This window comes from Pyrus communis, chromosome 13 (genome assembly GCF_041283825.1).
Source record: "Pyrus communis isolate YQ-2024b chromosome 13, ASM4128382v1, whole genome shotgun sequence".
Lineage (NCBI taxonomy): Eukaryota > Viridiplantae > Streptophyta > Magnoliopsida > Rosales > Rosaceae > Pyrus > Pyrus communis.
This window is the reverse complement of record NC_142577.1, coordinates 22455769-22588021: the sequence shown is the minus strand read 5'-3', so window position 1 is coordinate 22588021 and position 132253 is coordinate 22455769. Positions and strand designations below refer to the sequence as shown.

The following is a 132253-nucleotide window of genomic DNA, read 5'->3' as shown; positions in this document are numbered from 1 at the left end:
CACTTGCATTTCATTTTGAGGTTTTGGCATGGCATATTCTTGAGCATGATTGGTATATATATATATATACGTATATCTATTTTCTGGGAAGTATACAGGTTTTACGGCGAGGGGTTAGAACGTATTTATTAATGGTTTTCGAAAAGCTTTGTTTTTGCCCACTCACGCTTTTGTTTTGCGCCCCTCCAGGTTCTAGTTGATTAGCAGGTTTGGTGGTTTCCCAGAGGACTTTCCCGGCATTTCTGACAGACGATTATCAGCGTAGGGCCACCTTCGGGTGTACTGTTGTCACATCATTTTCTTTTGGACTACTTAGGCTTTATGCTCTGATCTAGGCGTCGCACTTACATTGCACGTGTTATTACTTTATGTAAAATCAGTTTTTATTTATTTGTATTACTATTTCCAGTATTATTTTATTAACTTCCGCACTGTGCACATGGCTACGTCACTTCCACGTGACGGCCAGCATGCCCTGATCTAGGTCGGGGTGTGTCAGACACAATGAAGCAATATATTATCAAAATTTGACTGTTGTGCTTCTCTTGTTATAACAGTAAAATCTACACCATGATCAGAATCCAATTCGTAAATGGTTAGAAAACGCAAAAACAAAATAAGAGGTGTTACTAAATAACAATGCAATCCTTTCGTGTTACGTTTGAAATTAAATTGAATAACTTGTTTCTTAATTGGATCATCCAACCACCACGTTAATATATTACTCGTAGAATAGTAAGAGGTTGGAAAAAAAAAAAAAAAAAAAAACCCAACAAAACCAACAAAACAAACAAAATATAAAGGGTAATTTCAGAGAGACTAAATGTGTAAACTAAATTTTGGTAACTAAACAACATGGAAGTTAATGATTGGGTTATTACTTATGTGTTGATTAATGTGTTTATTTCTTATTAGTGACTCATAGTTTACAAATTTAGTTTTCCTCGCATTACCCAAAATCGAAAAGAATATGTTGTAAATTCAATGTAGATCAAATAAAAATTATTCTTTAATTAATGATCATTTCCTATTAAACTTTGTGTTACTTGAAAAGCAAGTTTCTCTCTTCTCATGATTTACTATAAATAACGAGACATCCTACAATTTTCCAACGTCTTATTCTCTCCTATCTCTCCTGCCGCACCCTCGCATTAGGAAAAAAAGCTATATCAAATTGGGAATAAAAAAAATTGAACCGAATTCCGCTCCGATTTGGAAAACTCATGTCGACAAGCACTCCTTTCTTTTGGGCCGAGACAGCAATGACTAGTCGGCCTAGTTTTTGAACTATTTTATTTGGACACCTCTTCGTTATTTACAAACGTTTCTTCCCTCTGAAAAAGTAAAACGCTTGTGTTCCCCTTCTTCGCTCCGATCCACTGTCCAGACGGACCAGATCGATTCCTCAATGCGCCCCAAATTCAATGTCTGCCGCCTCCTCGCTGGAATCGAGAGCTGCCGGCGGCACCAAACCGGATATTGACGCCGCAAACGAAGCCTTGAACCCGATGGACGAGGACCTTAAAGTCTCTAGAAGCGTTGGCGCGCTTAACGTCACTAGGCAGGTGCCATCTCGTCAAGCCATGGCGAAAATGCTGCAAGAGCGGTTGTTTTACATCCCGTCCTTCAAAATCTACGACGGCGCTGCGGAAACCGCTGGGCTTTTCGACTACGGGCCTCCCGGTGTCAAGCTGAAGAACAACGTTCTTGCATTTTGGCGTCAGGTGAAGTTTAAGGAAACTTGATATGAGTTCAATTTGTTGGGCTAATAGTAGAAAATTTATTAAAATAAGTCTAATTTTTTAAATTTAATTTTTTAATTATCAATAAGTTTTAATATAAAAATTAAATTTCTTTTTAATTATCTCTATGATTTTTTTATTTTATTTTTGTTCTTCCTCCGGCTTTAAACTGCATTTATAGATTTTATTTTTAATTTTTATACTCAACATATATCACATGTTAATTGTATTTACCTACCTATATGACATATTCTTTATTATAATCAACCTATCACAGATGAATATGTTTTGCTTGTAGTATATTATGTTTTTTTTTTCTACCTTTTTAGTTAGGTTTTATATATCGTTTATAGGTGTAAGGTATTTGTTACTTGAGTTAGGGTAGAATGTTTTGCAATAGATTTATGTTAGTATATTAGTTTTTTTGGTATAAGATATTAATTAGATTTTTAATGCTTGATTTTAATTGATTTTTAATATTTTTAGAAATAGAAATATATAATTAGATAACTGGACTCGCTTCTAAAAACAATATATGTTTTTGGATCGATTTCGTTTCTGATCAGGTTAACTTAAGACTTATTCTATTTCCTTTGCAGCATTTTGTTCTTGAGGAGAACATGCTAGAAGTCGAGTGCCCGTCTGTCACGCCCGAGATCGTTCTGAAAGCGTCGGGGCACGTCAACAGATTCACTGACCTTATGGTTAAGGACGAGAAGAACGGGAACTGCTACCAAAGCGAGCTGCGCTAGTAGCGCGCCTCCATTTTTCAGCTGGCGTCAAATCGAAGTCCACTTGCTGAAAGATTTCTGCACCGAGAAGCTTCAGAAGGATCTCAACATCGCAGAAGAGAAGGCGAAGGAACTCAAACATGTACTCGCTGTGTTAGATGACCTCTCAGCTGAAGAACTAGGTGCAAAGATCAAAGAGTATGGGATTACAGCCCCTGACACGAACAATCATCTGACTGATCCCTATCCATTTAACTTACTGTTCCAAACGTCAATTGGTCCGTCTGGCTCGAGCACTGCGTAAGCATTCAAACACATTGTCGAATATTTGTTTTTTGTGTATTTGGTTTCAAAGAATTTGAGAGTCCTGATTCTTCGTGTTTCGTTACTCAGGTGCATGCGACCGGAAACGGCACAAGGCATATTTGTGAACTTCAACTATTTGTACTACTACAATGGCAACAAGCTACCTTTTGCTGCAGCTCAAATCGGCCAAGCCTTTCGAAATGAGGTAATGTGTCTTTCTCTTTGAATGCTTTTGTTTTGTGGTTCTTGTGCAAGTAATTGATTTCGAACATGTTTATCTATGCGTGCAGATTGCTCCTCGCCAAGGGCTTTTAAGAGTCCGTGAGTTCACACTCGCAGAGATTGAACACTTTGTAGATCCCGAAGACAAAACTCACCCGAAGTTTAATGAGGTCGCGGAGTTGGAGTTCCAAATGTTTCCGAGGGAAGAACAGGTATCTGGCCAGTCTGCAAGGATAATCCGCTTGGGTGAAGCAGTTGCAAAGGTTGGTTTTTATCGATTTCTCTTCGGCCTTCCTTTTTGTCCTTTTTTTTTTCTCTTCTGTTTTTCTAACATTGCTGGCATGGTCGACAATCAAACTTTAGCCTATTTCATTGGCCGAGTCTACCTCTTCCTCACACGGTTGGGTATAGACGATGAGCGTCTAAGGTTCCGCCAGCACCTGCCAAATGAAATGGCGCACTATGCTGCTGACTGCTGGGATGCTGAGATCGAGACTTCATACGGGTGGATTGAGTGCGTTGGGATTGCAGATAGATCTGAATATGATCTTCAAGCTCATTCAGTAAAAAGTAATAAAGATCTTATGGCTCATGAAAAATTTTCAGAACCAAGAGAAGTGGAGGTATGCTTTGTTCCTAATCATTTAGAACCATCACTACTATTAGTAAACAACTAATTAATCATGACTTCCTCGCTTATCTAAACACGTTAACTCGTCATTAAAAACAATTGTTTTTTACTAACTTGTTTTGTGATTTCAGGAATTGGTTATATCTCCGGTGGTTAAAGAGACCGGCCTTGCTTTCAAGGCGAACGGAAGGAATGTAGTTGAAGCACTGAAGGTGAATACTCTTTCTAGTCCAGTCCATCGTTTTGCGATTAATACTGAACATAGTTTTGGTATTTAATTTCTGTAACCTTATGTGTTTCAGACCATGAATGAAAAAGAAGCTTTGGAGATGAAAGCGGATTTAGAGACGAACGGCGAGGTGAAGTTCAATGTCTGCACACTAGGGGAAAATGTATCAATAAAGCAGAATATGGTGATGATTTCATACAAGAAAAGGAAAGAACACCAGAGAAGATTCACACCCTCAGTGATCGAGCCTTCGTTTGGAATCGGGCGGATCATCTACTGCCTCTTCGAGCATTCATACTACACCAGACAAAGTCAAGCTGGAGAAGAACCGTCAAATAACTTGAACGTGCTCCGTTTCCCTCCTCTCGTGGCGCCCTTTAAGTGCACGGTTGTCCCGCTGGTTCAGAGCAAGGGGTATGAGGAGGTGGCTAAAGGCATTTCCAAGTCACTGACCGCAGCTGGCATATCACATAAAATCGACATTACAGGCACCTCAATCGGGAAAAAGTATGCGCGGACCGACAAGCTTGGTGCGCCCTTCGCGATCACGGTGGATTCTACTACGTCAGTGACGATTCGGGAGAGAGACAGCAAGGATCAGGTTCGTGTAAATATGAAAGAGTTAGTGGTTGTTGTTGTTGATTGTTGGCTCAAACCAAATGTAGTCTAAAACCAACAAATGATGTTGGCTACTTTTGTGGTCAAAATTGATGGTTGGCATGCTACATGTGGGAAATAAAATGGATGGTCTTATGCCTAATTTGTTGTCAAAGAATGGATGCATTTATGCCTAATTCTTTTGACTTGATGAGAGGCCTTTGGCCTATAAAAGGAGGTGTAGGCATAACTCAAATACAACATCAAGGAGAAAGGAAGAGAGAAAAATAGCAAGAAGCCATTTGGCATAGAGAAGAATTTTCTCAAATTGTCTTGCTTTGTATTTTTGGTTTTCTCTTCCTATTGTAAGTGTGAGAGTTTGGGATATTCGGGTCTTTGGGAAATTGAGTGATAAACACTATTGTATGTTCTCATTGATTATAGTGGAATACTCCGTCGTCTCCAAACTGGATGTAGGCATTGCCGAACCAGTATAAATCTTGGTGTTCTTGTTGGTATTGTTCCATTTATCTTTTGTCAGTTATTGTGGTTTATTTTTCACTCACACTTGGTTGACTCTTCCGCACAACAAGTGGTATCAGAGCCTAGTGTTTCGACTAGGCGTTCTCGTGGGAGTGAAAAATTTGTTGGCGCTACAGTCCCGTGAATAGTGCCGAGTAGATGGCTGGAGATAAAGATGAATCTGTGAAGGGGAAGGAGTCGACATCGTCTTCGTCGGCATCTACATCCAATAGACATCAAATTGCTACTACAAGGTTAGAGGTTGATAAATTCAATGGCTCTAATAATTTTGGTATGTGGCAATGTGAAGTTATGGATGTGTTGTATCAACAAGAGTTGGATATGGTTCTGGAAGATAAACCAGAAGATATTGATGACAAGCAGTGGACACGAATTAATCTTCATGCTTGTGCTGCTATTCGATCGTTCCTTGATAAGGAGTTGAAATACCCGTATATGAAGGAAACTTCTGCTAAGGAGTTATGGACAAAATTGGAGGAGAAGTATATGACCAAGAGCGCAGAAAATCGGCTCTTCTTGAAGAAGCGACTCTTCCGATTTCAGTATAGTCCAGGTATTTCTATGCATGAACACCTCAATGATTATAATAAAATACTTGCTGATTTAGCAAACCTTGATGTGAAAATTCCTGACGAGGATAAGGCACTATGTTTGTTAAATTCATTGCCTGATGATTATGATCATTTGACAACTACTCTGTTGTATGGAAAATCCGAGGTGAAACTTGATGAGGTGTCTGCGGCATTGGTGAATCATGAGTGTCGTAAGAAGGAATTGAAGACTCACAATTCACAAACCGAGGCACTTGTTGCAAGGGGTCGAACAGTGGAAAGAAAATATGTGAAGTGGGGAAAATCTCGTTCAAAGTCACGAGGGAAGTTTCCTGCTAAAGATGAATGTGCCTTTTGCCGCCAAAAGGGTCATTGGAAGAGAGACTGCCCCAAATTGAAGAACAAAGAGAAGGAGAAAGCGGGTTCTGAAGCAAATATTGCAAAATCTGGAGATGATGATTTCGAGTTTGCTTTGACTAGTTCATCTGCTGATGGTCACTCCAAGGAGTGGATTTTGGATTCAGGTTGCACCTATCATATGTGTCCCATTCGAGAATGGTTTTCTAGCTTCGAGGAGCTGGATGGTGGAGTTGTTTTGATGGGTAATGATAATGCCTGCAAAACACAAGGGATAGGCAAAATCTGTTTGAAGATGCATGATGGAACAGTCAGAGAATTAAGTGATGTTCGGTATGTACCGGATATGAAGAAAAATCTTATCTCACTGGGTGCATTGGAATCCAAGGGTCTCAAGATCACCATGAAGGGTGGAGTTCTTAAAGCTGTTTACGGGGCACTGGTGGTGATGAAAGGTACAAGACGAAATAACTTGTATTTCTTGAAGGGGAGTACAGTTATTGGTGAAGCAGCTGTCACCGAAGCTGCTGACGCAGATAGCACAGAGACCACGAGGTTATGGCATATGCGTCTTGGGCATGCTGGGGAAAAAGCGTTGCAAGGATTGGTGAAGCAAGGCTTATTGAAAGGTGCAAAGGCATGCAAATTGGAATTCTGTGAGCATTGTGTGTTGGGTAAGCAAACTAGAGTAAAATTTGGCACTGCTATTCACCACACTAAAACCATTCTTGATTATGTTCACACTGATGTTTGGGGACCTTCCAAGAATGCATCTTGGGGAGGTAGCCATTATTTTGTCTCCTTTGTTGATGACTTCTCTAGAAGAATATGGGTGTACACCATGAAGCGTAAAGATGAAGTCTTGAAGATATTCCTGAAGTGGAAAAAGATGATTGAAACGCAAAGCGGTCGAAAGATCAAGACTCTCAGATCAGACAATGAGGGTGAATATAAGTCTGATCCTTTCTTGAAAGTTTGTCAAGATGAGGGTATTGTGAGGCACTTCACGGTTAGGGAAACACCGCAACAGAATGGGGTGGCGGAGCGCATGAACCGTACTTTGCTTGAGAAAGTTCGGTGTATGTTGTCTAATGCTGGATTAGGCAAGGCGTTTTGGGCTGAGGCAATTACTTATGCAAGCCATCTCATTAATCGATTGCCAACTGTTGCGAATGAGGGCAAAACGCCCATGGAGGTATGGTCTGGTAAACCTTGTACTGATTACAAGTTCTTACACATATTTGGTTGTCCTGCTTACTATCATGTCAGAGAAAGCAAGTTGGATCCAAGAGCAAAGAAAGCTCTATTTATGGGCTTTAGCACTGGCGTGAAGGGATACCGACTCTGGTGTCCAGATGAGAAGAAATTTGTTGTAAGCAGAGATGTGACCTTTGATGAGGCTGCTATGGTTAATCAGAACAAGCATGAAGGTGAAACTGAAACGACCAAGACCATGAGTAGCTCAAAGCAGGTGGAGTTACTGAAGACTCCAGTTGTTCCAGTAAGGTCTGATAGTCCTACAGTTAATCATGATGATGAGGACGAGGATGATGAAGAGGAGGCACCTACCCAAGAGCCTCCACAGCAACAAGACTATATTGCAACCAGAAGATCGAGAAGGGAAATTCGAAAGCCTGCTCGATTTACTGATATTGTGGCATATGCACTTCCCGTTATTGAAGATGATATTCCATCCACCTACAAAGAAGCTGTCATGAGTTCAGAGTACGAGTTGTGGAAGAAATCTATGGATGAGGAGATGAAATCTCTTCATAAAAATAAGACTTGGAAGCTGGTTCAGTTACCAAAGGGGAAGAAAGAAATTGGTTGTAAATGGGTGTATGCCAAAAAGATGGAATCTTTGGGAAAAGACAATGTAAGATTCAAAGCCAGATTGATAGCTAAAGGCTATGCTCAGAAAGAAGGCATTGACTACAATGAGGTATTTTCTCCTGTAGTAAAACATTCTTCTATTCGTATTCTGTTGGCTTTGGTTGTGCAGTTTGATCTTGAGTTGGCCCAACTTGATGTCAAGACTGCGTTCTTACATGGTGATTTGGAGGAAGAGATTTATATGTCTCAGCCAGAAGGTTTTAAGGTTGCTGGAAAGGAAAATTGGGTTTGCAAATTGGAAAAATCATTGTATGGCTTGAAGCAGTCTCCAAGACAATGGTACAAGCGATTTGATCGATTTACGATCGGGCTTTCGTTGCTCAAGTTTAAGCACTGCTTAGACTTGATTGGCATTGGTAAAATTTGTTGATTGCCCCATGGGGGAATGGGAGACGACTATTGGGAGCTCTACTTAGAGGGTTTGCGCCAAGGTGGAGATTGTTGATTGTTGGCTCAAACCAAATGTAGTCTAAAACCAACAAATGATGTTGGCTACTTTTGTGGTCAAAATTGATGGTTGGCATGCTACATGTGGGAAATAAAATGGATGGTCTTATGCCTAATTTGTTGTCAAAGAATGGATGCATTTATGCCTAATTCTTTTGACTTGATGAGAGGCCTTTGGCCTATAAAAGGAGGTGTAGGCATAACTCAAATACAACATCAAGGAGAAAGGAAGAGAGAAAAATAGCAAGAAGCCATTTGGCATAGAGAAGAATTTTCTCAAATTGTCTTGCTTTGTATTTTTGGTTTTCTCTTCCTATTGTAAGTGTGAGAGTTTGGGATATTCGGGTCTTTGGGAAATTGAGTGATAAACACTATTGTATGTTCTCATTGATTATAGTGGAATACTCCGTCGTCTCCAAACTGGATGTAGGCATTGCCGAACCAGTATAAATCTTGGTGTTCTTGTTGGTATTGTTCCATTTATCTTTTGTCAGTTATTGTGGTTTATTTTTCACTCACACTTGGTTGACTCTTCCGCACAACAGTTGTGAAGGAGCTAACTGCGGGGGTTAAGACTCTGGCAGATGTGCGCCTTGCTCACAGAGTCAGAAGGCAATCTAGGCTTAGAAATTTACTTAACAGATTGTGTTTTCCCTGCTGAATTTACATAGAAATCTAATTTTGTTGTATTTTGGCTCTAGAGGAAAAAAAAAATGAAGTCGTTCGACTAATTTTCGTAGATGATGACGTTGTAATTATCTTCCGTTCGTTGTGAAAAGATGAGCGGAATGAGTTTGTTCTTTCATTGTGAATGCAAAATATGAATCCAATTATTTGCTGACAAAGTTAAAAAAACCAAATTTCTGGACTAGACAACAAAAATAAAACCCATAAAACTATAGATTTATTGGCGGAACGTAAAATCCAACGTACAAATCGAGTTCATTAGAAATAGCTCGAACAGTCGATGAACATATAATCTCTCTAATAAATTGGTGAGCACAATACAAAACACAGCAATTACTACGTCGTCGTTCTTCAAAATGTACCACATTAATTTAGAAAGTAGTAGCATGAAATTTGAAGTCATTACATTTACATCATAAGTTTTCATTAATCCTCATCAGAACTAGAATAAATATCATCACTTTCGTTAGATTCAGACTCTCATTCCTCTTCGTTTGTAGGCACATCAACATCGTCGGTCGCCTGCTCGGGTGCATTGTATCGCGGTAGAACCCCGAGGTCAATTATAAGGGAGTCGATCGGTATTTCGATTTCAGGACCTCTGGCTACCTGATATGGTTCTTGTACAATAGTCATATCTCCTAGTGTATTTGCACCATGTTTCATTGAAGTTTGAAGTTGTTGGTTAGCAACATCACCCTAATTGTCATCGGCAACAGGATCTCGGTCCGGAATATCATACATCCCTATGTGCTCAATCTTTTGAACTACTTTCCATCCCTTCCTGCCCTTAGGGTCATCTATATAGAAAATTTGTTTGGGCATCGTTGCCAAAATAGGGGTCATCGTTATACCAACATCTATTAGTGTTGATCGATAGCAAACCATCGTCTTGCTTCACACCTCCAACCTTACGTGGGTTTGTATCTAACCAGCGACACTTAAACATGATAACTTGACAACGGTTTTTGTAAAGCTATTGCACAACACTAGTCAGTTTTCTATAAAAATCAATGTCTGCAATGTTGCCCGCACCCGGGACATGCGCCCCACTATTTTGTGTACACAGATTGTCATTGCGATCCGCTGCCAAAAATTTGATACCATTTACATGACAACCGAATAACAATTCAGGGTTAAGGGGCCCAGTAGCCAAGTTGTACAATTTTTCAGTATAAGCAGGCAAATTCATGTCCTTCAATTTCTTCACCTAAATTAATGATAAAAAGTTGACATGTTAGTTTACCATTTAAAATTATGCAAATAACCCAAAACACGAACAACTTACATTTTCACGAAACCAACGAGGAAACAATTCACAGTGCTTCTTGGCATATAAATGTGCAGGATATTCCCGCTTCATCAACTCTTCATGCTCATCTAGGTAGGTAATTGTCTCGTCACAATTGTTACGTACAAACCAATGTGCTACCTCTATGTCCATTTTGTTAAACGACTCCCCTCTGATTGGGTCGCCAAATGGTCATGCAATTTTGTTAAACTTCTCACACCACCGTCATTATTGCATTGTTGTCGATTGAACGTAGTCTCAACGTCTTGCAGGTACATTGCACAAAATATTAGCGAATCAAATGCGAGCCATGCCTTCATGATTGATCCTTTGGGTTTTGCCCTATTCTGTACACTCTTTTTTAATTCACCCAGTAGTCTGCATGTACTAATGTAAATTAAAAAATGCATTTTTGAAAAAATAAATATTTAGTAAAATGGTGAACCAAAACCCAAAAAAAAAAAAACAACTTATTGGCATCGTTTATCCTACCACTACCAATCTAATCTTGCCGGTGAGAACTCCCTCTTCTCTTCCTCACCGTCAATCCAGCCCTCTTCCTCCCACTCTTTCTCTAAAATTGATTTGCCGTCCGTGGAATTGGAGCAGATTCCATGATGTGGGTTTGCAACTCAAGCGTAGCAACCTAAAAAATTCTAATCCTTAATTTAATCTTGTAATCTTATTATTTTCTGATTGTTAAATGTTAACGCGCAATGGAAATTTATATTGAAATTTACAATAGAGATTTGTAATCAAATTCATTTCCAATATGCGCTGTGTAGCTAACATTCAACAATTTATAGTGGAGATTTATGCGATGACGACTTTTGAATTTTAAGGGCAAATTGAGATTAAAATGAAGTTCTAGGAGTAAAAAAGTGGAATCAAAATTGACTTTCACATGATGTAGCTAAAAATAAGTCTATGATATTACATTTTTACTCATCCATTTCAGCAACTTTATCGGCTATTGAACATAAAAGCGGAAATATAATAAAGTAGAACGGATTTAATTTTAAAAGGTAAAGGTAATGTAATGATTTTTGAATTATATAAGGCAAAGTGAAATTAAAGGTGAATTTAGGAGATGCAGGTAAAAATAACCGTACTCTTAATCACAACCGTCTATTTCAAGGTTCACCACTGATTCTGGACTGGCGGTGCAGCTGATATTTACCCGCATAACCCTACATTGAAATTCCATGCCCCCTCCCCACACAACTCATATAATTAGTCCTCCGACCCACGGAGGGCGAGAAGCAAACAGCAAATATTTTCCCGGAAAATTTACCTCTTGTGTTTCTCGCGTCGCTCTCTGATTGTTTTTATGCCAAAGAAATAGAAGTTTTTCGTAGCCGCTGCTCAATATATTCGACGAGGTACGTGATTTTTTAGGGTTTTTCGAATTGGGAATTATATGCTTGATTTTACCTCGTTTTCTAATTTTGGGTATTTAATTTTTTCTAAGTTTGAATATGCTTGGTTGTTGAACGTTTCGGATGTATTTTGTTAATTCAAATTTTGATACGGGGTTTTAATTTTGTAAGAAATTTGGGTTCTGAGAAGTGAAAAACTGTTGGTAAAGTAAGAACAGAAATTGAATTTTTGGATTTTGGATTATTTTTTATTTTGTATAGATTCTGTGGCATTTAGACATTCACTAAATTAGGTTATCCTAACTTCAGAAGACTAAACAATTATTTTTTTGATTTGCTGTAGAGTGAACTGTGGGATGATCTGAGGTTGTTTTGCAACTCCATATGTGTGATTGATTGTATTAGTTTTTTTTTTTTTTTTGGTTATTATTTGGTGCAATTTTGCGAAACGAGTTTGCAAGTCGATGTTTTGATGGAATGGTTTGATACGTTGTAGATCAGTATTAGTCATGGCATCAGTGGAGCCAGCCGGTCCACGATATGCGCCCGATGATCCTACACTTCCAAATCCGTGGAAGGGTTTGATTGATGGTAGTACGGGTTTGTTATACTATTGGAATCCTGAAACTAACGTTACCCAGTATGAAAAACCGGCTTCTTTGCCCCCACCCTTGCCAGCAGGCCCGCCTCCTGCTACTACCACACCAAAGCTGGCTGCAATTCCTGTTGCTCATTCAATGCAACCGAACGGAGTGATGCCTCAGGATGGGCAGCAGATAACACAAGCTCCACAACAGCAGGGGTCGCAAATAAACCAGTATTCTCAACCGCATGGACAGATAATGGCACAACAGCTGAATCCAACATCATATGCTCAACAGCAGGGATCACAAATGGCTCAACCTGGACATCAACAGAGTTCACAAGTGGGACAGGCCATGCAACATCATGGGCATATGATGCAGCATCCGGGTCAGCAAATGCCTCAGCAACTGGGGCAGCACACACCACAGAGCCACGGGTCACAAATGCATCAGTTTGCACATCAGCAGATGCATTATATCCCTTATCAGCAAAGCATTCCTTCCCAAGGGCAGCAAAGTTCACAACAGCAATCTATGCATAGTGCACAAGGGCAACCACTGGCAAATCAACAAGAATATAAACCTGCATTCTCTCAGAGGGAGGAAGATGATTTTCAACAAAGAAATCAAATTGGTGTTTCTCCATCTCGATTTCAACCTGCGGGTGCCTCATCTGTGCAGAATCTTCCTACCGGGACCAATCCAGTACAAATGCCACAGAGGTCTGTTCATCAAGGGCCACCCCAACAATTTGGCGGCCCTATAGGAAACATGCAACACCCTTCCTCTTTTGGTCACTTGCAGCAACCTGGGGCTGATTTGCCTCACAATCAACATGGTTCTAGGTTCCAAAATCAAATGGACCCGGCAATGATACGTGGTCAGCAGTCAAATGTGCCTCCTGTAGGATTAAGAATGGGTCATGAAGATAATTTCCACGGTAGAGGTGGAAATGACTATTACTTCAATAGTAACAATGAAGGGCCACCAGGTCCTCAGCAACCCAAAATTGCATCTATTCCGATTGCAAGAAGTCAGCAGGTATCTCTTAATTAATATCACTGACACGTTCTGTTAGGTTTCCATGTAAGTTATTTACATTTAAATGCATTCTTCGAAAGTTAACTGATTTCTCATTATGTCATGCCATTTTTTATTTTCAGGAGATGAGTATGAGTGGTGGTCCTCCATTTCAAAATGCTACACCCGGTCGTGGCAATGCACTGAATACCATGCCAGGTCCCATGCATAACGTGTACAGTCATGCAACAGGTGGTCCACCTTTCCCAAATAACTCTTTGGTGAAGCCCCCTTATGCCGGACCTACAAGTGTTACTAGTCTTTCACCTGTTGAAGTTTATCGGCAACAACATGAAGTTACTGCATCGGTCTGTATTTCTGTTTGCTTGGGATGTATTTGTGGGAATGTGGGAATGCTTGTAAATTTATTTGAACAGCGCTGAAAATGGTTTTGAGGAGTGGATACAAAATGATGTTGGTTTTGATAAGAGATGGTGCTTTATTGTTTATAGTTGTTATGGACACAATAGCGTGTTAAACTAATATGTATTCTTTATGACCTCAATTTTTTGCATTTAATTGCATAGGGTGACAATGTTCCTGCACCGTTCATGACATTTGAAGACACTGGTTTTCCTCCAGAGATATTGAGAGAGGTAAGTTACGTTCCCCCCTGGATTTGTTCGTTCTCTGATATTTTATAAATATCCATTATGAGATCCATACCATTCCATTTTTGTGTTAGTATGTGTTTTCTACTTTTGACCTCATCAGTTCTCACTTGTCGCAGGTGCGATATCTGCTCCGGAGGAGGAGCATATGTCGTACGCTGCACTGCTATTGGCACACTTACACATGCAACAACTATTCTGATATTTAGCTGCAAAATGAACTGTTGGAGCCTATCTTGTAAAAGGGTGGTTAGCCCTTCATCCAAATCACACCTTATGTGACTGGGATTTCTTACTTAATGGCTCCACCTGTTATGTCTTTATGCTCTCTTTTGTTGCCTCAAGTTGCTTGTGTAAGCAACCATATACCCGTGGGCATTTTTGTCATCTTACTCTTCTATCAATACAATATTTGTCATCTATCTTTGCATGAGACATTCTTAAACTTTTTCCTGATCTCTTAGACCTATGTTATTGGTTCAGATTCATGCTGCTGGCTTCACATCTCCCACACCAATTCAGGCACAAACATGGCCAATTGCTCTTCAAAGTAGGGATATAGTTGCAATTGCGAAAACTGGTTCTGGAAAAACTTTGGGCTATTTGATGCCTGCATTCATTCTTCTTAGACAACGCCGTAATCATTCTCAGAATGGCCCAACAGTCTTGGTTTTGGCCCCAACACGGGAGCTTGCAACACAGATACAAGATGAGGTCTTGAAATTTGGGCGAGCTTCTAGGGTATCTTGCACGGTGGGTGCTCATTGCTTGACTTTATTGATATGATTGTTTCATTTTTTTCAGTTCATATATGTTTTATTCACTGTGATTGAACTTCATGATTCAGTGCTTGTATGGTGGAGCTCCAAAGGGCCTTCAGCTAAAAGAGTTAGATCGTGGAGCAGATATAGTTGTGGCAACTCCTGGTCGTCTTAATGACATACTGGAAATGAAGAAGATTGATTTTCGGCAAGTTTCTCTACTTGTACTTGATGAAGCAGATCGAATGCTTGACATGGGTTTTGAACCTCAAATCCGTAAAATTGTGGATCAAATACCCCCGCACAGACAAACCCTTATGTACACAGCAACATGGCCCAAAGAAGTAAGAAAAATAGCAAGTGACCTTCTCGTTAATCCTGTACAGGTGAATATTGGCAACGTTGATGAGCTTGCTGCAAACAAGTCTATCACACAGGTAATTTCTGAATGAGTACATTTTTTTTAGTGTTTTGACAAGTGCACATATTCTAGGATAATGTAACTAGTATATTAATGTGCTATGATCATAGAACTACAATTGTCATATCAGGTGCTTTATGTTTTCAGTTTTGATCAGTATCACTACTCACTACTCACATATAAGAAATCTTATGCAAAAAATTTCTATTAAACTTAAATCTAATTATAACACGAAACCATAAGCTTTGCCGTACACTTCACTTCTGGCTCGCATCAATAAGCCTCCACACGGAATAATTATATACAGCCGGTCTGTGTGATGGTCTATCTCCTTTTTTATGTGCATTTTATGCTGAGGGTTTTTCAAATGCACACGTAGGGTAGAATATATTTGTACTATTAACTTGTTTGTGAAATGGGAACCTTTTTATATGTTCAAAAAGAAGTAGGAACCTTTTTATTACTTCACCTCGCAAAATGATTTGTTAATGAATATGCAGTACGTTGAAGTTGTTCCACAAGTGGAGAAGCAAAGGCGCTTGGAGCAGATCCTAAGATCCCAAGAACGAGGTTCTAAGATCATTGTCTTTTGTTCCACCAAGAGGTTGTGCGATCAGATTGCACGTAGTATTGGACGCACTTTTGGGGCTGCTGCAATTCACGGGGACAAATCTCAAGGTGAGCGAGACTGGGTTTTAAATCAGTTCCGGAGTGGAAAATCCCCAGTATTAGTTGCCACTGACGTTGCTGCTCGTGGGCTTGACATCAAAGATATAAGGTTAACTCATTTCAACGCACTTCTTTATTTCCAATTTAACATGTTGAGTTTATTAATGAAAAAATATCGATGCATTAGGACAAAGATCATGATTGAGCTTAGAATTAGACCTCAACATTGTTTCAAAGACATTATACTTACAGAGTTTCTCATGTTACAGGGTGGTGGTAAACTATGATTTCCCTACTGGTGTTGAAGACTATGTTCACCGAATTGGAAGAACTGGGAGGGCTGGCGCAACTGGGATGTCCTACACCTTTTTCTCCGAGCAAGACTGGAAATATGCAGCTGATTTGATTAAAGTTCTGGAGGGAGCTAACCAGCAAGTGCCCCCAGAGGTGCGAGAGATTGCTCTACGTGGTGGGGCTGGTTTTGGCAAGGATAGGAATCCGATGAACCGTTTTGATTCTGGTGGGCCTGTTAATGGTGGTACTGGCCGCTGGGATTCCGGCGGCCGTGATGGAATGAGGGATGGGGGTTTTGGTGGTCGTGGCGGTACAAGGGATGGGGGTTTTGGAGGTCGTGGTGGCATGAGGGATGGTGGTTTTGGTGGTCGTGGCGGCATGCGAGATGGCTTTGGCGGTCGTGGTGGCCCTAGGGATGGTGCTGTTGGCGGCCGTGGTGGGAGAGGCGATTTCTTTTCTGGGCCTGGGAACAGGGGCCGAGGATTTGGTGGTCCTGGTGGTGGTAATGTTGGTTGGGGTAGAAATGGCAGTGGCCCGCAAGATCGGTACAACAGTATGGATGGGCGTGGGGGACGTGGACGGGGACGATTTGATAATAGAGTTGATTTTCCTGACAGGAGCAGAGGCAGAAGCTATAGCCGTAGCCCTGACAGAGTTCGAACATGGGATATCAACAGAAGCAGAAGCCGGAGTCGAAGCCGCAGCCGCAGCCGGAGTAGGAGGAGTCGGAGCTGGACCAGGAGTCGGAGTCGTAGCCGGAGCTGGTCCCGTGGCCGTAGTCGCAGCTACAGTCGTAGCCGAAGTCGTAGTCGTAACCATAGTCGGAGCCCCAGTTATGAAAGATATGAGAGGCCGCCACGCGTTTCGAAATTTGATGTGAAGGATCCTGTTCCTGAATCTGGGGCTCCACCTGTACCAGAGATGGTTCCTACGTCCCCAGACACCAAGCCCATGGGCGAACTGCCAGTGGTTGAGGAAACTGAGCCAGTGCATACACAGGGTGTTGGAGGAGACCCTTCTCATCATCCAGCGACTTAACCTGAAACCTGTCCTTGGGTGGAGGGGGAAACCCTTCTCACCATCCAGACACAGATTGCTTTTTCCAGTCCTTGTGTGGTGCATTTATGTCAGTTTTGGTTCGTTAAGTGTCTCGCTTATGCCGATCTGCGAAGCTTGCTTTTTGGTGTGAGAATACTTGTATGCGGTATGTTGGGGCTGGGCTTCCTGGAATGAATTGGATGATACATATACAGTGGGATGAAGACATGCTGACCTGCCCAACTGCTTCTGCCGGTGGTGGAAGGTCATTCCAGGTAATTGGAGGTAGTTCTGGACGATGGATGTGTTAGGGTAGAGCTCTAGAGCACTCTTTTCAAGCACTGTCTATTATTTTGATCATTCAACGGTTGAATTTGAGTATTGCAGAGGACATTAGCTCGTCGGAATATTGGTGTCTAGTGTGAGAAATTGGGAAAGACATGTATTACACCTTTCCCACACGGAGTTTAGGTGCTTATTTTTACTAGATATTGTCAAGAATTAACCTATTTTTTCAAGTAACTTTTCTATGTTTAACTTCGCTCTCTCATATACACACAAAAACACACAAAGCACTGTGTTCAGGAATGTGTGGGTAGATGTAATGTGATTTAGGTACTACTAACTATGAATGTGAAGCAGTTACGGTTTTTTTTTCGGGTTCAACGATTTGAAAATTGCACGTATCTGTGGTCAAGCCAGTCGTAGTTCATATCCTAATGCCGGTGAGCTTTCAGATTTTGGTTTGGTACTTGGGTGTCATTCTTTCCTCACCTTGTCCTCCATTTTTATGCTGGCAAAACACTTTAGCGATAGGTTGTCTAGTTCACCCCTCTATAGGTTCCGGCAAGGGCCGGTGGATCACCTTTGGGATCCAAGCCGGAGATCTCGGGGTAACTTTTTGAAGAGATTTTCTCATGCAACCAAGTTTTGGTGGCATCACCGTCTAATACGCTTACCATGTGTTGAAGAAGTGTACTGCCCGTTCAATAAGCAATTGTCACGTGGTGAATAGGTGACGAGAGAATGAAGCATTTCTCCTTTATAGATTTCTACCTAATTACAAAACTTGTCACCATGTTCAGCATATAAGTGGGAGACCCCAGGTGAATAAAGCCCCCTATATGCCCTAAAAAGGTTTGAGCAAAGAACATTTTGGCCTATCGCATACATAAGAATATTTTTATGTAAAAGACATCCATCCACATGCAAGTCAGCATATAGTTTTTGAGATTTCCAAATTCTAAATATAACCAAGAATATTAAGTCATAAAGCAAAAATAGTCTCACTTTATTTTGCTATCACCAGGTCTCCAAGTCTTAAATACTATGCCTAAGTATATAATATATTGCGTTTATCTTTTTGTCACACTAATTTATGAACGTCACGAGCTTATAATTGAGTAGAGCATCAAAGTGGTTATTGCTATTAAGTCTCAGTTAGGAGAAGAATTCCATGAAATAGATTTACCGTCACGCGGCATCTCAACCTAATAATATATTGCTATGCGCAAGTTTTCTTCCATATTCTTGTTAGATCGGGACACTACAAGAACGACGAACTCGTTCCATATAAGCTGCTATCATCGATTATAAATTTACAAGGGCACCCTAGGGCCTAGCTACTATGATTAAGGTGACAAGAAACATATATATCCTATATTTTTTATAGTCTATCTTTCTAAAATAACTTTCATAAATCAAACGTAAATTTTTTTTCCTTGTTTAATTCCTCATTCAATAATAGTTTGATTTAAATTTTATAAATACGTAAATTAAAATAGCACACTGAGATAAAGATATCTTATTAAATAAATATATAACACGTAAGTTACGTACTCATGCAGGAGGAACCAACACCCTCCACCTACCAAAGGAAGCCTTGTGCCAGTCTCGTATCCACGACTCTAGAACCATATGACCTACTAATCTACTGATATTCATTTTCATTTGTAAGCGTGGTAGAAGGTTTGAAGTTCAACTCAAATAGATTGTGAGTTTAATAAATAATTATTATGGTTGACTTATTATATAAGTAAACTAAAATTATGAAATTTCATGTATTGTTGTATAAAAACTAAAGTTTATGAAGCAATATTTTAAAGAGAAATATATTTTTTTTTACCAAGAAAAAAGAGAAATATATTCCATGCGAAAAAAGCACACCAAGAATAATGGGAGAAATCTTCCTTTCAATTCTCAACTAATAAAGGTAAGTTTTATACCCAACATATAAGTCAAGATAAGGTCAGCCCCAAAAAAAAATATTTTGGCAGGAATCGAATAATAAACTTGTTCTAGATAGTGTTTAACTGTAGTGACAAGAAACAATTAAAATCAATACCCTTCTCCTTAACTAACAATATGTTGTTCTCGTTAAATTTTGTGTTACATTGATATTTAATTTGATTTGATTTTAATCGTTAATTTGAGAATTAATCTACATATCCCAAATCCAGGTTGGACTAGAAAACTCTCATTTATTATAAAAAGAGCTTCATTCACCATATCATAAAGTCATCTACATTTAGCATTATGGTCCAGTGTAATTCATTTTTACTTATAAGTAAGAGGTTTTAAATTCGATTCTCGCCAAAGGCGAACTTGAACCATATTATCGCTAACATATTGTGAGGCGTAACCCATTCTTCCACCTTTTAGTGTAGATAATAACGTTTGTTCGAAAAAAATTTCAAACATTAGAGGGGTATTTTGCGGCACTACACTGGTATCACCACGGTAGCCTATCCTTCTTTCAAGAGATCAAATCTTCCACACCAAAAATAAGTGTGGTTTTTATGTGACCTGAATTGTTGAATGACACGTAATTATAAAATTAATTTTTTTAATTTTATAATCATAAAATTAATGTGTTAAACAATAATTAAGACCACATAAATTCAAGCACTCCCTCTCAAATTTTAAATTCACATGATGTCGAAGGTTTATTGGTAACTATAAAGTAGGAAGTTTCTTGGCTTTTTCCAAAAAAAAGAATTAAAAGAATTGCAGCCGCCACTAGTCGGCGATAGATCTTCTCATGAGAACAAACCACAAGCAGTGAGCGTACGACCGCTCTTCTCACCACGACGTCGTTTCAAGCTTTTGGCGGACCAGACAAAGTTCACCACTTTCCCGCTACGCATTTCCCCCGGGCGGTCTTCGAGTTTTACCAATGCCGCTCAGGGGCCAATCTCGACATTTAACAAAACCGCGAAACTGAAAAGTTTCCCCCTCGAAACGCTGCGTATTGCGGGAATCTCTCTTTTGCTCTCTCAATATTACATTCACACACCAAAACCGCCTGTCCCAAGCCCCCCTCCCCTCTCCCTTGCTTCTCCCTCATGGTTAGGGTTTCTTAAGCGAGTCTGCTTCGCCCTCAAAAGTAATATATAATATATATATATATATATATATATATATATATTACGTAATGTTGCAGAAAAGCCCCTCTACTCTCTGCAAATTATTCGATTCCCGTCTCCTAGAACTTTCTAGGTCAACCGCGGATTGATTCAGCTTATTTATTGGTAATTCCCCTCACTCCTCAAGCTTTTCTCTTCTTTTTCGTTTACGTCCTTGCTTAGAAATTAAGGTACTGTCTTTTCTCCGAGCTCAAATAAAAGTTTCCTTGCAGTTTCGTCCCTCTCTTCTATTTTTCCTTGTGTTTACAGGTTCTGTGTTCGAATTTTTTAGCATTAGAAGGTAGTCTGAGAGTGGGAATATAATTTTCTTTTTTTTTTTCTAAAAATTGTTCCTGATATTTTTGTTGGAATCATTGAATTTTTGGGTTTTTGGAAGTTGAATTTTCGCGTTATTATGATTAATCAGATCTAATTTTATTTGGTATTGCTTAGGACATGTTATTTTTTGACATGATTGCTTTGTAGTAGCTGAAAATTCATACCTCGGTGCAAAAAAATTAAGATAAATAAGTTCAGTTACTCCGTTAATTGGGTTTGAGTTCCTTGTCGAATGGTGTAATGCTCGGTTAAGTATCGGGTCAATTTCTGCTTATGATTATGTGATTGATGGTGGAGAAGAAGCCAATTCTTCTGTTCTAGTGTTTGGGTATTCTTTAATTGTTTTGAACATGTTTGATTCATCCCGGGCTAGTGATAACGGGAACAAATCTTGTGTACCGGCGGGTGCCTTACTGTTTTCTAGAGATGGTTTACTTGTTTGAGGATGGTTCTGCATTTTACTGTCCTGACTCTACTGAATGATGACGTTCTGTATCATTGTATTGTATAGGGGTGGCAGTACTGGAATGGAAATGTCTAATGTTCCTGAACATGCGAATGATGAGGTTTATATGGTATGTTCTTACAAATGTTTCGACATTCGATTGAGCAGTAATATTTTCTCCAGTGGTGAATTCAGTTTGTAATTTCCTGCTGAGTTGTTTGAGTGTTGGTGTCTTTGGCTTTTAGATTCAAAACATGGAACAAGGCCTGCATTTTCCAAGTTCCTTTGAACAAGTTGAAGGTATGTACAACGAAGGAGCTCCTGAGTTTGTTGTTGACCAGGGCATGTATTATCCCGCTGCCACAAACTATGGGTATTACTGTACAGGTAAATTTATTGTCCCTTCTCTTTTGGTAGATCAATTTGGCGGCTCATTTGTCTCATTTGTACTTTGTGTTGGAACTTGAATAAATGTGGACAGGATTTGAATCACCCGGTGAATTTGAGGACCACGGTAGGATTTTTGGCGTTGATGGTCCAGATATCCAGTACACGGTTAGTGATTTATCTCTCTTACACACACATACTTTTGGTACTTTAGTGATTATTTGTGATGATTCTCATAATTCGTCCTATTTAACAGGGTGCACAGAATGAAAGTTTGCCTTTTGTATATTATACACCTAGCTATGGATACGCACAGTCTCCATACAACCCATACAATCCTTACATACCTGGTGCTATGATAGGCGCTGATGGCCAACAGTATACCATCCCCCCTTATCAGAACTCTGTCTCTTCACCTTCCTACATCCCTTTTGTTGTTCAACAAGATGCCATTCCCAACAGTTCACCTGACTCCTTGTTTGATAATGGAACATCAGTTAATAGACCTGATGGAAGAGGGGTCAAATATAACTTAAATTCAGCTTCTGGAGGCTACCCTAACTCCTCGAAGTCCTCTTTAAATCAGATGAATCCCTTGACAAAGGTATCAGAAGGTCAAAGAGGTAATGGATCAAGCAAGCATGCTGTGACACATGGAGGTGTTTCTTCTGGTCGTTTTCCAACCCCAGCCTCGTCACATGTTAATCAGGTATTACTTTTTCTGTCCAGGTTTATGGTCTTTAACTTGTTGGGTGTTTAATTCTACCAATAAAGTTTCTGAAATGATCATCTTTGTTCACCTATAAAATTGTTACTGTCTTGATATCTGGTTCTTTTGAGGACCTTTAAAACAGAATCCTTTCTGAGTTTTCCCCTAATGCTTTCACAGGTTAGAAGTGCATCTGGGTCGGTTTCGTCTGTGGATAACCTTCCAAATGGGAAAGTATTACCTAATCATTTGAAGGTGGAAATCCCCGTCACTAATGGCATATCTAACTTTGGATCTAGTGCTCAAGGAAGGGGTGCTGCGGCTAAGTTTCGACCAAAATTTCATGTTGGTAGGGCCTTGAATGATGTGCATGGTGGCCTGGAGGCATTGGGTGAGCAGAATTGTGGTCCTAGAATCAACAGGTTAAAAAATCAACTAGCTGTGAAAGCCTATACGACCAAGGCAGGAGATCGTGATGCACAAGGAAACATCATTATCCGTACTGATAAATATAACAAGGATGATCTGCCCGTTGACTACACGGATGCAAAATTTTTTGTAATAAAATCATACAGCGAGGATGATGTTCACAAAAGCGTCAAATACAATGTCTGGTCATCCACACCCCATGGCAACAAGAAACTAAATAGTGCATATGAAGATGCTCTAAGAATAGCTGCAGGAAAACATAGAGCCTGTCCTATCTTCCTTTTCTTTTCTGTGAGTTCTGTTGTACCTATTGACTATTTTTTGTTGAAAATATGTATAATTGTTCACCTTTATCGATTATCTCATTTATAAACCATCAGAAACAAGGTTTTTAGTGATTCATTAGGTTATGCTGATATTGAATTGTCTTTGCACAGGTTAATGCAAGTGGTCAATTCTGTGGCGTAGCGGAGATGGGTGGCCCGGTTGACTTTCACAAGGATATGGACTTTTGGCAGCAAGATAAATGGAGTGGGAGCTTCCCTGTTAAGTGGCACATTATTAAAGATGTTCCAAATACCAGTTTCAGGCACATTGTATTGGAGAACAATGAAAACAAGCCGGTGACTAATAGCAGGGATACACAAGAGGTAATATATATTTTTTTTCCCTGTATTATCTTAACCAAATCTTACATTGTGGGTGATTTGTTGGGCAACTTTCACAATATGGTGTTTTGTAGCTTGCTTGTGGTTTAATCATGTATAGTGGTTAGTGTTACTGAGAAATGTGACTTGCAGGATTGGAATCAACACTGCCAGACTGGGCAGAATGGTTAAATGGTTGTGTGCATCTAACCAAAAGTAGGCTTATAGCCTTTAATTGAAATCTAGGGTTTAAGAGTATGTGCTATGAAAATGTATCCTGAATTTAGCAGTGGGTTCCTCATCATCATGTGTCACCGTCTCTCCGTGGGGTATGATTTCATTGGGTGGTGGTTAATTATTTTTTTATACTGTGCAGATTATGTATAAGAAAGGCTTGGAGATGCTGAAAATATTCAAGAATCACACATTGAAGACATCTTTACTTGATGACTTTATGTACTATGAGGACCGTCAGAAAATCATGCAGGAAGAGAGAGGCAGGTTACTTCTTAGAAGCTTTGAAAGTCCATTTTTAGTACCTGGGCTGGGTCCTCCCCGCAAGCTGCACAACTCTGTGGGTGAGCTGCCTCGTATTAAGGACGAAAAAGTCACCAAACTTAATGATGATGTTAACAACGCGAAAAAGACTTTGGTCTCTACTTCTGAGCAGGTTTCCTCTAACTCAAGTGTTATCAACGCCAGTATCAAGAAAGAAGATGTTGAGCGGAAGGCAATTGAAGCAAAAGATGATGCCGTGTCTACCTTAAAAATTGATTCCCTCACTATTACTCCAAAGCAGGCAGGATCAAAATCTTCAGCTGCTGCTGTTACTAACACCAGAAAGGTTGATGTTGTCACTGTAGGCTCAATGCCCGTAAGAGTTAACGGGTATTCTGAATCCTTGGGTAATTTAACAGTTGGAACAATCCCTCTGGATCCTAGAGCGTTGCAGCTAGAGAAGGGCGGGTCTATTATCAAAAATGCAGCTCAACCTCAAGAGAAATGATTCGGAAGTCGTTCACAGTTTCCTTTTATCGACTATATTTTTGCTTTGTCGTAGGGTTCATCAAATCCCGGGTTTATGATACTCGCGGCAAATGGTAAAGTGCAATACTCACTCTGATGTTGTCTCTTTTTGTTGTTTTTAACCCCCTCTGATTTAGTTATGTTGGTCCATTTGTTTCTGGTCCATACTTTTTAGTTACATCCTGGATTTATTCGGGGGTTTGTTGCTCAAATCAGGAGGAAAATACAGTTTGATATAATTCAAGAAATCAAGATAGCAATTAACATTATCTCCAAGTCTTTGAGAGAAAGTTGTGCTTTATTCAGTTTGGTTCCTTTTCTGTATGATTGGTTTTGTTTTTGTGCACCTCTTTTCTCTTCCCTTTGCACTGTTTATTTTTCGCATTTGAATTGAATAAATGCATGTGTTCAAATGTAAATATTGTATTTACACCTCTTTTACTTCGCTTTTCTTTTTCCGCAGATTGTTTATTTCTGGCATTTGGATTGATACCAAACTTTGATATTTCTTTATTTCTAGCATTTGGATTGATACCAAACTTTGATATTTCTCATGCAATTGATGTCTTCACTTTCTAGTTTTTCATGTAACCTTGATACCACTCCAAAGTCGCTCAACAGGCAGGCCTACTAGTATTGAAGTGTCGAAAATTGAAACTCGCTCACCGCGGCCAGCACCATCTACCATTGTCAGTCTCCACCACCACTCACTATCATCACCGTTGTCTCCACCATCACTACTAAATTTTTTACTTAAATCTATTTTTTTTTTTATGTTAACTAAACAAAAAAAAAAAAATTCTAGAGAATAAAATTCAGTCTTCTCAGTTTTTTGTTATTTTAGAGTTCTTTAGTAATCTAAAATTTTCTTGTCTAAACGCAGTGTAATTTTCTTAGAAGTTTTTTGGACAATTTGTGCTCATGTTCTCCCACATTTTATCTAAAGATAGTATTATTCAAACGCTCATTTTTATATCTCACGCACTCTTGTTATTTTTGTCCATTCATCTTCAATTCATTCGATTCGACGATTGAAAATTTTGAAGGATGTGTGAAAAGTAAAAATGAGTGGATAACACTACCTCTCATCTAGTTCCTAATGTCCATAAAAGATGGTAGGATTGCTTCATGACTTTTTTATCTTTTAGAGCAAGTACAGTGGAAAGGGCAAGGATTAGGGGCTAGAAGCTCTACTTAGCCTCTCAAAATGCCATTATTCCTTAAATCTGATTGTCTTAATTTTTTTTTTTGTCCCAATGGTGTGAGAGACTAGGAGCTAAAAAGTGTTAGGTGACTAATTTTCATTAATTGTTAATCTCTTTCTAAATTGATGTTTTAAGAGCCTTAAGCAAGAGTCGAGTATAAATTAGTCCCTCGAAAAGCCCGAATTATTTTAAGTTAGTTTAGGAATGCATTAAATATGCAATTATTTTTCATGGTGAAATTTATAGTCTCAATCAAACATTCATTAAATTTAGTCATATAAACAAAAATTTGCAATTGGAAAAGGAGAAAAAAAAAATTAAGGTGGAAATAATACCACCCTTTCTTGACTATTTTAACCTTTCAAGCAAGAGTAATACCAGTGAGATTAAATTTCTATAAAAAACTTATAAACTAAGTGATATGTTACAAATAGGAATAGAGTATGTTTATCACCGTTTAAGTAATTATGTAGTAATCAATTTTAATGTCATTTAGTTTATAAAATTTTGTTAACAAATTTAGTCGCCTTAGCATTATTCTTCAATCAATACATGAAAATGTTTTCAAGAAGCAATAATTATGTACTTTTTGCATGAATTACTTTAAATATTTTTTTAATAATTAACTTACATTTTTACTAAAAATTAATTTTAAAAACATTATCTGCACTTTTGGTTTTTAAAAGCACTCACCAAACAGCCCCAAATTTGACTGATGCGTAGTGCGACAAGCAGTCGGTGAGTGCTAATAACAATTTTACAGAGAAATCAGGCGGGTGAAATGAACAAAAGAGGTGGCATCCTAATCATGACACGTGTCAGTCATGCTTCCTTTTCCGGGACGTATGGCCCACCACCAACACAGTCAGTAAACGCACGGAAGCCCGTGACCCCTCCTTTTTAACTGCATAGAGATTGTCCTCCTATTAGAGAAGAGACTTTAACGGCAGTCAGTGACGCCGTAACCTCCGAAGAGTAGAGAACCAATAAGACCGTAGTCAAACAAGTCAGTGATTCAGTTGTTCTATACGATTCTCGCAGCTCTCTCACTTTGTTTCCCAACGAACCTTCGCGGGAGAGAGTGCAGTCGACGCGCCCCTGCATCGGCCGCTTGGACTCTGCTCCTCTCCTGCCGTTGAATTTCCGAGCAGGTACGTCGCCGACCACCGAACGGCGTGTGCATGCGCGCTTCCTTCTTTCATTCAGCTCAAATAATTGTAGCCGAAGATTATAACGTCTCTTTAGATTTTATTTTCTTAAAGTTGTTTCTTTCTCTGTTCGTTTTCGTTCTGTTGTAATTGCGTTCTTTTTCGGTCTGTTTGGTTGCTGAGAAAATGGAGGAAAGTAAGATGTTTTTTTGTTTGTTAAATTATTAGGGGCTTAATTGTATGAATTTGCATGACTAATCTGGTGATTAGGTATGTGAATTTTGATTTAGCTGAATTATTTACTTTGCTAATGGGGATTATTGATATGATTCTATTCCATAATTGCACATTGAGCATTTGGTATGTTTGCAAATGTAGCACTTTCATTTCATGTAAGAAATATAATGCATGGCTTCATAAGCTCGATCGCTTTCGCTAGGGTTCGTTACAGGTGCATCGTGTCGTGTAATGTGGTTCATGCGAAAGTACAAAAGAGGGCTGACTGGTTAGATACATAGATTTCGCGGTTTGTAGCTTACTAGTATAATGCAGACAACGATTTGCCGCACTATATAATCAACTAGATATTGCTGAATGGTGACCTTACGAATCAAGACGTTATTTGGTGGTTCACTCCCCATTGAAAGGTCTAAACTTGAAGGTTGTTTTCTTGTAGAGGGTGACTGGCGGCCTAGCTTATGCGGTTTGTTGTCAATTGTAAACTCATCTTTTCTATCTTTGCTTTATCTGTTTCATTTTGGAAAAGGTATGCTTTTGTACTAGTCCTACATTATCCTTTGGAGATGGTTCAATGTCATCCGTGTATTTATGTGCTCTCTATTTCTACTGTATAGGTCAATATGACAAATTACTCAAACAGAAAAAGTTCATCAGAACAGGAATATGAGAAGGCAATGGTGCCTAAAGAAGAGATCTTGGATTCTGAGTTGCCTTCAGATCCTGCATTTTCAGACCATTTCGGGGTACAGCCACCATTTTATGATACTTTTGCGAGTTCATGTGAAGAAATTTCACCATATATGATATATCTAACTAAGTCAATTGTGTAGAATTTTGAAACTGGCTGAGAAATGATGTATGAGATAAGTTATATAATCCTTGTTATTCGCTTACTTTTTTTTTTTCTTTCTTCCTTTGCAATTCCAGAACAATGTCGCAAGTTCATCGGGTAGCAATTCCAGATCAGATTTGATTGGAATGGGATTTTCACCATCACTTGTGGACAAAGTGATTGAAGAAAAGGGTAGGTCATGCCAAACTGTGAACTCTATTAGATTTGATCTTACTAAATATGGGTGAGGGTTGGTGGGGTTAACAGTGGCATTGTAGATTTAGAATATTAGAAGTAAATAACACTGGACGTGGGCTGAATACATGCACACACGCATATTGGTACACCCACAGAGTCTTGATGGATCCCATTTAATGCACTCATTGTGTTATTATCATTATCCGGATCTCGCAATCTGATAATGTTTTTTTTTTCCTCCAAAATTTTGATGATCGAGTATTTTTCTTCAAATCTAGGTGAAGGCGACACAGAGTTGTTATTGGAGACACTTTTGTCGTATCCAGTAAGTGACATGTTTTTTGTTGACGTTCCTATTGTATATGTTTTTTAGTTGAATGGTTTTCCCAGAATCATTTGTTAGTTCAATTCGAAATACTGAAGAGAACATCCTAGCATTGGTGCAACATCTCTCAGTCTCTTGATAATTTGCATGTGGGAGGGCCGGTGAATTTATCACTGAATTTTCAATTATAAGTGCATGTCATGTATTTACCAAGGAATTTTGAATGCTTATAGTTAACCTATTTTGGAATGAATAGGATTCTCGAAAGTCAGATTCTGGATCATCTGATTCTCTGGATAGCTTATTTGATGACAAGGATGTAAGCAGTCATCCAGAGATTCCTAATATTGCTGAACCAAAAGAGGTAACCTGAGAAAACTACTGTGATCTTGTTTTCTGAATCTATGGTTTACGTACCCAGTATACTCTTTGTGATTGATCTTCACAAGTCACTGGTAACTATGCTAGTGACTTCCAATGCTTCAGTAGTGTTGTGACTGAAAGTAGATTATGCAGTTCGGTGACAAGTGCTTTGTGATGCTTAAGACATAGCAAGCTTAACTTATGTGGAATTTTTCTAATAAAGCAAATAAGTTGCCTCTCTTGTCGTGATGAAGATAAAAGGAGCATATCATGTTATGATATATATATTTTTTTTAATGTGATTTTTTGTCTTAATTTGCACATGCTAAGGCTTCTTTAACTTTTGGCAGGAGCCAGATTTGCCAGATGGACTTAGTGAGGAAAAAAGGGCATCCTTACTGATGATGAATTTTTCTCCAAACGAAGTTGAGTTTGCAATTGATAAGCTTGGTAGGTTGAAAATTCTAAATTTTAATTTAAATGCAAATGTTTGACTTGTATTGGTTTTTTATATTGAAAAGAAAAAATAGGGAACACTCACTGGTTGACAGTTTTTGTGCTCATGACTAGTCTGCAATTCCACGTACTTTCCATAAGTTTTTATGTGTTACGTGGATAAATCCCAATGTGTTTGGTTTTAGGCTCCTCTAATGAGGCGTATCTGAATACACTCTTGTGTAATTGGATTAAGGATTGATATATGGAATGAAGCTTATTCCAATCTATACCTCCTGTTAAGTTTAGGGCTATTACTGTTAACAGTTTCACAGATGTTGAACCAGGGGAAGAGCTCCACAAACTTACATTATTGGAACTTGAGTACGTAACATAAGAAAGCTTCTGTAAAAGTAGGAATCTGTTCAAACTCTGTATGGGTCTTGAATTTTTTGAGCGTGGGTATGGTGAATATTTTTATGAGTTTAATACACAATTAAGAAAGCTTCGGCACACGCCTAGATGGCACAATTCATTTCATATTCATGTTTGTTAAACTTCTCTAATACTTGCATAAATTCTTTAAAAAAGAATCAGTATTGCTGGCTTTTATCTCTTTTTAGTCCTGCTGTTTAAAATCTCCTACAATAGTATGTTCAACATTTCAATATAGGGCGGTTAATCTCGTTGTGCTCCATATCAGGTGAAGACGCTCCAATTGATGACTTGGTGGATTTTATTTTTGCTGCTCAGACAGCAGTCAAACTTGAAAATGATGTAGATGATACAACTCATGGTGGTGAAGAAAAAAATGAGGTCTATGATCCTTGATTAAATTGTTGTTCCATCTCATGACATTTTGGATATTGGCAACAAAATTAATTATATTTGTGCGATACTTGTCCAATATATGCTTCTAGTCTTTTGGGAAAAGAAAAAAACTAATGCATATGCATGACACATATAGTTCGTAGAAAGTTGAACTTTGCTCGCTAGTCCCATTGGACCTTAAATAATAAACCTGGCATTAGTAAATCTATCAATTCTTTTGGCCACTTTGGATGCCAAAATGGTAATAACATTTCAGATGAAAACCACGATAATAACATATCAGATAATTTAACTCGTCCATGTAAGTTACGTTTCTTTTTCCATGCCACTTTATGGAAGTGCACAACCGGACATTGATGTGTTAAATCTGTCCAGTCTCTTAAAATACGTTGCATTTTTTTACCATGTCCTATTTCTAAACAAGGTTTACATTTAGAGTTTGATTTCAACTAAGAGATTACTGAAAACAAAATTTACCTTTCACCTTTGAACTCATCATCCCCAACTTAAGCAATCATACAGAAGTCGTTGCGGTGAGGAAGGGATTTTAAGTTTGTGTCATAATGACAATGGTCTAGGGTAGGATTTTTCTCTTCTCCCATTAGATGTTCTTTTTTGAAGCAACAAGTTTGCAAAAATGTCGCTGGAACATGCATTTACATAGTTGCCATGTTGTCCAGTAGCTATTTCACCAAGTATCTGTGTTTTTGTGATTTTGTATTGTACTGTTCCATAATCTACCTTCTGATTTGCAGGATGCTAATGATGAAAAATTATATGGGACCATGGAGAAGACACTGCGTCTGCTTGAAATGGGTTTCTCTGAGAATCAAGTTTCCTGGGTAATTGAAAGGTTTGGTGAGTCTTTTATATAATTTGCTCCACTAGACCTGGAAAGAAAGAACATAATTGGTTGCATTTTACTTTAAAAGTAATAATATTTTTCAGTGGAACGCTGTAACTTGGAACTGTAAAAATAGTACTTATCCTGACCTTTATGCTATTATAATCATTAGTGGTGACATTACAACCAAGTTCCTTTCAACACAACAAATTTCTTTGAAATGTGAATTTTTAGATGTTCTCTACTGGAATTTGAAGGGGATGAATCACTTGTGACTACAACATGATTAACTCCATCTTGTTGCTATGCCGGGTGATACAATTTTATTAGCTTATTACTTAATCATGTTTAACAGTCATTTGCTGTTTCAGGTTCAGGAGCTCCAATTTCCGAACTCGCGGACTCCATCATTAAATATCAAATTTCTGGAAACTATTATGAAGAAACTAAGGTCGGGATGCATTCTATTAATCATTTAATGACTTTTCAAGTGCCGACATGCTGTGTTTGGATAATTTATTTAGCTTCTTATAGTCCAAATAAAAATTTTATAGTGGTTTTTGCTATCAAAGTGGCACTACAAGTAGTTCATTCTAATGTGAAATACTTATGACATTATGTATATATGAGAGATATGCCAAATTGTGTTGACAACCTTAACCTAATCCTAATCTTTCACCTTCGAATAATGATATATTTGTTTTAAAATTAAATGGTCCTAGATGGCCTTACCAATTTTTGGATCTCCTTGTTGAAGCACATATGCATAATCTCGTGCATGTTTTACGGGTCTCTGTTTATTTACTCTTACAAGTCAGAAGTTAAAATATAATTTTCCATCTCTAATGGCTATGTTCATTAGTCATTGCTTGTTTGCTTCTCTCATAACTGCTTATTTCTGAAACTGTATAGTCTATATCGTTCATCATTTAGGTTGGTTTACTAATATTTGGAACAATATATCTGGTGCAGTACTCAGCCCCTTCACGCAGTGCAACAGGTTCCAGATTTTATGCTACAGGATCATATGATTCAGTTAAAGTTGAAAACGAGGAATTCTATCCACATGCAGTTTCTCAATCAAGGGGTGGTATTTTAACAAACAATTTAGGGAAGAGGCTTAAGCAAGAGTTTAGTGGTGATGATTCAAATGTTGTTCCGAATGCTGTTCCTCAGTTCAGGTCGTCCAGGCAGATAGCTGAAGAAAAGCGTAGGGGGAAAAGGCCAAAACAAGAGTACGTTCATAATTCAAACTCTCTCCTTGACCCAACATGGATGGAAGAAAAAGTTGACCCTGAAACTGGCAAAGTTGGAATTCCTAAACTTTTCAACAACAATCCTGGCAAAAGTGTGAACCTAATGGTGGCTAAACCTCCATATTTCTTTTATGGAAATATTGTGAGTTTAGCATATGATTCCTGGGCAAAAATTTCTCAGTTCTTGTATGGTCTTGAGCCTGAATACGTGAATACTCAATTCTTCTCGTCCTTGAGTAGAAGGGAAGGTTATGTACACAATCTCCCCACGGAGAACAGGTTTCGCATTGTTCCTGAGCCACCAATGACCATTGAGGATGCAATGCCACATACCAAGAAATGGTGGCCTTCGTGGGATACAAGGAAGCAAGTGATGTGCATCAGTTCTGAAACCAGTGGGATATCTAATCTTTGTGATAGGCTTGGAAGGTTGCTTTCGAATTCTCATGGACTGCCCTCTCCTGAGCAACAAAGGGACATCATTCATCATTGTCGCTCATCTAATCTTGTGTGGGTTGGAAAACACAAATTAGGCCCTATAGAGCCTGAATATTTAGAGCGCATCCTAGGCTACCCATTGAGTCACACTCAAGTTCCCGAATGCAGTTTAGCAGAAAGGCTTCTCTCACTTAAATATTGCTTTCAGACAGATACTTTGGGTTATCATCTTTCTGCGCTGAAGTCGATGTACCCAGAAGGATTAACAGTTTTCTCAGTTTTCAGTGGAATAGGTGGGGTCGAAGTTGCTTTGCACCGGCTTGGCATTAAATTGAAAGGAGTTGTATCTGTAGAAACTTCCGCAACGAAGAGGAAGATCCTAAGGAGGTGGTGGGAGACAACGAGACAGACTGGGCACTTGGAGCAAATCGAAGATGTTCAAAAGTTGACAAGTAACAAGCTTGAAAATTTGATGAGGAAATTCGGTGGTTTTGATTTTATCATTTGTCAGCAGCCGTGCAGTGACTCAATTTCTAAGCTTCCTCCAGAGAGTGACTTTGTCCCAGGTTTTGACTTCTCCTTGTTTTATGAGTTTGTTCGTGTTTTGCAACGCGTGAGAACTATGTCAGAAAGAAAGAGCTGACAGTTTGTATGCTCCTCATGGATTTTGTGGTACATCTATTATTTTTTTAAGAATAAGTAGACTAGTTCTTTCTTGAAAAATTGAGCTTGAGAATGTCACGCCACTTCCACATAACACGCGCACGCGCTCACTCACACACCGAAAAAACGATAGCAGTAACATATTTTGACTAATTTGTGTGCGTAAGTCGCAAAGTTTATGATAAGTAGTTTTACTATAAAATCAATTGGTAATATAGGAAGTAGTCCAATATCATATAAGATGTGGGACAACGTGTGGTGGATTTTTAAGCTTACACGTGGACGACAATTGGGTGACGTGAAGTTCGTGTGGCCGTTTGGCTTCACACAAGGATAATCCGTTCTGATACCATGATGAAATTGAGATTCCATCGTAAAACCAATTGGCAATATGGAAAGTAGCCCAAGATCATATAAGCACATAACAAATCTTATCCCTCACTGATGTGGGACAACTCTCAACACTGGTATATCAGCCTCGTTCTTGACTGTTATGACGAGAGATATAGGAAGTGGTAGATATATTTTCGGTGCATCTGTGTCTCCATCGGCTTTACATTTTTGCATTCACTCTCGGCGTGCTTGAGGTACCGTTTGGTACGTGGGACGGGACGGAATAGAGTGGGACGAGGCGTTCCGTCCCACGTTTGGTGCGCCTAAAACGGGTGGAACGAGTTGTTCCACGGGACGAGTTTTGGGTGAATTTTTGTTCCACCTCACCTCCCTAGAACAACACGTTTCACATCCGTGGAACACAAAATTATAACCTCTCCGTCTCCTTCTTCTTCCTCCTTGTTTCCATCCGAGGGCATCTTTGCTCCCGCTCCGTTCCGTTCCGTCCTGTCCCGTCCCGTCCCATTCCGTTCCGTCCCGTCTGCATACCGATACTAAGGAACGATTTGGAGGTTCACTGTTGGACTACAATTGGGGAATATGTGGCTCACACGTGTCCCTCCAATCTTTACTTCTGTTTTTTTTTGCTTGTTAAGTTAGAATAAGGATCCTCTTTGTAAAGATTATGAGAATCCTCCAATCGTATATGTACATTGTGCAGTCAGAAATTATTGTAATTTTTTTATTTAAAATTGAATATAAATAGTACTTAACAAAAATTAGCCGTATGATATATTATAAATGGACACGATTGAAGGATCATCGAATTCTCGAAAAAGAAAATCCGGAAAGGATCCTCATTGGTTAAGTTACATTTGGCAACACGGTTTGCAAAACTGGGGGCGAGAAATATGAAGCTGTGCCCTGCCCTGTTTGTCACGGTGATAAATGAAAAGACAACTTCTGTTAGTAAAATGCTTTTCTCGAACTTGGGATTGTCGCGGGACGTGAGTTAACTAGTCGGTCGGTCAAGTGGCAATTGTAATCTCGCAAGATTTGTTCCGCATTGGAGAATTTCTGCTAAATAAAGATAGAAAAACATAAAAGAAAATTTATAGAACTAACGAATTGAAAATCATTTTCCGAATTGAATCTTCACAATATACCAGATTGTTTTAAGTATTTCTACATCTCCAACGTTGCCAATGAATTTGTTGGAACAATAATGGTCACTACTTTATAGACTAAAAACGATTCTAAATTGGTAGCTGCATACAAGAAATGATTGAAAATCATGAATCCGCTTTTATAAAGAAAACCAGAGATAATAATCAAAGCAAAAGGATTATTGGGTTGAATTATTATTCTCATTATTAATTATTATTTATGTTAAGGTCGAGTTATATAACTGGAGAGATTTTTCAGTGTGTTCCGGAATATGAATACATACGTTATGTGTTATTGTACAAGTGGAGGAACATTTGAAAAAAAACCCTCTACCTGTTAGTATCGCAATATATAACGTACCATCTCATGTTCCGGACATATAGAAAAATCTTTTATGTAACTTAACAGTGAATAGAAAGATGTTCCGATTGGAAAAAGGCTTTCTTCTTGTTATTAACACTTTGATGATTTCTCAAAAACCAAAAAAAAAAAAAAAAAAAAAAAAAAAAACACTTTGATGATGGCCAATGATGGTAGGTGGATGGAAAATTCGAAAACAAACAAAATTCACAGCACATAGATTACGTCCCCAGGGCCTATAGGGGGTCCCAAAGCGTATGTATTTCCGCTGGTTAAGTATATATCTCTATGAACTCAAATTCATGTGTAGATTTTTTCCTTTTGAATATTGATGTGTCAAGAAAAAGGTGAAAAAAGTCTCAAATTTAACTCAACTTTAACAAAAATGTTTCCGCGTTAATGCGAATGCAGTGAGGTTAAGAAGAAAACGAAATGCATTGTCTATATCCTCTGTCATGATCATAGATCTGTCATAAGCATGATTATGATTGAAATTCACTTGTTCACATTAGCAGTCAACTTTACTCGGCATAAATAGAACCCTAAGAGGGAGGCAGATTGTCTGCCATTTTGTTTGGATGCCTTCCCATCTCCTCTTATTTTGTACGGTCACGGTTAAGTCATGTCAACATTTTATATTAATTTTTTAATAGTAATAATAAGACAACAAAAAAAATATGAATATAAGATGTTGACGTGGCTTAACCGTGACCGTACAAATAGAAAGGGATGAGAATGACACTCAAACAGGAGGGCAGACAATCTGCCTCCCCCTAATAGTGCTACTTTTGTCATATTTTTTCACTCACTTTATGTACATTTGCCATGAACTTAGAAATCCCATACTTCCGCTATGAAGAGATACACTTAGGACGATACAGAGCAGAATTAAACACCTGAAAGAGGTTCCAGTTCGAATTCACTAGATCTAAACGACGATAAGAGGGATTATCGGTCCCACTCAACAAATTGATTAATCATAGAGTTGGCAAATTACTGGGCTAATGGGAAACAAACAACTTTTAGGCGGGCAGTTTTTTTTTTTTTTCTTCTTTCATTTTCTTAAAAACAAGATATACTGATGATTTCATCATGACAATCCACATTTTTAAAAGTAGAAAGACTCACTGAAATAAAAATAAAAAAATTGAGAACTTCATGTTGCTCCCAGTGTGTACGCACTAGTGTAAGAATATTTTAATTTTTAATGAAACCTAAAAAATGGCCAGTTGTTTTTTAAATTGGCCTTCTCCAGCATCCCATAAAAATGGAAGTAGGATTCTTTCCTCTGTTAATCTCTCTTTTCTTCCATCTGTTTTTATTTAAACGGTTACGATTACGTTACGTCTACATCACGTTTTGATAAAAAAAAAGACAAAAAAAAAAGTGTAAGATGAGGAGATAAAAATGGATGGTAATAAAAGAAGAGAGAATCCTACACCATAAAAATATGAGGTAGAGATGGTTCGAGGCAACTCACAATACACTACAAAAAACATATATACTTTTCCGTATTTAACGCAAAATATTTTAATGGAAGTATTAGTATATTACAACAATAATATGCTATACAGTATACTGTATACACAACAGAGAGAAACTATTACAGGCCTGGCTCTCACTCTCTCTCTCTCTCTGAGTCACTTGCGCCTGGAAATCACTGACACGAAAAGCAGCGTTCTTTTTTAAGCAGCTACCTTTTCTTTCTTTTCTCATCACCACCACTTTCTGTGTTTGATTGAAGTAAGTATTTCATGCTGCTTCTGCTTTAAATCTTCATCCTTTTTTGTTTTCTACGTATTTTTTTACGTTCTCAGCTTTTACACTGAAAGCACTAGATTTGGTTTTTTTTTTTTTTTTTTTTTTCTCTCTTTGGGTTTGTGGGGGAGATTTCTGTTCTTTTCTTTGCAGTTTGGCTGTGATGGTGATGTTTTCTTCCTTTGTTTTTGACCCGCATTTACTATTTAGCATCAAATCTACAACTTTGCCTTCTCAGAACTTTCCAAGCTTATATATTTGGAACTTTGCTTCCAACCCTAAAACAAACCAAAAGGGCTGTCTTTGATTGGATTTAGTAGTCCAATGCCACTCTCTTTCTGAATATTTCTCTGCATTTTTCATCTGGGTTTCAAGGTTGGCGTGCTTATAACCTTGTGTCTAATCCTTCTTGGACTATATGATGTACTGGGGTTGTGCTTAAACAGCAAGAATCAAGATTTATCAATTTTTTAATCAGCTTGTATTGTCAGAGATTCGATTCAATTCGATTTAGTTCAGTTATTGCTGTTGACACATTGATATCTTTGCTTTTTTAATGTAGATTTGGGTAGTCCGTTCTTCCAAGCCCACCTCAGTCACCTTGGTAATGGTCTGACTTTTGTAGGTCTTGTCTTGATTCCTTGACTACACTTTGAGATTTGGTATCTTTGGCATTCAAGAAAGTGAAACCATGGAAGAGACGTTTGTACCATTTCGCGGAATTAAGAATGATCTTCAAGGGAGAATGATGTGTTACAAGCAAGATTGGACTGGTGGTTTCAAGGCAGGCTTCAGGTATATCCTTCGCTTGCTATCATATACAGGATTCCACATCAAATTCAACTGTGATTCTTGCCAAATTTTGGTTGGAATGTTATTCTGGCTTGGTAACTTGGTTAACTGTCTCAGGATTTTGGCGCCCACCACTTATATCTTTTTTGCATCTGCTATTCCGGTTATTTCATTTGGAGAGCAATTGGAAAGAGATACAGGTAACATTTTATACCGGATACTTTGGTATTGTTTGTTGTTGTTGCTCAGTTTCCATTAAGTGCCTTATGGTTTTCAGTCTGAGTTGAAAATGGTCCTAATATCAAACGTTGATAAGCAACATCTAAAATTATCATTCTACAGGTTATGCATTAGAGTTTGAAATTTATGTTTTGGCATCATTTCTGGTGTTCACAGGTGGGGTTCTCACAGCAGTTCAAACATTAGCATCTACGGCTTTGTGTGGAATTATACACTCGATTCTTGGGGGTCAGCCTTTGCTGATTCTCGGAGTTGCTGAACCAACTGTGATTATGTACACGTTTATGTTCAATTTTGCTAAAAATAGACCAGAGTTGGGATCAAAGCTCTTTTTAGCATGGAGTGGATGGTATCATATTTTCTTTGTGCTAATAAATGAATTGATATTGAGATTTCTGCTGTAACATTAATCTCTATCTTGCAATTATCCCTTTTAGACTCTCTTTTTTTCCCCAACTCTTTTGGCTCTGGATCTGCCTTTATGAGTTTATATTGACGTGCAGGGTGTGCGTCTGGACTGCAGCATTGCTGTTCATGCTGGCTATATTAGGGGCTTGCTCCATCATAAACAGATTCACTCGTCTTGCAGGAGAGTTATTTGGCCTTCTCATTGCAATGCTCTTCATGCAGGAAGCTATAAAAGTAATTCATCTCTTCCTATTCCTGCATTCTATTTGCTTACAGAAATATTACTTGCTTATTTCACTTGGATTTTCTGTAGTTTCTGTCGGTCATAGATAGCATTGGTGGATTAGTTCCACCTTTTTCTAGCTATAGTTCTGAATTTTATATTATAGGGACTTGTTCATGAGTTCCGCATACCTGAAAGAGAAAACCCAAACTCAGTTCAATTTCAACCTTCATGGAGATTTGCAAATGGGATGTTTGCTTTGGTTCTGTCATTTGGCCTTCTACTTACTTCATTAAGAAGCAGAAAAGCGAGGTCTTGGCGTTATGGATCAGGCAAGTGTTATTTTGTTTGGAGTTACATATACACATGTATAATCTCGATTTATTACTTTCCTACAAAAGACTGATGCCATTAGCTTTTTCCCTCTCACAGGATGGCTACGAGGTTTCATAGCAGATTATGGCGTTCCATTGATGGTATTGATCTGGTCTGCTATTTCCTATATACCTGCTGGAAATGTCCCAAAAGGAATTCCAAGGCGCCTCTTCAGTCCAAATCCATGGTCACCAGGGGCATACGAGAATTGGACTGTCATCAAGGCACTGCCACATCCTACATTTTATTCTCTACCTTCTTAATGGTTTTCCGCTTGACACATCAGGGTATTAATGGTGTGTTAAAATTACAGGACATGCTAAATGTGCCGGTGCTTTTTATATTTGGAGCTTTCATTCCGGCAACAATGATTGCAGTGTTGTACTATTTTGACCACAGTGTGGCTTCCCAACTTGCTCAGCAGAAGGAATTCAATTTGAGAAAACCGCCTTCTTTCCATTACGATCTACTTCTCTTAGGGTTTATGGTATGCAAATCCCCCTCACAGTGCCCGTCACTTTTTCTGTAATCCCCCTCCTTGAAGTTTAGTGGTTGCAAAAAAAACAAAAAAAAAGAGTTCAACTGGTATCTGTTTGCTTTGAGATTACAATGTTTTTGCTACATGACAGGTCATAATATGTGGTCTCTTAGGCATTCCTCCATCCAATGGTGTCATACCGCAATCTCCAATGCATACAAAAAGTTTGGCCACACTGAAGCACCAGGTAGGCATGTGTTAATTGAGTGGTTCAACCTCACTGTCCTTTGTGCTGTAACGAGAAGTTGTGAGTTTTATACAAACTCACTGTCCCCTAAGAACCCAACAGGGTAGAGATTAAGCATTAGAATGTGTTCGGAACATGGAGATGCACATTTTGACACTCACACACGCGTGCACTCTTTTTATGTGGTTTAGAACTTTGGATTATCTTTACAACTATATTTGCTTCTGCTGCAGTTACTTCGCAATCGACTTGTAGCGACAGCAAGGAGATGTATTAGGAACAATGCCAGCTTGGAACAAGTATATGGAAGCATGCAAGAATCATATCAACAGATGCAAACCCCACTAGCATACCAGGAACCTTCAGCTCGGGTACGATGACTTGATATGCCGTTCCCCTTTTCCTTCTTTTTTTTCGTTCATATGGCATAGACAATGCTAACCGTTGTCCAACAAAGCAGGGATTAAATGACTTGAAAGATTCAACTGTTCAAATGGCTTCAAGCATGGGTGACATAGATGCCCCAGTTGATGAGACAGTGTTTGATGTTGAGAAGGAGATCGATGATTTATTGCCTGTTGAGGTGAAAGAGCAGCGGCTCAGCAACTTGCTTCAAGCTGCATTTGTAGGAGGATGTGTTGCGGCCATGCCTTTTCTTAAAATGATCCCAACGTCAGTACTCTGGGGTTATTTTGCCTTTATGGCTGTTGAGAACTTACCGGGTAACCAATGTTGGGAGAGGATTCTGTTGCTTTTCACTGCCCCAACTAGAAGATACAAGTAATTCTTTTGACCCTTCTCTCCTGATACATCCTTCAATTTGTTTTGCTTATCTCAAATTGTCAATTTTTTTTTAAATTGAACTGCATTCATTTTCGTGTTCAGAGTACTTGAGGAATACCACGCAACTTTCGTTGAAACAGTACCATTCAAGACAATTGCGGCGTTAACCATTTTCCAAACTGCTTACTTGCTTGTTTGCTTCGGAATTACATGGGTTCCGACTGCTGGGGTTCTTTTCCCATTAATGATCATGCTTCTGGTTCCTGTTAGACAATACATTTTGCCCAAGTTTTTCAAAGCCGCACACCTGCAAGATTTAGATGCCGCAGAGTATGAAGAGGCACCTGCTTTGCCATTCAACCATGCAACTGTAAGTTTCCAATCGGATACTTTTTTTTTGGTTGTCTCACACAGTTTTTTGATAAACAAGTCTGCAATCTGCTGTTACTTCTCCGGAAACACAGGAATGGATATTGAATAGAAGCCTTTCGGAATTTTTTTCCAACAATTCCTGACCCAGTTTATCTGTGTGATTAATCTCCATGTGTATTTTCAGGAGCGGGAGATGAGTAGGACAGCTTCATTTGCAGACGAAGGAGAGATTTTAGATGGGATGATTACGAGAAGCCGGGGCGAGATCAGGCATGTGTGCAGTCCTAAAGTGGCAAGTTCACCTACAGCATCATCCAAGGAATTCAAAAGTACACTGAGCTTCTCGGACAAGGTAATCAGTCCTCGTCTAAGCCAGCTGAGAGGCGACCAAAGTCCTCGGGGTGGCGGAAAAGGGCCATTTAGTCCAAGAAGCGGAGAACCAAAATCATCAAACTTAAGGAAGATCGGTTGAAGTTTAGAACTCAGATATAAAGAGAACAAGTATTTGCCTGCAGATTACAGTCAAATTACTACAAGAGTAAAATGGCATTTTCCCCCCCTGGTCTGCTTTTACTCGACGCAATTTCTAAATTTGGGATCATTGTTGTAAATTGTTCTGAATTTGATGGGAGAAGATTTGTAAGTTGTAACGAAGTCCATTCATAACAGTGTTAAATATGAAGAAATATTGCACTTAAATCATTTCTAGCCAAATGAAGAAACTCTACGGCGTATCGATGTTCATTTTTAACAGGCTTTTTGGCCAAAATGGTATCTGGAATTGGCATAACTTATCATTTTGGTTTGAAATTGATAGTAGTGGTGCGCGAGGTTGTACACTGTTAATTATTTTGGTCATTCCGTGAAAAATCAGTGTTAAATAAAAAGAAAAATGACAAAATATCTCAAAATTTTTGTCAAATCATTTTGGCCATTGTTTATTAAATTGAGGGTATTTTGTCATTTTGGTCATTCTTTAATAGATATTTTTTACAGAAAGACCAAAATGGTTGACGGTGGACAACTCATGAACTATTTTTATCGATTTCAAATCTCAATGAACAAGGTGAGGAATTATGGCAATCTCATAAACCATTTCGACTAAAAGCCTTTTCTAAGTTTTCTTACACCACGGGAACCAATTTTGCCCTCTCTGAGCGCGGAGGCTATCCAGAGAGCGTGATTCGCGTTACCATTTATGCATTCGAGAGGCAAAGTAAGAAGGATGTGTCCCTAGTCTGTAATTGCATGGAAATAAAGTTGTGTGCTGTAGTTTTCACGGCATTTGACTTGGGACCTCAGCGGGAACCATTTTCTACGTAACTTCAGGAGGACTTTAGGTCCCATGGATACTACTCATTCCTTTTTCCCTGATTGATGAGAAGAACTAACACAACTACAAGGCTAAGGTGGCAGTATCCTGAACCAATAATGTGATATTAAGTTAAACCTTATTAGCATGCATGATTCTATGATAGGCTTCAGATATTGTCACTGTAGCGTTCTGGTTGCATGTAAGTCTCTCTCCTAATTGCAGAGTCACAGTGAGTTCTGCCAATTTTTTCAACACGGTTTTGTAGATTAAGAGTAAAACTTCACTTCTTTAATCTTCAAGATTACTACCAACCATCTTAAGATTCAAAATGAGAATTCCTAATTAGCTTGCGGCAGAAAAACAACTGAGTATAAATTTCCCTGTCAAAATTCTACTATAGGGGATTTTTGGCAGTTAGATTTTGGTCATTGGATCCTTTGACCAAGGATCTAACAGCCGAAAAATCCGGAATGGAAACAAATAATGATGAAAGAAACACACATCACAAATTCCAAAGAAACTAAGGAAAACTAATGAAAAGGGATTGAAAACTTTGAGTTTTAACGATAAGGACAAAATAAAGAGTAAAGTGAATAATACCAGGATTGACTTTTTAGTGTAAAGATGTGATTTTTCATTAAAATGAATAATACCGGAAGCTTTTCGATAAAGTTCCCATTCATAAACAGGCGATAAAGCATTGAAGCTTACAATGTTATCGCTTATTTCACTGCGAAAACTTCATCCCATACAACAAACTGGAATCTCAGAAGGAAATTAAAAACCTTGGCATCAAAAGACCTAGCTCTTGCTGCTGAACTTTCGGCCGGACATCTTCTCGGACTCGAACAGTATATGGTTTATGAGTCCCCTCGCCGCGCTGTATATCAAGGAAGACAAATTCAGATTCCATCAACGAAGTTGAATAAGAAATGCATGCATATTGAGAGCATGTTTTGGAGAATTGAATTCGATCAAAAGACAGTAATTTGGAGAACTGATCATCCAATTCGGTTACAAACTAGCACGGATATATAAAGAACCGATTATATTATAAATGAAGGTTGACAGCCTTATCACCCTTGTGTATACTATAAACAGACAAACACAGATGCTAGATGCTTACTCATCCTTCAAAGTTTGAATCTTTTCTGGGTCCGTCTCATGCTTATGTTTTTTGAATTCCCCCCGCACCATATCAACGACAAGTTCTGTATTGTGTTGCTGCATCATTAACGAAACAAAACACCAAGAAGATAATGTGTTATTGTATTTTTCATGCACTAGATACTTAGCTTGATGGTGTCACCGGCACATGGGAGTTGTTCTAATCCAAATGTTATAATATGAGTTGACGAAATGATTGATTCTACATGGACTTAAGTATAACACCACGTAGCAGTGTGATGGTAGCAAACAAATTGGCAAATGCCAGTCGAATTTCGTAACGGCCTACTATGATTGATGTTCCTACTTAGTTACGTTCGATCTCATTGAGAAATCACAACAAAACACATTCTTCATCACCAAAAAAATGAATTTGCATACCCGATGACCAACATACTTAGCTCTTCGAAGGCACTCCTGGTAAAGCTACAAACACAAAAACAACAGCAAGCAAGCAAGCAATTTCAAATGTTACACAAAACGACAATTTTTGTATACAAATACTAAGAAAGTGAAGACGTTTTCGATACTAAGACCTAGTTTGGTACTGAGGTGATTCTGAAAAAAGCTGGTATAAAAAAAAGCTGGGAGCTGTTTTTGTGTTTGGTAAACATTCAGCTTCAGCTTTTTTTTCATAGTTTTGGATGAAAAAAAGCCAAAAACAAGAAGCTGCAAAACCCAGCTTTGAAAAATCGGTTTTTTTTTCACATCTGTTTTACATAAAAGTTTACCAAACACTATAATACTGTTTTTTTTCTTTTCAAAAACACTTTTACAAAAAGGTTTGCCAAACACTCTACTGCTTTATTTCACAGCTGCTTATTCTCACAGCACAGCAGAATCAGCTTTTTTTTCAAAGTAAAACAATATCCAACGAGCCCTAACTCTGATCACATTGTTCGCAAGTTCAGGAGGCAATGCGGTTTGCAGGGACGTCAAATTCTTCGTTTCCTGTACAAAATTTCCAAATCCCAATCAAATCAACACAGTCGAATGTTATGGAATTATAATCCAAACGAAAAGCAATAATTCGCAGAGGCAAATCGTCGTGCGGGCAAGTTCAAGGATGCAACTGCAAGGATGAAAAGGAAAGCAGAGGTGAAGGAACAGAATGATCGGGAAGAGGCAAAAGAAGTATGGCGGAAAATTGGAGTTGATGGAAGCGGTGGAGACTGATTGTTTCTTACCTGCTACTGTTGTTAAGATTTATTTAAGGTTATTTATTTATGTGTCGCTGGAGCTTAAACTAAGGGTGAGTTTGGAAGAGTTTCATATGGTTTGATCGACGCTGAGTTGATTAAATGTACACCCCCGCACATTACTCAGAAGAGAGAAGATATAAACTTCTTAAATGTAACTACAATACAATACATTATTAATGTAGAAATACTAATATATGTAAGCACACACTTGAACAAGATTGGAATTTCATCATAAAATTAATTGATAATATACAAGTTAGCTCAATCACTTATAAGCATATGTAAGATCCCTTATTTTCCTGATGTGGGGGTCATATTCTCAACACACCTGCTTACGTGTGACAAATTTTCAAGTCCAACACGTGGACATACAAATCGGATGATGTGGAACAAGTGTGGCCGTTGGGTTTTAGAGATGAGACAACATGCTCTGATACTATGAAAAAAGTTAAGGTTTCACTATAAAATCAATTGGCAATATAGAAATAACCCAGTTATTTATAAGCACATACAAAATTTCCCTTTTTCCTCTGATATTCATCCTCTCAACAACATTATCATTACCATATCTTAGGGCCAAAATACAAGACCCAATTGATAATAATTCCCCACATCACATCTCACAATAAGGGGGGGAAACCCCAGAGAGGGATGGACCCATCAACAGATAAATGGCTCTTGGGCTCTATACAGTAAACAGAAACTCTATATCTAGATAAATAAAACCTAAGTAACACGACCTAGAAAGTATAAGAATTCTTTCGTCTGACCGGCTGACCACGTGACATGAAAGAGAGGCAAATCGTCGTGCGGGTAAGTTCAAGGATGCAACTGCAAGGATGAAAGGGAATGCAGAGGTGGAGGAACAGAATGATCGGGAAGTGGCAAAACAAGTATGGCGGAAAATTGGAGTTGATGGAAGCGGCGGGGACGGATTGTTTCTTGTGAGGTTTTCTTTAGTGAGCATGATCAAGCACCAAGTCGTGCAATAACACAAGTAATATGAGCTATATATTAAGTAAGACTTTATTTAGGGTTGTGACTGGATAACAACCATTTGAAGGGAAAATATAAGAAACTAATTTGAAATTAGAATGATGCGGTTATGGTTTCTTTGACAATTGATTGCAACTGCTCACTTAATGGGAGGAAGCAGTTGCAATGTATATATAGTGATGCTTGGTCCCTCTTCTCCGTGATCTATCCTTTGTTCCATATAGATTCGTTTGTTCCATTGAAAACCAAAGAATCCTAATGTGATCACAAGAGAGGAAAAGGCTAAACATTTTCCTAAGAATTAACTCATCGAGTGCTAAAGATGGCTGCAAACTCAGGTTAGGTTTGTCAGCCTTGTATACAAGTAATTCGGGTCAATGCATGTTCATTTAATGTCCATGCACAGCGTAGATTTACTGAATATTAAATAGCAAGGGTTTGATGGTATCGATCTCAAACTAAGGCCAACATGTAGTATCAAAGCCGGTCCATTCAAACCTAATTATGCTATATATATATATATGGTGGTGATGATGATGAACTTTCCCCTGCTGTTAATACATTTGTGAGATCCAGTATGTCCTGATGTTTATTATCGGTTTATGCTAGATGCATCAATCTGTAAAGCAAAATATAGTCATATTTTTAAGAATTAAATTTTGATGTTTTGATAATTGTTCTTCATATTATTTCAATAAGACTCAAGACATGCTCAGATTATCATAGAGTCTGCACTAATGCGCACTGCAGCAAATGATATACCAACATCTCATAAATATATGCGTATGGAATATGTGTTGAATTTTGAGTACTGATATTATGTAATTCACTTAACTCTTACACCAAAGTGTTCGAATAAGTATAAAGATTTATATGCATTCATAAAGAGTACTTCAAATAGCAGTTCATAATATTATCAAGTTAAGAAATTTCCAAGGCGATTTATTTACTGGGATTGTTATGAATTGATGTATAGTGAGTGATGAAATCAAGTACTCATGTGATTCTTCTTGCCTAAAGGTGTAGTATTACATAAGATTATGTCCCTTATACTTGGCTATGCAATGAAGTTGACATTCATATGCTTTATGGACATTTTCTTGCCTAAAGGTGTAACTAGTTTCATAGTTTAAGAGTGGCAAGACAATTAAGACTAATTCTTGTTTACAATACTTATGAATTTTCAATCCAAATATCTCATGATGCAGAGTTTAATATGCTTAACCTTGTTAACATTGAGAAGTTGAATGGTAACAACTTCAACACTTGGAAGCAACATATTGAAATGAACTTGGGAATGCTTGAGTTCAACATTGCTTTCAAGACTCCTCAACCGATAGCTTTAGTTAATGAAAGCACTACTGAAGAAAGGGAACATTTTGTCAAATGGGAAAGAGCCAATCAGATGTCTCTTCTCATTATGCAGAATGCAATGGAAGAACACATCAGAGGTGACATATCTAGTTGTGACATAGCCAAAGACTATATAGCTAAGATTGAGGAGAAGTTTAATAGGTGTGACAAGGCAAAAGTGGATGCGTCACTTTCTACACTCATCAACAACAAGCATGATAGGTCAAGCAGTGTATGTGAGCATTTGTTGAAGATGGTGAACATTTCCTACAAACTGAATGCAATGGAAATTGGCATCACTAATCAATTTATGGTGCATATGGCTTTGTACTCTTTGTCTGGAAAGTATGACCGAATCAAAGTCAACTACAACACTCAGAAAGAAACATGGAGTGTTAATGAACTCATTGCCATCTGTTGTCAAGAGGAAGAGAGGTTGAAGAATTCCAAAGTTGAAAGAATGGAACTGGCTAATCTTGTCAATACTGGCAAAGGCAAAGGGAAAATGATTGTGTGGAACAAAAATGATAATTATAAGGGCAACAAACCCTCTGGATCTCGAACCACTCTAAATGATGCAATTGGTCCCAAGAAACAGTTCAAAGGTTCTGGTGTATCTATCAAAACTACTAGAGCCTCTACCTCACTTGGTTTACAGGTTCAAAAACCTCATTTTAAAAAAGTGTTATCATTGTCAATCCACTGATCATTTAAGGAAGAATTGCCCAGCTTTTAAGGCATGGTTAATTAGGAAAGGTATGACTGTTTTTGATGTTTTTGTTATTGTGGAATCAAGTATGGTTTTTGTACCTCAAAACACTTGGTGGTTTGACACTAGATGTTCTACCCATATAACGAATTCTTTGCAGGGATTTCAAAGCCAGAAGGAGACAAGTAGAGAATCCTATAATGTTTATGTTGGGAATGGAAATAAAGTCATGGTTGAAGCTGTCATCTGGTTATGTTTTAACATTGAACAATGTACTTTATGTACCTTCACTAACAAGGAATTTGTTTTCAGTGACTCAGTTTGTTAAAAATAGTTTCTCTTATATTGGAGATGCCAATAAAATAAAATTTTATCTCAAGAACTAGTTTGATAGTTCTATTGGCTATGCTTTCCCAAATGGTGACCTTTGGCAAACTGAATGTACATATTATCATGATTGTTTCAATTTTGTGCGTTCTGCAGCAAAGAGAATGCTCACTAATGATATTGGCATTGAAGATTCGGGCATATCTCCAAAGACAGAATGTTGAGACTTAAGAAGGATGGTATGTTGTCAAATGTTCACCTTGATGACTTCAAGGATTGCATAGATTGCTTTAAAGGCAAGACCACTAATTTAACCAACAAGAATAAAGCTAAAAGAAGAAGCGATCTTTTGGAAATCATTCACATAGATGTGTGTGGTCCATTTCCAACAAAAGCGATATGGAGACACTCTTACTTCCTTCTCTTTATTAATGACTTTTCACAATATATGTATATGTCATGTTCATATAGATATCAATACTCACATTTTATCTAACAAGCCTGTAAGCTTCAACATAAATCAATTTGATTAGTAACAAGAGTAATATAATCATAATATTAACAACAAAGTAATAATCTTTAATGTAAATGATAAGCAATATTTTACCAATTGCTCCTTGAGTCGATCCTCCTTTCCATTAAGTTTCTATTAAAAACTCAGTTTTTTATTAATAAATGGTTTGCTCAACTCAAATTTATTGCAATTAGACAAGGGAACATGGAGATTTAATTGGTTCACCAATTTGGCTACGTCCATTAGGGTTGTATTTGTATTTCACTGTTTATGGAAGATTTACAATACACGATTTTGGCTTAAGGGCCTTAACAACATGTAAAAGAAATGTAGAAAGTAATCTTAAGGGGGTGAATGGCTCTTCTTCTTGCTGGCTATGTTGTTGTTGCTGGTGTGTAGTTGTTCTCCCTCCTGTGTTATTTCCTTATCTTTTCTCCTTCATTTATATAGAATGGAATCATATCAAGGCTGCTACTTCTGGATGTTAAGGAGATCTTGGAACACGTCTGCACTTGCATTTCAAATCCATATGTTCTCACCTCATTGGAAGATTTGGAACAAAATTGAATAGAAAATATTGTAACCAAATGATTAAGATTCTTCTTAGCCTTGTGAATAAACACTCTAAAACCACAAAATATTGCCAACTCATACACTTAGACACACATACCAAGTCTATGGCTCTAAATAGACTCACAAAGGAGGGGAAATGAGAGGGAAGAGGTGCACCGGATCACCTTGATCCGTTTCCAACCTGCAAACCCGGTTCCTTGACCCGGTCATATCTCCTCCATCCAATGTCCGTTTAAGGTGATTTCGGTGTCTATGGAAAGCTCTCGGCGAACCCAACGTCCTGTGGTGTTGGATTTTTAAATTTCTAACTCAATGTTACAGATCGAAGTCACAAAACCCACGATTGTCTAGACATGTTTCTCCCATTTTTGGTGATTCCGAGAACGATTGCCGTCGACACCACCACCAATGGACTCCCCTCAACCTCAAGAACAAAGCCTATGCATTGGTTGAGGCATCAAAGCTTGTTTGGAGTCGAATCAAGAACCACCAATTTTAACGGTTTATACGAGTTTTAGTGAAATTGGGGCTTTTCCCGACCAAATTGGCCTTAGTCACAGGTATGAAAGTTGTTCCTCTTATTGAGATCTTCATTCCTGTAAGATATATAAATTTTTGGAGTTGTTGGATTTTCCGACGAGTCGAGGCTGCCGACTGCCACGCGCAGCGGCGCGTGGGGGAAAAAACCTGAGGTCATTCCTTAGGTTTTTCGACGTGCTGGACTCGAATCCGCCCTCCTTTTTCCAACATTCAACTGTTTTAAAATAGTTTTTTTATTAGCCGTACTTTGTACAAAAACGCTTTTATATAGTAGTACGTTACGTATTTACCTAAATGGTTTCGTTTCTAGGCGAAATGCATAGCAAGGATTCTCGATGCTACGAGGCGAGTTTGACTTGGCGACATGATTTCTGAGTGGGCATTTGTGTATATATATATATATATATATATATGTATATATATATATATATGTATATATATATATATATATATGTATAAACTTTGTGGTTGCGAGAAACGTTTTTAAAATTGATTTATGCATAGCATGCCATGGTTCGATTGAGTTATATCTAAATATGCATTATTATGAATTGTGATTATGCTACATGATCCTACAGGAGGCGCAGGTAAGTTCAGGTGAGTTATGTGTGATTGAAATGGTTGAATTAGATTAGCATGCATATATTCATTTAGAGCTTATCATTGCTGTACCCGATGTCAGTGCTCTTGTCCCGGGCCAGGACCAGCCTTCACGTGATGTTCACCTCTTGCACCACACGTTCACCTCGGATCCAAGTAGGTTGTACAGGTCATACTAGGCGACTTCAACTCGTAGGTGACCCGCGCATAACGCTAGCTTCACGTGATTGTAGCACTAGAGCGTATAATATTACACCTAGCCTGTCATACAGGTCATATTAGGTGACTCCGACTCGTGTTCTAGCATAGACTGATGAAAAATAGGTCTCGTCGTACAGGTCACATTAGGTGACTCCAACTGGCATAATTGTTTAGATTGATTCCGACCTGTGTTACATTTATTATTGCTGAGATACCATGGCATGGCATGGTTTTATTGTCACTGCATCTGTGCACTGATTTTCATACTTACGTAGTATTATTTTCTAGAAACTATACGGGTTTTACTGAGAGGGGTTAGTACTTTTGGGAAAAGAGAATGTGTTTTCTAAAGTTTTGTTTTTGCCCACTCACCCTTCTATTTTTCGCCCCACCAGGTTTTAGTAGCTGAGCTTCCGTATCGACGAGGATTCTTGGCAAATCCCAGTATACGTAGTGATGGTATAATCCTTATCTTACCTTACTGTACTTTACTTATGCTCTGTAATCACGTGTGAAATGGGTTCATTCTCGCTCACAACACACTCTTATAACTAGGCACTTTTAGGTTTAAATTTATTCACATTTTCCACATCACTACACTTTATGGCTTCATCACCTTCCAGGTGTCGACCAACACAGCTTGATTTGGAGTCCTAGTGGACATTCCGGGTCGGGGTGTGTCATAAAATCACATCCAAAGGTCTTGCAAAATTTTTATTAATTCCCATACAAACTATTTCTTAAAACTAAAAATTTCATTTTTTTTTTGACAAAAACTGTGAGTAACCCATGTTTTCAATTGATTTTGAGAACTTTTACAAAATTAAGTGTAAGGAAAAATTTGAGTCATTCTAAGTTTTGAATAAAAACAGAGCGTGAAGCGTGCAAAAAAAAAAATTAGTATATTCATTCGGTCATTTGTCAAACACTTAGTGGACTTGTTATCGTAACTCAAACCAGGTTGTGCATCTAACAAACAGATATCGACACATGACGAAACAATTTGATGAATGTTATCAAGAGAATTTGTTAAGTAATCTCAACATAACTTACTGAGTGCTTGCGAGATATGCCTAGCAGACATTACATGAAACATTTGGTGGGCACAAAAGAAATTCATATCAAACATTCAAAGAGTCTTCGAAAGACATTCACATACATATTTTTTGGCTTCCGAATGGTCCAAGAATTACTTGATTCCAATGTGCATTTGTGACGGCCAAGGATCTGCTGTCCCTAAAATGGTGTCTACCTTTGTGTCTCATTTCTATTTGTCACAAAACCCACGTTGTCCAGACAGTTTTCTCCTATTTTCAGTGATTCTAACAACAATTACCGTTGACACCACCACCAATGGACTTCCCTCAACCTTAGGAATAAAGCTCATGCATTGGTTAAGGCGTCGGAGCCTGTTTGGAGTTAAATCAAGAACCACCTATTTCTAGGGTTCCAACGGGTTTTAGTAAAATTAGGGCTTTTCCTAACCAAATTGGCTTTAGTCACAGGTATGAAAGTTGTTCCTCTCATTGAGATCTTCATTCCTATAAAATTTAGGAATTTTTGGAGTTATTGGATTTTCCGGCGAGTCGGAGCTGCCGACTGTCACGCACGGTGGCACGTGGGGAAAAAAAACCCGAGGTCCTTCCTTAGGTTTTTCGATGTCCAGAACTAGAATCCGCCCTTTTTTTTTTTTTTTTTTTTTTTTTTTTTTTAAATTCGACTGTTTTAAAGTAGTTTCTTTATTAGCCGTACTTTGTATGCAGACACACTTATATATTAGTTACATATTTACCTAAATGGTTTCGTTTCTTGGCGAAATGCATCGCAAGGATTCTTGATGTTACGAGGCAGGTTGGACTTGGCGACATGATTTGTGAGTGGGCATTTGTTTATATATATATATATATATATATATATATATATATATGTATATGTATAAACTTTGTGGTTGCCAGAAACGTTTTTAAAATTGATTTATGCATAACATGCCATGGTTTGATTGAGTTATATCTAAATATGCATTATTATGAATTGTGATTATGCCACATGATCCAACGGGAGGCGCAGGTAAGTTCAGGTGAGTTGTGTGTGATTGAAATGGTTGCATTATATTAGCATGCATATATTCATTTAGAGCTTATCGTTACTGCACCTTGGTGTTAGCGCTCCCGCCCTGGGCTAGGGTCAGCCTTCACGTGATGTTCACCTCTTGCATTGCACACTTACCTTGGATCCAAGTAGGTGTTAGCCTGTTGTACAGGTAGCACTAGGTGACTTCGACTAGTAGGTGACCCGCGCATAGCGCTAGCTTCACATGATTGTAGCACTAGAGCGTATAATATTACACTTAGCCTGTCGTACATGTCACATTAGGTGACTCTGACTTGTGTGCTAGCATAGACTGATGAACAATAGGTTCCGTCGTACAAGTCACATTAGGTGACTCCGACTGGCATGATTGTTTAGATTGATCCACACCTGACTTACATTTATTATTGCTGAGATACCATGGCATGGCATGCTTTTATTGTCACTGCATTTGTGCACTAATTTTCATACTAACATAGTATTATTTTCTAGAAACTATACGGGTTTTACTGAGAGGGGTTAGTACTTTTGGGAAAAGAGAAATGTGTTTTCTAAAGTTTTGTTTTTGCCCACTCACCCTTCTGTTTTTCGCCCTTCCAGGTTTTAGTAGTTGAGCTTCCCTATCGACGAGGATTGTTGGCATATCCCAGTATAGGTGGCTACCTATGATGGTATAATCCTTATCTTACCTTACTGTACTTTACTTATGCTCTGTAATCACGTGTAAAATGGGTTCATTCTCGCTCATAGCGCACTCTTATAACTAGGCACTCTTATAACTAGGCACTTTTAGGTTTAAATTTATTCACATTTTCCACATCACTACACTTTATGGCTTCGTCACCTTCCAGGTGTCAGCCAACACAGCTTGATTCGGAGTCTTAGTGGACATTTCGGGTCGGGGTGTGTCATAAAATCACATCCAAAGTTCTTGCAACATTTTTATTAATTCCCATACAAACTATTTCCTAAAACTAAAAATTTCATTTTTTTTGACAAAAACTGTGAGTAACCCATGTTTTCAATTGATTTTGAGAACTTTTAAAAAATTAATTGTAAGGAAAAATTTGAGTCATTCTAAGTTTTGAATAAAAACAGAGCATGAAGCGTGCAAAAAATTTTAGTATATTCATTCGGTCATTTGTCAAACGCTTAGTGGGCTTGTTATTGTAAGCCTAATCAGGTTGTGCATCTAACAAACATATATCGACATATGATGAAACAATTTGATGAATGTTATCTAGAGAATTTGTTAAGTAATCTCAACATAACTTACCGAGTGCTTGCGAGATATGCCTAGCAGACATTACATGAAACATTTGGTGGGCACAAAAGAAATTCATATCAAACATTCAAAGGGTTTTCGAAAGACATTCACATACATATTTTTTGGCTTCCGGATGGTCCAGGAATTACTTGATCCCAATGTGCATTTGTGACGGCCAAGGATCTGCTGTCCCTAAAATGGTGTCTCCCTTTGTGTCTCATTTCTATTTGTTTGACACGTGTCCTTCACTTTAATAGTGGTTAACTTTTGTTAAGCTTTATTATTTTCTATTGAGAAATAATAAAAAAAAACCTCCAAAATACCAAAAGTCAAGCCAAAGCGGTCGAGACTGTCTATTTCCCCAACTTTTTCATCTTCATTGGCCTCCGCACCCCCCCCCCCCCCCAAAAAAAAAAACTTGCGGAACACCCCAACCATCCCAAAAGTTGCCATAATTCTCATTGATGGTGTCCACTCTAAAACTAATCATGTTCCAGGAACAACTGGAAACGATGTCCCATGAAAAATATATCGGTAAAGGTTGGAATTGAATTGAATCGAAATTGTCGTTTGGAATCTAATTGAACCAGAGCCGGTGATTTGATTTGAGTTGAACTAGAGCCGGCAATTTAAATTGAATTGAACCAGATCCGTCGATTTGATTTGAATCGAACTGAATCGGAGCCGGCGATTTGAATTGAATTTTTGATGAATTAGGAGATAAGGATATCGTGGGGATCGATTAGGCTCTGAAGCGGGAGTTTAGAAGGAGGGAGAGATACAAATTGAGACCGAGGGTGTTGTCGTTGGTGAGGTGGGGCGGTTGAGGTGGTTGGCTAGCGGCACTGGTTGCTCGAGAATTTGACATTCCTCATGTATTTTGGGGAATTTCTTTTTGTCTGAACTTACTACAATCTTTATTAATTAATTAGTGAAATCATTTTTTTCAACTAAAAGAGGATAAAAAGACTACTTAGTCTTTTATCACACAAAAATAAATGATGGGTAATAATGTAATTTCACAAGTTCAAATTTTACCGTTTTTTATTGAAGCCTCACCTATAGGTGATATTAAAATACCTCCAATATTAAAAAAAAAAAAAAAAAAAAAACCAAAAACCAAAAACAAAAGCCTCCCACTGCCCCCACGTTCTCTCTCTCCCTTTCTCCTCATTTTCTAAAAAAATGTGTTCATACACACAAAGTGTGTAGACAAATGTTAGTACAACTTAACAGAAGTAAACTTTTGTTAAAGTGGATGACACATGTCAAATAAATAGAAAGGAGACATAGAAGGAGAAACCATTTTAGGGATAACAGATCCTTGGCCATTTGTCACTCGCCATATCAAAATATCAGCATACACGTGTCATGAAATTTGTTTTTTATAAATTAGCGAACCCAACAATATTTTGCCACCTATACGAGCTTTGTGTATTTTGGCAATGATGAAAAGATGTACAATAATTTAGGTTTGTCGATGAGTATGGCCCAACATAAAAATTGGACATACGATGTGAATTGAATTTTGCACAATTAAGGCGTGACAAGTGGCAATGGCGACGGCTGCATGATGTGCATCAATTGTGCATGCCTCGTCATTTATTATCATCAACAATTCCACCAAGAGGTGGATAAAATTTTTTATTGTGCTTGAAATACGGCATGTACATCATGTGTTTTTACATAAATAGAGGAAAATTTTATTTTTAAGTTGTTAATCTTTTTGACACAAGTATCTCACTAGAGTAATGCTATTCATACCATGTTTTTGTACCACATTTTCATACCACCTTAGGTGACATTTTATGTGGACATCCACATCATTTGAATTAATCAGATTTTTAAATTTAGTTCATTGTTTAATAAACTAATAATTAAGAAAAAATAGTTAATTAAATGATGATTGTGGTAAACGATGAGTCTTTCTTATTCATTTCCTTGAGTTTTGCAAATTTTTCAAATGATGTGGCTGTCCACATCAGATGCCACCTTAGATGATATAGAAATGTGGTATAAAAACATGGTATGAATAGAAGTACTCATCTCATTATTTATAAAGTGGGTACCACCCATAAATACATTGAAAAATCGTACTAAGAGGTGGGAGATAGGCTCAACATCGACATGGAATGGAGGGAAAAAGATCCTCTCCGGATCCTCTTTGTGGAGATTCTACAGATCCTCACATCCTAACCGTTCATCATACATCGTGCTGCCAATTTTCGTCATGTACTATTCGTGTTTAATTTAAAATCAAAAAATTCAAATGATTTTTGACCAAACGATGTACAATAAATGACTAAGAAGTGAGGATTCTTACTATTTGAATTCGTATGAGATCCATATCAGGAATGGAGACCTATCGTAATTGCACATGGCACAGTTCTTGTGGTCCATTTTTACCTTCAGAATTTGTGCGTCCTAACACCTAAGCATGTGACTCTTTTTGTCGGCTAGACGAGGACTCACTAGGGTCGACTGCACCAAGGTGACTCCTGAACATCCATTATTGCTTCAAGAAACTTGAAATTTAAGTTTAGAATTTATTTATTACATATATAACGTTAGCGAGTTAGATAAATAGTTGAATTTTAATTAACCATTAAATGCATTTTATATTTCATCATTATAAAAAGACAAGAGTTTACAGCTCGTCGCATACTCAAATTGACCAAATTTTTAACCGATAATTTTGTAGCATTGTTATAACACTTGTATCTCAATTGAGTATGTTATGGAACATTGCCAATTAGTTTTTAGGGTGTACCTGGCAGAGTTGCTCACATTCTAACGTTGAAGAGTAAAGTTATCAAAACCGCTAATAACAACGTTGGCAAAAATATAAAAGCATCTCCAATGGGAACCCTAAGGGGGCGTTTGTTTGACCGGATTAAGGGGGACTGGACTAGACTAGACTGTAGTCCCTTGTTTGGTCTGGACAAGGATTAGGTTTAATGGGACTAAAGGGGACTCGCCCCGACTGAACGTTTCGCTAAACGTTCTTAAGGAGACCCCTCGATTTCAAGCGGACTGCTAGTCCCGTTCTCTCCCCCGCCGCTGATCCCTCGTCGTCTCCCTTCTCCTTCGCCCTCTCCCTTCTGATCCGCACCTTTGCCCACTCCCTTGGGCCTTCATTATGCCACCCAAAAGCCTAAACCCAGACCTCAAACAAAACTGAAAAACAATCCATTGATTCCCTTCCTTTCTTCTCCGTTCAATTCACTCTCTTTCTCAGCAAAATCGTCATGGTTGCAACCACCAAACAACCATCACCAGAAGCTCGCCGTCGATCTCCGCATTCGCGCGCAACCCAGACGCAAGTCGGGACCGAAAGCGTACCAAATGCTCAAGCACCTGCAAATCCCCACATAAATTCAAAACAAAAAGGCAAAATCACCAGAGAATCCTGAGATTTTTCGAGAAAATCAGGAGGCTCTGTGTGGAGAGCTCCGATGAATCCTCCATGCGAATCTTCTGCATAAGGAAAAGAGGGAGAGGTTAGGGATAAAGTGGACGAAGGGAAAAAAAGGAGAGGGGAAGGAGATAGTTGCCGGAAGAAAATAGGGAGAAGTTGCAGAGAGAGGAAGAATATTTTGGAAAAATGGAGAAACATAATAAAAAGAAGGAGATGAGAGGGAGAATGGCGGAGGAAAAGAGGAATAGGGTAGAGAGAGATAATTTTAGGAATAAATAAATAAAAAGATTTTGGCCCTTACAGAAGAATATATGATTCTAGAAACAAATAAAATGATAAATTAATAATAAAATATTAATAAATATAGATAAAATAATATAATATTTGAGTTAGATAATTATTCAACTTCTTAGTCCGACACTGCACCAAACGCTTCACTAAACTAGTCCAGCTTAATCTAGTCTAAGCCAGTCCAGCTTAATCCCTGAAGCTAATCTAGTCCGAGACAGTCCGGTGCAACAAACGCACCCTAAATGGAGTTCCTACAACAGTATAGTCCTTACATTAGAGACAAAAGGCTACCAATGGGTCATAATAGAATTCTTTAAAGTATCTCAATATATGAACTCGACGGATACCTTAAAGAAATCCTCAAATGCGAGGACTGTATGTATAGACTCAAAGGGTAGGCCCACTATTGATTTCAAGTGGGAAACAACCCCACCCACATGAGAATGCCTTATCTTTTCGGAATTTTTCTCTTTTTGAGAATGTTATACAATAGCTTATCTTTTTAGTTTTTTTGTTTTTTCTGTAGTTTTTCTCTTCCAAACATAGATATAACTTTTTAGTTTTTATCAACGACCACAATACTCCAACAGAATATTTCCTCAAAGTTATCCAGAAGCTAGAAGACAAAGGTGATGACTATGCACGGTTCTAACTTTCTAACTTTTGTTTGACCAAGGGAAGAAGGGACTCAAGAAAATAGAATCATAGTCAGCCACGTGTGCGGGCAAAGATTGTGTTTCGTGTTGGCAAAGATAGGGCGCACGAAAATTTGGCGCATAAGATGAGGCAGGCTCAACGCATGAAAAACGAGATGTGTTTCGTGCACGCAAAATGAGGTGAGATCAATGCACAAAAATACTTCGCACGTAAAACGAGGTAGCCTAACGCATTCAAAACAATGCGATCCCAGGTGCATAGGTTAACCATTGTTGCTTGCACGAAGCATTGCTGTCAGAGGTGGAGCATATATAAGTCATTATCAATATAGGGTAGGGTTTAGTTTTAATCTCACGGGTCAACCATTGTTTCCCGTATGAACCAATTGTGATCAACGCACGGAAAACAAGGCGTGCTTCATGCATGCTAAACGAGGTGAGATTAACGCACGAAAATACTTGGCACACAAAACGAGGCAGCCTAACAAATGCATCCTAGGTGCAGAGGTCAACCATTGTTGCTCGCACGAAGCATTGGTGTTAGAGGTGGAGCATATATAAGTCGCTATCAATATAGGGTAGGGTTTATTTTTAATCTCACAGGTCAACCATTGTTTCCCGTATGAACCAATTGTGTTGCGGTAGGGCATTTATAGGGGTAATGAGGTATGGTTTAGTTTTAATCCCACAAGTAAGCCATGGTTTGTCGTACGAACCATAGGTGTCAAGGTAGGGCATTTATAGGGGATAGGTTTAGTTTTAATCCCATGGCTCGACCGTTGTTACCCGCATGAAGCATTGGTGTCGAGGGTGGGCATTTATAGGTCGTTATTAATAGGGAGTATGGTTTAGTTTTAATCTCAAGGGTCAACCATGGTTGGCGGGATGAAGTATGATTGCTGGGGTTGGGGCATTTATAAGCTGCTATCAAACATGATAAAATTCACACAAAAGTTGTAACTTTTAATTCATTAACCCATTCTTTAAAAATAACATTTCTCCGCCACGTTGCTGCAAGGGAAAATAATTCAAGTGCGCTGGGCACTAAAACGCGTTGTGAACTTAGTGTGTTATTATTCACACGCCCCTAAACAATTGAACTCAAGGTGTTATTATTCACACGCCGCTAAAACCCAGACCTCATGGGCCTCCACTACTTTTGTTGTGCCTTAGGCCTTCCCGAGGGCAAGAGTTTGAACTTGGGCGTGAGTTTGGGTTGCGTCTCCCTGCACCTAAACCATTTATTTTATTTTATTTTTTTAATTTTTCTAAGTTTTTGCTTTTCTCAACACCAAACTATCATCTTCATGTTCTACAAAATGTGTTTTCGATGAAAATCCATGTCAAAAAATATGAAAACAAGGATATAAATCTTAATCTAAAGGAATTTCAATCTAAATAAAGTAATGTAGGAAGAAAAAAAATATTCAATGGAAAAAGAAAAAAAGGAGGGAAAAAAAAAAAAAGGATCCGATCGGTACTTTGCTTCTGATCCTCGCTAGTGAGAGTCGCTAATATGTTCAAATTAAGTCGCTAGCTTCATACCGATCCTCCCATTTTCATATTTTTTTCCTTTTCAGTTTTTTTTTCTTTTTTAATTTTTTTTTCTTTTTCTCTAACCATAACAACAAACTATAAATTTCATCTTCTTCAAAATATATTTTCCGTACAAAACCCATTATAATTCATATTTAAACACTTGAAATCAACGATTTAAAACCTAAATTTAAAGATATTTTTGTAATTTTCCACTTTAAGAATCAATAAAAAATAGTTTTGAGACCTAATAAACGGTATCATCATGTCCAAAGATCTTGCAATATTTTCCTTACCTCCAAGACAAAATATTTGCTAAAGCTAAGAGTTTGGGCTTGGGCGTGAGTTTGGGTTGCGTCTCCCTGCACCTAAACCATTTATTTTATTTCATTTTTTTAATTTTTCTAAGTTTTTGCTTTTCTCAACACCAAACTAGCATCTTCATGTTCTACAAAATGTGTTTTCGATGAAAATCCATGTCAAAAAATATGAAAACAAGGATATAAATCTTAATCTAAAGGAATTTCAATCTAAATAAAGTAATGTACGAAGAAAAAAAATATTCAATGGAAAAAGAAAAAAAGGAGGAAAAAAAAAGAAAAAAGGATACGATCGGTACTTTCCTTCTGATCCTCTTTCGTAAGAGTCGCTAGTATGTTCAAACTAAGTCGCTAGGTTCATACCGATCCTCCCATTTTCATATTTTTTTCCTTTTCAGTTTTTTTTTCTTTTTTATTTTTTTTTTTATTTCTCTAACCATAACAACAAACTATAAATTTCATCTTCTTCAAAATATATTTTCCGTACAAAACCCATTATAATTCATATTTAAACACTTGAAATCAACGATTTAAAACCTAAATTTAAAGATATTTTTGTAATTTTCCACTTTAAGAATCAATAAAAAATAGTTTTGAGACCTAATAAACGGTATCATCATGTCCAAAGATCTTGCAATATTTTCCTTACCTCCAAGACAAAATATTTGCTAAAGCTAAGAGTTTGGGCTTGGGCGTGAGTTTGGGTTGCGTCTCCCTGCACCTAAACCATTTATTTTATTTTATTTTTTTAATTTTTCTAAGTTTTAGCTTTTCTCAACACCAAACTATCATCTTCATGTTCTACAAAATGTGTTTTCGATGAAAATCCATGTCAAAAAATATGAAAGCAAGGATATAAATCTTAGTCTAAAGGAATTTCAATCTAAATAAAGTAATGTAGGAAGAAAAAAAATATTCAATGGAAAAAGAAAAAAAGGAGGAAAAAAATAAAAAAAGGATACGATCGGTACGTTGCTTCTGATCCTCGTTCGTAAGAGTCGCTATTATGTTCAAATTAAGTCGCTAGCTTCATACCGATCCTCCCATTTTCATATTTTTTTCCTTTTCAGTTTTTTTTTATTTTTTAATTTTTTTTTTATTTCTCTAACCATGACAACAAACTATAAATTTCATCTTCTTCAAAATATATTTTCCGTACAAAACCCATTATAATTCATATTTAAACACTTGAAATCAACGATTTAAAACCTAAATTTAAAGATATTTTTGTAATTTTCCACTTTAAGAATCAATAAAAAATAGTTTTGAGACCTAATAAACGGTATAATCATGTCCAAAGATCTTGCAATATTTTCCTTACCTCCAAGACAAAATATTTGCTAAAGCTAAGAGTTTGGGCTTGGGCGTGAGTTCGAGTTGCGTCTCCCTGCACCTAAACCATTTATTCTATTTTATTTTTTTAATTTTTCTAAGTTTTAGCTTTTCTCAACACCAAACTATCATCTTCATGTTCTACAAAATGTGTTTTCGATGAAAATCCATGTCAAAAAATATGAAAACAAGGATATAAATCTTAATCTAAAGGAATTTCAATCGAAATAAAGTAATGTAGGAAGAAAAAAAATATTCAATGGAAAAAGAAAAAAAGGAGGAAAAAAAAAAAAAGGATTCGATCGGTACTTTGCTTCTGATCCTCGTTAGTAAGAGTCGCTAGTATTTTCAAATTAAGTCGCTAGCGTCATACCGATCCTTCCATTTTCATATTTTTTTCCTTTTCAATTTTTTTTTCTTTTTAAAATTTTTTTTTATTTCTCTAACCATAACAACAAACTATAAATTTCATCTTCTTCAAAATATATTTTCCGTACAAAACCCATTATAATTCATATTTAAACACTTGAAATCAACGATTTAAAACCTAAATTTAAAGATATTTGTGTAATTTTCCACTTTAAGAATCAATAAAAAATAGTTTTGAGACCTAATAAACGGTATGATCATGTCCAAAGATCTTGCAATATTTTCCTTACCTCGAAGACAAAATATTTGCTGAAGCTAAGAGTTTGGGCTTGGGCGTGAGTTTGGGTTGCGTCTCCCTGCACCTAAACCATTTATTTTATTTTATTTTTTTTAATTTTTCTATGTTTTTGCTTTTCTCAACACCAAACTATCATCTTCATGTTCTACAAAATGTGTTTTCGATGAAAATCCATGTCAAAAAATATGAAAACAAGGATATAAATCTTAATCTAAAGGAATTTCAATCGAAATAAAGTAATGTAGGAAGAAAAAAAATATTCAATGGAAAAAGAAAAAAAGGAGGAAAAAAAAAAAAAAAGGATGCGATCGGTACTTTGCGTCTGATCCTCGTTCGTAAGAGTCGCTAGTATGTTCAAATTAAGTCGCTAGCTTCATACCGATCCTCCCATTTTCATATTTTTTTCCTTTTCAGTTTTTTTTTCTTTTTTAATTTTTTTTATTTCTCTAACCATAACAACAAACTATAAATTTCATCTTCTTCAAAATATATTTTCCGTACAAAACCCATTATAATTCATATTTAAACACTTGAAATCAACGATTTAAAACCTAAATTTAAAGATATTTTTGTAATTTTCCACTTTAAGAATCAATAAAAAATAGTTTTGAGACCTAATAAACGGTATCATCATGTCCAAAGATCTTGCAATATTTTCCTTACCTCCAAGACAAAATATTTGCTAAAGCTAAGAGTTTGGGCTTGGGCGTGAGTTCGGGTTGCGTCTCCCTGCACCTAAACGATTTATTCTATTTTATTTTTTTAATTTTTCTAAGTTTTTGCTTTTCTCAACACCAAACTATCATCTTCATGTTCTACAAAATGTGTTTTCGATGAAAATCCATGTCAAAAAATATGAAAACAAGGATATAAATCTTAATCTAAAGGAATTTCAATCGAAATAAAGTAATGTAGGAAGAAAAAAAATATTCAATGGAAAAAGAAAAAAAGAGGAAAAAAAAAAAAAAAAGGATGCGATCGGTACTTTGCTTCTGATCCTCGTTCGTAAGAGTCGCTAGTATGTTCAAATTAAGTCGCTAGCTTCATACCGATCCTCCCATTTTCATATTTTTTTCCTTTTCAGTTTTTTTTTCTTTTTTAATTTTTTTTATTTCTCTAACCATAACAACAAACTATAAATTTCATCTTCTTCAAAATATATTTTCCGTACAAAACCCATTATAATTTATAGTTAAACACTTGAAATCAACGATTTAAAACCTAAATTTAAAGATATTTTTGTAATTTTCCACTTTAAGAATCAATAAAAAATAGTTTTGAGACCTAATAAACGGTATCATCATGTCCAAAGATCTTGCAATATTTTCCTTACCTCCAAGACAAAATATTTGCTAAAGCTAAGAGTTTGGGCTTGGGCGTGAGTTCGGGTTGCGTCTCCCTGCACCTAAACCATTTATTCTATTTTATTTTTTTAATTTTTCTAAGTTTTTGCTTTTCTCAACACTAAACTATCATCTTCATGTTCTACAAAATGTGTTTTCGATGAAAATCCATGTCAAAAAATATGAAAACAAGGATATAAATCTTAATCTAAAGGAATTTCAATCTCAATAAAGTAATGTAGGAAGAAAAAAAATATTCAATTGAAAAAGAAAAAAAGGAGGAAAAAAAAAAAAAAGGATACGATCGGTACTTTGCTTCTGATCCTCGTTAGTAAGAGTCGCTAGTATTTTCAAATTAAGTTGCTAGCTTCATACCGATCCTCCCATTTTCATATTTTTTTCCTTTTCAGTTTTTTTTTCTTTTTTAAATATTTTTTTTTATTTCTCTAACCATAACAACAAACTATAAATTTCATCTTCTTCAAAATATATTTTCCGTACAAAACCCATTATAATTCATATTTAAACACTTGAAATCAACGATTTAAAACCTAAATTTAAAGATATTTTTGTAATTTTCCACTTTAAGAATCAATAAAAAATAGTTTTGAGACCTAATAAACGGTATCATCATGTCCAAAGATCTTGCAATATTTTCCTTACCTCCAAGACAAAATATTTGCTGAAGCTAAGAGTTTGGGCTTGGGCGTGAGTTTGGGTTGCGTCTCCCTGCACCTAAACCATTTATTTTATTTTATTTTTTTAATTTTTCTATGTTTTTGCTTTTCTCAACACCAAACTATCATCTTCATGTTCTACAAAATGTGTTTTCGATGAAAATCCATGTCAAAAAAAATGAAAACAAGGATATAAATCTTAATCTAAAGGAATTTCAATCTAAATAAAGTAATGTAGGAAGAAAAAAAATATTCAATGGAAAAAGAAAAAAAGGAGGAAAAAAAAAAAAAGGATGCGATCGGTACTTTGCATCTGATCCTCATTAGTAAGAGTCGCTAGTATGTTCAAATTAAGTCGCTACCGATCCTCCCATTTTCATATTTTTTTCCTTTTCAGTTTTTTTTTCTTTTTTAATTTTTTTTTATTTCTCTAACCATAACAACAAACTATAAATTTCATCTTCTTCAAAATATATTTTCCGTACAAAACCCATTATAATTCATATTTAAACACTTGAAATCAACGATTTAAAACCTAAATTTAAAGATATTTTTGTAAATTTCCATTTTAAGAATCAATAAAAAATAGTTTTGAGACCTAATAAACGGTATGATCATGTCCAAAGATCTTGCAATATTTTCCTTACCTCCAAGACAAAATATTTGCTAAAGCTAAAAATTTGGATTTTTTCCTTAACAATTTTCCAATCGATTTTAAGAACTTTTACAACATTCGTTGTAAGCCAAAGTTAGAGTTATCTACTCGCACCACATATTTCCTAAAATTAATTTAGGACACTCCAACGGAATATTTCCTCAAAGTTATCCAGAAGCTACAAGACAAAGGTGATGACTATGCACGGTTCTAACTTTCTAACTTTTGTTTGACCCAGGGAAGAAGGGACTCAAGAAAGCAGAATCACAGTCAGCCACGTGTGCGGGCAAAGATTGTGACCGATCTTCATGTAAACTTACGTTGCCTTCATTCCCTACAGGCTCATTCCACATCGAAAACAAACCCAATAATGACATCAATTTATATCGTATTGGTACACCGTTATTCTAGTTTATCCGAATTAAAAGGAATCTTCTTCGAATTCCTTCTACAAATTCACAAAGACCACAAATACCATCACGTTTCGTTACAGTTCTATTTCAATTTTTAACACAGTTATATATTTTACAATTTACTAATGAATTTTAAATTTGAGACATAATCAATTTGTATCAAATTGTAGGGGGTGATCCCGTGGTTCGAGTCCGATTTTATCTATTACAATAGATTCTTTTTTTTTCTCTCTCTCTCTATGTGTCCATTGCTTATTAAAGCGGCGAAGCTAACAACTACTACCCATACAAAGTTCACTTATTTTCTCTCTCTCTCTCTCTCTCTCCACTCTCTTTCGGAGGAGGATTCTTTACCCTCCTATTCTCATCCCCTTCCATCTCCTCCTCTTGCACATTGCTTTTTGTCTTATTATCTCTATAAAAAAATCAATATAAGATGTTGATGTGGCTTAACCGTGACCGTTCAAATATGAGGGCATGGAAGGGTAGAATGATTAGAAGGGTAGAGAATCCTCCTCTCTCTCTTTCTCTCTCTAGATTTTGAGCTGAAAACCAAACAAGCAGCCTTAAGCAAGAGATCTCCGCAGAGCCTGCAATGGAAGTAAGGAATTCTTTGAAACACAACTTCTAGGATTTCTTGAAATTCCACCCACCTGGTTTTCTTAGCCGTGTAAAAAGTTTGCCATCTTTGCTCCAATTTATATCAACCTTCTTCTTGTTTTATTTTCACTTGTATTATATATATACACACACACACACACACAAAGGTAAAATTCAATATATATTTGAATAAAAGCAATAATATTTGAAATAAATAAACTTTTAAAAAACAAAAAATAACAGTAAAACCGTGAAAAAAGCCAATTGCCACACTCAAGAGGCTAGCTTTATGAAACAAATAATTAGTGAGATAAATGTGGAGCTTAAAGATGCAAACTTTGTGCACCCACTTTGTTGCTCTGGGTAAGCAAGGCACTCAATCAATGTTCTGATGTGTTGCTCAAGTTTTGATCTTTGAGCTCCTCCTCCAATGGGGCTTTGTCGATTTCGGGTAGATTTGTGTTAATTGTCTTGACACTCTGTTGGCGTAGAAATTGGTGCAAAATTTCGCTTTCATAGGTGATATCCAGAGGCACTTGAGTTGAGATACAGGGGAAATTATGTTTCGACTACCAAGTACACGGCGGCGAACTTCTTTCCAAAGTCGTTGTTTGAGCAGTTTAGGAGGGTTGCAAATATATACTTTCTCGTTGTAGCTTGTGTTTCATAACTTCGTTCAGTCCGTTGGCCCCCTTTAGAGTTGTTAGTGTAGCTGTGCCATTGATAGTGGTGATCGGAGCTGCTATGGCTAAGGAAGCTGTTGAAGATTGGAGGCAAAGAAAGCAGGTAAACATTTTCACGGTATTGGTATTACTAGTTATTTGAAGTTGTATGGTCATATTCGAATTAGGGCTGTTTTAGGAACTGCTTTTAAATGACTGAAAGCGCTTTTACAGATTATCTATAAAGAATATAGAGTGTAGTTAAATTTGAATTGTGCTAGGGGAAGGTTTAGAATATGTAGTCATTTTGGTTGTTGTAGGATCAATGCTATTAGGAAGTAGCTCGAAATTAATATTTTGGTTGTTTTTTTTTATTTGTTTCTCCTAATTGAATTGGCTATAAATTCGAAACTGTTTCAAGATATTGAGGCAAACAGTCGAAAGGTTAGAGTTTATGGTAGGAATTGTACATTCTACAAGACCAGATGGAAGAAACTCCGGGCTGGAGATGCTGTGTAGGTGCACGAGGATGAGTACTTTCCTGCGGATCTGCTTTTGCTTTCGTCAAGCTATGAGGATGGGATTTGCCATGTTGATACTATGAACCTTGATGGAGAAACTAATTTAAAATTGAAGTATGCATTGGAGGTGACATCCCATCTTCAAGATGAAGATTCCTTGGAAAAATTTTAAGCGGTGATCGAGTGTGAGGACCCAAATGAAAATCTGTATTCATTTGTTGGGACATTGTTCTATGATGGAAAGCCTTACTCGCTTTCCTTACAACAGATGCTCTTAAGAGATTCTAAGCTGAAAAATACTGAATATGTCCATGGTGTCATCGTCTTTACTGGACACGACACAAAAGTGATGCAGAATGCAACAGATCCTCCTTCAAAGAGAAGTAAAATCGAGAGGAAAATGGATAAGATAATCTACATTCTTTTCAGTTCTGTGGTCGTGATAGCCTTTACTGGATCTCTCTTTTTTGGAATCAACACTAGACGGGATATAAGTGGTGGAAATATAAGAAGGTGGTATCTTCGTCCAGATCATTCAACCGTGTTTTATGACCCCAAAAGACCAGCACTTGCGGCTTTTTTCCATTTCTTGACAGCGCTTATGTTGTATGGATATTTAATACCAATATCTTTGGAGAGGGCGCTGGCAAACAGAAAGGACGGAGTCAATGGACTGCCTGAAACTGGTGATGTATTAGATCATGCTAGTTATAATGTTGACTCTGGAGAGTCAATAAAGGGTTTCAACTTTAGAGACGAACGCATCATGAATGGGCTGTGGGTCAATGAACCTCATTCGGATATCATACAGAAATTCCTTCGGGTTTTAGCAATCTGTCATGCGGCCATTCCAGTTGTGGATAAAGCATCAGGAGAAATAACCTATGAATCTGAGTCACCGTGTTTTAGCAATCTGTCATACAGCCTTTCCTTCGGGTTTTTCCTTGCTTTTTTCTTTTTCTGTGATGTAATTTCTGAAACCTTGATTTTTTTAAGGCTTCTCTTGCAAGCATAAGGAAGCAAATTGGAGAAGGTATTTTGCAAATTAATGAAGCTAAAGAAAGTTCGAACCAAGCTAAATCGTTTGGCTTGATAATTGATGGGAAGTCCTTGGAATTTTGTCTCAAGAAGGATGTCGAAAAATCGTTCTTGGAGCTTGCAATTACTTGTGCTTCTGCTATATGCTGCCGCTCTACGCCCAAACAGAAAGCTCTTGTTAGTATCTCGATCATGCTCATGAGCATATCCATTCAAATTATCTAAAGGTTTTTCATAAGGCCAGTTGCTGACATCAAGTAATCTGATAGAACTACGTAAAATGACACTTTCTGTTGGTGACGGTGCAAATGACGTTGGCATGCTGCAAAAAGCTGATATTGGAGTTGGCATTAGTGTTGTTGAAGGGATGCAGGTAACTTTATTTTCTCTTTGTAATGATTTGACTATTAAGGGGTTTTTACGAATTTCAAGATACAAACTCGGAATTATCGCACTTCTGAAAGTGAGATTTTTTTAGTTTGTGGGTTGTTGAGATTATTTTTCTCTTCTTATATATAATGTGAACCTTATTTCTAGTCGGTCCACGTTCTGGACTACTATTTATTTTCTTTATGAAAATATATGGCTCAACAGTGTCAAGGGTGGGCATTTATAGGTCGTTATTAATAGGGAGTAGGGTTTAGTTTTAATCTCAAGGGTTAACCATGGTTGGTGGGATGAAGTATGATTGCAGGGATTGGGGCATTTATAAGCTGCTATCAACCATCACACAAAAGTCGTAACTTTTAATTCATTAACCCCTTCTTTAAAATTAAAAAAAAAAACATTTCTCCACCACATTGCTACGAGGGAAAAGAATTCAAGTGCGCTGGGCACTAAAACGCGTTGAACTTAGGGTGTTATGATTCACACGCCCCTAAACACTTGAACTCAAGGTGTTACTATCCACACGTCGCTAAACACCATACCTCATGGGTCTCCACTGCTTTTGCTGCGCCTTAGGCCTTCCTGATGGCACGAGTTTGGACTGCGTCTCCCTGCGCCTGAACCATTAATTTTTTTTTCAATTTTTAATTTTTTTTTTAATTTTTTGTTTTTCCCATACCACAACACCAAACTATCATCTTCATGTTCTAGAAAATGTGTTTTTGATGAAATTTTCTTATAATGCATGTCAAAAAATCTGAAAACAAGGATATAAATCTTAATCTAAAGGAATTTCAATCTAAATAAAGTAATGTAGGAAGAAAAAAGCATTCAATGGGAAAAGAAAAAAGGAGAAAAAAATAGAAAAGGATATGATCGGTACTTTGGCACTGATCCTCTTCAAAAAAGGTTGCTAGTAATGTAGCGACTATATTCCAATTAAGTCGCTATCTCCATACCGATGCATCCATTTTCATTTTTTTTCCTTTTATTTCTCTTACCATAACAACAAACTATAATTTTCATGTTCTTCAAAATATATTTTTCCGTACAAAACCTATTATAATTCATATTTAAACACTTGAAATCAATGATTTAAAACCTAAATTTAAAAATATTTTTGTAATTTTCAACTTTAAGAATCAATAAAAAATAGTTTTGAGACCTAATAAACGGTAGGATCACATCTAAAGATCTTGCAACATTTTCCTTAACTCCGAGAAAAAATATTTGCTAAAGCCAAAAATTTCAATTTTTTCCGTAACAGTTCTCCAATTGATTTTGAGAACTTTTCCAACATTCGTTGTAATCCAAAGTTAGAGTTATCTACTCACACCACATATTTCCTAAAATTAATTTAGGATATTCCCAAGATTTCAGACACCTACAAATCTCTTTTGGGGCCCCACTATTAGTATTCATCTTTTTTTTCTATTTTTGAACTTTAAAAATTAATAAAAAATAATTTCGGGACCTAATAAAGGATAAAATGTAACGACCCCTCCCCAAAAATTATGGTTTTTATAATTTTAAAATGTGAAATTACGAAAAATGCCCTTCGAGGTAAAGACGTTGACTTTTGTTGACCGCTTTGTCTTGTCACTTAAGAATCATTTTCTTGGTGTATTTGGACAGTACTCGTCACTACGAACGGGTGGGCGTGAACGAAATGTAATTTGGAGCTATAACGAACAATGTCGAGGACAAAATTGTCAATTGATTATTTTTCTAGAATGCTCCAGATTTTTGGAGCAAAATCTGGAATGCCACGTGTGTGGCCCAGATTAAAGGAAATGAGGAAATGGATGGTGGAGATGCAAAGGAAAAAAGATAAAGGAGGGTGGGCGCTGCCAAGTCAAGAGAAATAAGAAGAAAGGGGGACCAATGGGAGAGGAGAGAAATGAGGGGAAATGAGAGAGAAGAGGCGCATCGGATCACCTTGATCCGTTTCCAACCCGCCGACTCGGTTCCTTGACCCCGTCATATTTTCTCTGTCAGATGTCCGTTTGAGGTGATTTCGATGTCTATGGAAAGCTCTCGGCGAACCCAACATCCTTCTGGGGTTGGATTTTTAAATTTCTAACTCAATGTTACAGATCAAAGTCACAAAACCCACAGTTGTCCATGGAGTTTTCTCCCTTTTTCGATGATTCCGACAATGATTACCATCGACACCACAACCAATGGACTCCCCTCAACCTCAAGAACAAAGTCCTTGCATTCGTTGAGGCGTCAGAGCTTGTTTGGACTCGAATCAAGAACCAACCATTTCTAGGGTTCCGCCGAGTTTTAGCGAAATTAAGGCTTTTCCCGACCAAATTGGCCTTAGTCACAGGTATGAAAGTTGTTCCTCTCATTGAGATCTTCATTTTTGTAAAATTTAGGAATTTTTGGAGTTGTTGGATTTTCCGGCGAGTCGGGGTTGCCGACCTTCGATGTGTTGGACCCGAATCCGCCCTCCATTTTCCAAAATTCGACTATTTTAAAATAGTTTCTTTATTAGCAGTACTTTGTATGAAAACGTGTTTATATATTAGTACGTTACGTATTTACCTAAATGGTTTCGTTTCTAGGCGAAATGCATTACAAGGATTCTCGATGCTACGAGGCGAGTTCGACTTGGCAACATGATTTGTGAGTGGACATTTGTTTATATATATAATGTTTACGGCTGAATAATCACACTATGTCAACTCAACTTGCCACCTCACCATTGGTTAAAAAAATATCACACCAATTCTAGTTAGATAATCCCTACTTCAAGCTCTTAGCTCTTTGTTCCTAATTATGCTTCAAATTAAAGATCACTAAAGCTAGCAATGGTGATTTTCCATCAACAAGTAAAAAGAATAAGTTTTAAGGCCTAACAAAATAATATTATACATATATATAACCAATTTTTTTTAATACTGGGTATTACATAACATCCGTTTGGTGAAGTTCTAAGTTGAATAGTGCAATCAATGCCATAATCACATGAAATGAATCTTTTGTGGAAGCTGGAGAAAAGGTTTCAGCGTAATCCACACCTTGGTTTTGAGTAAAACCTTTAGCCACAAGCTTTGCCTTATGTCTCTCCACATTGCCTTTTGAATCTCTTTTTGTTTTGAAGACCCATTTGCAACCTATAACCTTAATCTCTGGTGTTGGTTCCACTAAACTCCATACATTATTATTGGACATAGAATTCAATTCATCAACCATTGCAGCATGCCAAAAAGAAGCATGAGAACCTACCATTGCCTCCTGATAAGTGATTAGATCATCTTAATCACCAATATCATAATCAATTTCCTGCAAATACACCATGTAATCATCTGATATTGCTGACTTTCTTTGTCTTGAAGACTTTCTTGTGGGCTATAAAGATTGACCACTAGCTATTGACTGTGAAGGCTACAATGAAACCAATGCAGTACTAGTACTAGGCCTCTCAATATCGGTATCATGAGTATCAAGGGATGGTTGTAATAAGGGTATAAAGGGCTAAATATTACTCATTGATACAATAGGTGAATGAGAAGGAATGTGTGTAGTCAAAGTGAAAACAAGTGGAGTCAACATGGGAACTAGCAATGTTAACATTGAACCATGATTATCAGAAGGCAAATTGGTACATGCAGACTCATTTTCTTGCTCAAAAGTAATCGAACACTTGGAGATAACTTCATTACAATTGTCATCTTCAATAAATTTTGCATTGTGGGCCTCTGCAAATCTAGCGTATGACTATGGGCAATAAAATCGAAATCCCTTGGATCTCTTAGCATAACCAACCAAATAACAAATTGTTGTCTTCAAATCCAATTTTCTTTCATTTGGATTGTAAAGCCTGGCTTTACACCTACATCCCCATGTATGAAAATGTGAAAAACTAGGTTTCCTTCCTGTCCAAGCTTCAAAAGGTGTGATATTGACAGCTTTGGTTGGCACTATATTGAGTATATAATTGGCTTTTTTAATTGCTTCACCCCATAGAAATTATGGAAGATGTGCATATGAAAACATGCTCATCATCATGTCTTTAAGAATTCTACTTCTTCTCTCAGCTACTCCATTTTGTGGTGGTGTACCTAGGGTTGTATATTGAGCTACTATACTTTCTTGCTGCAAATATAATGCAATTCCCTTGAGTTGCCCTTGTTATGTGTATCTCCCAAAGAACTCACCTCTACGATCGGATCTTACTATTTTGATTTGTTTATTTAACTGTTTTTCAACCTTAACTTTGAAAATTTTAAAACAATTTAAGGTTTGAGATTTTTTAGAGATTAAAAACAAGTCTAAACATTCATGCAAAGCAAGAAAAAGAGTTGTGTTGTGTCAAGTGCTCACTTGTGTGAAGTGTTTGAGTTGTGAGGATATGCAAGGGCTGAAGTTTGCCTTGAATATAAAATAATGAACCTTGTATACATCAGGCATCGGGGGAAGGGCTTGAGTATACAACTAGTTGGTTATAAATTAATGAAATCTTGTATATGTTAGGCATTGGGGGAAGAGCTTGAATATACAATTGGGCGTCGGGAGAAGTGTCTGTATAATAAAGTGGAAACTGAGAATTTAATTACAAAAATTGGGTTTAAGGGATGAACGGGAGTTAACTCATATTCTAAGGTATTCGGAGCCAAGTGGTATAGGACGTGCAGGCTTGGGTGCCTTAGGTATGTGTTAGAGGGATTAAAAGGGAGTGAGTACACTTATCCATCTCATTTGCACATATTTCATGCATTCGAAAGAATTGTTACAATCTAATTATTATTCTGTTGGTACTTTTTGTTGTGAATTAATTTGTGCACTATAGTTAATCTACTACGTATTCAATAAAGTTTATGTGGTAAACTCAAGCTTTTATTATAGTTTAATTTTATTTTTCACCATATCTTGGTTGTAGAATTTATTTCTATAGCTAAGGTATGGCTCACACCCTAACTCGTGAATAGTCTTTATTCGTGGGTCGGGGCATGACATGTTAAGACAACTTTCTTAAATGGTCGATTAGATGAGCACATTTACATGAAGCAACCACTTAGATTCGTTGAAAGGGGGAAAGAACATTGGATTTGCAAACTCAACAAGTCCATTTATGGACTTAAACAAGCTTCAAGACAATAGTACAAGAAATTTGACTAAGTAGTGACAAGTTTTGATTTCACTGAGAACAAGATAGACAACTGCATTTATCTAAAAATGGTAAAGTCTCAATTCATTTTCGTGGTTCTTTATGTGGATAATATCTTGCTTGCCAGTACAAATTCTATGTTCTTATAGAAACCAAAAGCATGTTGTCAAGCCATTTTGATATGAAGGACTTGGGAAAGGCTCATTATGTTTTGGGGATTGAAATTTGTCAAAATAAGCAACAAAGAGTTTTTGGGCTAGCACAAAAGAATTACATCATTAAAGTATTGAAGAGGTTCAAATGGGGAATTGCAGCAATGGAGATGTGCCAATTAGTAAGGGAGACAAACTCTTTACCAAGCAATGTCCCATAACTGAATTCGAGATTCAACATATAAAGGACAAACCTTATGCTTCCTTAGTTGGCAGTGTGATGTATGCTCAAGTTTGTACCAGACCAGAACTTGCATTTGCATTAAGTGTTTTGGGAAGGTTTCAATCGAATCAGGGCTTTCTCATTGGAATGCTGGAAAGAAAGTACTCAATTACTTAAAGAAGACTCAATCTTATGTACTATGTTACCACTATGTTGAAGATCTAGAATTAACATGTTATACTGATGCTGATCTTGGAGGATGTGTTGATGATAGAATATCAACTAGTGGTTATGTTTTTATGTTAGCTGGAGGTGCAATTTCATGGAGAAGTAAGAAACAACAAATGAGGGCAGTGTCAACAATGGAGTCTGAGTATATTGGGTGCTTCGAGGCAATGAGATAAGCAAACTGGTTGAAGAATTTGATTTATCATATGAAGGTAGTTAGAAGCATTGAAAGGTCAGTGAAGATCTTCTGTGATAATACATCTGCAGTGTTATTTGCCAAGAACAATAAAAGGTCTAAAGTATCGAGGTTGATGGATATTAAGTATCTAAAGGTGCAGGATAAAGTGAAGGAAGGTATTATAAACATTGAGCACATCATCACTCATTTCTTACATGCGACTGTTGTTAAGATTTTATTAAGGTTAATTATTTATTTATGTATCGCTGGAGCTTAAACTAAGGATGAGTATGGAAGAGTTTCATTCTTGTAGAACATGGTTTGATCGACACTGAGTTGATTAAATGTACACCCCTGCACATTACTTAAAAGAGAGAAGATATAAACTTCATAAATGTAACACAATACATTATTAATGTAGAAATACTAATAAGGTTATTATACAAAAATGGTCCCTGAGAGTTGCATGATCAATAGAAATGGTCCCTGAGATTGAAAATCAATAGAAATGGTCCCTAAGATTGTCCACCATCCATGATTTTGGTCCTTCCGTTAAAAACTCTTTGGGCAATTTTTAAAGCTTCGTAACTCAATCGATTCTTAACCAAATTCGACCCATAATATATCAAAATGAAGATAAAAATGTAGAACAAGATTATTCCTATTCGGCAGCCCAATGATTGTCAGAGATGGCCGGAAAATAGCCTGAAAGGTGACTGGTCTGTGGGAAAACTGGAAAACTCACCGGAAATTGAGTAAACTTTAAATGTTCATAACTTTTTCAATACTCAACGAAATCAAGTGATTCAAAAATAAAAATCATACTTGTCGACGAGATGATATCTTTCTTTACTGCTAACTCATCGTGGTTTGGCCATAAAACTGCTCGAAAGTGGCTAACTCTAAAATGGTTAGCCACTTAGCTCGTCAAGAAGTATTATTTTCATTTTTGAATCACTCGATTTGGTTGAGTATTGAAGAAGTTATGAACGCTTAAAGTTTACCTAGTTTCCGGCTAGTTTTCCAGTTTTCCCGCGGACCAGTCACCTTTCAAGCTATATTCCGGCCATCTCTGGCAACCATTGGGCTTCTAAATATGTATAATCTTATTTTACACTTTCCTATCTTCATGTTGATATATTATGGATCGAATTTGATTAAAAACAATTGAGTTACAAAGCTTTGAAAATTGCCCAAAATCGTTTTTAACGGAATGACCAAAATTATGGATGGTGGACAATCTTAGGGACTATTTCTATTGATTTTCAATCTCAGGGACCATTTCTATTGATCATGCAAATCTCAGAAACCATTTTGTATAATAACCCTTACTAATAAATGTAAGCACATACTTGAACAAAATTGGAATTTCACTATAAAATTAATTGACAATATAAATAGTAGCTCCATCACTTATAAGCACATGCAAGATCCTTTATTTTCCCGATGTGGGGGTCATATTCTCAACACGCCCACTCACGTGTGACACATTTTCAAACCTAGCACATGGACACACAAATCGGATAACATGGAACAAGTGTGGCCATTAGGCTTTAGAAATGGGCCAACATGCTCTGATACAATAAAGAAAGTTGAGGTTACACCATAAAATCAATTGGTAATATAGAAATAACTCAGTTACTTATAAGCATATACAAAATTTCTCTTTTTTCCTATGAAATTCATCCTTACAACAACATTATCATTACTATATCTTAGGGCCAAAATACAAGACCCAATTGATAATAATTCCCCACATCACATCACACAATAAGGAAGAGGGATGGACCCATCAACAGATAATTGGCTCTTGGGCTCTATACAGTAAAAGTATAAGAATTCTTTAGTCTGACCGGCTGGCCACGTGACCATGCGACTATACTCACATACAAACAAGATATAGTTGTATTTGATCCCACCCGATTATCTTTGATGTCGTACGCGAATGGTCGAACAAAATATTCCTCGCTCTAGCAAGTATACTCAGACACCTCAGCCGCAACCTGAGGTTCCCCCTCTTGCAAGCAATCAATAGGGGGAATAATAGCAGTCTCCTGGATTCCATAAGCATTCCAACAAAAGGGATCATCCATGAGCTCTCCTTCGTGTGGGTAAAGCTCAACTTCTGAGAGGGTAATATTTCTGCATGCCACGGTGTCACTGCATGCAAAGTGAATGGGAGGCGTCCTCACATTGTACGTCCCCTTTATGTTTCTGTATGTTAAATCTGTGACTAGTACTGCTGAGGTTTGGTTTAGGCATCCCTTTGATAAGCAGTAGTACTGGTCTACGAGCAGGCAGTTGAGCACATTCTCCATCTGGATGTTCTCGAAGAGGATGCCGGATACGCAGCCAGTCCCGCCTTGCCATGTCTTGATTCGGACGCCGTTGTCTGATTCACGTATGACTGCGTTGCGGACTGTGATGTTGGAGACGCATGCCTGAGAGTTGTGCACGCCAAGACTCCCAATGCTGCAGGAAATATATAATAGCCAAATTAGTCTATGATCATTGGCGGACACAATGGGTCAATGTAGCTACTGGCGTGGACAGAATTTTCAAGTAACGGGATCATAATATCAACCAAAAAACTTCATTGGGCCATTTCGTCGAGCACCTAATAGGCACCTGCCAATTTCTGTCAACACATGTCGAAGGTTTATGCCAACATATGTTAACAACTACTATTATTTGTTGAGGCTTGTTGAGGATGGATGCATTCTGTCAACACATGTCGAAAGTTTATGCCAACATATGTCAACGACTACTATTATTTGTTGAGGCTTGTTGAGGGTGGATGCAAGACATTGTGGAGTATTGTGACTGGGAAGGCTTTTCAACTAAAGCATTTCATATAAGAGAGAAAATGTAGACAAATATGATAGAAGAAAATAGAAGTAGTAGAAGGAGGAGGTTATAATTTAGTTTGGCTTAACTATTTATTGGGGTCAAATACAATATACAGACAAATATACATGGATTTTTGGAGTTATTGGGGTCAAGGATAACCAATGACCCAATGCTGACTCCGCCACTGAATGTAGCCAATTATCCCCAATAACTTTTGTTTCTCAATATTATTGGGTTAGGGTATAATTTAACCACAATATCTGTGAGTCATTAATTATGTGTTTGACAAAATGCCTCAGAGATGTTTTATTCGTAGCATTATGCATTTGAAAGGTCAAATCAGCTCTCTAGTATTGAACATTGAGGGTCTCAGAAGTTAAATCACGAAGTTTTTGTTTGAAAAGCGAAGTTAAACTTAGGTTAACTGCATTTTACACTATAAGGTTTGGAGGTCATTTTTGCAAATTGAGCCATGAGATTTCAATTTTTTACACCACATGGTTTCTGAACTGCATGATATAACCTCTCCGTCAATTTCACTTCTGGTGCAATTCAAAAATCACTTAATGTAAAATGCAAAATTTAGAACTTCGTGACTCATTTCGCAAATGACCTCTAAATCTTGTGGTGTAAAATGTAGTTAACCCTTAAACTTAAAGCCCTTCCAACTGTTAAAGTAATTACCAAATGATCAAAACATAACATTTTTCATGAAGAAGTTAAGGAGGGCACTTTTAGAGGTTGAGAGAAACAATGACATAAATACAAACGAGGTTTTGGACTCAAACGGATGATAATTGGTAGGTAGCAGCCGAGAGAGTGTAATTTATTGATACAGAATATTCGTGTACGTACCTAATCCCGTGACTTGGCCCGCAAGTGACACCCATTATATCAACATTTGCACACCCAGTTCCTATTGAAATGCAGTCATCACCTGTTTAAATCATGGCATGTTAATAATTTAGGTCCATTAGTAATTTCAATACTCTTTTTTTACCTTCGGAACTACTTTTGCGAGTGCGGAAAAATTATAAAACATTCATTCAATACGATATGCAAGCGAATAAAAATGAAGTATGAAGATCGCTACCCAGAATTACCAATCACAATTTCTTACCGTTGCTAATCATTGAGTCGTATATTGCAACAGATTTTGTGTTCTCTATGTGGATCCCATCTGTGTTGGGGCTAAGCTTTGGTGAAGAAATGGATATTTTCTCGATCAGTACTCCTTCACAGCCATCGAATTTCATGTGGAACTTTGGACTGTTTTGGATTCTTAAGCCTCTCACCACCAAATTAGAGCTCATGAAAAATCTGATCATCTGAAGGGAAAGAAATGGTAAAAAGATGAATAAAGTTACTGTGACAGAATATTTACTGTGGTCAGTTCTTGAATTTGGTTGTGGAGTGATTTACTTACCGCAGGGCTGTCACATGGTCCTGGCAGTGTTGATCCTTTGGGACCCTGGGGTAATTAACATAACGGTTAATACTGTAAATTAGTAACTTAAACATTTTCAAGCTAGAAGGATATATATATATAGATGAACGTTAAATTACCCTGTGAGGTTTGCAAGGGAGGTCCCACCACTTTTGGCCATTGCCTTCGATGGTTCCAGTACCATTGAAAGTCATTTGGTTGAGTCTGTAAAACACAAGCCACTGGTTTAGGCTGTCTTTTGTAGGCCACGTCTCTGGCCCGTCCGGCGGCATCAAAACCCCGTCTACCTGTTTCACATTTCAACCTTAAGAACAAATTTAATGAACCAAATTTCATAGCAACACACAATTTGGAGTCCCTGAATGTTTTTGTGTTGATAATGCTTCTTCCCAAATTCAGTTGCCTATGAGATTGGAATTCAAAACCTCCTCCGATAAAGTAAAAGTTAAATTAATATCACTAGAATAATAGCTTACTAATGTTTGGGATGTCACTATGATGATCCAAGTCAGTAACGCAATATCATGTAAAAATGTTTAATTATATGATAATGTGTGAGTGAATAGACATATTGTTATAGTGACATTCCAGATGTAGATAAGTTTTTCTTCATTTTCAGAGTTACTAATTAACTACTTGAGGTATGAGCCTCGGCTAGAGACAAACATTAGAACAAGGAATTTCTGAAAAAAATATATATATATAAAAATTCTTACTTGGAATACTAATCCTGGCTGGCATGGACCTGAAAAAATTGTTGAGGTGATTTTGAAGCAGTAGTCCGAAGGAGCCAAAACAACACCTGATTCAACAGCACAGGCTTCTTTCCAAGCCTGTCTAAATGCAGCAGTGTCATCAGCAGAGCCATCTCCAACTGCCCCATAATCCATGACATTGAACACACAATCTGAAGAATTACTAGAGTTGTTTCCAGGGTCATTTGGGTAAGGGTCTGAGGGAACATGTGGAGAAGGGGTAGGAGGAGTAATGCTCGGGGTTGAAGGAGCAACTGGCTCTTCTGCAGGGGTAGGAGGAGCAACTGGTTCTTCTACAGGGGTAGGAGGAGCAATGCCGCTCGGGGTTGAAGGAGCAACTGGCTTTTCTGCAGGGGTAGGAGGAGCAACTGGTTCTTCTACAGGGGTAGGAGGAGCAATGCTCGGGGTTGAAGGAGCAACTGGCTCTTCTGCAGGGGTAGGAGGAGCAATGCTCTGGGTTGAAGGAGCAACTGGCTCTTCTGCAGGGATAGGAGGAGCAACTGGTTCTTCTACAGGGGTAGGAGGAACAATGCTTGGGGGTGATGGAGAACCCCGATCTTCTGCAGGGGTAGGAGGAGCAACTGGTTTTTCTACAAGGGTAGGAGGAGCAATGCTTGGGGGTGATGGAGAACCCCGATCTTCTGCAGGGGTAGGAGGAGGGGATGCGCTTTTGTTTCTCTTGTGGTAATGATATCTTCCTTCCACATTGCTTGCATACTGGAAGGTTAATAGAGTCATTGCGATCCATAATAAGACTCTAAACCAGTGAACGAGTTCCATGTTTTCCTATGAGAGAAAATTACCAAAATGCACTTAGAGAGAGAGAGAGAGAGAGAGAGAGAGAGAGAGAGCTCGAGGGGCATGAAGCTATATAAAGTGTTCTGGCAAGAGGACCAGTGGAGACATAAGCACGAATTTATACTCAAAGTTATGAGCTCACAAACTTCCCACAACAGTGAGTTGACCAAAAAAAAAAACTTCTCACAGCACTGAACTGTTTTCATGCATCTATGACGCGTCAGCTTCAGGTTGAATGAAACGTTAAATAAAATGAAATGAAATATAAAAAAAAAGGTATGATTGTGTCTGGGAAAATTGTTTGGAGGCTTTTTATGTGGCTTTTGGAGCTTGATCTTCTGTTGCAAATATTTCAGTCTTGTGGACTTTTGTTACTTTTTTGTTTTGTAGATTTCTTTCTGCAGGTGACCTCTTGCCTTTTTCTCCGTGATACTATATATTTGGTTTGTTGCCATGTGGTCCAGCTAGAATTCTATTTCATCCCCCTTTTTTTTTTGTTAGTAAAACTAATAAAAATGATTTTAAAATTTTGAGTTTTAAAGAAAAAATAAAAATAAAGGGTAAAGTGAGTATAGAATTGACTTTTTAGTGTAAATATGTGATTTTTCGTTAAAATAAACAGTACCATGAACTTTTCGTTAAAATTTCATTTTTTATTTTCTTGTACTTACTGTTTTCGTATAGACACACACATGACATATACTACTGTTAGCAATTTTAACGCTCATCTTTTAGGCTCACGATGCGTTTTGCTTGTAAATGCTGACGGAAGTAAAATATGAGTGTCAAAATCGTTGCCGACATGAAGCATTGGGATGGATTAAGAATTTAATCAGCAGTTTTGAGCTTGTGAACTGCTATGAGGCCGGAGTTTCCTAAAACAGTGTGCTGCAGCCTGCAGCAAACAGATGTGTTTTTAAGTTTTTTCGACAATCTAGCTAGCTCTTGCTTTCAGATCTCGCTGCCATGCAGTTATTCTAGCATTAGATGCACTTGAGTTTCTAGGATTGGTGCTTTGAAAGCAAGTAGGAAAGAGAATGTGAACCCCTGGATACATATTTATAATCTTCATATATTTTCTTCTCTAGAATTTGTTCTCCATTATGCCAAACTTGGGTTTCTAAAATTGGTGATTAAAATTTTTTTTCTTTATACCAATTACATATATTTTTGTCCGTTAATTTCTTTTAATTTATTAATTAAATAGCCATAAATAAATTAAAGTGTACATCTGAAGACATAAATGTGTGAAAATCACTTAATATTAGCACGTACTAGTGAAAAGTCACCATACTAAGTCTTTATGGTAACCAATTCATTTGACATGGGGATAATAAAAAAAATATTCGTTTTGAATGAACGTGCGATATGTCAGAGACATCGCACTGTGTGAGCTGAGTTATATGGAAAATGGGACCTTACCAAATTTAAAAATCTTGAGGGGTTTTTTTTTTTTTTTTTTTTTTTTCAAAAAAAAAAAAAAAGCTTGGGTTTTAGACTCCGATAAGTGGAAATGTGTTTGTTAATTAAGGCCAAAGCATAACTTATTATAAGTATATACCTTAAGTAGATTGGACAACTATAATCTTCTATGAATACACCTTTTTCTCTAGGTTTTAATGTATAAACTGTTTGTTTTGATGATTTTATTCCATCAGAAAATTCTATAATACAACTTAAAGGCAAAACATATAGTTGTCGGAATGATTTTCTTACAATATGTTGTACGTATTGTTATCTCTATCTTTTTCATAACGTGATCACATGAAAGACAGACAAAGTATAGTGTACACAGCATATTGCATGAGAGCTTTTCTCATAAGCAGATGTGCACATATACAGCACACCATCATAAATTCATTATAGTAGGTTACATTATTCATGTGATAGCAATATATAATACATGATAGAGAGAACAGAGAGAAAGGTTTCCGTAATGCTAGAGAGATCATCTATTTAAACTACAATTTTAAATTATATGACGTAGTTGTTGATAATTCAATTATACTTAAAGTGGTTATTTTTTATTGATAAAACATCACATGATTTGTAAATGTGGTCGAAACTTTGGTTTATCAAGCATCCTTCTGAGCTATGAGATTTTTGGAATGTAAGGAATATATGAGAGAATAAAATATACATATAGCAAGATGTGGTTGTGATGTAAAAGCAACAACTCTCTCGTGACTCTTCATTGTTGTTTAGCTAGCTCTCTTTTTTCCTTGTGGCCATAGAAATAGGAAGAAGCATATAGTTGGCGTGCGACAACAATGTTAATACCATTCACGGGTTGATTCAAATCCCTATCTACCCCTTCCTGGTCCATAAGCTAGCAAACCCCAAGTCCCTCATGATCCCTCATGCATGCACAAGCTTAATAAGCTAGCTAGCTAATAATTAAGCATGGTAATTAATTATTGTTAATTAACGATATGAATGTAAATGGTAGTAATCCTAGCAACTACAGAGTAATGGGTAACACTCTTCTAGTAAATACAATTCAGTTAATCGATAATTCAGAGTCATAATTTACTGACGATAACATGTTCGAGTAGACAATCACTTTGTAAGAAAAAACAATATTCACCTGATCACTCGGAAACCCTGAATGTTCGACGTAGCTCAGCTAGGTTTTCGGCCACCAATGATACTTGCTATGAAAAATGCAAAGTGTGGAAGTGATTTTATTGGGTTAAAATTTTGTGTTTGGAGAAAAAATATGCAATGTTTACGTACGTGCATTACAAATGCATGTGTTTGTCTTAGTCTTTCACGTGCGAGCTCTCACGGGTGAGCTCAATAACCAAAAACACTAATCAAAAGCAAGAGGATGTGCATTGTGACAAAAATAAGAGCCGCACATTTTGAAAATGCATTTTTTGTTGAGAAAAGGAGGGGATGCAACACGGGGATTGTCTAGGAGGTCACCATCTCAGTATTATTTTTGTTCAAATTCGCTTTGTTTGTATTATATTTTAACAATTTCGAAATTATGGAGTATTGGTCAACTTTTTGAAGCACAAAAGTTTCTCTTCAACTAAAAAGTCAATCACAACGCGACACGTATCAACATCAGAATAAATCCTCCAGAATCCCACACCAACTACAGACAAAAACGTACGACTCTCCTACCATTCTCCTATAATTAATTCCTAATGCTATTATTGTACTTAATTCATTATTAAAATTCACTAATAATGATGATTATGCTTAAACTTCTGTATCATGTACACTATAAATTATTAATGAGAACTTCTCTATCCTCGTAGAGTAGCTCAACTTAGGATGAATCATATACATCTTGTGTTCGCTTCCCTATCTCTATCTCTCTACATATTTACCTATACTTTGTGACAGGAACAACCTTGCGAATGTCACAACCTTAACACTTTATGCTGTTTCAAAGTCAAATTCAATTTTGTGCCTCAACACATTTAATAATTTTTTTATGAAAAGTGCATGTGAACTGGTATAATCGCACTTAATTTTATTTTTATTAAAATATGTTTGAATGGGGATGATTTGTGGTTCCCAGCTATGACACGTAGGATTGGCCATCTACGCTGGCCTCACGTTAGCACATGGGACACCCCACGTGTCCCCCTTTCAATGGTTAGAAGCTTGTGGGACACACCAAAGCATTCGATGGAAGTGTGAAAAGGGTTCCAATAAATATTTCACATGCAAATATACGGTAAGCTGATTTTGCTTATCAAGTTCAACACGAAGGGAAGGAGGCAGAGGGTGGCAGGTGCCGGCGGGGAATCCACGGGATAGTGTTTTTGTGTGTCACGGGTAAGGTGAGGGGGGAGGATTTAAGCTACGCTGCTTATGAATTTCTTATTAATAATTAATTTAGTTTGGTTTATGTGATTAATTAGCATATATGTGTTAAGTGGATCCAAAGCATAAAACAGAAGTAGGGTTAATTTGCCAGTCGCTTTACTGAAAAGCACATACAGAAGTTGGGTGTCCCTGATTCTCTCAATCACCAATGAGTACCAAGCTTGTTAAATATTTTATGGGTAATCTAAACCCACTTTTAGAGATTACCATGTAATGATTGTTTTATTTGGGGACTCATTTGGTATTTAAGATTAGACTGAATTGGATAATTCACGTTAATCAAGGTATACGTCCAAATATAATTAATATGAGACAAATAAACACATAAAAATTATGTACGTGTATTGATTGGAGCATATTTTTTAACAAAATACGATGAAAAGTTCAGCCATTATAGAACTTTTTATTTTTAATTTACTTTCTTTTTCTTAACAATGGGTTAAAATACATATATAACGTGCATTCCATGTGTATTATTAAAATGTGAAAATATGTGCATTAAACTAGAAAAGTAAAGTGGGCAATACGTTTGATTTTAAAAACAAAGTATGTCTTATCGTATCAATGAGATTACTATGAATAGAAGTATTTTTTTTAAAACATATGTATTAGTATCTACTACTACACGAATTTACTAAGTGGGGGTGTGAAGATAGGGATGATCATTTTAATTTTGAGAAGTTACAAGGGATGGACATGAAGAATAGTTATCCATTTTAATCATAGCATTTCGTGAAGGACTGTAGTTGAAAATTTTCCTTTTAATTATGAGTAATAATTCATCTTCTATCTTCAAGTTAAACAATTTTTATTTTCATTTCTTCCTTTAACAAACATTTGATTCTTCTTGGGTATCATTAATTTGATAATCCACCTAAATGAATTGTAATTCATTTATTTGATAATACGATTGGAGTCTCTAGAACTCAAACTATCTATAATGAATTTTTTATTATTTTGTGGTGATTCAATCCAAACTATTATAAGCACTTACAATAAAAACAGTGACTAGAATCACGAAATGAACCATAACAAGCCTATGGATCTAAAGTATTCCCTTTTCCAAACAATGTGGCTGCAAGTTATTATCAATGTGGCTTATTCGGGCCAATTCATGTCATTTTATGAAGATTCAAATCATAAATTACGTGAAATGTTGTTTATTTAGATTGGCATCCCCAATGGTATTTATATACACTTTTTGATACATGTGGTCTTATTGTTGTAAACCAACTAATATTTGAGAATACTTGAGTAAGTATATCAGTTTTATGTATTCGAAAAACATTATTTTTAAATGTAATAGTACACCAACATAACGTCATAAATGATAGATAAACATTGGCCATCATTAAAGGCTTGATCGGAAAGTGCGACTAAAAGCGTTTTTATGAAAAATGTATGTGGGTTCTAAAAATACTTGAATGCTTCTGGCAAGAAGAACAAGTTAAGTAAATTTTCTGATCTTAGTCCAACTTAAAAATATAGGATGCTATTAAAATTGATCTGTATTGGATGAAAATTTTAGATAGATTGTAGTTATTACTATGATTATTAGAATGTAATTATGATTTTTTATAGAAAACTTCAATCTAATCCTTGGCAAAAGATGACTTTTAGACTAAAACCATGAGTAAGATCAAAATATAATTTTAGTCCCTTGATACATTAATAACCTCATTTATTAATTTACATTTTAAATTTTTAGTTATTTATCTTTTTCTTCCTAATTTTAATGTATTAATTATATTTCATTATAATTATGATTTTCGATTCATTTATCATAATATATTTTGTTGTAAACATTTAGACAAACTAATTTTTGTTATACAATATATTTCGATGTACTTTACCTTCTTCATTTAGGTACATTAAATTCATTATAATACATTTCGGTACATATATTTAGGTACACACATTTCAATACATACATTTTGATATAAATATTTAGGTACATTAATTCAATATAATAATTTCGATACATATATTTCAGTACTAACATTTCGGTACACACATTTAGATACATTAATTTAATATAATACATTTCGGTGCATATATTTCAGTACATACATTTCGGTACTAACATTTAAATAAATTAGTTCAATATAATACATTTCGATACTAACATTTAGTTTCATTAATTGAGTCTTCAAGTTTGAAGAATGTTAAATAAAATTAATAAATTTAAAATAAAAACTTTTTTTTTGGTAAAAAAAAAAATTAAAATTTGTATAATAATAGATTAAAATATTTAATGGGAGGCATTAAAAAAAAATGCACATTAATTATTTTGAATTAATGACACATCAAGGGACTATAATCAATATGTAATCTAACATCAAGTTTATTTTAAATTTCAATCTTCTTGAAGGATTAAATCTAAAAAAAACCCTCTTTTCATATTAATTTGATCATGTGTTGGTTAGTTTTAAGCGAAGGGATTTCTTTTCTTTTTTTTTGTTTTTTTTTTTTTTTTTTTGTTTTTTAAATGGGAATTAGTTGTGGGACCCACTCCACATCAAACTTTAACAATCCAAACCGTCTATTTTGAGGGGAAAAAATGAGGTTAGATTTTTTTTGAAGAAATTACGATATTCATTGATTTAGATTGAAATACGTACAAATAAACATTGAGGATAGGGTGCAAACGATGGGACTCAATAAAAACTTTGTTGGGAAATTCCACTCGGTGGAAGGAAAAAAGCGTTCCGCACCAATACAACTTACAATTAATTACTATCCTCAATGAGAAGGTTTAAGATTACATTGGGAGGTTACTAAGAGGCCGTTGGGTTAAACCCAACCTAGCCAAGTGATGCGCTACATTGTGCGAGGTCCGTTATCCGTAAATAACCTTCCATTGCGCTTGATTCTCCAAGATCCTTCTTGTATCATCAAAAATATGTCCCAATGGGGAAGAGACCTTCACACCCTTGTGAGAAAGAGCATTACTGACCAAAAGAGCATCACCTTCAAGTTCCAACAGTGGGAACTGGGAACCGCTGCTGCTGTGCAAAAACAGCAGCTTCCCTTGCTGCCAAAATTTGTCCCAGCAGCGGGGAGAATCCCAGTCACCTTAGTGGATAAAGCAGCCAAAAACTCTCCTCTATCATTGCGTAATACGAACCCCATACTTCTCCGAGAATGAGCTGAAAATTGGTTGGGTTGGACCATGGTCCTGAAACTCCCGATCAGTCGACATAACTTATGACACAAGGCTATTCCGCGTAAGTGCCTCAATAAATGAATAGTTGCATTAGGATGGTGATTTGATATGAATTATTAATATTAATATAATTTTGAAGTTGAATCATTTTTGGACAATCTCTAACGAAAATGTCAAATTATAACAGTTAAATTATAATTAATGGCTAATGTGACAATATGAAGTCTTATTTCAAATTTGACTCGTAATCACAAAGGTTTCAAATCCAGTTCACAAATAACATTTCAGTTGGACGGAATTTTGATGTCAAATATGCACAATGACATCTCCACTTAGAATTTGACATTTCCTTAGAAGATGCTCTTAGGTTTTTTTTTCCAATAATTTCAAATAATGGTACATATTTTGAACTCCATCCACTAGTATGTATTGTGGTACATTAGTTTATCAATGTGTTACAAAGACATATAATGGTAATATACGCATAGCTGAATGGTTTACAATGGCCAACTTATGAATAGTGAACAAATTGGTACATTTAAGAGTAAGGGCTAGTTTGGTTACTTGAATTTTTTTAAAAGCAGCTTTTTGAAAAATTTAGAACATTAATTGTATTTGGTAAATGAAAAAAAATATATATATTTTTTAAATTATGGGTCCAAAACAACAGAAAACAGAAACAGCTCTACACATGCTTCTAAAAAAAAAAAAACTTGGGGCAAGCAAACAGTACCAATTATTGAAACTTTCATATTGACAATCCTACTCTCATCTCTTTTTTTTTGGTTTTTTTGCTAAAAGCATTTTTAGCATTATAGTTTACCAAATACTATATAGTAGAAACAATTTTTTTTTTTTTTAAATACAACAACCCCTAACTAACCTTAAATTAAAGGAAGCTTTAATAAAAAAGGGTTTTGACTAAGTTTAATTTAACCAAAAACCATATTATACTATTATTTAATCAAAAAGACTTCACATTTAATCATAAAGACAAAATTAATCTATATCAGATCCACAAATATTAAACACACATGGGCTGAATTAAAAGCCCAAAACGAAATGAATAATTTTTCCACCCTTGACCCTAACAGAAATCCCATCCTATCAACTACTTATGTTAGAAATAAACTTTCCTTTATTTACAAGTATGTCATTCTGTCAGCCAATTCCATCCCTTTTTCTTTCTTTTTTTTTTCCCTCTTTCTTCTTGTCGTCCTTAGGGCTGGGTTCGGTTCTAATCGGTTCGGTTTTTTCTCAAAACCGAAACCGAACCGAAATTTCGGTTCGGTTCGGTTCGGTTCAAATTTTTTTCGGTTTTTTTCGGTTCGGTTTTTTTTCGGTTCGGTTTTTCTCGGTTCGGTTTCGGTTTTTTTTTTTTTTTTTTTTTCTCCCTCCAAAATTATTAAAAAAAAAAAAGGAAATATGAAAGTTCACATTCATATTAATAGGCCAGGCGGAATGAAAAATAAGGAGGAGGAGGGTTAGGGTTACAGTTAAGGGTTTTGTTAAAAAGATTAAAAAATTAAAAAAAATCTCACAAATCCTGGAGGCATGAGGGTTCGAACCCCTGCCTCCATGCTTGTAAAGTTTCACTGAAACCAACTTGGCAACAGGTTCTGTTTTGTTATGATTGTATGACTAAACTATTTATAAATATTCAAAAAAATTATATATATATATATATATATATATATCGGTTCGGTTCGGTTCGGTTCGGTTTCCGAGCCTCAAAAACCGAAACCGAACCGGTCAGATTCGGTTCGGTTCGGTTTGACAATTTAGGTTCGGTTTTTTTTTCGGTTCGGTTTTTTTCGGTCTCGGTCCGGTTCGGTTTTCGGTTTTTTTCGGTTTTCGGTTTTTTGAACCCACCCCTAGTCGTCCTCCCTTCCTCATGAAGGGGAAGTAAAACCCAACGTGGGTGAAGGAAAAAGGGAAGTAAAATCAAACTGATTTCATTTTTTGGATTGATCAAATATGGAACAATGTTTCTGCTTTATTATTTTAGAAAGTCTTTATTGTTTTTCCCCTTTACTGGAAAAAGTCTTTACTGTTTGTTGGCTTTGATGTTAATGTCAAAACTAATTTTAATGGTGAGGCAGCTTGGGGTTTTCTAATTAGAAATTTAAATGGTCACACTACTATAGCTGGGTGATTTCCTTTTAATATCGAAGAGTTTACAAGATCATTATTCAGGCCATAAAGAAACATGTTCAGATTCCTTAGAAATTTGCTTCAGTCATACAAGACATTTGGCATCTTCTTCACCAATTTCCTCAAGAAGTGAATATGGTTGCAGAGGGTTTTGCAGCTGTTGGTCATTTTTATGATCACTCTTATACCTAGTTCAATAACTTTCTCAATTTAAAGTTTGTTTTGGAATTAATTATATTATATAAAATTAAAAAAAAAGTGTGAGTTATTTTGATTCAGTTTCATAAATAATGTGGGTTATTTTGCTATAGTTCTAGAAATAGTATGGGTTATTTTGGTTTAGTTTCATAAATAGTGTGGATTATTTTGGTTCAGTTTCAAAAATAGCTTGAGTTATTTTGTTAAGGTTCCAGATTTAGTGTGAGTTATTTTGGTTCAGTTTTAAATAGTATAGGTTATCTTGCTATAGTTCTAGAAATAGTGTGGGTTACTTTGGTCCAATTTCATAAATAGTGTGGATTATTTTGTTATAGTTCCAGAAATAATGTGGGTTATTTTGATTCAGTTTCATAAATAATGCGGGTTATTTTGTTATAGTTCCAGAAATAGTGCGGGTTATTTTGATTCGGTTTCATAAATAGTGTAAGTTATTTTGTTATAGTTCCATAAATAGTGTGGTTTAGTTTGTGATAGTTCCAGAAATAGTGTGACATCCCACATCGCCCAGGGGAGTGATCCTTAAATGTATATTCTCATCTCTACTTAGCACGAGGCCTTTTGGGAGCTCACTGGTTTCGGGTTCCGTAGGAACTCCGAAGTTAAGCGAGAAGGGGGCTAGAGCAATTCCATGATGGGTGACCCACTGGGAAGTTGTTCGTGAGTTCCCGAAAATAAAACCGTGAGGGAATGGTAAGCCCAAAGTGGACAATATCGTGCTACGGTGGTGGAGCGGGCCCGGGAAGTGATCCGCCCCGGGCCGGGATGTGACAAATTAGTATCAGAGCCTAACCCTGGCCGCGTGTGTGCCGACGAGGACGTCGGGCCCCTAAGGGGGTGGATTGTGACATCCCACATCGCCCAGGGGAGTGATCCTTAAATGTATATTCTCATCTCTACTTAGCACGAGGCCTTTTGGGAGCTCACTGGCTTCGGGTTCCGTAGGAACTCCGAAGTTAAGCGAGAAGGGGGCTAGAGCAATCCCATGATGGGTGACCCACTGGGAAGTTGCTCGTGAGTTCCCAAAAACAAAACCGTGAGGGAATGGTAAGCCCAAAGCGAATAATATCGTGCTACGGTAGTGGAGTCGGGCCTGGGAAGTGGTCCCACCCGGGCCGGGATGTGACAAATAGTATGAGTTATTTTGGTTCGGTTTCATAAACAATGTGGGTTATTTTGTTATGGTTCTAAAAATAGTATGGAATATTTTGTTATAGTTTCAGAAATAATGTGGGTTATTTTGATTCAGTTTCATAAATAGTGTGGGTTATTTTGTTATAGTTCCAGAAATAGTGTGGGTTATTTTGCGATAGTTCCATAAATAGTGTGAGGTATTTTGGTTCAGTTTTATACAGTGTGAGTTATTTTGTTATAGTTTCAGAAATAATGTGCGTTATTTTGATTCAATTTCATAAATAGTATGAGTTATTTTGTTATAGTTCCAAAAATAGTGTGAGTTATTTTCATTTGGTTTCATAAATAGTGCGAGTTATTTTGTTATAATTCCAAAAATAGTGTGGGTTAGTTTGCGATAGTTCCAGAAATAGTGTGAGTGATTTTGGTTAAGTTTCATAAACAATGGGTTATTTTGTTATAGTTCCAGAAATAATGTGGACCATCTCAGTAATATAGGAAAGGTGATGGGTAAAGTCAATTAAGCTATAAAGAAAATGAAGCTAAAAACTAACATAGAATTTTAGTTTTTAGTTTTTAGTTTTTATTTTCTTGCTAGATATAGAGGCTTACATGAAACAAGAGGGAACATATTTGGTGGTATATTTTAATCAAACGACTCATATTATTTTGATGTACATCTGAAGTCAAGTCAGACAGAATAAGAAAGATATGAAAAGAAAACCGTTACTATAGCCAATGCAGATTTCTCCATGTTGAGAATATAAAGATGCAGCGTCCTAATACCATGAGCCAAAATCTTCTTGCACATCTCGGCTCCAAGGTGAATTCCGTATAATCTCATAGCTTCTTCTTTGTCCTTGATAGGCTCCAAGGCAGCAGTAACCTTAGTTGGTATCTACAGTGTGCCATTTTCTTGTTTGTAAAGTGGGGGTGATGAGGAAGAAAATAGAAGAGTGACAAGGCAATTAATAATGTAGAAACCAATATCTTCCTGACTAAAAAAAATATCAGAGAGAGAAGGAGAAAAGTAGAAAGACATTAGATTTGGATAAAATGTTTCTCATTAATTGATAATGTTATTACACTAGAGTATATATATATATATATAGCCTTTGGCTTTGTGCAACAATACCCTTAGCTAACTATGACTAATTACATATTGTACCACTACTTATCTCAACTAACACTTGACTGTTATAACAAACTAACAATTTTGGATACTGAGGCATTTGCCTCAATACACCCCCTCAAGCTAATATTGGACTCAGCAAGAGTGCCAATGGGAAGCTTGGATTTTAAGTAACAAAACCTGTTTTTGGACAGAGACTTAGTGTAGATATCGGCCAACTGATCATCACTACAAACAAACTGGACTTTAATAAGATGTCCAAGAGCGAACTCTCGAATATAGTGATAATCTATTTCGACATGCTTAGTTCTTGCATGAAAAACAAGATTTGAAGCAAGAGAGATAGCCGAGATGTTATCACACCATAAAGTAGGGACAGAACTGAGAGGGAAGCCAATATCACGAAATATTTTGCATATCCATGTAAGTTCACAGCTGTGTATGCCAAGGACCGATACTCAGCTTCGGTGGATGATCGAGCTACAGTAGCTTGTTTCTTTGCACTCCAGCTAATTAGGTTTAAACCAAGAAAAACATTATAACCACTAGTGGATCTGCGATCAAACAGACAACCTGCCCAATCATCATCTGAGTATGCAATGAGATGAAGAGAACATTTCTTAAACCAAATGCCTTGAGAAATTGTTTCTTTCAAGTATCGAAGAACTCGTTTAGCAGCATGCATATGCTGTTTTCTCGGAGCATGCATGAATTGGCAAAGTTGATTCACTGCAAAGGAGAGATTAGGTATTGTCCAAGTCAAATATTGGAGACCACCAACAATAGACCTATAATAAGTGGAATCAGATAGAAAAAGACTATTGTGATCAAGTTTCGTAGAGCTGAAAGAAGTGCAGCAAGGTTTAGAACCTTCCATATTTGTCTTTTGAAGGAGATCAAGGAGATACTTGCTTTGGTGAAGAAAGATACCCTCAGATGTTCTTTAAACTTCCAGTCCCAGAAAATAGTGCAAATGCCCCAAATCTTTGACTGGAAAAATAGCACTCAATTTCTGAATGAAAGATTAACATAGGGCAGTGTTGGGACATGTGACAAGTATATCATATACATATACCAACACTATTACAAAGGTAGGTCATTTGAGAACAAATAAGGATGCATCTGAAGAAGATTAGACAAAACCAAAAGTGTGTAGGACCTGAAATAATTTGTCAAACCATGCCCTTGGAGCCTGTTTTAGGCCATAAAGAGACTTTCTCAATTTGCAAACATACTGAGGCTTTGAGGGATCAATAAAACCTGCAGGTTGATCCATATACACTTCTTCTTTTAAATCACCATGAAGGAAGGCATTGCTTATATCCAATTGATTTAAGAACCAATTGAATTGTATTGCAAGTGATAAAAGAACTTTTATTGTAACCGATTTTGCTACAAGACTAAAAGTATCTTAATAGTCAATACCAGCTTGTTGATGAAAGACATTTGCCATAAGGCGAGCTTTATATATGTCTATAGTGCCATATGGTTTCTTTTTAATTCTAAAAACCCATTTACATCCAACAATGTTCTGGGAATCTGAGGCAATGACTAAAGACCAAGTACCAGTAGATTGCAATGCATTGAATTCTTCTTGCATTGCAGATCTCCAATGAGCATACTTGGATGCCTGGAAGTATGTATTAGGAGCATATTCAAGATCAATGGGAAATGGATGTTTGGTTGCTGAGTATGCCTTGGGCTTGTATATACCAGCTTTCAATCTTGTGACCATAGGATGAGTGTTGACAACACTAATACTTGGAGCAGAAACAGATGAATTTGTAGTGGAATCACTTCGAAGAAGATGGTTAGTAGAGGTAGATGTAGAAGAGGCACTAGGAAATCCAATGTGAGAGCTGAAAGGTAGATTAAGTGCATGGCCATCTGGAATTGTAGAGATAGGCATAGAAAATTGCAAATCAACCGATGGTGAGCTAATGGAAGCAGTGGGAACTGATGATAGTTTAATGGACTTGTGAAATGGATAGGTGCCTTCATCAAAGAGAACATGTCTAGATACATACATCCTGCCAGTAGTTAGATTGAGACATTTGTAGCCTTTGTGTTGTAAACTATAACCAAGAAATACACAAGCTTCACTTTTGGGATCCAATTTTGATTGAACATAAGGTTTGAGTCAGAGAAAGCAGCTGCAACCAAAAACCTTAAGCCTTGAATAGTCAGGAGGCCTGTCAAATAGTAATTCCCATGGAGACTTTGACAACCCATAAATTGGCAATCTGTTAATCAAATATAAAGTTGTGGAGAAAGTTTCCACCCAATAGAGATGAGGAACCTTGGAGGCAACAAGCAGAGTTCTTGCAGTTTCAACAAGATGTCTATGTTTTCTCTCTGCATAGCCATTTTGTTCAGGCGTATGGGGACAATTTAACTGGTGAAGAATGCCATGAGTTTGGAGAAACGAGTTAAAAACATGAAAAGTAAACTCACTCCCTGAATCCGTACGCGAAGTCTTTATTTTATTACAAAGAGAGTTCTCTACATAGGACTTGAATACAACAAATGTATGAAAAGCTTCAGACTTAGTTTTTAAGGGAAAGAACCAGCTATACTTGCTGTAATCATCTACAAATCAGATCAAAGAGAGACCAATATCTTCCTGACTAAGAAAACAAATCAGACAAAAAAGGAGAAAAGGAGAGTGAGATTGGATTTGGATAAAATGTTTCTCATTAATTGATAATGTTATTACACTAGAGTATATATATAGCCCTGGCTTTGTATAACAATACCCTTAACTAACTACGACTAATTACATATTGTACCACTACTCATCTCAACGAACACTTTACTGTCATAACAAACTACCAGTTTTGGATACTGAGGCATTTGTCTCAATAAATAATACCTTGGTTTTGCAGAAGCCAATCATGCGTATGAAACCCTTGTAGTTATTAATAGGCATAATTCCAGGAACAATGGGACAAGTTATTCCAATTTGGCTACATTCATTCACCAATTTGGGCAGAGTCGTTCACGAATTCACGGCACCATCATCAACCTTTCTCTTTGAATAAGCTAGATCAATCTGATATGCTTTTGGAGAGGCGAGCCCATCAGCTGCATGGTGTTTGAGTGGCTCATCTTTAACTACAATTCCTTCATCCTCAAAGGCTCCTAATATGGTGATTCGAAAAAATGGTGGAATTCGAATGGAATTGAAAATGAAAACAGAGATGTGGAGAGATCGAGAGAGAGGTAAAGAGATCAATCTGATTACAAAAGTGGAGGAATTGTTTCTATGCAGAGGAGAGATCGAGATTAGGCAGAGAGATTGAGAATGAAGATCGAGAAATAGGGATTTTTTTTTAAAATTAAATACATTAAGCGTAATTTGCAAAATATCTTCCTTGATACATACTTTTTCCATTGAAACTTTGTCCTAATTTGCAAAAATACAGTAATGCACATTAATTTACTTTTATTTGACTTGGGCAAAGTAATGAATATTATGTCACTTGATACTATGGTCTAATGGTATTCATTTTTATTTGATTCTCGATAAAGACGAATTTGAACTATATTATTGTTGGCCCATTATGAGGAAATCGATCCTCTTTTCTCTTAGGTAGATAATATCATTTATTCAAAAAATAAAAAATAAAAATAATGCACATCATTTATTTCATTTTTCAGAATATTTCCAAAAAATGGAAGCAGTTATTAATTTTCGTAGCAAAAAGACAACCAAAACGCACCTGAACTTGTCGTACGACCCACCACACCACGTAAATTCAGAAAAGAAAACAAAAACATAATATCCAAAAAAAAAGGAAAAAAAAAAGAAAAATGAAAACACCTGAAAGCAGGACCATCACCAGAAAGCATATATATATATATATATATATAGAAACGTTCACACGTCGGTTTACCGCTTCTGGTTCCTACGTAAGATTGTCCACACTGGTCCTTTCAGACCGCTCGCTTCTCTCTCTCTCTCTCTCTCTCTCTGAGCGTTTCAGCTGGCAAATCCTAATTCGACCGACGTCAATGGTAGTGCTCGGACGCCGATCACACTCAGTTTGCGCATTGTTTAGGTCGTGATCTCCGGCCGATCGTGTCCGGTTAGCGGCGGTCCGATTCCCTACCATGTTCGAAGCATACGTAAGGCTCTTCGTTCCTTTCTTCCCGATTTTTATGGTTTACGCCATGAATTTGACTGTATTACAGCTCTGTTTGATCGGTTTAGCTTGTTTAATTGTTGAAATTTGATGAATGCCCTTTGGTTACTGGCTTTGTTGGATCGTTATTACTGTATCTATGAATTTTTCTGTTTTTCTGATGTTAGGGAAGGTGTAGTGTGTATATATAGTGTATATCTTTGTGATTATTCATAGAGCTCAGTAATATTGCACTTGAAACTGTTCGCCGTGTGAATTTGCCAAACCGGTTTCTTTGGAATGTTTTGTTCCTCTGGTTAAGATAAACTAGTGCGTGCATGTTGAGAATTTCGATGGTTTGTAGTGAGCATTCTAAGTTCCAAGTTTCGAAGTACTCGTAATTTGGCTTTTTATAGTTTGTAGCGACCTAATTGTTCTTCTGGACATTGCACATTTTCTAAAAAGAAACATAAAATCATTAAAAACAAAGCAAAGTTATAATGTCGGATGACATTCAATACACTGAAACAATGTGAATAACGCCTGCAGCGGTCAATTGATACAGCTATCAGATATACAATTAATTAACCAGACTCAACTGGACCAAGCAAGAAATTCACTGACTGCCTAAGAAGCAATAGTCTTCCAGTTCATATTCAGCAGAAGAAAGGGGTATCTGTGAAATCATTGGCATGGGAAGTCCCAAATCTGACCCTTTGCCATATAAGGGAATCACTTACAACCGCTTTTGTCTCAAAGAATCTGTATTCCAAAGTCTATGGTAGATGAGATGAAAATCTTGTTCATGCATGTAGTTCTTTCTCTATAACAAAGTTATGTTTACCATATGAAAAAGGATTACGTAACATTAACAGACATGCATGTTTATTCATATCTAGCAGCTCTAGATGAAATGATAACTTGTAATGTTTTATTGGTAGGTTCTGCATTTGCTTCGAAGATATTTGGGGGAATATGTCCATGGACTCTCAGTTGAAGCTTTAAGAATCAGTGTCTGGCAAGGTTTGTTTATGACTTAAGTGGTCATGTTCTCTGTATTTTCTTGTCCTTCCTACCTAAGTTTTTAAGATTACTAGCTTACCATTATGTTTGTGAAACTTTTAAGCAACGTGCTTAGCGTATTTGCAATATGTACCCAACTGCAGTGTTTGATAATATAATGACTCGCTGATACTCTTATATATCCTCAATTAACAGGTGATGTTGTTCTCAAAGATTTGAAATTGAAGGCAGAGGCCTTAAATTCACTGAAACTTCCAGTCACTGTGAAAGCTGGTTTTATTGGTACCATTACATTAAAGGTATCAAGTGGCTCCAAACCTTCCCCTGGCTGGGATTTGGTTCTTAATTACTGCTGATAGTATGTTCACTTTTCTTTTCAATGTTCCTATTTTCCTCTTTCCTTGTAGGTTCCCTGGAAAAGTTTAGGCAAAGAACCTGTCATTGTTCTCATTGACCGTGTATTCATTCTTGCTTATCCACTTACTGATGGCCAGAATCTCAAGGTACGGTGATGTCCGTATAGTGGAAAAACTTATATTTCAATTGCACACTGTTGGAGGTGTCTTTTCTTATGTATTAAGATGATCTTGTTTTACATTACTATCATCATTAAATTATTGATTGTTACTAATTTTGTTGTGTAGGAGGACAGGGAAAAACTGTTTGAAGCCAAACTTCAACAGATTGAGGTAAAATGCAAATGTGTCTATGTTTGCTCTATCTAATTTTTTTAGGCTGCTAATATGGTTTTTATGGACATCTCTTTCATACCACCGTAATAGTTCTTTTAGAAGTAAAATGTGTGTTTCTCATAAAAAACTGGTAAAAGTGGCAAAAAAAAAAAATTTGTATATTGTGTGCAGGAAACAGAGGCAGCAACCCTTGAAGCAATGTCGAAGTCAAAGCTAGGAAGTGTATGATTCTTAATTTTATTACTATTTTACGTTGGGCATCTATTGTTGGTTAAATTTGTTATGCATCCTTAACCCTTTCTGTAGTAGTAGCTCTCCTCTTACATTACATCTTGCTTAATAATTAAAATAGGCTTTTTGCCACGTATTACTTGGATCTGGCTTTTTTCATTTTCCCTACATGAAACATAAAAACATGGCCTTTTTTGGCTCAAGCAATTTTTAGTGAGGCCACATAGCTCATAATAGGCTTTTTGCAAAGCCACAAACAAGATCATTCTTGGTGGCATGCACTTTTGATTTGTTTTTCCCTTTTCATAACCAAAACATTTGTCAAAGTAATGTTGGTTGTCTTTTTTTGATTGGGATATATATGGAGTTGGGTGATGTTGAAATATATGAAGTAGATATCTGTCATGAAAGTAGTGATGGGGAAGGAAATCATGTGGTGCTTGCTAGGAAATTCACATATGTTTGACATGATGGATTTGTTAAATATGTTACAAATAAGCATCTAACTCAAAAACTGAAGGCTTTATCCAGGGAAGTTCTCGTAACACTAAAATCAAAGTAGTACTTTGTGCTAACACCCATTGCATACAAACTCGATTGAATTAACACATCCTCTTTGTCTATTAAGTGAAATAGATGGTGTAATTCATTTCTCATTCTTGGGTACAAAATTTAGCAGTTCAGTTGACAGCTGACTATTTTGCAGCCACCTCCTGGGAATTCATGGCTAGGTTCCCTCATTGCTACTATTATCGGAAATCTGAAGATATCAATTAGCAATGTACATGTTAGATATGAGGATTCAACCAGGTTGGTAACTTCCTCAGCTTCTTTTGAAGTCTGAAATCTTCTATTTGTTTTGTATGTACCCAGTTTATTTCTACTTTTTTGCTCTCCAGACAAATTTTATCAATCTTAGCTTGGAATTTGTTTGGTTCTATTGTTTTGTAGCAATCCAGGACATCCATTTTGTTCGGGTGTTACTTTAGCCAAGCTGGCTGCTGTTACTATGGATGAGCAAGGGAATGAAACATTTGACACCAGTGGTGCACTTGATAAGTTGCGGAAGGTTAGCATTGTCTTTTATTCTTTAGGATCCGGGTTTTTGCGAGAATGCTTGTCTTCGATCACTATCTTTATAATTTTCTGGACTGCTTTGATTTATGTCAATACTAAGCCATCTAACAAAACAAGCAAAGCCACATCATAGGCCAACTGAATAAACCAAAAACCAGTAGTGACACTTTTGCACAAGTAATGGATCAGTCAAGACAAATCACACTATATCAAACATCCTTGAAATGTTTAGACAAGGACGCCCTACTTTGTAGGATTGCTTTGATAATTGTAACAATGTTCGTTGTGTTTTGTGATTTTCGTATTTATTTGTATGTTTTATGCTTTTACATGTAAATTTGATAATCTTATGTTGGATACAAATAATCTCCTTGTGACAGTCCTTGCAACTTGAGAGGCTTGCTATGTACCATGATTCTGGTAGTGTTCCTTGGAAGATAGATAAGGGATGGGAAGATCTTACTCCTGAGGAATGGATTCAGGTTTGTTCTTATGCTGCAGTATTACTACCCACTGTACTCTGCTATATTAAAGCGTCTACTTTTGGTAACATTGTCTGGCCTAACCTAATCTATATACTGCCTAAAAGTTCTGCTTTACTCTTTTCTTTGCATCAATGTGTACTAGATCTTTGAAGATGGTATAAATGAACCAGCTGCTGCTGCGAATCGCAAGTATTTGGTGTCACCTATAAATGGAGTTTTAAAATATCACCGCATTGGAGATCAAGAAAGAAATGATTCAGAGGTTCCGTTTGAGAAGGCTTCCCTCGTGCTGAGTGATGTTTCTTTGACTGTAATTGAGGTGCATAATGCGTTCCCCTTAAAATGTCTTATATTTTCCCTGTATTATTTTCATTCGTCCTCTCTCGTGTTCCGCCATTGAGAAGCAAATATTGAGATTTATATTTTTAATTCTTTCTTGGTCGGAGTTAAGAAAATGCAATGAAATTTCTTTGGAGGATCTCTTTCACATTGTAGTATCCCCGTATTCCTCTCCCTCTCTTCTCCCTCTCTCAGTGTTTTCTTCTAATATATAAGTATCGAGTAAAATTGCTTTTCTTAGCTCCCTGAGGAGAGTTGAGGTGTTAGTTTTCTGTTTTCGACAACCCAGAAAATTTGTCTTTTTTCGTACTTTCTTGGTATGCAGCTGGAGTGCTATAACTCATTACCACTGGTTTTTTTAGGCCCAATATTATGATTGGATAAAACTCTTAGAAGTTGTTTCAAGATACAAGACTTATGTTGTTGTTTCCCATCTGAGACCTGTGGTGCCAGTTTCAGAGGGTCCGTATTTGTGGTGGCATTATGCTGCTAAAGCATCCCTGCAGCAGAAGAAAATGTGGTAATATATATGTATATGCTACACTCTTCCTCTTTTATGGTCTATGTTTGTATGCCTGTTTACGGCCTCGTAGATTGTCTTAATTCAAGGCCTTTTTGTCAGCTTAATTCCTGTTCTTATTTTTAAAATATTCCCTTAAATTTTATAAAAAAAAAAAATACTGGAATTGAGTTGAACGTTGTGTTTAACTTTTCAAATATTCAGGGAAACTTCTGACCACATGCTTTTGGATGTATATTGCAAATTGGTGATGTACTTTTATGAATTTCCCGTGTTGGTTCTGACTTCACACTTGTTTTCCTGAATCAGTTACCGATTCTCATGGGACCGCATTCGAGATCTTTGTCAGCTTCGTCGCCGTTACATTCAGTTGTACGCCGGTTCACTGCAACACTTGTCAAATGTTAAGAATGCAGAAATTAGAGAAATTGAGAGAGATCTGGATCCTAAAGTAATTCTTTTATGGAGGTAAACCTTTTGACTTCATTACTATTTATTAAAACTGATTGTAGGGTTTAGGGGATGCATAAATTCTGTATTAAACTTGGCCTTACACCTCACGGTTATTATATCGGGTTCAAAGGAACCACAGTTGAATTTGGGTTGGATTTGGATTCTATTATTTAGGTGAAGTGTATGGAGTAGCAATTTGAACCCATTTGGCATATGGAATTTACAAAGTGATTAGCTTTTATTCTCTTAAATTAGTTGGAATAAAATGCCAAAGCAATAGGATTATTATGTTTGATTAAACTTGGAATGTAATCTTGGAATCCGTGGGGAATTACTTACATTTGTCGCTTTAAATTAGTTAGACTCAAGAAGGTATTGAATTTTGTCTTCAATCCAGATGTTACCTTTGAATGTCAGTGTAGGTTTCAATGGGGACAGTGCAATTTTGTCTTGCTTTTTTTATGTATTCCAAGATATGTGAACCATAGAATGTGCAATTTAAACAACTTTCCTTTCCATGGAGCAAGTATTAAAGACGCACAAGAGGATTTCCTGAGGATTTATAAATTTTTAGCATGTCTACATATTTGGGCTATATATTTGCCGGGCTTATAGAGAAGGTGGAAAAAGGACTTCAAAGTTGGAAGAAGGCGTTTTTATGCAGAGGTGGTAGATTAACTTTGATTCAAGCTGTGCTGAGAAGTATGCCAATTCATTACATGTCTTTGTTCAAACTTCTTTGTGGGGTGATTGGTCGGCTGGAAAAACTAATGAAAGGGTTTCCTTGGGAAGGGGTAGAGGAAGGAAAGAAAAACCATTTAGTTAAGTGGGAGGTAGTGATCAGAAGTAAGGAGGAAGGGGGTTTAGGTGTGGAGAATTTGAGCAAATGGAATAAAGCTTGACTCACTAAGTGGTTGTGGAGATTCCCAAAGGAATCAAATTCTCTCCGGCACAATGTGATAAGGAGCAAGTGCAGGATGGAGGCTAATGGGTGGGACGCAAGCCCTTCGCTGTGTGGTTTAAGTCGTAGTCCTTGATTAGATATTTCATCTGGTCTTTCTTCTTTCCTAGAGTGTTGCAAGTTTGAGGTGGGCAATGAGGAGAGGGTGAGGTTTTGGGAGGATGGTTGCTTGGAGGGTGGACCGTTGAAAAAGCAGTATCCTGGATTATTCTTGTTATCGAGAAAGCATGACCAGAGCATTTCAAGTTTTGTGGATTCTTCTCTTCAGCCATTGAGTTGGAATTTCAATTTCAGTCAAAAATTGAATGAGCTGGAGATAGCAGAGGCGGCTGGGTTATTAGAGAAGGTGGAAGATGTTTGTTTGATTCAATCAAGAGCAGATATTAGAAGGTGGAAACTAGATGGGTCAGGATCGTTCACTTGCAAATCCTATGGCTCCTTGTGCAACAATGGAACTGTGCAACATTTTCCACCCAATTCTCAGATTTGGAAAAAAGCTCTCCAAAAGTCAAAGTTCTTGCTTTGTTAGTGGCTATTGGGAAGGTCAACACCTATGATCAAGTTAAAAAGCGAAGGCCTTTCATTTGCATTTCTCCTCAGTGGTGCAGTTTGTGTAAATCAGAGGAGGAGAGTGTTAATCATATTTTTCTCCACTGTTCTTACTTGATACAGCTGTGGTGGAAATTGTTCAAGGAAGTTAGAGCTGGTTGGGTTATTCCAAAGGGATGTTTTGAGCTTCTAAGCCCCAAGGTCGAGGCTTTAGGAAAGGAGAGGAAAGCTAAAGCTTTGCGGGGCTGTTTGGTGTTGGCAGTTGTTTGGAACATTTGGTTGGAGGGTAATAGAAGAATTTTTTTAGGATTATAAGGGAGTAGAAGGAGAGGAACAATGGGGTAGAGTTAGATACTGGGCATCAGTTTTGGATGAGTTCAGGGTTTATTCCCTTTCTTATATAGTGATGGATGTGTTAGCAGCTGTAAAATGAAGTTGGCTCAGCTTAGTTACTAGTAAAGTAGTCCTACTTGAAGGGTCTTAGCTAGTTTTTCTAGTTGGTGGATTTCTTATCCACTTGTTGTAATTCCTACATTGTGTTAATAAAATTCTATTGTTTCTTCTTAAAAAAAATTTCTGGGTTTATTTGCTGAAGGGAATGCTTACCCTGTTCCTGTAACATTTGTATGTTAATAAATACAGTCTAGAAACATTCAATATATGATATTGTACTCATTGGATATTGGGCATGTATTATGTAGGTTACTTGCACATGCAAAGGTAGAATCTGTTAAAAGCAAGGAAGCAGCTGAACAGAGGTCATTCCAGAATCAAAGCTGGTTTTCATTTATGTGGTTAGTCAGGACTCGGAACTGCTCCATTACGATCTCTGTGTTCTATGATTGTTTCTGGGTCACGGCTGTGCTTAAATTGTTTTGACCTCTATATTTATGAAAGCTCTGCATGTAGCTTTATCCACGTACACCTCTCAATTTGTGTAGTGCCACTTTTTTTTCCCTCAGGCGTACACCTGCTGAAGATTCTGCCATTGTAGATGCTTCCGAGGGGTCACAGTTAGTGGAAGAAAGACTGACTAAAGAGGAATGGCAGGCAATCCATAAGTTGCTGAGTTATCAGCCAGAAGAAGCACATTCAGGAAAAGACGTGCAGAATATGATCCGGTTTTTGGTAACTGTGTCTGTTGGTCAAGCAGCTGCTAGGATCATTGATATAAATCAAACGGAAGTTGTGTGTTGTAGATTTGAGCAACTTCAAGTCTCAACCAAGTTTAAAAATCGAAGTACCTACTGTGATGTGTCCTTAAAATTCTATGGTTTATCTGCACCTGAAGGCTCGCTTGCCCAGGTTTGTTTCCATATAAATGTCAGAATTTGATTTAGCAGTAACAGATTTTAAGTTGGTGACGGGAGAATGTTAGTGTGAATCGTAACTGTTTTGATGTGAATATTTTCTAAATTTAGTGAATTTCTTTATTTTGAAGTGGTTTTAAATTTTTATTTTAACAGCACTTAATCTCCCTCCTCTCCTTTTCTTACATGTGAATTTCTGATATTAATCTGACACAGAATCAATATGATGCTATGTTGCGCCATTGCATCTTGTTTTTAAGTTACTCATCTTTTTCTTCCTGCCCTTTTTTCTTTTGGCAGAGTGTCTGTAGTGAGCAGAAGGTGAATGCACTAGCTGCTAGCTTTGTACACTGTCCAGTTGGAGAGAATGTTGACTGGAGGCTGTCGGCTACAATTTCTCCCTGCCACGTCACGGTGATTGTCCAATCTTTGAACACACACACACACACACACACACACATATATATATATATATAGAGAGAGAGAGAGAGAGAGATCCTCAATCTTTTGTTTGATTTCTGTATTTTGGTCAGTCTTCTTGACCAACGTCCTTGTTTTTCTTCTCCCCTCTTAATACAATCATCTCTTTATTAAAAAAGAAGAAGAAAAAGAAAAGAGAGAGAGAGAGAGAGAGAGAGAGAGTGAAACCTAGTTCACATTACTATCATCTTGAAATGGTACATGCATGGATCCTTAAGGCTCAGTTTTGATTTTCTTTGTGTTCTTCCTCTCTTCTTTTGTTCACCTTCCTTATGACATGGAGCTTCCTGAATCTTTTCTCGTTGCAGGTTTTGATGGAAAGCTTTCATCGATTTTTAGAATTTGTGAAAAGGAGTAATGCAGTTAGTCCTACTGTCACGTTGGAAACTGCAACTGCTTTGCAGGTAATGATATCATCATTGTTAGTATTTTTTAATGAGATGCGTTTAATACGACACTATACTCGTTCACTAATCTTTTATCATTCATTTTTAAGAGCAGATGAAAATTGAGCAAGTGACTCGTAGAGCACAGGAGCAATTTCAAATGGTATTAGAAGAACAAAGCAGGTTAGTATGCTTTATGTATACGGAATACTGATCCTGTTTCAGGTTTTCTATTTCTATTTTTTCTTTTTTTATACTCTGTATAGAGTAAAGCAACTGAGTAATTTTTTTACATTGCTCTTATGTTTACTGATCCTGTTTCAGGTTTGCTCTTGATATCGACTTAGACGCTCCAAAAGTAAGAGTTCCTATCAGAACTTGTGGCTCTTCCAAATGTGATAGCCATTTTCTTTTGGATTTTGGTCATTTCACGCTGCACACCAAGGTATGCCTTTTTTTCTAATGATCTTTCCAAATTGTGCCTGATTGATTTGCATTACCTGAAATGATATATTAATCATTGCAGGATAGTCAGCATGATGAACAGAGGCAGAACTTATATTCTCGGTTTTTTATAACTGGAAGAGATATTGCTGCCTTTTTTGTGGATTGCGGTTCTGACCGTCAAAGTTGCACTTTGGATGTACCAGATTATGATAATCACCTGCTTTTATCTCCTACCCCTGACAATGTTGAGAATTGCTATTCTCTGATAGATAGGTGTGGAATGGCTGTACTTGTTGATCAGGTAATTTGCCACATTCCTCTCCTGCTTGTTAATTTTTATATTATTTGGTGTACAAGTTTTACTCCGGTTCATTTTGATTAGATATGTTGCTTATTATTTCATACCTATGCATCTTTGAATTGCAGATTATAGTGCCCCACCCAAGTTACCCATCAATGCGCATCTCAATTCAAGTGCCAAACCTTGGGATTCACTTTTCACCATCGAGATTCCAGAGGCTCATGAAATTGTTATACATATTCTGTGGTACATTGGAAACTTGCAATGCCAGTCAGCCTGCTCTTGATGATTTTCAAGCAGAAACTCCATGGAGTTTGTCAGATCTTTCTACAGAAGCTAGAATTTTAGCATGGAGGGTATGTCGTCATTCAATCGAGCAAGTTGTTAGTTTTATTCGTATTTCAGTGTCTGATGTTATTTTCCCCTCTATTTTTCCTATTCAGGGGATTGGCAATTCTGTGGCTACCTGGCAACTATGTTATCTTGTGTTGTCAGGAATAAATCTTTATGTGCTGGAATCTGAAAAGTCACTGAGTCACCAGCGACACACAAGGTTGCTTCTCTCTTTCTTTCTAGGTAATTTTAGTACGGAGAGAGTATACATTAGAAATACCAGAAAGTTACTGCCAAATTTTCACTGAACCATTACAAGATCTTGCTAGATGGTAATAAAAAAAGGAAAATGAGACTACTAATAATTGGATCATATTCCTGCATTTCTGCTTGCTGTTGCGGATAACAGAACGTAACGAATTTCTTGCAACTGAGAAACGAAGGACAAGATGATCCATAGTCTCAGCACTATCTTTCCACGTACAACCCAATCAACCTTCCAAATGCTGGAGCAGGGGAAAGAAATAGGCATGCACCCATTAAAACCTTGTAATGAGGTGTAACGTTAATAATATTCCCGTGGCCAGCGAGATACTACAACTTGTCAGCATCCGTCATCCTTATCCTTACAGAGTATAGGTAATCCAAAAATGTATAAACTGGCTATAGCTCGTAGTCGTGGGACAACATATTAAGGGTTGGAGCCCAGTGAAATCCTCCATTTGACTGAGTAGAGTACCAAATCATATAATTGGCAACAAGATAAAGCTCTGGAGGAGATCCTTCAAGGCATACTGTCCATTGATTATGCCAAAGCTAAATCTGCACCCTTCACCCTCGTTAGTGCCATACCATGGGAAGAGGTCCACCTGGACTTCTTCCCAATTCTCTTACCGATTCTATATGGCTCCATCACCACATTTGCACGCTACTAACCCCATCCAAGAGCATGTACTGCACTTATAGCTTTTCTTACTCTGCCTACAGTTTGGTGTCTTTTTTGAGCAATAGAAATGTTTTGGTTGTGCATTTCTTGCTTTTATCTCCTGCAATCAAATGTTTTATGCTACTAACTGAAAATTTCTAAATTTGGATGGTACAGCATGGCTGGTCGACAAGTATATGAGGTTCCCCCAGCAAACATTGGTGGTTCACTGTTTTGTGTCGCTGTAAGTTACAGGGGAATGGAAAATCAAAAGGTATGTCAAATTTGTTGGAAATGATAGTTTACTGTCTGAAGGACAAACAGGGGAATTAAATATTTATGTCCGTGCTGTCAACTTGACATCTGAATTATTGGATTGTGGAAGAATCATAGTCATGCTATTGTTTATTTTGTTCAAGCCTTGCTTGAAGCTGGGCATATCTTTCCTTATTCAAATCATACATGTTATAGATTTCGATTTCTTTCCAGGCTTTGGAGTCTCCTACTACCTTGATTATAGAGTTTCGGGCTGAGCACGAGAAGGCCATTTGGTTGAAAGGGCTTATACAAGCTACATATCAAGCTTCTGTATGATATAAGATCTATCTCTTAACTTAAAACTCCTATTTACTTATCTTCTTGGTGATATCTAAATTTGTATTTATTTTGCATATAGGCTCCTCCATCAGTTAATGTATTGGGAGAAACAAGCGATCCCGTAACTGACTATGGTGAAACCCAGACTATGAATTCAAAAACAGCTGACCTTGTTATTAATGGGGCACTGGTGGAGACAAAGATATTCATTTATGGAAAGGTTGGTTTTTCTTTTGGTTGATTCATCAGGTCAAAGTATCCACAGCGTCCTGCTTCCCATCATTTGTGGTTATTTTGGGAAATGATTAGCCACCTGTGGGCCTTACTACTTATATGAAGAAACAAATGGAAAAAAACTTACAAGGCTACTGATTAACGAAATCTGACAGTGTTCTTTTCCTACTATATTGTGCAGACTGGTGATAAAGTTGATGAAGAATGTTGCGAGACTCTTATTCTTGAGGTTCTTGCCAATGGTGGAAAGGTTTGTTGCTAGTTTATACTTCATTTATGATTTTATTAAGGGTGAATGTGGAATTATATGAGATTTTTAAAGTAAAAAGTCAAATGCAATTTTTCACCCTGTTCATCTTTGTTATTGTATTTGTGCCCTTGATCTGACTTGGGTATTTACCCTATATTACTTGAATTGATAGGGAGAGTGGCATCAGAATTTTGGCTACTGGCGGGGAAGATGTTTCCATGTTTGGAACATAGTTCATATTTCACTGTTCTCTGTCCGTCAGATTTGATATTGTTGATATTTCTGTTTTAGATTTCTTGGGGTTGTGGTATATTGGAACATACTGTAACAAGCGTTCTTCTACTTTACCCTCTAGTTTGTTTTTTTCCCACTATCTTCTTGTATCATGTTCAAGGGTTCTTAGCTAGTTGTCATGCATAAGTGTTTTGGTATTAATTACTATGCCATTTTGTTTTACAGTTGCACATGATTCGCTGGGAAGGTGACCTGACACTTAAGATGAAACTGCACTCTTTAAAAATCAAAGATGAGCTTCAAGTTCGTCTGTCAACAACCCCCCAGTATTTAGCTTGCTCCGTGCTAAACAATGACAATCTAGTTTCTTCTCCTGGCATAGTAGATCCACACATGAAAGAAATGTCTGCGTTGCTTCATGAGGATGATGATACGTTTATAGATGCTTTGCCAGATTTTATGTCTATCTCAGATACAGGCTTAGGTTCACAGATAATGGATATGGATACATGTGCAACCACTGAGGACGTCAATGATGATACTGGATTTGCAACTCCACAGGCCATAATTCATGAAAAAAAATTGGTTAAGGAAAAGGTCATTTCTGGTGAGATATTTTATGAGGCGGATGGCGGTGATAATTCAAATTTTGTTTCTGTTACCTTCTTGACTCGGAGTTCTAGCTCGCCTGATTATGATGGTATTGATACGCAGGTATTACTGACATGAGCAGTCGACTCAACTTTAGTTATAGTTCTGGATCTTTGTTCGATTGGTTTTATTTGCAATGCAAAACTAAATTAATTAGTGTATCTTACAAATAGAAAAATCTTTATCTCCACTGTTAATGCTTTGTCCTGAAATTTTTTTCAGATGAATCTCCGCATGTCAAAATTGGAGTTCTTTTGCAACAGACCCACTCTTGTTGCTTTGATTGATTTCGGCCTGGATTTAAGCTCTGTGTATGATGTGGAAGGTAGTGCAGACATAACTAAGGTTCCAGATGATAAACCTTTGATGAACAAAGAAAAGAATGAAGAAAGTATCAAAGGGTTGCTGGGTTATGGTAAAGGTCGTGTAGTATTTTATTTAAACATGAATGTTGACAATGTGACTGTGTTTCTTAACAAAGAGGATGGCTCTTCATTTGCAATGTTTGTGCAAGAAAGTTTCCTGCTGGATCTTAAGGTGATGGGAATGTTGTGATTTACAATTATTTCGATGTGTTGGTTGATACCACTGTGAGTAGTTTCAGACTTGATATTTTTGGTCTCAAATAACTGTATTACTGACTTGAGTTGTTTGTTTGTTAAGGTCCACCCAAGTTCTCTTTCCATTGAAGGTACCCTAGGAAATTTTAGGCTACATGATATGTCTCTTGGAACAGATCACTGTTGGGCTTGGCTTTGTGATATACGTAATCCAGGTGTTGAATCCCTTATCAAGGTACAGATGGAATCAATTATCAGCTATTGCATTGCAGACATAATTTGTTTTTACTGTGATATTTCTTTCATTATGAGAATTTTATCTTTCTATTTGTTTTGCAGTTCAAATTTAACTCCTATAGTGCCGAAGATGATGACTATGAAGGATATGATTACAGTTTGTGTGGCCGACTTTCTGCTGTCCGCATCATTTTCCTCTATAGGTTTGTTCAGGAGGTATGTTGGGCATTGCTCTCAATCATTTGAATACAACTTTCACAGGGATGTGTTATTGTGTGTAACCTAAATGCTTGGACATGCTAATGCAGATAACAGAATACTTTATGGAACTTGCCACCCCAGATACCGAAGAGGCAATCAAACTTGTTGACAAAGTGGGAGGCTTTGAGTGGCTAATTCAGAAATATGAGATTGATGGAGCTACAGCGTTGAAGCTGGACCTGTCACTTGATACTCCAATAATCATTGTTCCCAGGAATTCAACAAGCAAAGAGTGCGTGAATTTGGATTCTTTTTTTACTAAGCGCATATTTGGGTAATTAAATAGTTGGGTTGCTTTTGAATGAAGAAGCACCCTAAACAGAAGCAGGAAGAGAAAAGGACAACTTCAAGATTTTGTCTCTTTATGTCTGGATCTTGTATTTTCAAAGTTAAATACATTTGTTATATCCGTATTTACGGTTGACATTTGTCTCTATATTTTATGTAATTGCAGTTTCATTCAACTTGATCTGGGCCAGCTAAAAGTCACAAATGAGTTTAGTTGGTATGGTTCCCCTGATAAAGATCCTTCAGCTGTCCATATTGATGTCCTTCATGCTGAGGTAGGTGATTTTTATATCTTTTTATTGGACGTGATGATTGAAATTACTGAACTAATTTAATACTCTGACATTTCAGATCCTGGGGATCAGCATGTCTGTAGGAATTGACGGTTGCTTAGGCAAATCAATGATACGAGAAGGCAAAGGACTTGATGTTTACGTGAGGAGAAGTTTGAGGGATGTCTTCAAAAAAGTTCCAACATTTGCTCTTGAAGTGAAGGTAATATTGTGGGTGAAATGTTAAATTTTATTGATTTTATTTTTTTTATAACGTTGTGGCAGATAACACACCTTTAGTAGGCATTACGATGGGGGGCTGTTTAACTTACCATTGTTGATATTTGCATAGTTGATGATTGATACACGTGGACGAACTTCTGATTGAGTTCATCCTGCATTGATTGGTAGTGATACATGTACAACATCATATTAAGTGCATTGGGTCATAATATTGTTTCAAATGGTGAACATACTTAGGAATTGCTTAGCATTTTGGACCAATCCTTTACTTTTTTGGTAGTCAATATATGGTGATCTAGCTTATTCATCCTCCATTTGCTTCATTGTTGTGATCACGTGTTTTTAACTTTATATGATATATCCCTGCATATATGTTTCTATACAGGGAGCTTCAATCGAAGGATGCCTCACCTTGTATTTCAATGATCCGAACCGTATTATTTTAGGTCTTCTCTCATATATCACCATTGCAAAATATCACTCAAATCTGAAACCATTTACCACTTAATTAAATGGTTGTCATTTAATGTTTCCTTGAAATAACATATTCTTCTATTTTCTTGGCTACTCCCCATATTGCCAATTGGTTTTATTCTGTCATCATGCAGACTGTCATATTTCTCTGTTGATTCCTACCCTTTGATTGTCTTGTACCAGGTTGGCTTATTGCACGGTGTCATGTCTGACAAAGAATATAAAGTCATTCTGGACTGTGCATGCATGAACTTATGCGAAGAGCCAAAGCTTCCCCCTAGTTTCCGTGGTGGTAAATCTGGTTCGATGGATACAATGAGACTGCTGGCTGATAAGGTCAACATGAACAGTCAACTCCTACTATCAAAAACTGTTACCATAGTGGCAGTTGTAATTGATAATGCCCTATTGGAATTGTATAACGGCATTCATGCTGAGTCTCCTTTTGCTCAAATTGCTGTGAGTACTTGCATCAATCACATTTAAGTAGAGTTCATTTTGAATTGTGTGTATTTAGGTCCTGTTTTAGCTCTCTGAGATTTCAACTTTCATTTTAGTGGTAAGATTTCGAACAGAGTTGTTTGTTGTTTTCTGGCATTGTATGTCTGTTCTGATCGTGTACTTGTTCTCAGAAAAAATAAAAACAGAATCTTATGTAATTTGTTTCTCTGTTTAACAGATCGAAGGTCTTTGGGTAACGTATCGGATGACTTCATTGTCAGAGACAGATCTCTACATAACCATTCCGAAATTTTCTGTTGTTGACATTCGCCCCGATACAAAACCTGAAATGCGCCTAATGCTTGGATCATCCGCTGATGATTCCAAGCAAGTTTCTTTTGGAAGTTTGCCCCTTTCCTTAAATACAGGGAGCTTTAGAAAAAAAGACTCTGATGCTGAATTTTCTCATGTGGATTTACCAATATCAACAATGTTCTTGATGGACTATAGATGGCGCAAATCTTCCCAATCATTTGTGGTTAGGGTTCAGCAACCTCGAGTTCTTGTTGTAGCTGATTTCCTTCTGGCTGTGGGTGAGTTTTTTGTGCCTGCATTGCGAACAATAACTGGTAGAGAGGAAGTGATGGATCCTACAAATGATCTTATTGGTAAAAGCTGTAGCATAGTATTCTCTGGACCTATTTACAAACAGATAGAAGATGTGGTGCACTTGTCTCCAAGTAGACAGTTAGTAGCAGATTGTTTGCACATTGATGAATATACATATGATGGATGTGGAAAGACCATCCATTTGAGTGAGGAAACGGACACAAAATATCTTCATTCAACTAGGCCTCATCCCATTATTATAATTGGGTGTGGAAAGAAGTTGCGATTTATGAATGTCAAAATTGAGGTACAGATCCATCCTTTCATATGCGACAATAGTTGTGTTCTTTTTCAATTGTTTTTAATGCAGCATCAGAACATGCCTAAAATTTCAGTACTATTTAGAAGGTCTGCAACGGGTTTGGGGAAAATGTTTTCCAATAAATATCATGAAGCATAGGTATAGGATTCAGAAACCAGAAAAACGACTATAGAGGTACAAAGACCATTTCAGTGTAGTCAGTAAAAGATAGAAAAAAAGTGTATCAATTTTTTATATGTGTTGTTTTGTTTTACTTATTTTATGTTTAGTTTGTTTTTCTCATCCCTCAGTAATTGGCATGTGTTCCAACTATCGATTGACGCTTTCCCGTTAATACATCAGAATGGTTCTATTTTGAGGAAGTACACACATTTGAGTAATGATAGCAGCTACTCGTTATCTTTTGAGGATGGTGTGGACATCACATTGCTGGACAGTTACTCATCTGATGAGGACAAGAAGAGTCTAGAAGACTCTCATAAATCGTCAGACACCTCAAATATTTCTTCGGATTCTGAAAGTGATCCAAATATGATCCCGAGTTTCAGTTTTGAAGCACAGGTAAGTAAGTCATTATTAACATAAATGTTTCGCAAAGTAATTCATGGCATAGCGCTTTACATTGAAATTTGCAAACTGATTGAAACCATTGGTAGATTATTTTGTGGTAATCTGATTGTATGCTACACAGTGCTTCCATAAGTTACTACTTAAGTGCTTATTAGTTATACTGGGATCAATATCTCTAGCATATCATTTTTTTAGCTTATATTATGCTGATAACCTTTTGTGCAGTTGGTTTTGATGTTCTGTTCATTTTTGGATTACTTATTTTGGCTTTTAGGTAGTTTCTCCTGAGTTTACCTTCTATGATTCTTCAAAGTCTTGTCTGGATGATTCATATGGTGAAAAGCTTCTCCGTGCAAAGTTGGATTTTAGCTTCATGTAAGAGTTTTCATATTTGTTTTTCCCATACTTCTACACTTTTTCCAGGGAAAAGGTAGGGCGCAATAGAAGTTACTCTGAAAGCTTGCGTACTTGAAATTTAACACTTATTATACTCCTAAATGTATTACGTGAAAAAAAAAATTTGCACTAACTGAGCTAAATAACCTGTTAATATAGGTATGCATCCAAAGAAAATGATACCTGGGTTCGAGCCCTGGTGAAAGATCTTACAGTTGAGGCTGGTTCTGGTCTTATTGTTCTTGATCCAGTGGATATATCAGGGGGTTACACTTCTGTGAAGGACAAAACAAATATGTCCTTGTTATCAACTGATGTTTGCTTCCATCTTTCACTGAGTGTTGTTTCTCTTATACTTAATTTGCAAACCCAGGCAACATCAGCATTGCAATTCGGAAATTCTATGCCACTGGCTGGATGTACCAATTTTGATCAAATTTGGGTGTCCCCGAAAGGTATTTTCTCATACTCTCCGGTGAAGTTTAATATCTTAATTACTTCATTTCTTTTCATCAGAATGGCTGTCATGTCAGTCATCAAAGACTTAACATTGTTGTGTATTTATGTAGAAAATGGTTCCTGTTACAACCTTACCTTTTGGAGGCCTCGAGCACCTTCAAATTATGTTATACTGGGAGATTGTGTGACATCAAGGTAGAATTGAATGGAATGTTTTTCAGGGAACACTATTTTCTTAATGAAATGAAAATTACAATCTCTAGACAAGCAGTCCACATAAACGGAGATGAAACTAAAGGGTCCTATTTTACAAGAAGAGTCATCAAAGAATTTGGCCCCATGCTGCATATCCTTATGTGTTTTATAAATATAATTTATGTAGATGAATTCCCAAGTAGTAATAAATTAAAAAGGAAGGCAATGTAAATATCATAACTATGAGTTAATCTGGTGATCTTGTTTGTATGTGTCATGGTTACGAGTGTAAAGGTGGACTTCTTTTCCATTGCATGTACTTTTTGAGCATATACACTCAAATCTTGAGAAGAAGAAAAAATCTGTTCGTTGTACGTTGCCATCAGGTAGAAACTTCCCAGGCATGTGCTAATGCTCCTTTATCATTAGAAATTAGTAATCTTGGTGAGTCTTATTAAAGTTTGTTTAACCTGCATAAATTTTATTGTATCAAAGCAATTTACATGTGCCCGTGCCTATGTAATCATGATTTGTATTATTTTCATCTAGTTGTCCGGAAGTAAAAGGAACATAAAGTAGATGACCTAATTAATAATATATGGATGGTTTGGGTACAGCTCACGGTATTTCGTTTATTTTCTTGATTGTTGATCTGTCTGGGGAAGATACTCACCTTGTTTGTTCAAGTTGTTCTGTTTAGTGTGATAGTGTGTTTCGATGCTATACTTAATTATTTTTGGTTTCTTGTGATGTCATCAGGCCAGTTCCTCCTTCACAGGCAGTAATGGCAGTGAGTAATGCATATGGGCGTGTGCGTCAACCAATTGGTTTTAATCTCATAGGCTTGTTCTCTACTATTCAAGGATTTGGTGGGGGGGATTCTGATGTTGGTAGTGATTGTTCTCTTTGGATGCCCGTAGCACCACCCGGATACATAGCATTGGGTTGTCTAGCAAATATGGGGAAAGAGCAGCCACCTAATCATATAGTTTATTGCCTACGTTCTGATCTTGTTACTTCAACAACATATTCAGAATGCTTATTTTCTTCTCCATCAAATCCTCATTTTGCATCTGGATTTAGCATCTGGCGCGTGGAGAATGTTCTTGGATCATTTCATGCCCATTCTTCTACTGAATGCCCTTCTGAAGACAATTGTTGTAACCTCAATCATCTTCTTCTTTGGAATTGGAATCGGCAACAATCTTCTCCTATAGAATCTGCCTCAAATTTGGCTGTTGACAATAAGTATGTAAGTCACCAAACCAGAAACCAGACTGGAAATTCTTCTCGATGGGATATAGTCAGATCAATTTCAAAGGCAAATAATTGTTTTATGTCGACCCCCAACTTTGAGAGAATCTGGTGGGACAAGGGTAGTGAGCTCCGCCGACCAGTCTCAATATGGCGGCCCATCGCGCGTTGTGGCTATGCTATATTGGGTGATTGCATAACCGAAGGGTTGGAAATTTTATCTTTGTGTGTTCTGCATCAGGTTTTAGTTAGTTGTATTTTTATTGTTATTGTGATTTTTGCTAACCAACATGTGTTCTTTCTTTCTTTCAGCTTAGAACCTCCAGCTGTGGGCATAATTTTTAAGGCTGATGATCCTGAAATATCTGCGAAACCTGTGCAATTTACTAAAGTTGCCCACGTTGTAGGGAAAGGTTTCGATGAAGTATTCTTTTGGTACCCACTTGCTCCGCCTGGTTATGCATCTCTTGGATGCATAGTCTCCAGGACGGGTGAAGCCCCATGTGTTGATACAATTTGTTGCCCTAGGATGGATTTTGTTAACCAAGCTAATATTCTTGAGGCGCCAATTTCAAGATCTTCGACTTCAAAGGGATCTCAGTGCTGGAGCGTTTGGAGAATTGAAAATCAGGTTGGGTTTCTATCTTTCTTTATTCAGTTTATTTAATTTTGTGTGGAGTTAGTGGGGGGGCTGGGGAGGGGATTGGGAGACATAAACTAAAGATCTAACCTAAAGATAACTGGTGGCCACAGCCTATACAAGAAATTAAGTTACATTCAGCTCAAAACTTGCACCTAATCATGTAAGAAGTATCCTACATTTCTTGGTCACCAAAGTTCTTCAAGAACCTAAATATTTATTCTGGCCCCAAAAAGTCCACTGCCCTGCCTTGTCATCAAATATCTTGTTATTTATATCTATAAAAATAAATAATTAAAAAAAAAAAAAGCCAGAAAGAAGCCAGATCTTGTTAGATGAATATTTGGTTACCTGTCGGTCTAATCTGTCATGTAAGTATGCAGCTACCATGCCTGAAGTTTGGTAAAAAAATTATGAGAGAAAAGTAACTTTTGCCTTCATATGAAGTTTTTATTTTTATTTTACAATGATGTGTTTGTATTTAACTTATTATGTTTATTGTGCCATAACTATACAAGTTTTTACGTAATTTGGGGCTCTCTTCTGTTTCTGCAGGCCTCCACTTTTCTTGCACGGGCTGATTTGAAAAAACCGTCAAGCAGATTGGCTTATGCTATTGGTGATTCCTTGAAGCCAAGGACTAGGGAAAATATAACAGCAGAGGTGAAGCTGAGATGCTTCTCTTTAACTGTTCTAGACAGCTTATGTGGAATGGTACGTCTTATAAACACCTTTCTAAATGCATAAACTGATGTAAAGGTGGTTTTCATTTCATACTGTTAGTTGTCTTGGTTATGTTGGATAACTTCGATTTTTCAGATGAAACCACTTTTTGACACGACAATCACCAATATCAAGCTTGCAACACATGGCCGACTGGAGGCTATGAATGCAGTACTGATTTCCTCTATTGCTGCATCAACATTCAATACTCAATTGGAAGCGTGGGAGCCACTTGTGGAGCCTTTCGATGGAATATTCAAGTATTATATGAGCTCTTTCTATTTGATTTTGAGTTCAGTTAAATTTTTGTAATACTCAGGAACTATTTTTGTTGACTTTGTCAAGGTTTGAAACTTATGATACTAATGTGCACTCGCCATCAAAATTTGGGAAGACAGTGCGTATTGCTGCCACCAGTATCCTTAATTTAAATGTCAGTGCTGCAAACCTTGAAACTTTTATTGGGAGTGTTCTTTCGTGGAAAAGACAATTAGAACTTGAACAGAAAGCAATGAAGATAAATGAGGTAATACCTAGGTTTGATTTCTTGTGTACCTATGCTTCCTGTATTAACAATACTTTGAATACCAAATTGTGTCTTTGCAGGAAGCTGGTGGTCTATATGGACAAGGAGAGGACCAGACTCTCTTTGCATTGGATGAAGATGACTTTCAGACTGTAATTGTAGAGAATAAACTTGGGTGTGAGATATATGTGAAAAGAGTTGAGGAAAACTCAGACAGAGTGGACCGGTTACATCATGGTGACTACATTTCCATATGGGTGCCGCCTCCAAGGTTTTCTGATAGGTTCAATGTTGTAGATGAATCTAAGGAAACACGTTATTATGTTGCTATACAGATACACGAAGCCAAGGTCGTTACTGTGGTTAAATTTATTGTTTTTTCTTACCTTAAATGTCGTATCATTTTGTTTTCTACTTTCAGGAGATAAGATTGATTCTTTTGTTTGCAGGATTTACCTATTATAGATGATGGTAACAGCCATAATTTCTTCTGTGCTTTGCGCCTTGTTGTTGATAGTCAAGCAACAGATCAACAAAAACTTTTTCCTCAAAGTGCAAGGACAAAATGTGTTAAGCCTGCAGTTTCAGAATTCAATAACTTGAATGAAGGCACGGCGGAATGGAATGAACTTTTCATATTTGAAGTTCCCCGGAAGGTTTCTGACTTAGTTATTACTGGATTTTACTCTTTCCTCCCACTCTTTTATTCTTTAAGTTTCCAAGATTGAGTGTGCAAGTGTTGCAGGGCCCAGCTAAAGTGGAAGTGGAGGTGACAAACCTTGCAGCAAAAGCAGGAAAGGGTATGTACTATCGGTAACCTTCCCTGAATTATGCTTTCTTTCTTGTTTTGAACTTGCATCCACATATATTGATTCATGCACTTAGGTTGTTGAGTCACTAGTTTATCTAGAATTAATAAACCTCTGATTCAATAGGGGAATGAAATCTTCAGCGCATTGAATATCTTCTCCCACGGTTACTACATATTGAAGAAAGTTGAGGTTCCACCATAAAACCAATTGGCATTATGGGGAATAGCCCAACTATTTATAAGCACATGCAGGGTCCCTCCTCTCATCAATAAGGGATTCGTTCTCAACACATATTCCATCTTGCATGTTTATGATATATTCTGATGGCTATCTGTTGCTGCTCTGAACGTGTTTTTTGGATAGGTTTTTACCAAATCCGAGCTTCACTTTGTATTAACTGCTTTCTTTTTTTCCAGTTCATTTATTAATCATGTGTACTTGACAAATGTATCCCGACTGTTCTCTTTTGAATCTTTTTTCGTTTTTCTTTATCTTTTTGGTTGGATATTTTGGGCCTATTCATGCAGAAGGATATGATACTACATAGTAATCATTATTTTCCCGTTTTCTTTGCAATTTCTTACTGAATATAATCATCTGGAGGCAAATTTCTTATGCATTTGTTATGGTCTCAATACAATGATACAGGGGAAGTTGTGGGTGCACTCTCATTTTCTGTTGGGCAAGGTGCAAATGTGTTGAGGAAAATGGCTTCAGTTAGGGTGTTCCATCAAGGTCATGATGTTCAGAACGTAGTATCACATCCACTAAGGGGCAGGGTGAGCATATTTCACCTTATTTATGCATTGATCGGTGTCATTGGTTGTGCACATGTACTGTCTTAGCAATTGACTGTTCTTTTTCGTTCTTCTTTGATGCTGTACTTTAAAGGTTCAACATAACAGTACCGAAGACACGGACAAATGTGGATGCCTGCTGGTTTCAACTTCTTATTTCGAGAGGAAAACAACTCCAAGTTTTCAAAGAGATCTGGAGGCTGAAAATGTAACCGATAGAGACATAGGTTTCTCTGTTGGACTTGGCCCGGATGGTGCTTGGCAGAACATTCGGTCACTGCTTCCATTGTCAGTTGTCCCGAAAGGGTTACAGAATGATTTCATGGCGTTGGAAGTTGTTGTGAAAAATGGCAAGAAGCATGCAATATTCAGGGGTCTTGCAACAGTTGTAAATGAGACTGATGTTAAGTTGAAAATTTCAGTCTGTCATGCATCTCGAATTCAAGGTCGTGATTCCTCTCTAAGAAGAAGTGATAGCATAAATCCTGGGAGTTCTTTTACTTTGCCTTGGAGAAGTACATCTAGTGATTCTGACCAGTGCTTACAAATATGTCCTTCCGTTGATCATCCTCAGCCTCCATATTCATGGGGTTCTCTCGTGGCAGTGGGTACTGGTTATACATATGGAAAGGACCTGACTATTATAGATCAGGTTTCACTTTCTAGACAATATACTTCAAAGCAGGAAAATAATTTGCAAAATGTTACTTTCAAGTTGAATCAGCTTGAGAAGAAGGATATACTTTTGTGTTGTACTAGTACCATAAACAAACAGTTTTGGCTTAGTGTTGGGGCGGATGCCTCGGCGCTTCATACTGAACTAAATGCACCTGTTTATGACTGGAAAATATCTGTCCATTCTCCTATGAAGTTGGAAAATCGCCTTTCCTGTCCGGCTGAATTCACAATCTGGGAAAGAACCGGAGATGGAAAATGCATTGAACGACAGCATGGTATGATCTCTTCACGTGGGGGTGTACATATATATTCAGCGGACATTCAGAAACCTTTGTATCTTACATTGTTTGTCGAGGGTGGTTGGGTCCTGGAGAAGGTACTAGCTCTGTCTAAATATAAGTAACATGCTTGTTATATCTACATACCATTGTGAGTTTAATAACTATGGTTGTTCTGGCAGGACCCCATTCTTCTTTTGAATCTTTATTCCAATGACCATGTCTCGTCATTCTGGATGGTTCACCAGAAAAGTAAAAGGTTTGTGGTTCCGGAGAAAAGATTTCTTTGACATTTTTTTGTTTGTTTGTTGTAAAAGGTGTTATTGTACTGTTGTTCCCAAAAGCTCAACCTGTTAGGATGTAGGTAAATTCATATAATATTCAACACTACTCCCTTGTGGATTTCTGCCAGCCAGCATGAAACCCAATACATGGTTTTCAATGAACATTAAGAGGTTTTAATTGCAAGGATTCCAACTCAGAATCTCTTGCTGTTATGCTATGTTAGGTTTTTATGCTGGAAATAATTTTTTGTATGACGTTTCCTCATATTTTTTGTTCTACACTTGTGTGCCATTTATAATGTCCTAGGATGATGTCTCATTGGTATGTCTGAAATGATTACTTACTAGAAAATTTAAACATTTCTTGTAAATAATGTAACACGTAATTTATTAATTATCAGATTCATTATCTCCATTACCATCATTTTCGCAGGAGACTGCGCGTGAGTATTGAACGTGACATGGGAGGAACCACTGTTGCACCCAAAACAATAAAGTTTTTTGTTCCGTACTGGATAACTAATGATTCATATATTTCATTGGCATATCGAGTGGTAGAAGTAGAACCTTCGGACAATGCAGATACAGACTCCCTAATGCTTTCTAGGGCAGTCAAGTCTGCAACACCAGCCTTGAGAAGTCCCACAAACTCTAGGGACAGGAAGCATTCTGCCACAAGGAGAAACATTCAAGTACTTGAAGTTATTGAGGACACTAGTCCTGTTCCTAACATGCTTTCTCCACAAGATTATGCTAGCCGTAGTGGGGCTTCGCTGTTTCCATCTCAAAAAGATGTTTATCTGTCCTCACGAGTGGGGCTTTCTGTTGCCATGCATCATTCAGAAATTTACAGTCCTGGGATATCTCTTTTTGAACTGGAAAAGAAGGTGATTTCAATAGAGCATCAGATCATTTTCCTTTTCATGATTATGCTTTGCGGTTGCTGAAATTTGTTCACTATCATATGATCTTTGAACTTTCTTTTCCAGGAAAGGCTTGATGTAAAAGTATTCAGTTCAGATGGATCTTATTACAAGCTTTCAGCAAGACTGAGCATGACCTCAGACAGAACAAAGGTTGAATTTAAATATCTTGTGATGTAAATCTTTAATGATTCTCCTCTGAGAAACTGCTAGAAAGAATGTGACGAGGGACTTACCAAATTAGATATGTAAAACATTAGCTCTGAAGCCGGATTACAGAAAATAAGATAACCCTTAAAGAAAAATGATGAAAGATTCTCTTCACCAGACCATCTGCATGTTTAGAGAGGACAGAAGGTTCCTTTCATTGGAGGTTCCTTACTCCTTAGTCCTTAGTAAAAGCTATTGTTGTTAGTCCCAATTTTTCGTACTTGATGGTACTCATAAGCTACGCATTTGTCAAGTTTCTTTGGTGTATGTTAATAATAATAAACAACTGCTCGATGGTTAATATTCAGGTTGTGCACTTCCAGCCCCACACCTTGTTTATTAATAGAGTTGGTTACAGACTCTGCCTGCAACAGTGTGATTCTCAGTCCGTGGCATGGATTCATCCCACGGACTCTCCAAAGCCCTTTTGTTGGCAGTCTAGTGCCAAGGTCGAATTGTTGAAGGTCAGTGAAGCTTTATAATCTTTCATGTTCGCTAATTATGTATGAATAGCATACATAGTCTGAATCCCATATGGGATTTATTATTCTTATCAGGTGCGGGTGGATGGTTACAAATGGAGTGCACCATTTAGTGTTTCTAGTGAAGGTGTCATGCGTGTTTGCTTGAAGAAGGATGACGGAAATGATCAACTTCAATTTCGAATAGCTGTAAGAAGTGGAGCTAAGAACTCAAGCTATGAAGTTGTTTTCCGTCCAAACTCTTCCGTTAGTCCTTACAGGTAATGGTTCACTATGTCTTATGAAAGCTTGTGAAATGCAAAGAGAGAATGTAGTTATCATAAGGTATTGTAAGATATGGACGTTAATTCTTTTTGACGAAAGTGAAATTTTGTTGAACTTGTAATGTCTGTTAATATGGAAGTTATCTTATTACAGTACAATAAGTCATAAATACGGTTTCTTCTCCTTTACTTGTATGCATGTGTTCTTTTGTTTTTTGGTCCACTGCTAATAGTTTTCGATCAACAGGATTGAAAATCGTTCCATGTTTTTACCCATCCGAATTCGCCAGGTGGATGGTACCAACGATTCATGGAAAGTTCTTCCTCCCAATACAGCAGCTTCTTTTCTATGGGAAGATCTTGGCAGAAGACGTTTATTAGAGATCCTGGTTGAGGGGGAAGACCCATTAAAATCAGGGAAGTATGATATTGATGAGATTTCTGATCACCAAGCCATTCATGTGGGAAATGTGCCTTCTAAAGCTTTACGTGTTACTGTTATAAAAGAAGAGAAAGTGAATGTCATCAAGATCAGTGACTGGATGCCAGAAATTGATCCTTCTGGAATCTTGAGTACAAGCCACTCATCACCTCTGTCTCAGCTTTCTATACAGCAACAATCACCAATGATCGCTGATTGTGAGTTTCATGTTATCATTGAGCTTGCTGAGCTTGGGATATCCATTATTGACCATACACCCGAAGAAATCTTGTACCTTTCGGTCCAGAATCTTGTGAGTGCATATTCAACTGGCTTAGGTTCTGGAATCAGTAGGTAAGTTTGCTTTCAATTTTGTGGCTTGGAGAACAATTTGTTTAATTTATTAGTTAGTGGGGTGCAGTTTCCATAACTGTGAAAAATCTTGAGTGTCGTCCCACGTGTGAGGCCCAACGGCCACACGTGCTCTACGTCACGCACTTTGTGTTGTCCACGTGCTAGGCTTGAAAACTCAACACACGTGAGGGGGAGTATTTGAATGAATTCCACATTGATGGGAAGAACAACCCAATGGGTTGTTAGAAATGTCGGTACTACAAGATAGAGAATGCACAAAGTAAAGTAGAAAATGGACACCAAGAATTTACATGGTTCGGCAATTTATGCCTATGTCCATGGAACAACGATCAATCTTCACTATATGAAAATGATGAGTACAACAAGAGTAGTCTTACCAAGCCAGAGACAAGACTTGATGGATACAAGAAAGTATAACACACACTTTCTATCACTCTAAACTTCACTTACACAATGTGTAGTGGAACACTCTCACTCTCACTCTTGGAGTGGAACTCTAACACTCTTGGAGTGGAACTCTAGCTTTGGACTTGATCCTTTTTCTACTCTCATGTTTGCTAGCAACACCAACACACCTATTTATAGGTGGGTTTTTGCCGTCATACCCATTGCACACCGACTTTGGCTAGAAATGATAGCCACACAATTATACAAACTGCTAGAACTTTCTAGAATATGCATGCACTCCACCGACATGCATATTTGGACCAGATTTTTCTAGTTCCTTGGCACTTGGTTTGCTTACATAAGATGCTAGAATTTTCTAGCATCCATCCTTTTATAATGGGCTGGACCTTTAATGTCCTTCATCATGGGCTGGACCCATGGTATACCAACATGGGTTTATGGTGGAACCCCAACTTTCTTTTCATACCCTATAAGGGGTAATCTTCCTCCTGTAACATAGTGAACATATGCATATCAAGTTCAAAAGCTAATAAATACATTTGGGAAAAAAAGATGCTAAATGATGCAACATTATCATCAACTACTGTGGCCTAAAATTGTGATTCTTTTAGCATTATGTGTACTTACCAGGATTGTAATGTCCGAAAATTATTAAATCTGGAAGCCTTTTTGTGTCCTGTTTTCAGGTTCAAACTTAGAATGCGCGGGATACAATTGGATAACCAGTTGCCCCTTAGTCCAACTCCAGTTCTTTTTAGACCTCAGAAAGTTGGAGATGATACTGACTATATCTTGAAAGTTTCAATCACAATGCAGTCAAATGGGTCACTAGATCTATGTGTCTATCCATATATCGGTCTCCAGGTAAATATAAGAAAGTTACCATTTTCCAAAAGAAGGTTTTCTCATTATTTTTTCTCCAGTTTATATTAATTACATGCAACTGATTATTCAGGGACCTGAAAATTCTGCCTTTTTGGTAAACATTCATGAGCCAATCATTTGGCGCCTTCATGAGATGATTCAGCAGGTCAACCTCAGTCGGTTGTCTGATACTCAAACAACTGCTGTTTCTGTTGATCCGATTATTGAAATTGGGTATTCAAGGACTCCAAAATTGTCTTATCATTGTTTTTCACTACATTTAGTCGTAATTCCCTTAAATAAATGTTACTTGTACTTGCAGAGTTCTTAGCATTTCAGAGGTTCGATTCAAAGTGTCAATGGCTATGTCACCTAGTCAGCGGCCAAGAGGCGTCCTTGGCTTTTGGGCATCTTTGATGACTGCATTGGGGAACACTGAGAATATGCCAGTAAGCGTTGGGATTCTTCCTCGTGCTGTTTTGCGATTTCATGGTTTTTTTCTTTCTTTCTGGAATTCATCCTAGAAGCTTTCGGCTGGCCTAAGTATTTACGTTTGTTATTTTAGGTGAGGATATACCAAAAGTTTAACGAGAATGTGTGCATGAGGCAGAGTTCAATGATTAGTATTGCTATTTCAAACGCTCAAAAGGATCTTTTAGGCCAACCTCTTCAACTGCTATCTGGTGTTGATATATTGGGCAATGCAAGTAGTGCCCTTGGACATATGAGCAAGGGCATGGCTGCCTTATCATTTGATAAGAAGTTCATTCAAAGCCGACAGAGAAAGGTTTGCTTTAGATTGCCATTCGAAAAGGTCTTTTCGCCTGTGCACTGATTATTTTATCATACATACAATTTCTATGGTTGCAACAGTGTTACGTTCTTATAACACATGTGAGGGAGATAAAACAATTATTGGTCAACGTATATTTGTGGGAAGTTATTGATTTATTAAATTAATATTTTTTACATAAATTTGTTCATATACGGTAATGGATATAGCAAATGCAATGTACCGTACTGTCCTTGGGCTGTACTTTTCCAGCTCTTGCTCATTGCAATTTCGGCACTGCTAAATCTCAGTATTTCATTTATAGCTATATTATCTGGACTGTTTGTATTTATTTACTTTTATTTTAATTAAAAATTTTCACTTTTCAGGAAAGCAAGGGTGTAGAGGACTTTGGTGATGTTCTCAGAGAGGGAGGTGGAGCACTGGCGAAAGGCCTCTTCAGAGGAGTTACTGGCATATTGACAAAGCCGCTTGAAGGTGCCAAAAATTCTGGCGTTGAGGGTTTTGTTCAAGGTGTTGGGAAAGGATTAATAGGTGCAGCTGCACAACCAGTGAGCGGGGTTCTAGATCTTCTGTCAAAAACTACTGAGGGTGCCAATGCGATGAGAATGAAGATAGCATCAGCAATAACTTCTGATGAGCAACTCCTCCGCAAAAGGCTGCCTCGTGTAATCGGTGGTGATAATTTGATTCGACCATATGATGGGTACAAAGCACAAGGACAGGTACTAATTGTTTGACTGCTTTGTCAGTAATTTTATTTTTTTTATATTAATTGAACTTGGTTTAGTTTTATTGATACCCCCTTTGTTGCTCGTTCTTACTAAAACTTTCTTTTTCTTGGTCATGAAGGCTATATTGCAGCTGGCGGAATCAGGCTCATTTTTCCTCCAGGTTGATCTGTTTAAAGTACGTGGGAAGTTTGCTCTATCAGATGCTTACGAAGATCACTCTTTACTACGCAAAGGAAAAATTCTTCTAGTCACTCATCGAAGAGCGATACTGTTGCAAGTAAGTTAACAGATTAGAATCATTCGTGGTGCTACAGTCCTTTCCTATCATCTATAAGTGATAGTAAAAAGTCACCAAACAATGACATTGTAACTTTTGTCATTCAGCAACCCTTCAATGTAGCTCAGAAGAAGTTCAACCCCGCTAGGGATCCATGTTCTGTATTGTGGGATGTACTTTGGGATGACCTGGTGATAATGGAAAAGTCGTACGGGAAAAAGGACCATCCAAAGTCTCCACCTTCACGGGTCATTCTTTATTTACAAGATAAACCAGAGATGAGGGAGCACGTTCGTATCATAAAATGCGTCCGTGATACCCCCCAAGCACTTGACGTGTACTCATCAATTGAACGAGCAATGAACACTTATGGACCAAACAAACCAAAGGTTAGATTTTAATGCCATATCAATGAGCTTTTGCAATGTCAGGTTGTTGCATTGACTTTTTACTTGTTCAAATCACCATGAAATGCTAAACTTGTACATACAAACTAAAGAAAAATCGAAAGTATTTTACACCGTTGCATTGGTGTTGCTGATAGATACAGATATCTTTCTGAAGGCTTCTTGTTTGTGATATTCTTCTCAATTTTTGTGACATTCTTCCTGGACAGTTGACGTTTTACATGAACTTTCTTGTTTTGCAATGCTATTCAGCAAATGCTGAAAAAGAGTATGACATTGCCATATGCACCATTTGTCGATAACGCCAGTGCTGAAGCTACATCAAAAGAGCCAGGGTTGCCCCGACAGGTGCCGGCATCTATTCCTCGTAGTTCAACTTTTGGCAGCCGCTTCAACTGATCCCGAGATCGTTGATGGTGAGGAAATATGGTGTTTGGGAATTCTGCTGTGGTCCGGTCACAATCCTGCATGCTCAGATGTTCTTACCGTCCGGCAGGTATTCTAGTTGTGATCATTGCACGAAAAATTATCATATTGGTGTCTTCATGGGTGCTTAGGTTTACAACAACGGTGAGGTTGTTCCATACAGGTGTTTTGTAAGAAGCGGTGTAAAGGACCAGTGACAAGGACGACGTAAGAAATGCCGACATGGATTTTCGTGGTCGAATTCCGACATGGATATGAATGGTGTTAGCCTCAAACACAATCGATACTATTCTTAGTGCAAGGCTTACATATATAGCGCATACATCTGCCATTAGTTACCAGAGTTCACCTATATATATGTATAGGTTTCAGACATTCTATGTATATATGTTAGAATAGTCGATGTATACGCACCGATTACCGAAGGTGATCGTGCCGATCATTTTGAAAGCCAATTGTATATCTGGTGCCATATGAACACGATGTATGATAAGGTTTTGGAAGTAAAATCCTAGTGATTGCGTTGCACCGTGTGTTTACGTTATGGTGTAGCGCCTTCGGAGTTGGGACAAGTAAAAGAACCTCACCTATTCAAGTTAAGAGCTGTAATTTTTTGTTGTATATCATCTATTTGCTTCATGCTCATTCGATTCCGCTGGGGAATCCAACCATTACGTAATATACCAGAAACAAAGAAAAGTTCACACTATCAATTATTCGCTAGGATTTGAGCCCAAAAGCACCTAAGAGCATTTCCACCAATGTTCTTTTGCCTTGATAACATTGATTTTGTGTATATGATCGCTTGTATTAAAAAAATATAATAGAGATAAAGAGCTAGCCAAAAAAGATCGAGAGTGAGCAGAGAAGAAAGTTGTAAACTCCAAACTTTCTCTCTCCTCTACTCTCACTTCCGATCTTTCTCTACTAGCTTTCTATCTATATCATATTTTTCTCTTTCGTTGATCTGATTATTTCTCTCCTTTCTTTCTCTCTGGCCTCCGAATCTTTGTCTCCTACTTCTCTCTCCTCTCTCTGCTCTTCCTCTCTCATCCCTCTCCAACCCTCTATCTCTCTATCTGTTCAATTGAATTTAGTTGTAATTTCTGAATCAAAAGGGAGTTGTAGGGGTATTTTTTTAATTGTAAATTTAGAAACAATTTTAAATCTCATACCAAATAAATTTTTGGATCCTAAAGAAAATTGTTCTTAGAAGACGTCCTTAAGAAATGTTTTAAAAAATTATGAAATTGTTTAATACGACAGACCCTAAATAACTAATGGATAACATGATAACTGATACTTGATTAGGGATGACAATTGATTGAAGCAAGATCAGATATGTCATTCTCATCCCCATCCTCGATAAAGTGTCTTCTCCTATCCCCATTCCCCACCTTCATTGTCGCCATTGGATAACAGTTTTCCCCATCTCCCCATTGCAAAATAAAAATAAATTGGTCGATTGGTCACAATATATTTTAAACGCGGCGGATTCGATATATATGGGATTATATATCCTCACTGCCTCCGAACCTTAAACCCGTTCTCGTGCCGATTTATATCTTTAATGCTCTATCCACCTCGCTCTATCCACCTCTTCTAGGTCTGAAGAGGTTGGAGAATTTTACTTTGTTCATGGTCACAGTCAAGTAGACTCACCAATTCAGAGTATCGAACTGAAACCTTACATTTTCTTTGTTTTTTTGGCGAGTCACAGTTCGCGTCTTTACCGACATGCCACTTGATGTGGTTATTAGTTCATTAAATGTTTTTTTATATGTTAAAACAGTTTTTAAACAATATTATTAGTACATAAATGGAGACTAATTCAAAACTATTACAATAATTTTGGAAATAAAAGAAATTCGAAGTTGGGACGCATTCGTAAAAATTCACACTCTATTTATTAAGATATTAAACCATGCGTAAAAATTATAAAACATATTTCAATTTTATTTTAAATATTTATCATATGACGTTCCTAATTGCATAATAAGATTTTCCATTGAAGACCAAAACCAGAGGAATGTCATATTTGATACGAAAAGAAAATTCACCATATCGATGGACGGGTCGACAAGAGATGATTTGATGTGTGCAGAAAAATTACAGCAGGAAAAGAAGGGATTAGATTCTCTTTTCCTTCTTTTTTTTAGATCCCCTTCTATCTTCTCTTTTTATATTCACTATTTTATCGTTCTTTTTCTATAAAAAAAAAATTAGAAAAACTAATAAAAATGATTTAAAATTTTTAAATTTTAATGATAAAGAATAAATTAAAGATAAAGTGAATACTATCAGATTGACTTTTTAGTATAAAAATATGATTTTTCGTAAAAATAAATAGTACCGTGGATATTTCGTTAAAACTTCTTAAAAATTAATATAAGATGTTGACGTAGTTTAACCTTAACCGTTCAAAAAAAAAAAAAAAAAAAAAAAAGAGACATTTTGTTCATAATCTAAAGAAGGGAGAGAATCCGAAAGGAAAAGGGTGCGAAAGAAACGAAGAGACATTTTTTTCATAACCTAGACACGTGTACGGTTCGATGCTGTTGTTGCTTAGCATTCCCGCTAAAATGACCCACATCCTGAGCAGCCCATGTCTACTGCGTTTCTTTCTCAATCCATTCCACTTCCCACACGACCCCCACAATCCCTTGCTCTCCGCTTCCCTCCTCGCTTCCTCTCGCCGATTCATCACCAGAAAACAAAGGTTCGGCTTCCACTCGAAATCATATATTTGTTTTTCCAGATATATATTTCATAGAATGATCACACATGATATATTTTTCGTGGAACTATGAGTTCTTGTTTTCCTGTCCTGTCTATTTTTTGTATATTTATTTTCCTATATGGCCTACTTTTGTATCTTTTGTTGATATTATATCGTTTAGTATATTACCTTTGAGTTCAGAGTTCTATGGGGTTGAATAAATTCTTAAGTTATAAGATTCCACTGCAAGATTTTGGGTTATATTGCTGATGGGTATTCTTGGTTTTACTTTATAGTGCAAAAGAAATAGACGAGATGCTTGTTTTGGAATGCGTTTGTAAGAAGCACTAATAGGTGCTTTGTGCTTCTCCATAAAGCGGTTCAATTTACGACCCCAAAAACGTTTTTTGAGTTTTTCTGCCAATTGTCAGTAGTGCTTTTGGGTAGTTAGAAAACACTTAGCAAAGCAATCTCAAACATGCCATAAATCAACTTGCATGAATTAATGTTTTAAAAAGTAGGGTTTCTAGGGTTTTAAATTTATGATAATTTTGTGTTTGCTAGATATGTCTGATCATGGAATTGAAGGCAGTGTTGTGGGTAGCAATGATGGAATGGATGGGATTTCTATTCCATCAGATTCAGATACAAGGGACAATGTTGGGGAGGGGGTTGATAAAGATGATGATGTGCAAAAAGCTACTACAGAACTTGCAGTGTTTATGTACGTTGTAGGTCTTCTTCCATTTAAGGTGGTTAAAGATAACTACTATCTATGGATGGGGCATATGCTTGTCGAATACGACGAGCAGAAAACTCTGAGGGCTGTCGCGGACTTTGTTTGCTCCATTGAGTTTCCGCCTACGTTGGTGAAGCATCCTATTTTTAGGAATTTGGCACTTAGGCTTAACCCGAGGTTTAATCTTACTTACGGCATGGTTAGAAGTGAATGCATGAAAGTTTATGGGGAAAGGAAGTTGGGAATTAAGGAATTCTTTGAAAATTTCAATGGGCAGATTAGCCTTTCTGTGGACTTATTGAGGTACCAAAAATCGCTTAGTTTCGACTATGACAGTGAAGTTTACTTATGCCTTTACGCGCATTTTGTTGACACGAATTGGAAGCTGAGGAAGTGGGTGCTTTACTTTCGTCATCTCAGCGATTCATCTGATGATTGTGGTGAAGATTGGGGAATTTTTAAGTCCATTCAGGATTGGGGCATTGAGGACAAGATATCAGCAGTCACCACAACTAATTTTGATTATTTAGCCGAGTATGTGAAAACTCACATCCAAGAAAAGAATGAACTTCAACTCGGCGGTCAGCTGTTTAATGTGAATTGTTTGGGGAAAACACTCAGTTTAATGGTTGAGGATGCATTTGAAGAGATGGAAGATTTGATCGACAAAGTTTCTGTACTGTATTCTTCGAAATCATTACCCCTGTGGTATCTCACGAGTTCCAAGCTCAAACCAGCTATAGAGTTATATCATATGGGAGAATTCTCTTCAAAAGATGTGACTGATGATTACGATGTACCATCCCCCGAGGAATGGAAGACTCTTGAAGGTGTTTGCAATCTTGTGGATAGCATCTATGAAGTGGCGAATGCATTGTTCGAAACAAAACATCTGACCCCTAATGTTTATCTTTATCACCTGCATGAAATTCGCGAGGTTCTGACCACAATGTCTGTTAACTCGGACAGTTTTATTAGAACTATTGTTGAGGAAATGTTGAAGAAGTTTCACAAGTATTGGGATGACACGTTCTTGCTGATGGCCATGACTGCAGCGCTGGATCCTCGATTTAAGATGAAATATGTAGAATTTGTTTGCTCAAAAGTCAAGGGTGACGATGCAGACTCACAAGTTGCAGCTGTTTTGGGGGCTATTCACAAAATGTTTGATGAGTATGTGATCCGTTTTCCTGAAAATGAGAGTTTCGTGAGTGATTCATCTTCTTTGGATTCAGATTCAGAAGGAGAGTCTCCCGACTCTACTCCTCCACTTCCTCCTAAAAATGCGAGTCATACTTTTGGTGTGTTGCATGCCTACCAGCAGTTCGTCGAACAGGATATTCAGCCTACAAATAGATCGGATTTGGATAGCTATTTGGAGGAACCGGTCTTACCTTGGAGCGAGGATTTTAATGCATTGACCTGGTGGAGAACCGCAGGCACCAAGTATCCTACCCTTGCGAGGATGGCGCGCAATCTCTTGGCTATTCCAGTTTCTGTTGCGACTTCATTTGAGGCATTCTATACCGAACCAAGGCCAGTTGATGAACGTGTTGCTTTCTTGAAGCCGGACTTTCTGAATGCCTTAATGTGCACCCGGAGCTGGTATGCTGGGAGGCTCTGAAAGATTGTTCGCAGGTCATCACTACTATTTTGTTCTCTGTTGTTTTCATTTAATTTTTGTGATTATTTTCCATTACTTCACTCCTGCAACATGGTTTCTTACTAGATTTTAATTTAAATCCGGGGGTGTTGTTTGATGCAGGTACGTTTCTTTGCTTTTAGATGATCTTTGCCGTTTACATCCTACCCCGGAGGGCATCTTGTTTATTTTGAATTCCATTAGGGAAAGTGGACATCTTTATTTTTTGTTTGTATTAAACTGTTGAATGGATCTTGTTTTGGTTGTCTTTGATTTCCAGGGATAGAGGGTGAGTGTGCATGCGTGTGAGACAATGGATATGATATGGAATGCACGCTAATTTCATATCATATTTGCTTTTATGTTCTTTTTATTTTATGCTCGATATATGAGAAATCTTAATTTTATGCACTGATTAAATTAGATGCAAAATTTTATATAATTAACTTGATCTCGTGATTATGCAAATTGATCTTGTTATCGCGGCTAAGGTGCACCACGAAGTTTTTATGTACCTTTTTAATGGGAATATTTAAGGTTCGGCAACCAAATCACATGTCTGTCGAAATAAGAACAGCTCCACTGTGGTATTTAGCCATGGGGATTGGCAACAAATCCAATTCAATTGTCCTTCAAACTAGCTCCAGCCCATTCGGGCTATTGGGTTAAGGGGGAGCCCTTGGGAGAGGGCAGGCGAGAGTTCTAGGCCCGAGTGTCTAAGGGAAAGTGATGTCAACCACGTTCTAAAAAAATTTGTGTCAAGCGCGTGGGCAACACGCCCCCGTGGAGGCGCGTCTCAGGCATATTTTCAGACGATGGGGCTTGCATGTCAGCCCCACTCGGTCATTTTGAAATAGGACCATTTGATTTTCAGATCAACGGTCCAATTTTTTCTACTTTAAAAAAATTAAAAAAAAAATCAGAAATGTTTGGGTGGGCCACGTGTCTCATTCTGGACAGTTTGATTTCAAATTTTTAATAATTCAACGGTCCAGATTAATCAAGTTAATAAAAAAAATTTAAAAATCAATTAAAAATTCGAAAAAAAATTTTAAAAAAATTATAATATTTTTTTGTATAAGTACCTTACAATTTTTTCTCACCTTACACTACATTTCA

At 37.1% G+C, this 132253-nt stretch overlaps 10 protein-coding genes and 1 pseudogene across 26 annotated transcripts; 9 read left to right on the top strand and 2 right to left on the bottom strand.

The window, feature by feature from the left end:
* The first annotated feature begins 1334 nt into the window (after positions 1 to 1334).
* On the top strand, positions 1335 to 4654 carry LOC137736220 (glycine--tRNA ligase, mitochondrial 1-like). The gene is made up of 7 exons (XM_088682583.1): positions 1335 to 1724; positions 2342 to 2484; positions 2534 to 2773; positions 2867 to 2984; positions 3070 to 3624; positions 3764 to 3844; positions 3935 to 4654. Exons 1-7 carry the CDS (start codon positions 1425 to 1427, stop codon positions 4529 to 4531), a joined length of 2034 nt encoding a protein of 677 aa, XP_088538709.1. The 5' UTR covers positions 1335 to 1424; the 3' UTR covers positions 4532 to 4654.
* A 6793-nt stretch (positions 4655 to 11447) lies between these two features.
* Positions 11448 to 17601, top strand: LOC137736927 (DEAD-box ATP-dependent RNA helicase 40). 2 transcript variants are annotated; one of them, XM_068476250.2, is made up of 8 exons: positions 11448 to 11609; positions 12103 to 13231; positions 13354 to 13578; positions 13798 to 13866; positions 14365 to 14634; positions 14729 to 15079; positions 15564 to 15841; positions 16002 to 17601. In XM_068476250.2, the coding sequence occupies exons 2-8, from the start codon at positions 12116 to 12118 to the stop codon at positions 17062 to 17064; spliced, it is 3372 nt and encodes a 1123-aa protein (XP_068332351.2). In that variant the 5' UTR covers positions 11448 to 11609; positions 12103 to 12115; the 3' UTR covers positions 17065 to 17601. The 2 variants fall into 2 exon arrangements, with proteins under 2 accessions (XP_068332351.2, XP_068332352.2); XM_068476251.2 differs by having other exon boundaries at positions 11451 to 11609; positions 12108 to 13231.
* A 2848-nt stretch (positions 17602 to 20449) lies between these two features.
* ECT7 (evolutionarily conserved C-terminal region 7) lies at positions 20450 to 25161 on the top strand. 7 transcript variants are annotated; one of them, XM_068476438.2, is made up of 8 exons: positions 20450 to 20594; positions 21319 to 21382; positions 21498 to 21639; positions 21734 to 21807; positions 21896 to 22348; positions 22529 to 23068; positions 23215 to 23427; positions 23801 to 24719. In XM_068476438.2, exons 2-8 carry the CDS (start codon positions 21335 to 21337, stop codon positions 24428 to 24430), a joined length of 2100 nt encoding a protein of 699 aa, XP_068332539.2. In that variant the 5' UTR covers positions 20450 to 20594; positions 21319 to 21334; the 3' UTR covers positions 24431 to 24719. The 7 variants fall into 7 exon arrangements, 5 of the variants coding, with proteins under 5 accessions (XP_068332539.2, XP_068332541.2, XP_068332540.2 ...); XM_068476440.2 differs by having other exon boundaries at positions 20567 to 20659; XM_068476439.2 differs by lacking the exon at positions 20450 to 20594 and adding an exon at positions 20611 to 20769.
* Positions 25162 to 26557: 1396 nt separating this feature from the next.
* On the top strand, positions 26558 to 33288 carry LOC137737171 (putative inactive DNA (cytosine-5)-methyltransferase DRM3). Of its 2 annotated transcripts, XM_088682541.1 has the most exons (11): positions 26558 to 26806; positions 27480 to 27569; positions 27658 to 27786; positions 27971 to 28067; positions 28352 to 28398; positions 28655 to 28762; positions 29112 to 29211; positions 29900 to 30012; positions 30783 to 30885; positions 31243 to 31322; positions 31844 to 33288. In XM_088682541.1, exons 3-11 carry the CDS (start codon positions 27664 to 27666, stop codon positions 33206 to 33208), a joined length of 2136 nt encoding a protein of 711 aa, XP_088538667.1. In that variant the 5' UTR covers positions 26558 to 26806; positions 27480 to 27569; positions 27658 to 27663; the 3' UTR covers positions 33209 to 33288. The 2 variants fall into 2 exon arrangements, with proteins under 2 accessions (XP_088538667.1, XP_068332672.2); XM_068476571.2 differs by lacking the exon at positions 27480 to 27569 and having other exon boundaries at positions 26584 to 26806.
* A 3288-nt stretch (positions 33289 to 36576) lies between these two features.
* Positions 36577 to 41463, top strand: LOC137737900 (putative boron transporter 2). 5 transcript variants are annotated; one of them, XM_088682401.1, is made up of 13 exons: positions 36577 to 36831; positions 37409 to 37641; positions 37756 to 37838; positions 38035 to 38227; positions 38382 to 38520; positions 38676 to 38841; positions 38942 to 39108; positions 39198 to 39371; positions 39514 to 39609; positions 39843 to 39980; positions 40070 to 40389; positions 40495 to 40762; positions 40949 to 41463. In XM_088682401.1, the coding sequence occupies exons 2-13, from the start codon at positions 37538 to 37540 to the stop codon at positions 41234 to 41236; spliced, it is 2136 nt and encodes a 711-aa protein (XP_088538527.1). In that variant the 5' UTR covers positions 36577 to 36831; positions 37409 to 37537; the 3' UTR covers positions 41237 to 41463. The 5 variants fall into 5 exon arrangements, with proteins under 5 accessions (XP_088538527.1, XP_088538530.1, XP_088538528.1 ...); XM_088682404.1 differs by having other exon boundaries at positions 36659 to 36831; positions 37472 to 37641; XM_088682402.1 differs by lacking the exon at positions 36577 to 36831 and adding an exon at positions 36867 to 37221 and having other exon boundaries at positions 37472 to 37641.
* Positions 41464 to 42689: 1226 nt separating this feature from the next.
* On the bottom strand, positions 42690 to 44221 carry LOC137736219 (uncharacterized; the record flags this gene model as incomplete). Its single annotated transcript, XM_068475535.2, has 4 exons — positions 42690 to 42959; positions 43206 to 43303; positions 43628 to 43672; positions 44132 to 44221. Coding segments are annotated over 4 exons (312 nt in total), but the record flags the coding sequence as incomplete, so codon positions are not given.
* A 749-nt stretch (positions 44222 to 44970) lies between these two features.
* LOC137736441 (polygalacturonase At1g48100) lies at positions 44971 to 79973 on the bottom strand. Of its 2 annotated transcripts, XR_015955307.1 has the most exons (7): positions 79046 to 79973; positions 78449 to 78616; positions 78309 to 78353; positions 78003 to 78210; positions 77738 to 77819; positions 75856 to 76504; positions 44971 to 45206 (listed from the first exon to the last, which is right to left on the bottom strand). XR_015955307.1 is itself a non-coding variant. In XM_068475707.2 (6 exons), exons 1-6 carry the CDS (start codon positions 79862 to 79864, stop codon positions 76003 to 76005), a joined length of 1824 nt encoding a protein of 607 aa, XP_068331808.2. In that variant the 5' UTR covers positions 79865 to 79973; the 3' UTR covers positions 75631 to 76002. The 2 variants fall into 2 exon arrangements, 1 of the variants encoding a protein (XP_068331808.2); XM_068475707.2 differs by lacking the exon at positions 44971 to 45206 and having other exon boundaries at positions 75631 to 76504.
* On the top strand, positions 45767 to 48057 carry LOC148691951 (uncharacterized). The gene is made up of 4 exons (XM_088683453.1): positions 45767 to 45782; positions 46653 to 47455; positions 47667 to 47778; positions 47990 to 48057. Exons 1-4 carry the CDS (start codon positions 45767 to 45769, stop codon positions 48055 to 48057), a joined length of 999 nt encoding a protein of 332 aa, XP_088539579.1.
* Positions 66269 to 67870, top strand: LOC137736218 (putative phospholipid-transporting ATPase 8 pseudogene; annotated as a pseudogene).
* A 15433-nt stretch (positions 79974 to 95406) lies between the features above and the next one.
* LOC137736847 (uncharacterized) lies at positions 95407 to 126634 on the top strand. Of its 4 annotated transcripts, XR_015954725.1 has the most exons (63): positions 95407 to 95658; positions 96596 to 96677; positions 96873 to 96976; positions 97085 to 97180; positions 97322 to 97366; positions 97541 to 97591; positions 98307 to 98410; positions 98552 to 98669; positions 99058 to 99159; positions 99305 to 99481; positions 99864 to 100021; positions 100331 to 100489; positions 102686 to 102778; positions 102947 to 103289; positions 103595 to 103708; positions 104083 to 104178; positions 104276 to 104343; positions 104485 to 104605; positions 104687 to 104908; positions 105034 to 105264; positions 105352 to 105461; positions 106344 to 106440; positions 106656 to 106754; positions 106843 to 106983; positions 107179 to 107247; positions 107707 to 108195; positions 108355 to 108669; positions 108796 to 108927; positions 109032 to 109145; positions 109238 to 109422; positions 109645 to 109753; positions 109830 to 109973; positions 110651 to 110926; positions 111147 to 111824; positions 112182 to 112400; positions 112684 to 112784; positions 112965 to 113260; positions 113375 to 113459; positions 114219 to 114920; positions 115026 to 115344; positions 115909 to 116067; positions 116173 to 116336; positions 116422 to 116602; positions 116683 to 116952; positions 117052 to 117258; positions 117348 to 117402; positions 118063 to 118193; positions 118306 to 119265; positions 119350 to 119426; positions 119885 to 120338; positions 120441 to 120527; positions 120893 to 121048; positions 121142 to 121326; positions 121577 to 122104; positions 123220 to 123397; positions 123489 to 123631; positions 123720 to 123846; positions 123963 to 124184; positions 124559 to 124915; positions 125043 to 125201; positions 125309 to 125590; positions 125861 to 126104; positions 126198 to 126634. XR_015954725.1 is itself a non-coding variant. In XM_088682463.1 (62 exons), exons 1-62 carry the CDS (start codon positions 95644 to 95646, stop codon positions 126005 to 126007), a joined length of 12408 nt encoding a protein of 4135 aa, XP_088538589.1. In that variant the 5' UTR covers positions 95407 to 95643; the 3' UTR covers positions 126008 to 126634. The 4 variants fall into 4 exon arrangements, 1 of the variants encoding a protein (XP_088538589.1); XR_015954727.1 differs by lacking the exon at positions 123489 to 123631; XM_088682463.1 differs by having other exon boundaries at positions 125861 to 126634.
* A 2038-nt stretch (positions 126635 to 128672) lies between these two features.
* LOC137736215 (zinc finger BED domain-containing protein RICESLEEPER 2-like) lies at positions 128673 to 131545 on the top strand. The gene is made up of 3 exons (XM_088682465.1): positions 128673 to 128753; positions 129318 to 131130; positions 131258 to 131545. The coding sequence occupies exon 2, from the start codon at positions 129320 to 129322 to the stop codon at positions 131114 to 131116; it is 1797 nt and encodes a 598-aa protein (XP_088538591.1). The 5' UTR covers positions 128673 to 128753; positions 129318 to 129319; the 3' UTR covers positions 131117 to 131130; positions 131258 to 131545.
* The last annotated feature ends 708 nt before the right edge of the window (positions 131546 to 132253 follow it).

Excerpts from the sequence above, each read along its gene's own strand:
- LOC137736220 (XM_088682583.1), top strand. The coding sequence starts at position 1,425 with ATGTCTGCCGCCTCCTCGCTGGAATCGAGAGCTGCCGGCGGCACCAAA. Across the intron at positions 1,725-2,341 it reads TTCTTGCATTTTGGCGTCAG|CATTTTGTTCTTGAGGAGAA; the intron begins GTGAAGTTTAAG and ends TTTCCTTTGCAG. Across the intron at positions 2,774-2,866 it reads CCGTCTGGCTCGAGCACTGC|GTGCATGCGACCGGAAACGG; the intron begins GTAAGCATTCAA and ends TTCGTTACTCAG.
- LOC137736927 (XM_068476250.2), top strand. The coding sequence starts at position 12,116 with ATGGCATCAGTGGAGCCAGCCGGTCCACGATATGCGCCCGATGATCCT. Across the intron at positions 13,867-14,364 it reads CTCCAGAGATATTGAGAGAG|ATTCATGCTGCTGGCTTCAC; the intron begins GTAAGTTACGTT and ends TTATTGGTTCAG. Across the intron at positions 15,080-15,563 it reads CAAACAAGTCTATCACACAG|TACGTTGAAGTTGTTCCACA; the intron begins GTAATTTCTGAA and ends ATGAATATGCAG.
- ECT7 (XM_088682542.1), top strand. The coding sequence starts at position 21,287 with ATGATGACGTTCTGTATCATTGTATTGTATAGGGGTGGCAGTACTGGA. Across the intron at positions 21,383-21,497 it reads CGAATGATGAGGTTTATATG|ATTCAAAACATGGAACAAGG; the intron begins GTATGTTCTTAC and ends TTTGGCTTTTAG. Across the intron at positions 23,069-23,214 it reads CTATCTTCCTTTTCTTTTCT|GTTAATGCAAGTGGTCAATT; the intron begins GTGAGTTCTGTT and ends GTCTTTGCACAG.
- LOC137737171 (XM_088682541.1), top strand. The coding sequence starts at position 27,664 with ATGACAAATTACTCAAACAGAAAAAGTTCATCAGAACAGGAATATGAG. Across the intron at positions 28,763-29,111 it reads ATATTGCTGAACCAAAAGAG|GAGCCAGATTTGCCAGATGG; the intron begins GTAACCTGAGAA and ends AACTTTTGGCAG. Across the intron at positions 30,013-30,782 it reads GTGGTGAAGAAAAAAATGAG|GATGCTAATGATGAAAAATT; the intron begins GTCTATGATCCT and ends TCTGATTTGCAG.
- LOC137737900 (XM_088682401.1), top strand. The coding sequence starts at position 37,538 with ATGGAAGAGACGTTTGTACCATTTCGCGGAATTAAGAATGATCTTCAA. Across the intron at positions 38,228-38,381 it reads TTTTTAGCATGGAGTGGATG|GGTGTGCGTCTGGACTGCAG; the intron begins GTATCATATTTT and ends ATTGACGTGCAG. Across the intron at positions 38,842-38,941 it reads GTCTTGGCGTTATGGATCAG|GATGGCTACGAGGTTTCATA; the intron begins GCAAGTGTTATT and ends TCCCTCTCACAG.
- LOC148691951 (XM_088683453.1), top strand. Across the intron at positions 47,456-47,666 it reads CTACCTCACTTGGTTTACAG|GGATTTCAAAGCCAGAAGGA; the intron begins GTTCAAAAACCT and ends AATTCTTTGCAG. Across the intron at positions 47,779-47,989 it reads ATGTTTTAACATTGAACAAT|CAAAGAGAATGCTCACTAAT; the intron begins GTACTTTATGTA and ends TGCGTTCTGCAG.
- LOC137736441 (XM_068475707.2), bottom strand. The coding sequence starts at position 79,864 with ATGGAACTCGTTCACTGGTTTAGAGTCTTATTATGGATCGCAATGACT. Across the intron at positions 78,617-79,045 it reads AGCCAGGATTAGTATTCCAA|GTAGACGGGGTTTTGATGCC; the intron begins GTAAGAATTTTT and ends AATGTGAAACAG. Across the intron at positions 76,505-77,737 it reads GGGCCAAGTCACGGGATTAG|CATTGGGAGTCTTGGCGTGC; the intron begins GTACGTACACGA and ends TATTTCCTGCAG.
- LOC137736847 (XM_088682463.1), top strand. Across the intron at positions 96,678-96,872 it reads AAGAATCAGTGTCTGGCAAG|GTGATGTTGTTCTCAAAGAT; the intron begins GTTTGTTTATGA and ends CTCAATTAACAG. Across the intron at positions 120,339-120,440 it reads TTTTTGAACTGGAAAAGAAG|GAAAGGCTTGATGTAAAAGT; the intron begins GTGATTTCAATA and ends TTTCTTTTCCAG.
- LOC137736215 (XM_088682465.1), top strand. The coding sequence starts at position 129,320 with ATGTCTGATCATGGAATTGAAGGCAGTGTTGTGGGTAGCAATGATGGA.